The 144,179-nt window shown below is 44.8% G+C and overlaps 2 protein-coding genes across 2 annotated transcripts; both read left to right on the top strand.

The window, feature by feature from the left end:
* The first annotated feature begins 24,322 nt into the window (after nucleotides 1-24,322).
* LOC135917837 (cuticle protein 16.5-like) lies at nucleotides 24,323-29,532 on the top strand. Its single transcript, XM_065451439.1, has 3 exons — nucleotides 24,323-24,377; nucleotides 28,020-28,950; nucleotides 29,421-29,532. Coding segments are annotated over exons 1-3 (936 nt in total). The 5' UTR covers nucleotides 24,323-24,374; the 3' UTR covers nucleotides 29,423-29,532.
* A 6,411-nt stretch (nucleotides 29,533-35,943) lies between these two features.
* On the top strand, nucleotides 35,944-95,797 carry LOC135917835 (ice-structuring glycoprotein-like). Its single transcript, XM_070533314.1, has 6 exons — nucleotides 35,944-36,108; nucleotides 61,827-62,514; nucleotides 89,570-89,616; nucleotides 93,869-94,725; nucleotides 94,885-95,039; nucleotides 95,675-95,797. Coding segments are annotated over exons 1-6 (1,914 nt in total). The 3' UTR covers nucleotides 95,677-95,797.
* The last annotated feature ends 48,382 nt before the right edge of the window (nucleotides 95,798-144,179 follow it).

The following is a 144,179-nucleotide window of genomic DNA, read 5'->3' as shown; positions in this document are numbered from 1 at the left end:
GAAACAGCTCGTTTCTAAGGCAACACCGCATTCACTAGAGGCGTTTTGTACCGCTTTGAAGCATCGAACTCGTGGCTCAGTGGTAGCGTCTCCGTCTCACACTCCGGACACCCTGGTTCGATTCCCACCCAGCCCGTCTTGCAAGTTGTCTTTTATTCATGAAGTGCCTGCTGGGATTTATCGCTCACGGCCAACGCCGCCGACACAGATACCAACACCGACGACACCGGTTTTTCTGCGACACGAGCTCCTTAACGCTGTCGCGTTAAAAAAAGGTATGCTATTACACGTTGGTGGATGAATGTAAGGTAGCGCCGTGTGTAAGCCGGCCATGCGCTTCTTGTGTTAGGGGCCTGGACGCATGGGGTTATCTTTTCCGCTGAAGGTCATTGTGAATGAAAGAAGTGACAGAACATGGAGCTCATGGAAAAAATACTAAAATGGAATAAATGTATACCTTTGATAATTAGTTCTGCGGAAACCAGCAAGGTCGAGACAAGGAATTAATACAGGGAAAATGAGACATCCACCGAATCGCAGAAACTGCGAGGAACCCGTATGGGTTTCCTTTGTATGAACTGCGACGATATGGAGGATATCTCATTTTCTCTTTCTTAAATTATAAATAGTATATAAAAGTATAGAAATACATTGCTATCATCTCTCTGAAAGAGAGGCGATAGAGATAAGCAGATAACCCTCCCCCACCCCACCCTTGGTCGTCCAGGCCCCTTCCACGAAAAACCAGCTAAATATCACTTTACACAAGCTTCGCGTCACATACATTCCAACAACTGCGTTGATTTTGCATCAACGTTATTGTTTTGGTTTTATTTGCCACGAATCGCCAAAGCAATATTCTTTATGAAAAAAGAAATGATCTCAGAATCCAGCTATGTTATATAATGGAAAACTTCAATAGATATTAGTGTCCCAAAAGCAATGAAGCAACCTTAAAGCTGCAGGCGTCATCTAAATATGTGACTATAGCAGATGAACTACGTGTGTATGTGTGTGTGTTTGCTTCTTTGTGTATATGAGTACGAAATATGAACGATTTCTTTACCACTTTAGTAAAAGTTCTCTAGATGAACAAAATTTTGCACCTCGCCAACAGTTCTTTAAAAGGGCTTGCCGTCCAATTTCACTTGCAAAGCTGTAACTTAATGAAGACTACTGCGAAACTCGCGAGACAACCTTTTTGGAACAAATTGGTGATATCGCCGAAGCAGCAAGGCAGCATTAATTTCAGTATGAAAATCTTTTAGAAAAATATGGACATCATTTTTAAACAACATTGATCGCTACACGTCGAGTGGTCTCACTGTAGGATCGAAGAAACGGTATTGTTTACGGTGTCGTATGTTTGTGTGACATTTTCAGACGTGCATATGCATGTCCTGTATAATATATATAATGAAGTAAAATCTGCTCACTATGGCGATTACCGAACAGTGCCCTTCACCTGCATCGTGGCTGTACTGTCGCGCGGCGCTTTACTACCTCCACGTGTTTAATACATTTTAGTGGGTTGTATTGTAATGTTCAGTAAACGATTCATTTCTTCACTGTATGCCATGTGTGTGCCACATATCCACTTTTTGTTATTTTCCTTTTTTTTACTCTCGACTGGTTTGCATTGCAGTACATAACCAACTAACCATTGATCTCTGTGCTTTGCACCACATGGGTACTGTGCTGCCACCTCTGCCTATATAACACGAATGGTACCGGCTGGAACACGTCTGGATATAATCTAGTTGTCAAGTGTGCCTCTTTTTTTGTCACGGGCGATCCCACTGCTCTGTCGCGAGTACTGGATATATGTAAAGTATCGGTAGTGTTCAATGTCCGCCTTATGACCAACTTAGTATGTTGTATCGCTACTTTTATGTTGTTTTTCTCGCTGTTATTATTGTGCGCAACTTTGTCTCACGTATCACTGGTTTATGAGGTAACCCAAAGGCATATAATTGTTACTTTTATAAAGACTGGTCCACCAGCCGAAACGTCAGTCAAATAGACTGTGCAAATCCAACGCACTTTGTACTCTTTTTTACTTCATTTTACTACCGGGGTCACAATAATTTGCTCAGCAAGAAAATATATATATATATATATATATATATATATATATATATTTATGTGTATGTGTGTGTGTGTGTGTGTGTGTGTGTGTGTGTGTATACATGATGTAGGAGCAAGGAAACGAAAAGGCCCGATTTTTACTAACTCTCGCATAAGCAGCCAGCAAAGACACCGAGGACAGCATAGTGGCAATTCTATTCATTGCGTTAAACAAATGGGAAATAAATGGAAATGAAAATAGATGAATAAAGAAATGGTGGCAGGTGGAATGCGAACCCACTCCGAACTACGCGTGAGATGTTCTTACGAATTGAGCTGCCACGGCGTCGGTTTCCCGTCCACTTTCCAGGATATCTTTATCTACTAATAATAACCACGGGAGTTTTAGCCAGCGCCATAACTCCCAAGCCTTGGCGGCGGATGTGGCACATCCTTTCTGCCACAGGCGTCATGTGCACGTCAACTTTTTTTTCTAAACCCACACATGCTACCTGAAGGCATCAATGCTGGATTGATGTCTCGACTGTCTGGCGGATGCGGCAGTGCCTCTTGACTGAGATCTCAAAAATCGCAGAGTGCATGGTACGATTTATTATGGCACGCATTGTCCTGGATCAAGAGAACGGCCGTGCTAATGGAGCCAAAGCTTTCTTCCCATGTACACTGTATTCGTGGGAGAAATTCACAGTTGTGCTTGCTTTTGATGGTCTCAGAACTTAGAAGGAAAACAACATTCAATGTACTGTTCATTCACGTGGTGGCAGCATGTCACTTGATTATCTGATATCCAACAGATCGATGTCTTAATTGTGGGACATGCGGGAGGAATACCGCATGATGAGGACGAGAGTCTAAATAAAAGCATTTAAACGCAGCATTTAAAGACGCCTAAAGTTCGGTGGGAATAAAAACTATTGAATCTTAACAACGGAAGTTGAACACGCGACGCGCAAATGGATGAAAACTTTTGAACCGGATCACAGTACAATTTTGGTAAGTACCTACAAATACTAGATGGCTATTTTTATTACTTTGCTTGTAATAAAATTTTATTGACATTTTCTAGCTCTCTATATATGTCGCACCCTGTCTTGCATCGCCATCATGAAATTTAGTAAAAGCCTCAAATGTAGGCTTTCGATCCTGATGTAGTGCGGAAGCTCCACGTAGAACTTGGTGAAGCATTATTTAGGAAATGTAATTTTTGCAGCATTGGAATTCCCAGTGACCTGTAATTGTGCAATGTTAACATTCGCGTGCAAAGGTCTTATGTGTGCTGGGGCAGCATATACTTATGATATAATTGGCACCCCTGAAAAAAATGAATTCAACTGCTGGGCAAAATGAAAGTTGCACATGTTAGATGTGCTTCTACAAATGGGAAGTATTCAACATGTATTTCTGTTTTCTTAAAAAAATTATTGAATAAAGCGACTCTAAATGTGCTGTAAAAACGAATGTTGAGCAATATCACGCAATCACTGGTTTGTAGAAAACAGTAAATATTCTTGCTATAGCGGCATTTCATACAGGGCTATTCATATAGAACACTGAGAAAATTCTTATAAAAATCTTATAACCTCTTGCGCTAAAAACTCTTCTGAAGCCGCTCAGTAACGTGACTGCATTGTCACGGGAGTTAAAGAAACACTCCTCTTATCTAAGGAGCCGTCCGCCCATTGCAACAGGCTTGCAAGAAGGCGTCTTCTTTACTTCTATTTTTCGACAATTAATTAGGCGCCGCCGCTTTTCACTGGGGCAGCGGAATTTGTGCTGACAAAATAGTGCCGAGATTTCCTGACCTCCTCGTCAATCCTGAGACAAACTCCGTATGTCTATTCCTCGCTGGAGCCACCACCAAGGTTCACAATAAACAAAAATGAAGTTTGGCTTGCTTCCATGCGGGTCTAGGACTTCAGGCCACGTCAACGCTGCGTCACGAAAAGTGCACACGAATGACTCAACCAGAACTCGGCAGTTTGTGTGGCATTTCTTAGGTGTCATTGTTTGGACACGGCGCACGGAGAGCCATCTCAGCGAGAAAGCTTTCCTCAAATTTCCTCAACTGCAAAGGAACTTTCTGAATCCTCTCAGGGCGGAAGGAACTTCATATGGTTGACCTCTTCCATTCAGCTGTACACTACAGCGTTATCTAGAGAAAATGACGTTTGCCAGGACGTCAGGAATCTCTAATATTTCTCGGACACTAATATTTAGAGTAGATTTGCCTGGAAAAATTTAGCGCATTAGGAAGCGCATTGGAAAATTTTGGCGTCAGGTACCGTTGTGGTTCAACCTATTTTGAGGATTTGGCAGGTGCCGGCCTGTGCTTCATAGTAATGGTTTCTTGGTGACAAAGCCGATTCTTCGAACCATGTGAAGCAATGTATCCACCACGAAATCTCCTTTACTGAATAACTGTTTGGTTGTGCATTGTGCGAAACGTGTAATAGTTATACATATATCACGTAATACCTCTTAAGTGACTAGGATATGCCTCAACCTCGTGCCGATTATTTCAGAAACTGCACTCGTCCAGAGCAGTCACTTAACTTTCAAGAAACACTTTACCCGTAACATCCTCTTATCAGATACGAAGACGCCGCACAGTGACCACTGCAAGATAATTATTTCCCTTATCTGTCTTTAACATTCGAATTTCCTGCTGGAATCCAGCGCGATTAGGTCTCGCGAGAGCTATTGGATGACAAGGAGTGTTGCAGGGTAGGTCCGGTCATGAACCGTAATTATTCCCATGCAGATAGTGCATCTGCTATGACACTTGCAGGATATGCCCCTAATTATAGCGTGAACACGAAACATCTACAAGATGTTCTATGAATTTCCTGTATCCCCAAAAGGAACATCCATTATAGGTCACTTACGTGAAGCTGCGACGTCATTTCGACGTTACAGCGACGTGATATGGATGGGACTTAGATGATCCAAAGTACGTATTTATATTGATGTTTGGAGAAATATAGACATCTATAGGATGTTTGCAATGTCTAAAACATGATGCTCGATGAAAATCTATGAAACATAAATGGTTCACAGGGGATCGCTGCACAAAAATACAGGCACCTACTACGCAGGATCGTCCAGATCAATATCATAGAAGGGCGTAGAAAATATGAAACTCTTTATGGATGTTCCATGGACATCTAAAAAGTACGCCTGAAGTTCTGTTTTAGAGACGTTCTTCGGACATCAAAAATCTTGCCCGCTATAAGTCTGATGAATGAACTAAGTGAATGTTCCTTGGACAAAGAAAAATTTGATGCTATTGCAGGTCCCTGAGGTGTATGTGCATATAAAGGATATCCTTAGGGCAACCCATCTTTTTCTGGATGTTAGGATCAATCCGGTACATCTGTTGGATGTTTCTGGATATCTGGCTTCAATTACGCGTATGTGTACACATTAAGAGTAATTGGTTTGAACTATAGGTTACAAATTACCCGCGCGCGTTATAGACACAGGCGATTCTCAAAGGTGGAATATTCAGTGTTTACAGAATATTATTACAGATTCAAATGCATGCGCAGCAAACATCAGAAAATGCGGGTGAGTGAGCTGACAAACACCAAACAGTGTAGGCGAAAGCTTAGTGGACTTGTGTCGCCATCTACTAGAAAAACTTTGCACCTCTGCTTCACCACTGAGGCCTCTGAGATTTCAAGGGCATCGTTGAGAACGTTCAAGTTGCTCCGTGTGATAGGTCTTTGAGGCAGGGCTTCGTGCCACGTCTCTACAGCAGATGACGCCCCGTGAACCCGCGTTTAAATGGTGGTAAGCTCCGCTCGTCTACGTGCTCCCCGAATCGTAATCATAATAAGAGCTTCTCTCCAATAGAGTTATCACCACACATACAAAAGATAAAAATAAATGTTTATTGATAAGTATGAATGTTATTCATCTGAAGGGTTTACAACTAATCATTTGCATTGCGCTTCCTATAGATGAACCTGAACAAGACGCGGTACCATTATGGTTACAGGACATCAAGGCGATGGGATTTTAAATGATGCCCATTCATCACCATCATCACCTCTTTTATATGCCCCCTACAGGATGGACTCCAACAGCGATCTCCAATTACCCTTCTCGTAAGCTACCTGATTCCAAGTTGCATCTGAAAATTTACTCAATTCACCACACTACCCTACTCAATGCCGTCGTTCAGTGCCGCTTGCTTTCATGAGTACGGGGTTACATGAGTATCCACAAATAGAACATTGTTAACGTGCCTTGTGCATTGCGTGTACGGCACGCTTGTAATGTCCCCTCTTAACGTCAATTAGGAGATTGGCTTATGCTTTGCGCTTTATAATCCACAGCGCTGTCTTCTTGTTTTTTAATGTTACGCCTAACATTTTTGGTTGCAACACCTCAAGTGCCATCTTGAACTGCTTCTCAGGCTTCTTTATTAACCTCCAAGTTAACTTCCCGAAATATTAGCGCCATTATAATGCAAAGATTTTACATATCTTTTTTCCAGGATAGCGGTAAGCTGCGGGTCTATATTTCGTAATGTTTGTTTAATTGTTACAAGTCATTTTTATTCTTTTCTAAATTCCCTTCTCATGGTCGGAATTTTCTGTAAGTAAGTGATTTACGTACGCGTACTTTTGCTCACATTCTAGAGATCAACGGCCCTTAGTGAATTCGTGCTCTCCTGTCGGGCCCTTGAACATTCATTTTGTCTTGCGCATATCAGTTTTGAACACTACTCCTGCACTTTCTCAGCTAAGGTCCGAAAATGAGGTCATTTACGAATCAAATGCTTGTGTTAAAAAAGGTACCTACTGTCTATACCAGTCAGCGAATACCTAAGAGCATAAACTGGAAGTTGGGCAGCTGGGACGCAGAGAGTTTCCTGCTCCTCACCCAAAGATAGGCAGACCGCAGGCGTCGGTGCTGAGAATGCTGCAGACGGGCTCCTTTCCGTCTCGCTCAAGGCTGAGCCACTACACTCCTGGTGTGGATCCCCGCTGCTCAGACTGCGGCGAGGAACGGTCCACCTTGAACCACATGCTGTGGCAATGTACTGCGTTGCGCCACTCGCCTTTCAACAGGCAAGAAGACTGGGAGGAAGCCGTCAAGAGCGACGACCTTCTAGTCCAGCTTCGGGCTGTCCAAAGGGCCTGCGACAGGGCTGAAGATCACGGTCTTCCGCCCCCGGCGCGGGTGCGGCCCGCGACTACGACAACGTAGTCCCTTCGGACCAATTAAAGTTTCTTGTCTGTCTGTCTGGGCCTGTTGTTGCGCAACTCTAGGTACAGCACGAACAATGCAAGATGAAGCGCAGCAGACAAACACAGATTTTTTTTTCCGTTTTGTTCGAAGTTAGCGCTCTGAGTATCTACTCCTGTCCGTCTTGATTTACTTCTACTGTACTTATAGTCCACTTACACCGTACATTTCACTTCTGCCCTAGAAATGAGTCTCATGGCCACGCATTCGAGAAAGATAGAGCATTGAGTGGCATATGGCGAGGTTAACTTATCGAAAGGCTTGGAATGGTAGTGAGATTGTGAAGCATGAGAGAAGTGAGAAATAAAAGCAAAAGAGAGCACAAAAACACAAAGTTACATACACGAACATGCAAGCACGTAAAATTCATAATGAAAATTTACCGACGATTACCGTAATTCCTAATGCAAAATTTTGCACATATGTATACTTATTTCCATTCCGCGATACATTGACTTTCGCGCCCAATCTGTTCCATGCGGCCCGTTGAAAACGGAGCGAAGTGACGGATAGTCGCCGGAAAGGGCATATTTGATTTCCGAAGTACAAGTGAATGCTATTATAAGTCACGTCATTGTACGTGATTCCTTTTGAACCTTAGGCGAATGGCAGTTTATACGATAATATTACAGCGCGTTTGAGAAAGAGTTGAATGACATCTAGAGTGGATAGCCTACGATAGGCTTGTCATGGCGCTCTAAGTGAGCACGTAAAAAAATAGGATAGAGTGAGCGCGAAAGAAAAACCAAAGAAGCACACAAACAGAAATTTACATTCACCAACATACATTTACATGAAATGCACACTAATACACTTCGTTTTATCACACTGCAACAAAAATTTCATCAAATTATGAGCATTATTTTAAAGGAGCTTGATATTTTCATAGTACGCTATTAGTAAATTAGGGAGATTAGCACTGGTAGTCAGAAAGTCGTAGAGCGGTCCTACGACACGACATTGCGACGAGCGTGGTGTGGTAGCAGTAAGTCACTCGATTGTGTGATATCCAACAAATCGAAGTCTTGTACAACATTCGGGATGTATCCCGCAAGGCGAACACGACAGTGTAAATTAATGGACTGCCAGACGCATAATTTTATGTCGCCTAAATTTCTGTCGCAATAAACATTATTGGGTGTGAGCAACGGAAGTGGAACATGCGACCCATAAATTGATCAAAAGCTTTTGAACTGGAACATGCGTTACGCTATTCGATACAATTTCGCTAAGTAGCTACAAATATTAGATATCTTTCTTTGACTATTGATTCTTAAAATAAAATTACAATCCCATGACCTACCTCTCCATTAAGCGCACCCAGTCTTGGATCGTTATCGTGAAATTTAGTAAGAGCCTCAAATCTAGGCTGTCGATCCTGATGGAGTGCACAAGATGCTGAAAGAATATTGTGAAGCGCTGTTTCCCAAATTCAATTTTGGTAACATTGAAATTCCGTGTGGCCACTAAAAGTGCAGTGTTAACATTGGCGTACAAAAGATTCATGAGTAGGGGGGCAGCATATTTTTCATAATATTATTGGCAACCCTGAAAGAAATCAATTCAGCTGCCGGGCTAAATAAAATTGGTACATGCTAGATGCGCGCCTACAGCTGGCAAGTATTCGTAATGTCTTTCTTCTTTATTTAAAATAGGGAATCATTGACTAAAGTGATTCGAAATGTGCCGTAAAAAAATCTTGTGCAAGAACAAGCAATCACTGGCCTGAAGAAAAGAGGTAATATTCTTGTTATTTCGGCATTTTATCAGCATGTATGTAAAATGGTTTGGTGAGCCCTTTCTTTAATATGACGAAGTTGCTTGATTCATGTGGGCTGCGAATGACTACTGGGCGAAATAGGCGTTTAAATATATCAGGCTACCTAAAGTACTGCGCTATTCTTACAGAACACTGCTAAAACGCTTATAATATGTTGGCCTATGAACTCTTTTGAACTGCGCTCAGTAACCCGAATTACCTTGTTACAGGAGCTAAAGAAGCGCTCCTCTTATCTAAGGAGCTGTGAACACATTACAACGGGTTTGTGGTAAGGCGCCTTATTTCTGTCATTATAGATTTAATTAAGCGCCGCCACTTTTCATGAAGGCAGCGGAATGTTTGCCGTCAAAGTTGTGCCGATTTTTCTGGACCTTATCGTCCAGTCCTGAGAGAAACTCTGGATCGCGTCAACGCGTCAATGCATCAAATCGCGTCAACGCTGCGTCCTTAGAAGTACTTACGAATGACTCAGCCAAGATCCAGCGGCTCGTATGACATTTCTAAGGCGCCATGGTTGAGACGAGGCCGGAGGAGAGCCAGCACAGCGAGGAAGCATTCCTCTGGCTTCCTAAATTGCGAAGTTAACTTTGAATCATGTTAGGGCGGAAATAACTTCACAAGGTTGACCTATTGCACTCATTTGTACACTGCAGCGTTACGTGGAAAAAATGACGTTTGCCAGAATGTCAGGAATCTCTTCTACTTCCCGGAAACAAAGATTTAGCATAGATTTGTCCGAAAAATTTGGCTCTTAAGCAAGCGCATTTTACAAAATTATGGCGCGAGCTAGCACTGCGGTTCAGCTTGTTTCGAAGATCTGCAGATTCCATAGTAATGGAGGCTTCGTAATAACAACATTTCTTCGCACGTTATAAATCTAAGTATCCACCCACGAAATTTCCGGTCCTGAATAATTGTTTGAATGTGCATTGTGCGAAGCGTATCATGCAGCTATACATATATCACGTAAAGCACCAATAGCGTACTAGGATAAATACAAACTTTCTGCAGATTATTGCAGAAACTGCGCATGCCAAGAAAAATTACTTCACTTGTTGGAAACACTTTCGCCCATAGCAACACTCTCTTATTCGAGAAGACCCGGAGTTTTGACCACTGCAAGATAATTTACTCCCTTCTCTTTGTTTAACCATCGAATACTTGGGGGCATTCTGTGCGCTGGGACAACGAAGAACACGGAGCCGAGCTCAATGTCCGCCCGCTGCTTGGTGGCGTAAGCACAATTCGCCTCGGGTAGCGCTACTTCGTGCTCGACGCAGCCTCCGCATTTCGGTTTTGCGCGCTCTTATAGCCAAAATTCGTATGCCACTGCTCCGTGGGTGGTAATTTTTCCCTGATCTCGAAGTTGATATAGCTTGTGAGGAGTTTTCGCTTTAATTTCCCCATTACGAGGAGCCCTCTGAAACAAAAGGTATAAAAGTTGAATAATTGATTTTTGTTTATTGGCGACTACTTACCACTGACCGTCGATTCCTCTAAGTAAGAATGCGACTTCTCGCGTCAGGTAGCCGTCAAAGGACCCGCACCGCTTCGATGATTTTATCCCAACTGTGACAACAAAAATGAATTTTTTTATATGATGTAGAAAGATGAAAAGGGGGAGTAAAATTGCCGCCAAATCAGTTGCTATGCCGGGGAGAGCACTTTCCTACATCGCGTAAAGCACTCTATGCACCTCTACCAGCGAGATTAACGCGTCAATAAGAGAGTCGCGAAGCAGCGGATGTCACTTCTTAGTTGGTGTCGAAGTAATATTATTGCCCTCCTTAATGGTAAAATCGATGGCAGACATTATTATGCATGATTGAACAATTGCTCTCTAACTTTCTGTGAAATTTATTGCGGGTGTCGGTCGTTTCTTTAAGTAAATTAAGCAAATTCGTTCTAGGATCAGGACATGCGTGACACGGCGCACTAGACTCATCGCGTGATGACTCCAACGAAGAAGAGCGCGCCTAGTAGGTTTCTCGGTATGGACTACATCCACCAAGTGCTGCGAGAGTAAAATAAAATTGCCCCAGTCTGATAAAGAGTGCGAGAAATTACTATTTTTACCCTCATCACTTATAAAAAATGCTAAGTTATTTATGTGGTAAAAAGCTCGTTTCTGTTCATGCACATTGCTCAAGCAGGCTGTTCGCAAGCTGTAGAGACAACCAGCCGGAAAATGCGCCAGTGAGTGTGAGGCGCGCTTCCCCACGAAGCCACCTCGATCGCATGTATTTGGTGACATGTACTTGCACCATAGCGAGAGCGGCGTGCTCCAGCTCAGTAGTAGACGACGCGAAGCGCCTCCCCTAGGTTCATGTGCGCCTGCGCCGCTTTGCTTCGATGCGCCGCCGCGCCGGACGCACTGGCGCACCGCGGAGCGCGGCCACGCTAAGCCGTGTTCAATCTAAGAGTGGACGAGCCTGCAATGCAGCATTTGGCGACTACCGTTCATTGCGATGGCCTGCATATTGATGAGGATAGTATATTGAGGCGCTCCCTCTCATGTAGGAAATTCACGTTGGTGACGCTATCACTTTTCTACAAGCGTGGTGCAAGCAAGTATTCTCGTGTAGTGCACATCATAAACGTTTCCTCTCGGAAGCAAACGAACCGCGCAACTTATGGTTGCATCTGTAATATTTGTGCAAGGAAATTGTGTACCCGAGATTACACCTTGTATATACGGCTACAAATAAAAAAGTTTATTGACCGATTCCTCTCTGGGTATTTTTGTGGGAAATGAAGCTGGCACGGCAACTTAGAAGGGTGATGGTTTGTGCTAGTTGATTTTCCATTTTAGATTGTGTAGTAGCGTGGTTGTGTGGCATAGCAAAGATCACACTTTGTATTGCCCAAATGACCGCCTGATGTACATCGCTCTTTCTGCTAAATTGTTCATTTGTTCGCGGCGAAATTCAAATAAAGAAAGGGTTTCGTTGTGCGCATGCTGCAAGACCACATTTGGGTGTGTTAAAGGCTGACTTGTGCTTATAAATCCCTACAGCCGCCACCTTTCGGTGCCCAGCAGAAGTAGTAGAAAACGCGGGAACCGAAACACAGTGCCAATCGCTATTATAGCGGCCGAACGTGGTGCACACTGTTTTTAACCCGTACACTATGATTTAACCTAGAGGGTACCATGCAGAAGGCGCCTGGCCTGCTTTGCAAAAAAATTCTACACGTTGTTGTAGGGGCTGGAGTAAGCGGCCGCCTGTACTGGCAAGCAGTATACTCGGCCAGTGTATGAAAACGTGCTCACTACGAAATTTTATAACCAACAACCCAGCAGTTGCACCAGAAGAGGATGTCTTGCGTATTTGATCGAGGTGTCCCACAACCTCGATATGGCAGAGGAGGACAGCTCTGTTATGTCAGGGGCTGCCCTCCCTCTAGCCTAGAAAAAATGTTGAAGCGTTCCTTGCAGCGTTTATTGACCCGTTATTGAAATTTTAATAATTAATAATTCTCGTTAATATTAGGCGAAAACCCCTGCAGTAACACTCTATAAACGGTCGCCACGCTGTGCTTATGAGATACTTTACCTGCGTGTTAAACAAGCGGACTGATGCGCCATCTCCGAGTTTGCGTCAACATTATTGCAATCAATGGTAGTTGTTTTCATTTAGCTCAACACCTTTAGCTGCTAGATTAGTGTAGACTGATACATAGCTTCTATATTTTCGGCGGAGGGAGGGGGGCGGAAATGTGGTGCCGTGACTGAGCCTCTGGCAGCTTGGCTCTACCATGTGCGCTGCCTGCTTGAGCTTCATATGCATCAAGATTTGATCGCTATGCACCAAACATTGGCCTCTCTCTAGATTGATAATCATCGACTGGTAATAGATTGAGATCTTTTTCCAACCTTCCTCGTGAGGAATTTTGGCGCCTTCGCATCCGCGTTTTGCACAAGGCACGCTCTAGCTTAATTGCCAAGAACACTAAGGTCATTTTTTTATTCGATATAGCCACGAATAGCGGCAAGAGCTGATAGCGGATTTCAAGGGCGTGCCCCCTGGCGCCGATTGTGAGAACTACGGGCATATTGCCGTGATGTTCTGTATTGTCCTTTGGTGTGGACGATTGACTGATCCACGGTGACATTTCAAGCGCTTCGTGGGCAGAATGCTTTTATCGGCTTCTGCATGGACGGACAGACCTAATCCACACGTGCATTTCACGTTTTGCTTGTCTGAACCAAGCAGAATCCTTAAACAGTCTAATTCGTTGGCATCCGTGGCCGTAATGACATCCTGTGAGGTGCATTTTTAGCGAAGCTTTCTGTGAGTTGTCCAGGATGCTTTCGCGTCGGTGAGGATATATTACACGTGCATATGCTATTCATGTTATATATATATATATATATATATATATATATATATATATATATATATATATATATATATATATATATATTGATGTAAATTCTGCTCCTTATGGCGATTACCGTGGGGTGTGCGCAGTAATTAATAACGGGGAAATCAGACGTCCACCCTTTCATAGAAATTACTTACTTCTCTCCACCTTGCGGGTTTTCGCTAAACTTTTTCGTCAAACTCTTGCCTTTGCTTGGTGTTGTCAACAAATTTGACTCCACCCTGCTATTTGCTAGCCGCTTGGTTAGCTCAGATGGTAGAGCGGCTCCCCCGGGAAAGCGGTGATCCCGGGTTCAAGTCCCAGACAAGGACAAAATTTTATTCAGCTGTGAGGCTTTTTTTTAGAAAAAAAAGCCAAGACCCAGCGAAGACTCAGTGGCTTGTATGAGATTTCTAAGGCGTCATTGTTGAGACAAGGCCTACGGGGAGCCAACACAGCGAGAAAGCATTCCTCAGGCTGCCTAAACTGCGAAGTTAAAATCTGTGTATCCTCTTAGGGCGGAAATACCTTCCCTAGGTTGGCCTATTGCACTCAGATTTACACTACAGTGTTATGTGGGGAAAACAATGTCTGCTAGAACATTAGGAATCTTTTCTACTTCATGGAAACTAAGATGTAGCGTAGATTTGCCCGCAAAAATTGTACTCCTTAGCAAGCGCATTTTTCAATATTATGGCGCGAGCTACCATTGCGGTTCAGCCTGTTTTAAAGATATGCAGATTCAATAGTAATGGTGGCTTCGTAATAAAAGCGTTTCTTCGCAACTTATAAAGCTAAGTATCCATCCACGCAATTTTCTGTACTGAATAATAGTTTGCGCGTGCATTGCGCAAAGCGCATTATACAGTTATATGCGCGTACATTGCGCGAAGCGTATTATACAGTTATACATCATCGTTATCATCATCATCATCATCAGCCTGGTTACCCCCACTGCAGGGCAAAGGCCTCTCCCATACTTCTCCAACTGCCCCGGTCATGTACTAATTGTGGTCGTGTTTTCCCTGCAAACTTCTTAATCTCATCCGCCCACCTGACTTTCTGCCGCCCCGTGCTACGCTTCCCTTCCCTTGGAATCCAGTTCGTCACCCTCAATTACCGTCGGTTATGTTGCCTCCCGATTACATGTCCTACCCATGCCCATTTTTTTTCTTGATTTCCACTAAGATGTCATTAGCTCGAGTTTGTTCCCTCACTCAATCTGCTATTTTCTGATCTCTTAACGTTACACCCATTATTCTTCTTTCCCCACCTCGTTGCGTCGTCCTCAATTTAAGTAGAACCCGTTTCGTAAGCCACCAAATTTCTGCCCCGTACGTGAGTACTGGTAAGACACAGCTGTTATACACTTTTCTCTTGAGGGATAATGGCAACCTGCTGTTCATGATCTGACAATGCCTGATAAATGCACCCCAGCCCATTCTGGAGGTGCTTTAGACCCCTCTAAAGCAAAAAGTCGGACTGGGCTGTTCGGGTACTTTGACATGAAGCACCGGAAAACAAGAACAAGCAACATGAAGATAGGCCGAGTACCCATCCTTTCTTCTTTGGGTTGCATATTTCCACTTTTTCATCGCTGTAAGTATCTCGAAAGCCGCACGCGTTCGTAAGAGGAAACATTTCTTGAGGGGGGGGGGGCGGTTGTTCTATGAAACTGAAAATTCTGACATGATCATAAGATTATAAAGTAAAAGTAATTCAAGCTCAAATTTGGTCAAGGAAAAGAAGGGTAATCATTTTGTATTCAGAGTTTAGATCTCATTGATTCTTAAAGAAAATCTTGGATTGCCACGCCAACCTTCCCGTCACTATGCCCAAGTGTAGAGGCACCTAAAGAAAGCACATCTTGAACGGTCAAATCTAATCCAAAAAGGCAGAGTTGTGTTTGTAGGCTTCGCTTTTTTAAGCTAATTCACCGCTGTCCTCATCGTTGTCATGTACATGGCATAGTTGCCACATGTCATCGTCCTCACCGCCGTGACCATGCAATCAACTCCACCCTCGTTATGTCGCCTTAGTAATGCTGCAGTCGTCATGCTGGGTTCGTGCACATATTGCCATCTTCTTGCCCATCGTCCGCATGCAGTCGTCATTGTCGCTCATCGGTGTGTGTGCCATAAACCAATCCACAAGAGCATATGTACCGCGTCCTGTTTGCTGTTTTCACCACCCGTGATGGCTTTATTATCAAGGAGGACTTGAACATCGTTGTTCTTTTCATCGTGCAATGATGTGGAAGCGCCAAGCATTGCCAAATTTTTCACAGCATGACCTGAACGACGATTAGGGAAAAGATCTAACATTGTTTGTACTGGACTTGTCTTCATGACAACGACCCAAAGCGAATTGCTACCTACAGTATGCATCACAGAGGAGAGGTTGCGTTTATGGACAAAATATGATACATAATCTGGATGGAAAAAAAGGTTAACCAGAGATTTCATTTGATGGATCTGTATGCATGTCAGTAAAAACGAGTATACGTTGTTCACCAGCGGGCCTATAACTTAAAACTACTTCAATTTGTTTGTATTCCAATCTCCTGACGTCATATTTACGTACCCGCAGATGCAAGCATCGGGAGGTTATCTGCAGTGTTGTTTGAACAGCCTAATAAAACGCTCTACTCGTTCAGAAGACGTTACTTTCATTTGCTTTCACATCGCGTAACATTACTTACCTTGACAGGTTCTTCCTATCTGATTGGCGGACATGAAGCGAGGAACAAGTGGAATTGTAGAGGCTTTAGGCAGGGCCGAGCTAGCACAGTGAAAGTTGATGAGGAGATGAGGAGGGTGGGGCGGGCTTTTGAGTTTGGTGCATCTCTACTTATATTTAGCTTGCGCTGTCCATGGTCTAACACCGCGGTTTTGTGTAAAGGAATATAAAACCGCTAAAAGGGATTCTCAGTGAAGAATATCTGGCAGAATGATGTATACGTGTCGAAAGGGCTCGACAACGGTATACTGCCACGCAAAGATGTTTAGTACTCGCAAATAAATCCATCTTCCTTGGCAGCTTAGCATAGCCACTGCGACAGAGAGATAGAGAGAAAGCACTTTATTAGCACCCGTCAGAGAGTTTGGGTGATCGGGGGGAGACGCAGCTCCTCCTTTCACCGTCTACCTCCCCCCTAGATGTCGGCCGGCGTGACCGATGGCTTGTTTTGGGGTTTGTTCTTCCTGGCTACGTAGGGAGGATTTCCATGACTCTTTGTTTCCATGTAGACCGTTTAGTGCTGGGCAAGCCGAGAGCATGTGATTGTGATCGGCGGGTAAAGTTCTATTGTTTTCGGAACAAGCCAAGGGCGCTATAAGGTAAAACTATTCCAAACTTTTCTATTCCAATTCTGCTATCAGCCCTCCGCTATTGGTCAAAAACTTTTTTCGACCACCCCCCACTTCACCTGTCTGTCACGCGACGTTACAAAAACCGCAATACCTCCCCATCCGATATGATGTGTGCACACTGATTATGCATGATTTGACAGAAAAAAGAAAAACAGTTATTTCTGATTCGACCCCTTTTCGCGATTAGCCCTCGGCTATTGGTAAAAAGTTTTCGGGCTGCACCCACTTCACCTGCCTGACACGCAACGTCACAAAACCGCACGAACTCACCGCGTCAAAGTGACGTGTACGCGATAAAGATGCATTAATATGCCGAACAAAACTGAATTTTTTTCGGAATAGCCGCAGGCTGCCCCGTTCCGAAAGGAATAAAAGATAGCTGCCGCCGATCGCTGAGACGCTGGCTACTCGCACCTGCCGGAAAGCATGGGTGTATTTGCGTATAATAAAACTTCTTGCGTGACCGTGTAACGTTTTCAAGCACTTTCGACACGTTTACTACCTCATTCTGCCAACTCTTCTTTGCTGAGGGTCAATTTTAGCGTCATTCTTAAGCTTCCGTTGCATGCCGCCGCGATTTTCGACCAGCCACCACAAGCTAAGTAAGGGAAAGCCGACCAATCGCAGACGCCGGCACCACCCTCTTCATCCGGTTATCGGTTTTCAGTGCACTGGCTCTGCCCTAGTGAATCCCTCTCCACTTGAGCGTTCTCCTCGCCTCTTGTCAGCCAATTAGATACAACAAGCCGCTCAGTGTAGGCAATGTTATTCGTTTTTCAAGCAAACAAAAGGGACCTCCTATGAACGAGGAGAGCGTTTGATTGGTCTGTTCAGACAACCCTATGGGTGACCGCCCGGTGCTTGCGTCGGTGGTTACGCAAATTTGACGTCAGGAAATTGGAATAGAAACACATTTGAATAGTTTTACGTTATAGGGCCCCAAGCTTCGACAATTTCTAACAAAGTTCCGTTTTTTTGTGTAATAATGCACCCTAAATGCATTCGTGTCAATTTTACCTGGTCAGTTCTCGCTGTTTTACGATGTGGCATGACAGACAGGTGAAGTGTGGGTTACCGTAACATTTTTTTGCCGAATCCTGGAATGCTGACTGCACAAATAGAAGGGAAACAGCTGGAACAGAATCGCGTTATAGCGCCCTTGGGTGCGTCTTCTAGAAGTAATTGAAATGCAACAGATATGCCCGTCCGGAAAACCCACTTCCGTGCCATCCCATTGAACAACAACGCATCGCCGCTTTTAGATCTATGATAACGCTAAATAACTACATGGGACGGGCAATCATTGTCCAATGTATGTGAAATATACTATTGAAACGCTATCCATTGGACTGCAGTTTTCCTCTACTATTGACAACTGGTCTACATACGGTAGACCCCAATGACAACATTGATACCTTGTCGTGATCGGTCAGAAACCTTTGTTGTAATTTTTTTTCACAAGAGCGTAGGCGGTGAGCGTGATTTCAGCGTCGTTGAGAGAGACCTTGGACCAATCTTTATATAGCAGTGTTACCAGCTACATTGGGTAAAGATCCTTTTAAAATGAGTTACTAGGATTGCAAACCTTGGTTGCATCGCTGTTATTCGTTTCTGAGGTTCGTGGTTTGGATTCAGGCGTAACTCAGAGGGTCGTTTGCTTACGTCGCGGGATTGCCGAAGACATGGTAGTTAGCCTGCGCTATACCGACGGGTCGCACTATGCTGGCTAAGCGGGCCCACGCAGTCGTCCGCATATATCTACGGAAGGAAATAGATGTACAGCGCGAAATTCAACACAAGGACGTATCAAGGGACACGGACAAAAGATAACTTTCAACAAGTTTTTATTCTTCATCGCTCGTCAATATATGCGCACATGCGCATATATTCGCGCATGTGCATATATGCACATACGCGAATCATTTAATCACATTGTCACAACCACAAATTACAGCAAGACTTGCATAAAACACTTCTCACTATGCCTTAAAGAAATGGTTGTGTCGCTTACCCAAGGTTTTCGCTATGAGGCAAAGCTTGTGCTAGTGTCACATTCTCCAAGTATGAACCAGCTCTCCCAGCAACAAGTTTTATGTTGCCGCGAGTTGCCTGTGGGAGAGGATATGTGGTCGGGAGGTTGAAGAAAATTAGAAACGGCGAAACGGTTTCATTTTACATAATTACATGACTGGCTCCCCATATTGGAACACGTTCCATGTCAGCGCACATTATATGTCAGCACACCCGTGCAAGAATTCACATCAACACATCAGTCCCCTGCACACGGGAATACCACGACCTTGTCGCGACCAATCAGAGGGGTCGTACTGTTTACAGCACTCCACCCATGGTAGCACCACCTTGCTGGATACAACATCTGATGCCCAACCCGTCGAACCCGCCTACAAAGCAATGAAGAGGCAATCTGAAAACGTGGTTTCACGACCGTTACCGCTTCCACAGACTCCTGCGGTTGTTGTCGCCTCGCAGGGAGTGTTTTTCTTTGTCCGTCAAGGTCGCGGTCAGTACCCGTTGCCGTCCCAGCGGGCGCTGGGGAAGAGGATACCCCGTGAGAAGCACCCAAAAAATGCACATTGCCACTTTGGGATGCTACATTTTCAGTGAAGGGAAGGAAAAACAATTTATAAAGTTTACCAAGTGGACCTATTTTGGTACTTTAACTGGTGGCAAGGTCTCTGTGTTGCTTTGCCAAAGAAAGTGGTGCGCGTTGTGGAACACGGTTGCTTAGACGTAGTCTGGCATACGCTCAAGGTAGCTCTTTCCCAGGCGGAAAGAGCGAAACTTGCCGTGATATTCTTGGTTAAGCATTGTATCTGTTGTGACGCGCTATAACTGAATATAGTTCAAGTAAGTTAAGCAGCCTGCATGTGAATATAGTTGATTCCAGTGCTTCACATGACATATATGGAATGCGCCTATTTGCATTGAATTACTACTCACAAAAGATTCTATCTCTGTATTGCGTCTGAAACAGTTTTGACACCTATTCGTAGGTGTACTAAAAAAAACTCGCATACATATTGTAAGCCCTCTTAAATCCGAAATACTGCAGAAATGTTACGGATTTGCAAGCTCAATGAAATATATGAATTGCGCGAGAAGCGAAAACTGAAAGTCAATAAAGACGCTGGGTTTGTCGGAGCCTTCAACAAATTAATTCACGAGTGCTCACTCATTGCTATTGAGATGAGGCGTAAATTGTGGCAACCTTAATTAGCGGTCACATTTTTGCACTTAGTTTCACGTCACGTGAATGCGTTGAAGGCCTGCTGCCGGTAAAATGCTGGCAAGTTGGTGCAAGTATCTGGGCTTTGCAACCTTAAATATTCATTACGGCATTACATGGGTTTTATAGAAACTCAAAAACAACACCGAAAGGACTCTCTCATCGTTTACATAGTGTATTCAATGGGAATACCTACAGAAAGCATTTGCTTGCTTGCGTGCTCTGCGAAAATTCAATTCTCAGCATGGTGCGTAATTGAATTTTGCTCGATTTGTTTTCCTTCTCGCTGCGTCTTGGTAGTATCGCATTGCTTTAACGAGATATCGCACCATTTTGTGTTCTTGATCTATATGTTATATAATGCACAAATCCCATATTGGACGAGCCATTGTCGTCGATGACGCTCACTGTTTCAGCAAAAGAACGGTCTTGGGAAATAGTAAAAGGTCATTTCTTGCAGCTTCACATTTCTTTCAAGTATGTGCGGGGTTTCTAACAGCGATGAATGCTTTTCATGAAATCTCATACGGAGCATTCTATAACAGTGCAGCATTGTAGTGTTTTGCTTTAATAACCAATGACAATGCGCTCCTAATGGAACCCTACCCTTAGCAACGAATCGATCCAAGCAAGGGCTTGTCCTTGCTTGGTGGCGAGGACGTCATTGAAAATGATGTCGCAGTGACGCTAGTGGTTTATTTCTTGTAATGTGTTTTAAATACTATCATTATCTAGTAAGCCAGTTGGCTGCGTAAGAGCTGTACACGTCAAGAGAATAAGGAATGAGCCGGGATACGCGTGCGAGCAGAATCAACTCGTAACCGGTGTAGTCAAAGCAAGAATAACGTTGAAATACACAATTGCAATCATGCTTTAACAGCTCATGTGATGTATAGAATGGTGACCCTATATTGACAAAATGAGGCACTTACTTCGACTGTAACCTGACAGAAAGTAAGTGTAAAAGATCTTGATAACGTGAAAGAGCGCGTATTTTTATCACGTACACTCGCATTGCTGAACGGTCTATTATGCTGAGAGCGATTCTTCCGCAGTGATGTTTCCACTCAACTTCAATGAAATGGGCTTTGCCAGCCTTGCGCAGAGAACGTTGCTGGGGTTTTCTACTTCGCATTGCATCCTACAGGAATGTTGCCGTGCGAGCTTTCCTTTCTTCGCTGTGGCACTTTATACAATCGATATAATACGATACGGCGCTGTTCGGTTATCGAAAGACATCCCGATGAATTTTGGAAGACGCCACGTGCGCCCACGACCTGTAGCCTTCAATGAGCGGGCGCAAGGCGAGAGCACGTGGAAAGTGCCTCCTCCGAAAAAGTGGGGCACAGCCTCGGGCTTGTTGCGACACGGAGTGCGCGCCAAAAACGAAACAAAAGGATACATTAGGGGAAACGCCTAAGCTTTACTCCTAGCGAAGTCAATAGGCGGATTATCTCACCGTCTCCGGCTTCACCGAACCATTCGCTTGATTTGAAACACCGGCCTTGAGTGGCCTTTCTTCGAAAAAAAAAACGTGCTCGGTGTTTCGGTCTATCCAAAATGTCTGGTTATCTGAAACTCGCGGCCATGCATTCCGCACCCCAGCACATTTCGCGAACGCAAGTCACAAAAAGTCGAGCAGTAGGTTCTTAGGGAAAGAAAAAGAAACCTACCTTCTTCTATCTTGTACTCGCATATGGAGGGCATACATTAATTGCTAGGAATCTCCAGGTCCTTGAGTAGCAACGTGTTTATACTGGAGTGCATTAGTACTTTTCAAGTCCTCGTTGCGTCGCAGAATATGCAATCGCATTTGTAGCACAGCAGGATAACCATTGTGTTTACGAAATAATTGGTAACGCAAACGAGTTATACCATGGTAACAGCAAGAGAAGGGTGTTCATGCCTAACTTCTTTCCCATACCGGGCCACAGAACCATGAAGCGCATGGGTTAGAAAGCGGCTGAAGCTTTCGTGCTCGCTACACAGACATCTATCGATACAGATTGGCCATTGTAAATACAAAATAAAACCGGGTTGTAAAAACGTGGTTTTTTGAAGGGGTTGAAGAGAAATGAAACAGCATTATTTTGCTTTACCAACATACCAACTTTCTTCGCGCTTGCACCACTGATTTGTTGTACACTACTGAAACATATCACCTCTAAGTGGGTCTCTATTCTAATCCGTGTGCTCAAGCCGACACAAGGGCGCCGTGTACAATGCTCACGGAATGAAACGCGACACGGAGCATTTAGTAGAACCCTGCATATGTGAAAAGTACGCGAGAGCACCATGTCATGTCACAAGGAATTTGGTCACCAAAGGTGACGAGCACTCCGATGTAAGTGTACGCGCGAAAATTACGTCGATGTGACACGAACTGCAGCCGGTGGAAACGAAAGTATGCGCATTGCTTAGCCCTAAATTTACGCGATTCATTCCGTAAGCACTGTACAGATGTAGCGAATTAAAGCATTATTAAAAAAAAGAAAAGCAAAGGGAGGGAAAATTCTCAACATATCTGCCTTTCAGCACGAGTAGCTCGCGGCTGTATTTCGTCGAAGTGAAAGCAGCGCAGCCGAGCTCGCGATGCAAAATTGTAATCAGACGATTGCGATCATTTCGGGGACGTTGTAAAACGCCGGAAATGACAACGGCTCGCTAGATCAGCGCCATCGTAAAAATATTATCCTTCGACGCCGCGGAAAAGCGCGTCGCATCACACGGAACGGGCATGTGCCCCGCGCATGGGTCCGGGTAGCGCGGATGAAACCGGTTTTCTGGCACTGTGCGTATGTGTGTTTGTGCGCAGCCCTTGCTTCGCCCGACCGAGCGTCTTGCGGCTCCGTGCGTGTGGCGCTTCCGGCCCCTTGCCTCGCAATCTGCGTCTTGTAAGACAAATGCGCCCGTCCCGATAAGGTGACGCCGGAGCATCACCAGCTAGCTGAGATCCGTATATCTCTGCGAGCGATGGCTCTTGCAGCCTCCGGGAGCTACAGCTCAGAATGCGAACGTCCGCAGCTAGGCCGCGGGGAAACCGCCGTGGCGGGCACGCGTGTTGGGAGTTCGCAGTGCTGTTTCGAGAGGAGAGCCTGAGTGCCGTGATAGGCATTCAGAATGAACTCAAGGCTGTTTGTGAAAGCTTCGTGGCGAACCCTAACGGAAGGTGCGTGAAAAATACGTGCCGTTGCAGTGAACGAAAAGCCGCAGGTTTATCCCCGCCCTGTGAAATACACTAACGCCAAGCTCCTACGCAATACTGCACTGGAGGGATCTGTGGTGACGGATGGGAAGTAGTGCGGTTCTGTCACAGTTTCGCTTTAGCTCTGACGCAAGGAGCTAGACCAATCAAGCAGCACTCGTGGCCCAGCGAGAAAATGTGTGCGGGCTGACATACTCTAATACTCGCACTCTCATAAGATTCCATGAAAACTATATTTAGTATATGAACAGAGATGTAGTGTCGACAGACTTTTCTGCCTTCTAAACGAACGAAACTCTCTCGTGCATGCAGAAGCTAGTGCTTATCAAATATTGTGTGAGACTAAGGTCCACCCGTTATTAGAGCCCGCGTAGAGCTCGTTTGATTCAAAGTCCTAAAATAAAGCTACGCTCTTCGTAAATGTCGTAAAGATCAGTACCTGACGAAATTCTACCTAACCATTGCGTTATTAGGTTCTTCGCTTACGAGTGAAAATAACTCGCTCTGTACAAATTGTCTAACGCTTAATGTCACTATTATTAACGTCCTCTCCATTAGATAGTGCAAGAATTAGCTGCAAGCTTTTCTTTACCATGAGGGCGTATTTTCTCCCCCTTTTTCTTTTCTATAAGCTCATCCACTCTCGCACCTTGGCAGTAGCTCGTCGAAACAAGACGGTGACGCTCCGACCTTCGTGAAGCTATGTAGTTGCAACCAACGGCGAGCGTATACTGCCCAGAGATATGAAAGAAGTATAAGCCCCCGAGCGTCTTCCCACTGAACGGAGATCGCGAGTGCTTCTGGTTCAGGGACGTATCGGCACCTGTGGAATCTATGCCGTGTATGGGCCACGTGCGATACTGTCTGTACAACAAACAACACTAGTGGTCGTTGCTGATTTTCTGATTGCCTCCTTTCCTGTATTTTTTATTAATTTTCGCTACATCTTGTTGTCATCCTTGTCCCAAAGCCGCAGTATAAAAGCATCCGGAAGCTACTTTCATGAGCATCAGACAGGAGTTGTTTGTTGGTGGTGTACGTACAGCAGACACACTGGTAGCCATGGTGAGTTTGAGACCTACAGCATGCTGGCTTCTACCAAAGAATTACTCAGCAAAACATTGCCTCAAAGTGATGCAGAACTGTAGGGTTTCTTCCGTGTGCCAAGCAGTGCAATGGAGAATAATAATGTGATGGAACTAACTTTACGAGTTTGCGTTACCCGCTCGAAATCACGACACCGGTATGAGCCGCGGAGTACCGCCCATCCATCGCTGCATTTTGCATGACCGCAATTGAATCTATTGCGGGCTTAGAAGTTGTTTACAAACTTAGAGGTTATTACCGCAGAATCGTAGAGATGTGCAATATGATACATGTTAAGTGTGAAAAGAAAAAGCGAAATTTGTTATCGACGTGTCTGTAGACATTCAGTCCCGGAGAATCAGGTTTTCGTGAGTAATATGTAAAATCACTTGCCTTCGGTGACGAATCAGTGAGTTCAACGTTTAGTGAACGTGTTTGTTCTTGCCTCCATCGTTGCACTGAATCCCACACGAGGAGTTTAACAGCATGTGCAGAAGCATAACGACAACTTTAAAGTGACAAGACGCGGGGGCGCTGCGGTTATGGCGTTGCCCTGCTGAGCTGGAGGTCGCTGGTTCGACTTCCGGCTGCGGCAACCCCACTCATATGGGTGCGGAACGCAAGAACTCTCGTGTAGCTTGCCTTGGGTTCTCTTTAAAAACAAACCCAGATGGTAAACGTTATGCCAGAGCACCTCTCCCCCCTCACCCATCTGTTCACGGCGTCATTCACAACCCATTTTTCAGTTCCGGTACGTTAAAGCCTATATAAAAAAATAGAGCAATATATCAGTATCCCCCACACTGGCATATCATATCAGCTGTGGCAAAATGACTGCCGCAAAACTCTGTGGTGTCATGAAGGGGGCATCGCGATAGCATATTGGTTTTGAGAGCGATTGGCTGGCTATTCCGTTTAGAAATGATTAACGCGAGAAAGGAAAAAAAAAGAGATCAAGTTGCACTCACGGAAGACTAATGCGTCCTTTTGTGTCCGGAGCGTAGGTTATTAGGAAATTTCTGAGGGGGAATCTGAACTGTTACATCAGTAAAGGCTGAAAGGCTCTTCACAAGTATTGGTTTGTTCGCCTTGCGTTTAAATTGGACGCCATATTATGTGGTTACTGCTGCGTACGTCGCACAGCTGGAGTTCTAGAATGCCATAGAGATGGAGAAACATTCTATCCGAATGCGTGCTTGCTAATCTGAAGAATTTCCCGCGTAAGTTTCTGTGAAATCCCCAATGCTCACGGAAAGCTGAGATAAATTAGAAAAAAAAAGAAAACATGGCGCAGGTCACTTACAAGTAACTGCTCCGCTAAGTGCATGGGGAGCCTAGTTTTGGGGAGAACATAAGCATACAGGTAAAAAAAAAAATTGGGAGGGCGCTTAAGCTTCGTTGTTGAGAGTGGAACACGACAGCATTCAAAGATCCCTGACTGCTTCTAACGCTTCCCGGCAAGTGCAGCGTGTGTAACCGTAATGTTTACCATGAAGCGTTCGCGGCGAGCGCTATGCACGAGCACTGGCTTTCTGTTCGAAACACGGTCACTTGCAGGGGCCGCGATGCGGCGGAGGTGAGCGCAATCTGGAAGTCATTTCAGGAAGTCATTTACGCTCCGGCGTGCGCGAATGGCGGACGCCGTCTCCGGCCTGTGCTTTGTAGAAGTGCTGGAAAAGGGGTTTGAGTTTCCGCGTAAAAGAACTATGCTTTCACGTATATTCAAATTACAATCCGAGAGCTGTAGGTTGTGTGTATGTCGCAATTTACGATTTTTCTACGTATTTTGGCTTGAGAGAAATTGAATCGTTTCCGTGAATTTCTTGCGTCACGTAAACGGCCTGGGTATGTGTGGTTCGAAAATCGTTTTGCCGATGCGACGTCCGACGCCGGGTGCGGGACGAAATATTTTCTGCGACACGGGTTCCGTGACGCTATCGCGTGTAATGTTGTCCGCAAGAATGGTGGGCTGGCGCTTGGGAGATGTTGAAAAATCATTAGCACTTCCCTAGCGGAGAGCTTTATATTGAAAAGCGCGAGAACATATAGATGCAGCTTAGCTATGTGGGAACAAAAGGTCACCGAGACAATATTTAACACAGGATCATACAACATGCCACTACGAAAATTGATTGGTTAACGAAGAGAGAACAAATAGATAGCTGATGCAGGTTAAATAATGACCCTATAATATACAATGCGAATTGCCGCACACACCGGTAGAATGACAGGAAATGATCAGGAAAAGCGCTGACTTCCCACTGTTTCTTTTTTATTTCCCGCTAACTAACTTATACTATTGCCCACGTGAAATATATAACCATGAAAAAAATGATACAAGTAAATCCTTGTTCCGGTGTACTGCAGCTCACAGCAACACGGAACAGCGACTAGCCTGTTCTATAACCTTGCTATAGTGAACATGCCTCATAAAAAATTTCAACTGCAGTACGAAGCTGATAATTCGAGTGAAAAGGTAAATATGCAAACAACCCGAGCGCTGGATAAGAATTTCTCGCCTTATAAAAAAGTTTAACCGCAGTGCAGAGCTTATAATTCGAGTGAAAAGGTAAATGTCCCAACAACCCGAGAGCTGGATAAGGATTTCTCGCCCCAAGTACCCTTTACCCTCGCACGAGAACTTTGGTCACATTACCCATTTCGCGTAGCCAAACTGTCTTTTCATTTGCGCAATCGCTGTCACTGTTCAGACACAAAACAATAATTATGCGGTCTGCGTCCAAATTTTTACGCTCATGCTTGTTACGTTTCTAGAATTTTAATTCAAGTTATGAAAGTGCTCGGATTTGATAAGCATGACCCGCCGTAAAAAGGAAAGGGTAGTCCGAATACTGAGCCCAGTTGTGCACAAGCAGGAAATCCATCGCTGGCTTTTTATTCTAACGCTGTTCTTTTAATTTTTTTCGGTTATTCATAAAGATCCCAGCACATTACGTCAAACAATGGTGCCTTTGCGCAATTCTCTTCCATAGAATTTGATTAAATAATATAGATAAATTGCGAGGTTTCACGTCCTCCAGCTTCACATCCATGAAGGACGCCGTACTGGCAGGCTCCTGTGAAACCTTGGCCATTTGGAACTCGTTAAGCCGTCTGCAGGTTGCTGTGCACGAGCGTTGTTGCACTCCGCTGCCATCGGAATGCGGTGGCCGTCGCCGGGAATCGATCCCACGACCTCTGGGTCAGTGGCTCAGCGTCTTAGCCATTGGTTAATTACCGTGACAGGCGTAGGTATATGCTACCGTCAGAATGTACTTGTCCAGTGACACATGTATTCAGCAACGGAAATATTGAACAATTCAAGCTTGGTAAAAACAAGAAGATTCAATCACATAGTGAGACCAAACACCTTCACCAGAAAACCACTGCTGCAGACTACTTGACGCAGAATCAGGAACTCTAAGCGTGCCTTCCAAACAGAAACTAAGCCACCTGCCGGTCTCCTCACATATTAAGCGAAAAAACTTTATTTAATGATGCTAGTCTATCATCAAACAAGTTGACAAAGTACAACTTTTCATTTTATTATTCATTTACGCTTCTTTGTAGATCATTTGTACATCTGTCTAGAGGAAGCTGTACGCCTATTTGTTCTTGCAGTTTCGTGCTCTTCTCGTGGTGGCGATGGCCAGTAACGCATTCGCTGGCTTCATCGGTGGTGGCTACGGGGCCGCCGTCACCGGTCTCGCCCCCGCCAGCTACGCCGTGGCAGCCCCGGCCGTGGCGACCTACCACGCCGCCCCTGCAGTAACCACCGTTCACGCCGCCCCGGCAGTGGCCACCGTGCATGCTGCTCCTTCCGTCGCGACGCTCTCCAGGTTCCAGAGCTACCACGCCGCACCAGCCGTCGCCGCCGTGGCCCCGGCGGTCACAACCTACCACGCTCCGGCGCCGGTCTACTCCGTCGCCCCTGCCGTTGCTAGGGTCGCCACCTTTCGCGCCGCTCCGGCCTTCGTTGCCGCCCCGGCTGTGACCCGAGTGCACACCTACCACGCAGCGCCAGCCGTAGTCGCTGCCCCAGCCGTCACCAGGGTGCTTCACGCAGCTCCGGCAGTGGCCTACGCCGCCCCGGCAGTCACAAGGGTCGCCTACGCCGCGCCGGCCGTCGCCAGAGTCGCCTACCGCGCTGCCCCCGCGGTGGCCTACGCCGCGCCGGCCTTTACCAGGGTCGCCTACCATGCTGCGCCCGCCGTCGCCACCGTACACGCCGCACCAGCCGTTGCTGTGGCAGCTCCCGCCGTGACCAGGGTGGCCGCCTTCCATGCAGCACCGGCTGTGGTGGCTCACGCTCCTGCGGTGACGACCTTCCACGCCGCGGCACCAGCTGCCACCGTCACTCGTGTTGAGACGGTGCATCACACGGCCCCGGCCGTCGCGACAGTCGCGGCTGCTCCGGCCGTGGCCGCTGTGGCTCCTGCCTATGGTGTGAGTCACTACGGCGTGGGATACGGGCTTTTGCCCACATATGGTCTCAACTACAAGTACGGCCTGGCTGGCCTTGACTACGCGGCTCTTCTCCACAAGAAGAAATGTAAGTAGCCCTCATATCAGGTAATACTGATCTAAACTTAAGTTGTCCTATGTTGAGAAAGAGCCAATACTAGGTCCCGCTGCAGGAAGAAAAGCGCCATTTCTTGAAACGTAAAACAACAAGAACAAAAGAAATTCAAGTGGCAACTTTACTGACAGAGCGGACTGTTCTACACATTGAAATGTTGAAAGTGGGTGCATTTGGTGATATAATGACCGTGTACCAGCACTATTACGAGTGAAAAAGGAGCAGCTCGTGTTTATTGATACATCACTCGCTGGAGTAGTGTTATGCTTCACAACATAATATTTTCTAATTGTTTATTAGCATCTGCCTCAGGACTCTGTCCAAGAAACAATCCGCATGGTTATTGTGGAGTTTTTATCGAGAAAACTCAGTGCATTGAATCAATAGAATTTTTATGCCTTAGGTGCTTCAGTTTCATAACTATGCTTTTTGTTTCTTTCTAGAAACAAAGGCGGAGTCCCAGCAAAGCATCGGCCATTGCACCTAAATAAAGTGCCATGGTTGCCATTTTTTTCACTGTTGTATACTTTCCAAATAAAAGCTTCGTCAAAAATATTTGTTGTGATTGAGAATTATTTCCTTCTAGCTCATTCTTCCCCTTGTACTTCTCTTCCAACATCATATCTTTTTTGCTTTAATAAGGGCATTGCAACTGCTGGGATGCTTGGGAGGCTTGTGAATATTTTTGTTTTCACTCTACATTAGAGCTCATGCTGCAGCTTTACTTCCAACATCCGTTTGGAGGGTTCACTGTGTGCACATGGCATGTGCTTTGTGCAAATAAAATATCTTGCCCATAATTGCACACACAGAGGCGCATTCTGTATATCAGCGTTGAGTAGATGTACTGACATTGAGTTGAATACAACATATGATAAGGCGCATATACAGCCTCACAACTTCTAGTGCACAACAATATTTGCGCTATACGAAGTGTGTGGGTTCGGGCCCCGCCAGCGACAGATATCTTTGCTTCCACTTTCATTTTCTCTTTGCGTCCTTATTTTCTACATTTCAATTTCAACCCCTGCTAATGACCCATATGCTTTCCTTGGTTTCATTGGCTGTTGAGGTTATAGGCCCTTTATTGACAAAAATCGAGCCCCCCTGTTTCTCGTCTCGTTCACAACAACCTCTTGTAGTTCTCGTTTGACAACACTGTTGAACATCCGACTCCTGCAAATTAGTGACAATGCATTGTTCACTACTTAAAACCACGCAATAGGCCTTGCTAGAAGCTCGACGTGTACGATAGCAGACAGTTCGTCCTCAGTATCAGTGCTTGAAGGTTAAACTATAGTTTCGGCTTTTTCAGCAACGATTAAATTTAATAAAGCACACTGGTAATAAAATGAGCCATAATATGAACGATAAAGTGTCGCAACTGCTTATTTTAAACGAGGACTTCCAGCACACTTGCCAGAAGATAATATATAAGAAGACAACGACCAGTCGCACCAAGTACATAGGAGAAATTAATTGTGCCTACTAAATAAATTAAAGAAATTAGAAATTGTTGGAAATTAAAGTGGAATAATTCATTTCATAAGTACAAATAATTTCCCCTATGTTGTCCGTGGTATCAGTGCTGTTTGTTCACTTCTTATGATGTGATCAACAAAAATTGGGCCCCTCGGCGAACCCTCTTTCTTCTCGTTTATAATGCTTTCTCGTTTTCCGAGCGTGAAAAAGCCCGCGATTACACGCAATGTGACTCGAGTGGCCGGTCGCGCAGAAACATATATATATATATATATATATATATATATATATGTTTTGAAATGTACAATGAACATTTGCTGCCGAAGGAGGAGGAGTAGTAAATTTTAATGGAGAGAAAGGAGGAGAGGTCGGCCTGGAGAGCGTGTCTCTAGCCTGCTACTCCTCACTGGGGAATGGGGAAGTGGGAAATACAGGGAAAGGTAGGTGGCGGATGATTATGATATGGTACAATGAGATACTATATACACGTTGTCCAATATGCGGATGCGCACTGGAGACGCAATACAGTAAGACTAATCTTGTCCATACAAAAAGTAATCTTGCCACAAAAAGTTTTTGCGCAAACACATTTCGCACTGACTACACTTCTCACAGCTTCTAGAGGCGATCGTCTAAACCAGTCTCACTTAAAAAGTTCAAAAGTGCTTTTATGGCACGTTGGGCACAGTCAACACTCCTCCACGCGTCCAAAAGCTTTTCTTCTGAAAAGGGGCGGGAGTCCAAGCTGTCAACTGTAGATTTGAGTTTTCTTCGTTCGGCCGCATATTGAGGGCACACGCAAAGTACGTGAGCTATTGTCTCGAGAGTGTGACAGACGCTACATTCAGGGTCCCGTGTTTGTCCAATCTTGTGAAGGTATCGGTTGGTGTATGCCACACCCAGCCGTAATCGATGAATGAGCGTTTCTTGGCTTCTCCGCAACCGAAGTGGATGCCGGAATTGTAATCCAGCGTCAAGTCTATGGAGGCGCTCTTGTCGATACTCGGGGTTGTCCCAATGTTGTGCAGTAGAAGTTTTAAGGGAGGTATGGAGCAAGGCGTTAATGTCATACCGGGAAAAATGAATTTTTACAATAGTTCCGTCAGTGTGCGCCTGTTTTGCTTCTGCGTCAGCCTGTTCGTTTCCAGCTATTCCACAATGGCCAGGAATCCACTGCAGCACGATGGTATGTCCGGAATGAGACGCCTCAGCAAGCAGATACATGATGTCATAAACCAGGGGACTATATGCGGTTCTGTCACTCATATAATTGCTGATGAGTTGCAGTGCTGGTTTTGAGTCGCAGAACACTGTCCACTTCTCGGGACTTTGTTGCAGTATGCAGCGAACTGCTTCTCGAACTCCGGTCAACTCAGCTGCTGTAGACGACGTCCTGTGTCCAATCTTGAACCGTTGTGCGATCCCCATTCCTGGCACAGTGTAGGCCGCCGCGGATGAGGTCTGTGTCACCGAACCATCTGTAAAAATATGTTCGTAATATCCATACATGTAAGCAATGTATGATAGCGCGAAATGCTTGAGGCCTGCAAGCGGCATCTTCGACTTCTTCGTTATTCCAGGGATTGAGAGCCTCACCATTGGCTTTGCCATCGTCCAGGGTGGAACTTCGGGTATGTCATACGGTTCGAAGTCCGACGGCAATAAGTCTTGCTGCGACAACACGGCTTCTGAGTAGGCGGCGACAGGCCGTACGCGTGTGACGTTCGTGAGTGGATGGTTCCTGTGTCTAGTCAGTACCCTTAGATGCACTCGCAATGGCTCATGTTGCAGATAAACTCGAGCTGGGCATGCACGTGCCTCTGCAATAGTGCCCCAAGTAGATGCACATCGTGGTAGTCCTAGGCAAATTCTCAGTGCGCGAGCCTGAGCACTTTCAAGTGTGCGTACAGCAGTTGTACTAACCCGAGAAAGTACAGGCGCACTGTAGCGGAAGTAGCCAACAAAAAGTGCCTGGTAGAGCTGCAGAAGAGATGACTTGGATGGCCCCCATGATTTTCCAGACATATGTCGAATGATCTGAGTAAAGCTGTCTAGTTTTTTTCTTAATCCTGAGAGGTGCTTCGACCAAGATAAGTCACGGTCGATGATGACTCCGAGAAACTTGTAGTCGGTTACTGAAGGTATAATCTTCCCATCAATCATAACGGGGTAGCAGGCCATTGACTTTCGTGTAAATGCCATGGTTGCACTTTTTTCCGGTGAAAGCTGCAGTCCGCGACTGTTTAGGTATGTCGACGTTACTGACACCGCGCGCTGCAGCTTCGTTTGCACTTGTAAGCGCGTTAAGCTCGTGGTCCATATACAGATGTCGTCTGCATACACAGAGACCGAGACTGCGCCTGCGTGTTCTTTGATCAGTCCGGTGAGAACGATATTAAATAAGGTTGGGCTCAATACACCTCCTTGAGGCACTCCACGATAGACGGGGTGGTTCTTTGTTTCCCCGTCTGGAGTTGTCATGAATATCGTTCTCTCTTGAAGATAGCTGGCTATCCATTGATGCATACGTCCCCCGACGCCACATTCTTCTAGGGCATTTAAAATGGCATCATGGAGAACGTTGTCAAAAGCACCCTTGATATCTAGAAAGACAGCTGCCGTTAATCGACGGCGACGTTTCTGATGTTCAACAGTTGCTACTAGGTCAATGACGCTGTCGATTGACGACCTACCCTTTCGGAAACCTGTCATTGCGTCTGGATATATATTACGCTTCTCCAAAAACCACTCCAGGCGCGTCAAAACCATGCGTTCCATGGTTTTACCTATGCAACTGGCAAGCGCCACAGGTCTGTAGGAAAGCATAGCATGGGGTGTCTTGCCTGGTTTCAATATAATGCCACAATTTTGCTTGTCTTCCAATGTGCAGGCACAGTTCCCGAGGATCACGAGAGATTGTATAAAGCCAAGAGCTCTTCAGTCGCTCGAGGGCCTAGATGGCGCAAGGTGGAATAGGTAATGCCATCAGGACCAGGCGCACTTGAGTGTCTTGAGGAGGAAATCGCTGCACGTAGCTCTTGCAGCGTGAATGGGAGGTCGAGGCGATCGTCCATTGTTGGAGGAGCACACCTGAGCACTGAAGCTACCGATGTTGTAGATCCAGAGAGGTGTATGCAGAAATCTTCCGCGATTTCCTTCTCACTGCGCGTCTGGATGATAGCCAAAGCTCGGAAGGGACGTAGCTGTTGTGGAGGAGATGGTAGTGCTCGTACAACATGCCATATTGTGGACAACGGTTTTCTTGGGTCCAGGCTGGTGCAAAATGACCTCCAACGTTGCCTGTCGAGCTTGTCTAAGTATCTTTGAATTTTCTTTTGCACACGGCGTGACGTCCTCAAGTCTGATGTCAATTTAGTTCGCCTGTATTTCCTCTCGGCGCGACGTCGGACTGCCCGCAGCTCTTCATATATAACGTCAACGGATGTTCTTGAATTTGAAGTTTCGATGATGCGTGTTGTTGCGTGCATTGCTGCTCTAATGCGCTCTTCAATCTCTTTCGGTGAAATTACACAGTTGCAAGATTCTTCTAGCTTGTTCTGAAACGCATCCCAGTCAGTGCGTCGCGTATGAGAACTTGGAAGTCTTGTAAACCACCTCAGTTGTACATAAGTAGGTAGGTGATCACTGCCATACGTTTCAGCATCTGTGCACCAGGCAGCAGAAGACGAAAGGCATCGTGAAGCGATAGCTAAATCGAGACAGCTGCTGTACGTCGTGCCACGAAGAAATGTTGGTGAGCCATCGTTCAGGATCTCAAGATTATTGCTGCTTGTGAAGTTAAGAAGTTGTCTTCCTCGAAGGTTTGTGATGCTACTACCCCAGAGATGGTGGTGCGCGTTGAAATCGCCTACAATAATATGAGGTCCTTGGCAAGAGTCAAGAACGAGTTTCAGGTGTCCAGAGTCAAATCTTCCCCTGGGAGAAATATAGCCACCAATGATCGAGATTATCCGGCGCTTTAGCTTCAGTGTGATCGAGACGTACTCATTGCTGTTATGCACCGGAACTTGGTTTAGCGAATACGTGAGGTCACATCGCACACATAGCAAAACTTTGCTAGTATTTCCACTTGTCCCAGACGCGAATTGTTCATAGCCGGAGAGTCGAAATGGCGATGTCATATTCGGCTCGCATATTACGATAACTGGAAACCGATGCTTGAGCACTCTCTGTTTAAAATCTCCCAGGCGACCCCGTAGACCTCGTGCGTTCCACTGGAATATTACGGAACCGTTTATCCTTTCCTGTAGTGACAACCTTGAAGTTGATGATGCCATGGCGTTTACTAGCCTTTATACAGCAGCAAGCACTGGTTCTAGTGCGTCGAGAATTTGCACCGCAGCCTTTTCAACGGGCGTCTTAACTCCGATGAGCAGCATTCGCAAGGAACGAATCAACTGTGCAAGCATTGCCTTGATATGCCTATCCGACGATGAAGGTTCATGGTCACGCTGGCGTTCCGGCTGCACTTCTGTACTCCGAGATGGCAGGGAAGGCCATATTGTAGTGTCCTTGGTGTTTAAAAGAGTAGACGTGGGTAAAGGTGCCTGTGACGTTTGAGGACTAGCATGAGCGCGCGACGACTTTTCCTGGAGTACAGGTTGTCCTGTTGTCGATGCTGATCTCCTTCTGCGATTACGTGAGCGCCTCTGGCGGCGGTGGACCTTGGTAGCAGCTTCTCTGTGTGTAGATCGATCTCGTACCATTTTCCTTAGCACGGACATTTCAGTCTTTAATTTTGGACAGTCCTTCGACGTTGCCTCGTGTGGCCCATCGCAGTTAGGGCACTTCAAGTCAGAGCCAGCACACGTCAACTGATCGTGATCACCACCACATCGCGGACATGTCATCATGTTCATGCACACAGCACTTACATGCCCGATTTTCTGGCATTTACGGCACTGCAAGGGCCTAGGGATGTATGGACGGACAGGATGGCGCACATAACCCACTTTGACATGTGTTGGTAAGGTCTCTCCCTCAAAAATGAGTTTTATGCACCTCGACCGTCCTAAACGGTGTATGTCTGTGACATGGACGGTTGATGAGATTAGCGTTGGGAGATCGTCATTATCAATATCTGTATCGACGTCGTAGATAACACCAGCGGTGGTGCTGCCTCCATGTACGATGAATGAGCGGACAAGTATATTTCCTAGCTCAGTTACAGCTTTCAAGGTGTCGAGGCTGGTTCGTGTAGTCACATCAACAGTAAGTATGTTTCTTCTGGGATTAATTCGTACCTCTCTGATTTGCCCTGGAGCCAACCTCTCGAGATAGGCAGTGAGAGTTTGCCTATTGAGGGAATTGAGGTTGCCTGTAGCAGCGACGGGGATGTAGGCGATTGTGTACGCTTGCTGTGTGGGCGGCTTATTGTAGTTAAGCTCACTCACGCTTGATGTCCTACGAAGTTTCCTCTTCAACCGACGATTTGTGACATCGGTATATCCGCCGTCAGAATCCATGTCGTTGACGTCTGAGCAGCTCGAAGACTTTGGCAGAGTCGCGTTGAGGTGGTCGAGCTCAGCAGACCGACTTGCAGCTTGGAGGCCAGCCCCCAACCTTGGCGGCAGAGGAGGCGGAACGCCCGTCATTGCTTTTGACATCGTACCCGCCAAGGGGGCGACGGTACGCACAAATTTAACCGAAAAAACCAGAGCGAAGCAGGACTAGCAGCTGATCAAGAACTCGTCTTCTTCTTCCGAAGCCGTAGAAGACATAGCAAATAAATGCTGCCGAAGACATAGCAAATAAATGCATTCCGCATTGTCAGTACATTACCACTTCAGCAATCTAATTGACTCTCATTGCGAGTAAATGGTTGCATACGACTTCGAAGGAGAGAAGAAAGGCTCACAGATACTGGAGTGTTTTTACCGTGGATGTCTGTAACTTCGACGCATTTGACCTAATGGCGTATAAAGTGTAAAACACAGTCTTGCAAAGACGATGCCGGACGGAGTTGTATTTTGTCGAGAACAGTGTTGAAGTCGTGGGGATATTAGTATACCAGTGGTAACGGCATAAGGAAGAGGTCAAACAATTGTGGTGAATGGAATGAAATTAGCGGATTAAATATACCATTGCCATTATACCATTATATACCATGATACCATTTCCAATGCCTCGTAATTTTGTAGGAAACGCGCTAATTCTACAAGGTTTTTGATCAGCTCGTGAAGGGGCTTTGATTGAACATCGGCTCTTGACTCACAGTGCCAGTGACATGGAAACCTAGTGAAACCAAACTGCTGAGGGACCTTTCAAAACCAGAGTATAGGAAGTTGGATATGTTTGCGTACGCTTAAAGCAAACTAAGCATCATACAGCAAAATGATCATGCCAACTCGATGGCAATAAGCACTATCCAGTGTGTAGCACCTGTTTGCATAAACTTTCAATGTCACTTATAGACGCTACCCTCTTCTTTGGTGAATTCAATACCATCATACTGCGCCATTTGGCCGCGCCTTTTCCCATGTATGCAACCTATCTAAAACATTAACAAGCAATTGTATTGGGCTAGTTGGGATAAATCCATCATGCTAGGCAACACAGTGACTTACAGGGGCACTATACAAAGAACCAAACACCACAAGCGCTAAGTTGAACTGAAATATAACGTGAAAGGCGCATTATTTAGGAGGTTTTACGTGCCAACATGCATTAGGCGCATAGATATAAGCTATGAAAACAGAAAAAAGAGATATACAAAAAAACGTCATCACGTCCCATACCAATGGCGCCACTCATACATTACATACCCGTCAAGAAGTTTGGCAAAAAATATGGCGTTGAAGTAGGGATGTAAGCTACTGAAAAGCTATCCAGTGTATGTAGAAGAACGCGTCTCAATCCGATATATGAAAATAAGGCAAGGAGGGTTAGCCACTGCGATAAGTATGTGGCGCGTACGCAGGGTCTAGTTTGTAAAATTGCGCTCTCCTGTGGTCGAGTCAACGTTGACCGCATTGACCGGTTCGTAATCAGCGTCAAATAGAGCCTGACAAGGTGAAGCGCGCAGATGGACACTTAGCAGTTCACTGTCAGTTCGGTAACACATGTATAGAGTATCTTAACGCAGAGCAGCCTTGGCGACTGATACTAGAGGCAGACAGAATGCAGCGTGCTGATTTCACCTTCAATTTTTGCTCACGAGTAAAGAAATAACATATCTAGCAGGTATCAATAATAGTGTAGCATAAGTGGCCCGCTTGGCATGGCACGTAATAACATTCTTTTTTTTTATAATCTCTCTCGTTTTCCTGACTTCATGCCCTATTGTATACGCTTTCTACATTAAATGTCAATTGAAGTTAGGGCTTGCGGTGTTTGCTTCTTTGTTTAGTGTCCCTGTAAGCCATGGCTCGGCCTAGCATTCTACAATATTAAAAATCTCATAAGGGCTGCCACTTCACTATTAACCCGAGACCACTGACCTGTATGGATCAATGGAGGAAAAGCTGTGGGTTATCTGACCGTCCTATATACTGTAGCGAACGGTACCGTTAGCCGCTGGCGAAAGTGTGCTACATCCGGCTTTGAAAGCATCCATTTCAATGCGAGTGGATGCGGACTTGGCGCCGACATTATTTCTCGCCGGAGAAAGCTTGCTTGGTGGCCTTTCTTGGGCTGTTCTTGTCGGAAGTTGCGTAATGGGTTGACGGCGAGTTATCGGTAATGTATGCGCCAGCACCCACCTTTATGGCGCTAAGCGAGAACTCGATTCGCAATCCGAGTGAAACTAATTTCTGCTGCTGCAATAGGAATATTGTTCAATTTCTTGCCTGTTCGTCGTTCATCACACTGTGTAATGAAGGAAAAAAGAAAGACCGCTGAATGAAAAATAGCGTTGAGCGAAAACATTCCTACAGCGTCATCTTGGGGTACACGATACGTTTCAGCTCTTGACGGCGCGTTCGAGGAACATATATGTTCGAATATCTTTTAGGTGTGAAACATTGTGTCGGATATCGAATCGGTACTTCAGGTATGCCTTTCAGTCTGCACGTGCACAAAGAAAACCAGAGAAAGAAAGTACGCCATAACATAGCATAGCTAAGTATGGACAGCTGGGCTAGTTGGTTATGATTAGCATTGTGAAACATAGTTCCAGCGCACATTTGAACAAGGACGAGGCGAGAAAGACAACACGAACGCCGGTTAAAGAGTTAGCATAGCTAACTCTTTAAGTTTGCGATAAATTGTAGTGGCTGTGACATCTCGACAGCTGCACGCCGGTGCGCCGTGGGCCGTCTTTCACACTCATTTATAAAAGTTACATTTATACTTCGTATCTTAAAAGAAATCAAGTCTTCTGTTAGATACCTCCAAAGTGGCTGAAGTCCTTCTATAATGCGATAAAGAAATACGGGATTTATGGTGGAATCACACATCTGTCTTCCAGCATGGCAGCCTAATGCACTAGCTGTTAGGCCATGATCACACGCATGCTTCTCTCGTACCGAAGTCGCTCCTTAGAACATCTGGCGCTTGTGTTACGTGCAAAATTCTTGCAGTTTTCTCCCTGACAGTTAGAGCATGGAGACGCTGCATGGGATTGTACTCTGGATGAGAGCAGTTCACATTTCCTGTTAGATATTACACCGCCAATAGGGATGAAGTCAGCCTATATAATGCCCTATCGCATAAAAACAGAATAAATACCTGACAAGGGCTCACCAAGGATACGAAGCTACGTGGGATGTACCACACTGCCTGTGATAAGGCTTTTGTGCATTGACACACATGTACAGTCGACCAATTCTTTGACTATACCGCGCAAGACTCGACTGGCCAACCAGCCAGCGGCTTCTAACTGCGCGAAGCGACGACATCAGCAGGAGTAGCGCATGCGCACCAAGGTCTCTAGAAGTTCATTAGTTTGTTGGAATCTTATCATGATTATATTACTTAAATACACATACAATTAACGGCAGACTGTTGCACATCGCTCCTTGAAAAGATAGGATGTAAGTCGAGTCAGTTCCTGAACACTTTCCAATGTGGTGAACGCTGTTTATTTCATTTATCCGGGACCTCAAATGGCTTCGACTAATGCAAACGCGTTTCTCTTGCATTTCCCGCTAAATCGCCACTGAATATTTAAGCCTAGACGAAGCACTAGTCCGGCATTTCTTGCATCACGTCGCTTAGAAATCGGTCCTAGTGGGTGCGGATCAGCCACCACCCACCTTGACTACAAAATTTAGAAGCTTGCCACAATGACACAGCAGCCACTCACTAAGCATTTTTTTACGGACACTAAACTAGCTGTTTGTGGCATGGACTTTTACCGGTGTCAGCAAGGGCACGTTGGGTACCACTCGTTATTTCCACACCGAAAGTGGTTGTCAGGCGTTCACTCCGGCCCTCTCCGTCTTGCTCAAGCCCATCCGCCCCCTTTGATTTTGTGGGGACATACTTATACGGTCCCATTCTGCTCGTCGCCTGCCGCGTACATTTGGATTGCTACTTCCATAGGCAATCTGTCTCGCTACATGTTAGACTGCAGCTCTTCGCTGTAGTGTTGCCTCCGAAGTCATCGAGTTTTTCTTGCACACTATTGTTTTGCGCCACGTCGTGTTTTTCGTTTTTATGACAAGACTTTCTTCTCTCTTGTTCTTGCTGAAGCCATCCAGGCCTCTATAGCGTCATTCGTAAGACCACTTCACCATACCATCCGCCAGAAAATGGTCTTACTATGCGCTCTCATCGACTTTTGTCTTACAAGGGCTCTATGTGTACTCAAATCATACACGCATACTAGGACACCATTCTTCCTTTTGTCACACTTGCCTATAATACTTCCGTCCTAGGAGCAAATAACTTCACTTCGAGTCCATTTATCAACGCGTGCCATTCAGCGGATTTGACGTGCGAGAAGCATGATGTGATTATGAGGCACGCCCATTGTGGTGTTCTCCGGATTAACTTCGACCACCTGGGGTTCGTGACTCTTGAACATGCACCGAATGCGTGGTACACGGGCAAAGTTCTTGCATTTCGATGCTCAAGCTGGCACCGTCTAAATGCACGGCCTGCTACTTGAGATGGGGCTATTAAGTTCACATGCAAAGACATGGTAAATAAGGAAAACATATTGTAAATAAAAAACAATGCGATAACAATAAAAAAATAGAAGGAGACATTAGGCGATCAAGTAAGGAACTTCTAGGAAATGAAGTTACTGTCCTAGGGAAAAAATGAAATCAGCGAGAAATAAGTCCCTGACATATATGAAGGGTCCTTCAGAACGTAATTAACAGTCAGGATTGCACCCTTCGTGGACACTCTCGACCTTACGTTGCCGAGAACAAATCACGAGAGATTGCTTCTGCTTAGGATTAGGACGATAACACGTGTGTCGTTTTAAATCTGGAGTGAAAGCTCGGGAATTCGGTGCCGTTGTCTGATTCTAGGCGTGATTGTAGATGTTCGAGTGCAGCTGCTTGCCTCTGCAGCAAATCGCGTTTTCTGAGACCCGGCACGTATAATGCGGCGATCCAATAGAGATTGCCGGGATCCTGAAGCCCCTAGAGACGTGTAAAGCATGCACATCCCCGTTTTCTCCCCAGGAAACAGCTATGAAGCTGTCGGCAATCGACTTTACGACCAGAGATGTACGAAGGTGTTTTAAGCACACCAGTTGAATAATATGTGACGACGCTAAGCAACACGAAAGGCATAGAGAACCAAGAGAAGACTTGAGAGTAACAGTTTACTCAAAGGAAAAGTTGTGAGAATCTTGTATTGTCTAGAGCGGCTGACTTAAAGAAATGAAACCGTGGAGCTCTTCATGTGGTACTCAATGCAGGGAGTATATGTAGTTTGGTATTCTGCCATGTTTTAGGGGAGCATAAAGGCAACCGAACAAATCAGAACAGCTTCGAATTCTTTGGAATGAACACTGTGCTCTTTCCTTTACAACAATCATGGTGCTGCCACCAGAGGCACAATTTCAAAGCCAGTTATTTTCAGAACTTCCATCGCGTGATATATATGTCACGTTTTTGGCCGCATGTCTAGATGCCGAAATAATGCTTCTAGAGAAAGTTGCACTTTCCTTAATGTAGTAGGCTATGCGAATTTTCGTTATATGTATGATCAAACATAACATGATGCGTTTATGTGGCGTGAGTGTCGTACTAGTCTATTGGTTATTCGTGCTGTAATAATTACTACAACTACTGCTGCTGCTGCTGCTGCTGCTGCTGCTGTTGCTGTAAAGAAAAACATATTTTTTTATGCTTGCAGATTGACAGCCATATTCCCTATGAAGCTGCTTCTTTCTATAAGGCTTAGACTGTGGCTAGTTGATATGAACTCGTTTTGGTTTTTGAAATGAATGACTTTATTTTTGATAAAAAGGAATTACATGGTGGTGTTCGGGGTAAACAGTTGCGCGAAGGAAACTTACTCTGCACAAAAACCCATCAAAGACAACAGCGTGCGCTCACATGTGAACACACAGGTTGGCAGGCGGCAATTTACATAAATGCATGTATACAAACAGGAAGTAGCACATATACATAATTAGAAAAATACGTAGCCTGTGCGCACCAGGAAATATAAAATTCACGCGTGAGCAGTACAGATTAGTTAATGCATTTCGTCATAAAAGAACTGAAAAATATTATTGTAGGATAGCGCCATAATCAGTACAGCACAAAATCGAAAAAATACTATCATTTACAGCATAGCATATCCACGAAAGCAATAGAGAATAAGAACAATTGCACTGCACGTTTTGGAGAACTACCCCGGAAGAGCTCCTAAATTTATGGACGAGCATCAGATCACGCCATAATTGTCATTGTGAAATTAGATGCGCCTCAGTAACTTGCAATTTTCATTCATGTTTTCTATTTGCTTTCTGTTCCCCTATCTTGTACATATTTTACGTGCGTCTGCAAACAATAAACAGCTGAATGATTGGCAATCGACGTTATTGGTAGATTAAAAGCTTTGGATGTGCGCTAAACGACTGGGCAATGACTACACGGCGCAAATGTGCTGTCTATGCTTGTCCCATTGTTTAGCACTCCTCCAAAAGTAAACTGATTAAAGTCGGCGCACATGTGTTTGCGTTTCATTTACGTTGTCCTTTGTGTGAACAGTGCATCGCAGTATACAACGGGACTGTTGTGTTCTAACACTTCCGTTAGGAATTTAGGTTGCCTCATACGAAACAACACCCCTTAAACGCATCCCCCATATATGCACACCATATGAGACGTTGCCTGCCACACTTCCGAGCAGTTCTTTTAATGAAAAATTACCGCACAGGCCGTACTTTACCCACGTACTTTACGTTTGCGTGAACATCAGCCATAACTTTCCTTCAGATTTGGCCAAATTTGACATCGATGACTATTAGAGTCTGTCCAGTAGAGATAGCTAAATTCTGCTCCAATTTTAGAACCCTCCTGAAGCGTTGGGGAACGCCTGCATAAGAAAAGTACTGAAAAAGCAAGAGTAATTATCCACACACAGTAAATTTCGCCTGCGAATCCCCCTTCTTCTATTCCCACGAAATATAAACGAGAAGACTTGTGTAGTTCGTTGAGTGCACCATGGGCGCCTGATATATAAAGCACCAAAATTGGGAGAAAACAAGGGTTTAGCAACTGCTTGTAAATGTCATATAAATGCAAGAAATGCTAACGTTTCGCTCACCATCTTTTCTGACAAGACATGAGGTCAGTACGACGCACAGTTGTTTAAATCAAATTATGCACTCTAAGCCAAAACAACTTAACGTAGCTGTATGGTTGCTTCTTTGAGGGAATAAATGCGTTGGCCCAACCATTACTCCCTTTCAGTTTTAGTTCCAGTTTATTCTCCATTCAGTAACAATGAGTAAGTAATAGATAGTATGCAGACGAGGGTCCCAAAGTCAGTGACTGCAGCGGGATCCTTACGGAGTAACGGCAATGGGACACACTGTTAGTTTCCTAGCAGCTACTTGGACATGAACTGTTAGTTTATCCAGTTGCTTTCTGGAGAATGAAACGTTAGCCTCATCAGCTGCTCCCTGAGGAATAACTGTTGCTTTTTGCAGTTACTCTCTGAGGACGAACTACTCATCTTTCCGGGTACTATACAATAGATGAACTGTTCAGCACTCCATATATGTAGTTACTTCTTATGGGGAAAATTTTTTATCTAAAACATGCTTTTCAGACGCTCATTGCGCCACCAGTGACGCTTGGGAGTGTGTTCTATTTTGTGTTGTAACGCAAAATATGGACAGAAAAACCAGGGAACACTATTTTTTACCCTGCAAGAACATGTGTGCCGCTTGCACAACTGAAGCTGGCCGCACAAAGCGGTGAACACAAAATATGCGGCCTATTAAATCAAACGTTCTATGCGCCTTTGGCGGAAAAACAATGTTAAATGCGCAGGACAGGGTAATCTGTGATGCCATGGCAGAAAAAGGGCTATCTTCGTCGATTGTAATCGACTCAAGCTACACATGGAGGGCCGTTGCTTCTAGCAAGATAGTACCCTCGAATGTCACTGCAGACATCGGTGAGGCACCCGGGTGCTGCAAAAAAGAAGAAAAATTATAGGGTTTTACATGCCAAAACCAAGATATGACTACGAGGCATGCCATAATGGCGGGCTTTATGTTATTAGACCACCTGCGACGCTGTAACGTGCTGCTGCAAAAAAGAGTTGTGTCAAACCTTTCCATTCTGTGTGGCTCTATGATTTCCATTCTGTGTGGCATTCTGTGATTAGTACAAATGTTCAGCCCGCAGAACATTTGTACTAATCTATTTGCTTTATACGCTTCGATGGAGCTCAAAAAAGTGAACTGCACTTGAACAGACATCCAAGCTGTAAACTCAGCTGTACATCATTTTCTAGTTACGCTGTCTTGAAAGAATGATAAGAATCCGTACTCTATTTGTAAAACACATTATGAAAGCCACACCATTTGGTAAGAAATAAGAGAACATGTGCAAACTTGAAACCTAATTGCGAGACACACTTTCAACAGTATCCTCTGAGTGACTTGTACCCGAGTCCATGCCTGTTATACATTTTTACTGCCAAAGGGCGCAGCTTTTGTGATGCTGCAAACAGTAGTTGAAACAGATTGGGCCCTAGCCCACAGAATCAGAAATTAAGGAAATAGATTTAACACCAAGCATCATGTAAGGAAATCAAAGAGAAAATTTTTACCTGTGTCAGCAGACTGCAAAAACCAAAACTCAAGTTTCACTTTAAACCACGAGACAATATCACATTTGTATGCACTGCATGTTAACTATTTGCAGTATCCTGCATGAGAAATGTTAACGCAACTGAGGACAGCCGTTTGGAAGAAGGCACGATACAAACATGCTGGCAGGTTTGCAGATGTTCACTATTTTTGTTTACAGCAAATCAGTGAACACATAAGGGCAGATCCTTTTCCTGGAATTGTGACCTTCAGGACAGCTGTACGTGCAACTGATAGTCGCAAAGCATGCACTGGAACCTTAAGCATCCACAACACACCAATATTTTGAACATTAAGCAACATTACTAAGCAAGCAGTACCCATCATCGAAGGAATGAACATGAAATGCAATAAGGAAGCTCATGTCATACATACGAGGCTTACAGTGCGTATGAACAGAGGTCTCAAAGAGCCATTCCAACTTGGTTCCGGTCACTATTTTGCATGCTTGTCTTCAGGGTTAGAGGAGGATGTGTTCCACATAAATATCAAAGACGTCAACAATCCTAAAATACAGGAAAAAAGGGTTAAAATTTTGCAGATTTTCAACAATGCTCTGCGATTCAGATGGTATGAGGGGAAGCAGAAAAGCGTTCCATTAGGGCCATAAACGGGTCCCCGTGTCATGCAAACAGCATCTGCTCCGCGTTTTCACATCATCGCACCTTCTCTTGTGCTGGCTTCTGCGCACATGCTTCCCCTGTCTTTGTGATCGTACCTGCAGTTATGAACATTATGGCTTGCTGCCCCTGATAACGGCAGAGTCGCAATACTTCAAATTCAGGATATTTTATTGCTGAATAACAGGTAGGTTGCCCCAACTTCTGTTTATGCTTTTATCTAATAATTCATACTTCTGACAATTCAAACAAAATTCTGGAGTCCTTTCCAGTTTGGATTATCAAGTCTATTGTAATATGAAATGTGACAATGAAGAGTAGCTTAGGACAAAAGCTTTGATGCGAGCTGTATCAAAAATTCTGCAGCTCATGTTATGGGTGCTCTTCACATACGTCTTTTGCCAAGAAAGCTGGACTGTGGCACAAAGTCTGTGTCATCTCAACTAGGCAGTACGCATGCAAAAATGGCTGATTTATATTTGGGGCACTTAATGCTACTGCTATTTTAATTACACTATTTTCCTTTATTTATGCAACTGACTGATGTTGTAATGACCCTTTGCACTATTGGGGCTCGCTTAACACTATCACATATGCAACGAACTGTAAATCTTTTGCTGACTTCCATAGTAGTTGTGCATTCTATTGCCCTATAATGTGCTGCTGGTGTGCACTCTAATATGCACATACATCTTAAGATGGGGCATGCTTGAAATGTACATAGTACAGCCCTGTAAAACCATCCCACTCACTTCCTTGCACAGCTCCAACTAAATGTAAGCTTGCGACATTCAAGCACAATCATTAGTTTTTCACATCAGTTCCCCAGCCATTACCAGGCAGCTTCATGCCTAATGCTATCAGGGCACATAATATACATTTCCATGCAATATATGAAGGCTCATCGAAGCGCTCTTTTTAGTCAAATAATCCAATTATGTGCCATTGTGCCCGGACACATACCTTTTTCCATTATTCAACCTTGCCACTTGACATATTTTTGAACACCGGCACTCTAGCTGTGTGCCTTCAAAACAATAATTGGGCTGTGTTGCAAGAAGACAGGAAAAAGGAAACAAACGTTCATGGAAAAATGAGCGCGTTTCTCTTCTTGTCCCTTCTCAATGTCACCCAATCATGAAGATACATTTTTATTGTACACTACACTAAAATACTTGTGAGCAAAGTTATGATTTTATACCTGGCATAAGCAATCAGCACAGAGCTCGGATACCGAACATGATGACCAACAAGGTGCAAGCACCCAGTGAACAGAACAGTAAGCGAAATAATCAGGCAGAAACGCACAACAGGGAGTGGAAGACAGCTTATGCATGTGCCATTCAGGTCGCTAGAATCTAAGTGGTGCTACCTAACTTATCTGATAAGTTCCTAATTACTATGGGTTCAAGGAACCCACCTTGTCAGAGTCCGTGCTCCCATGTTACTCTATCGCCATGTTTTAGTATGCGCTTTTGCACTGAATACTGCATCTTTGAGTCGTGCTATACTATACAGGAGCTCACGTTGACAGCCCTTTTTTCTACCCTGCAAAGGGCACGACACGCATTTTGGTAGATTGAACAGTCGGGCAGTGGGGCTCCATGCATCATCCGCACATATTAACCAATCAATAGTAGTGTAATCAAGGGTGGCCCTACAGGAAGTTTGTCGCCTGGCTTATGCAGTTAACCTTCACACAACTTATGAATGTTGCCAGTTTTGCAATTTTGAGCTTACCTGTATAAAAAAGACAGGTCAAGCGGTGCTGATTCCTGCCATGTGCCATATGTTGGTCGTATATATTTGTGCTCAGGACCAACTGGTGTGAGTAAGCTCACCGATCTAAATGTAAAAACTTGTTTGGTACAATCTGTTTACGTCATATGATGTGCAGCATTGAAAATCGGGTGAGATGGACCAGATGATGACCAGATGAAGTAGACAATAAGCTTAAGCCATACACCAGGTGCTCATTAAAGTTTGTAATGAAAGCATTTTTGGAGACAGTCATGTCTGCTATTTCGTTTATAAGTGTGTCAGTTGCTTGAAGGCAGTGTTGACACTTTTGCGCAACAATTGGAAAATAACAGAGGGGTCAAAAACCGGCAGGCAGCACATTCAGAAAAAGAGGCAGCTGCCTATTTATGCATGTAGTTCCAAAGATAAACTATAGCCAGGCTCTGCCCCTGCCAAGCACTTTGCACTTTTGATATTACTGGCACAAAGGCTGCCAGAAATTATTGTTCCTTAACCGAAATACCTGTGATTACAATAAAAAATGGTCTGGGAACCTGTAAATAAATGAATTTTTATGTGCTTATTTTATACAGCGAAATATAAGTTAGACTAAATCGATACTTGTAAGCACAAGCCAGGCCTTTTCGAAAGTGGTTGCAAAGAATGCATATCATATTACAGAGGTAGTACATTGAATTCAAACATGTGCGATACTGCCAATCTTCGTAACATCATAACACTTCAGTGTTTCGGAACAGTAAGGAGGTGCACAAGAAACCAGACTGCAGACTCACAAAGCTTATGTACGCAAGTATTTGCAAGAATGTGATTGATCAACATTCTAATGGCATCAGCCACTCATAAAAAGGATGCAGAAACCAGGGTGCTCGCCAATCATGAACTACTGTTACGAAGGCCTACATATGAATAGCTTCGTGAATCTAGGCCCAAGTGTTACTCTCTTGTTCTAGCTAAAACAGATGCCCAAAAGTACAAAATGATGTTGATAGCCCCAACATGAACAAAGCTTCCGAGTTGGCTTTTAAGAGCCAACGGTACATATTTAATTGAAAACCAAGAGAATTTATTAGGGCAATGACAACACTAAAGACACAAATCTGGTAACGCCACATTGTCAGTGCAACCGTAGCTATGTGCCATGGTACATTTACTGGCTGGTGCGTACAGCTACACTTTGTTCCGAAAATCAGTCCTTTCCAATACAAGAATCCTGGCTCACTTAAGCCCGAGCTTAAAAATATGCGATTGCCACGTAGCTGGACAGACATAAGCTAGTGTTGCTTACCGTCGCTTGGAGATACTCAAATTATATTTCTCATTACGCCTAATTAGATCATTAGTCTTAATTGATTAGTTAGTACTAATTTATTATTAAGCGCCTCAGTGGATTTGCTCACCGTCGGGCGAACGGGTATCATCCACAGATGAACGGTTCAACAAGGCCATCGCTGACATAATATTTGTGTATGTTGATGGGGATCACAAGAAGTGGGACAACGTTCTTCCTTTCATGACCATCGCCTATAATGTCGCCGTTCAAGAAACCACAGGATTATATCTTTCCCGCTTGCTTCACGGACGCGAGGTTACCACAAAGTTAGTCAATGCTGGCCAATATGCTCAGTGTACCGAGGAAGCTCGTCAGCTAGCTCGCCTGCGAATTTCCTCTCAGAAACACTGCGATGCCCGCAGGTAAAACCTCCGCCGCAGAGAAGTTAGTTACCACCCAAAAGACAAAGTATGGATCTGAAGTCCCGTCTGTCCACGCGGGAGGTTGGAGAAACTTCTCCGTCGTTATGTTGAAACCTACCGGGTTTTTCCAACACCTCGGCAACGTCAACTACAAAGTTGATTGAGAGAGCACCACCCAATGCTCCCACCGTACACCACGACTGGACATCGTTCAGGTGAGGTGAGTAGGATGAAGCGCTACAACACACGCTGATCCTTCCCTACTTCCGAAGCATCGAGCCGATGCTTTTGAAGGGGCGAGGGGGTAATGACATGCACATTCAGTGCATCTCCGTGGGTTGTGCGGTTACAGTTTGATTGAGCTTTATTCTGCGTGCCGCCAAGGCCTCGGGAAAGAGAGTTGACGATGACAAAGAAGACGTTCTGCTCGATCAGAGCTGTTCTGCTGGGTTACCGCCTGTTGTATTTGTTAATACCGTGAAAATATTTCTACCTGTATATACAGGGTGTCCCAACTAACATTATTTAGATTTTAAAATATTCCAATGCACTCTACGACGACGCGACCAAATGCACTATGATAATTATTGTATCGAGTAAGTCACGCTGTTTCCTTATCCTGCTAAATTGCACAATTGGTGAAAATTAATTAAGCATCTTTGGAATCAACCGACTTAGGCAAAAATTCCAATTAGAAAGTTGTGGAGCAGTTTGCAAAATGTCCGATATAACAGTTTCCAACTTTCTACCTATTTGGTATTACTGTTTTCCCGCTTACAGCAGATACCAGCTAAATAAAAAAAACACTTGGCATGCCCGCTTTCGCGCTGTTATTGCAACACTCCCAAATGTAGCGAGTACAAACGAACATAGCATTTAGCCGGGTGTGCTACCGCTGGATCTGCTTATCGCTATCATAAACCACCGCGAAGGAAGCACATCGGTGGCCTTTTAAGTGGCAGCACACCCGTCTATATACTATGTTCGTTCATTCGCAGAAAGTTTGGGAGCGCTGCCACCCCGGCGGGTATCTGGAGTGAGCGGGAAAACAGTCATGACTAATAAATAGAAAATTAGAAACTGCTTAATCGGATGTTTTGCAAAGCGCTTCACAACTTTCTAATCGGAATTTGTTGCCTGACGTCGTTGTATTGCGAAATTGAGTAAACAATTTTCACTCATTATGTAATTAAGGGAAATACAAAATATAGTGTGACTTTCTACACACAATAGTCGGCAACATGCATTTGGTCGCGCCGCCTTAGAGTGCACCGGCATGTTTTAAAACTCTGGCTAAAGCTGGTTGGGGTGCCTTGTAATACATGCCACTATATTACGTGTGCCTACTCATGAAAATTTTTTCATGCGTTAGAATTTTTAGGGTAGTGCACGCACTTTCTGGGGCCAAAATCTATCTATCTATCTATCTATCTATCTATCTATCTATCTATCTATCTATCTATCTATCTATCTATCTATCTATCTATCTATCTATCTATCTATCTATCTATCTATCTATCTATCTATCTATCTATCTATCTATCTATCTATCTATCTATCTATCTATCTGTCTATCTGTCTGTCTGTCTGTCTGTCTGTCTGTCTGTCTGTCTGTCTGTCTGTCTATCTATCTATCTATCTATCTATCTATCTATCTATCTATCTATCTATCTATCTATCTATCTATCTATCTATCTATCTAATCTATCTAATCTATCTATCTATCTATCTATCTATCTATCTATCTATCTATCTATCTATCTATCTATCTATCTATCTATCTATCTATCTATCTATCTATCTATCTATCTATCTATCTATCTATCTATCTATCTATCTATCTATCTATCTATCTATCTATCTATCTATCTATCTATCTATCTATCTATGTGTACATGCTTGTTTGTAGCCAACCATTTCCCCACGGTGATTCATTGGGTAGCGCGTCGGGCTGCTGTTCCGAGGGTGCAAAGTTCGAAACCAAACAAACGGCCAGCTTGGGTTGCTCAGTATGTGGCAAAGTGTACATATGTACCGCTCTTCAACGAACCTCTTTCTGGCCGAAATAGTTCACTGTAGATCCGCTACTTGGGGACTAGGCAGGCAAAGCTGTTTGAAGAAAATATTTGACGCTTACTCGGAGCATTGGGTATGTGCTGGTTTTCACATACCTGAAGCAGGGTGTGAGACAGGGCTAGTTGGTATTTCATGCTGAAGTGACTAGCGGAAGAGTGGACACGGGGCACTCAAAAAGCGACAAGTTCAAGCGCAAACTTCCAACTGGTGTTCATTACAAAAAGGTATGCATATATACTCTCGCGCCTTAGGTTTTGGCGTGGCCATGGTGCGCTCTTGTTTATTTGTGCTGAGCATGTTGACTTACACGACTTTAACGCATTACGATGAAGTTCGCGAGAGTATATATACATACATTTTCTGTAATAAACACCAGTTGGAAGTTTGCGCTTGTCCTTGACGCCTTTTTAGTGTCCCGTGTCCACTCTTGTGCTAGGCACTTCAGCTTCAAATAACCTCTTTGATGTGAACTTCGGTCACTGAATGTGTGACAGAAGGTGTGTGCCACTGTGTCCCGCACTTACCAAAGTTGGCGTCGTTGACGCTAACTTTGGTAAGTAAGTATGTGCCACATTGAATGCGTCCCGGAATAAAACCCACGTTACAAGGGTTCTTCCAGGACAGCAACCGAACGATTTAAAACGCTACAACACAAATACACTGGTTATGTGTCGTTATTCTATCAACGTCTTTCACGCCAATGCTTTAGCGAGCTACGCCATGAATGCTCTAGTTGAGTGCCACACTTTGGTGGACCTCCTGCCAAATTTGGCGACTGTGCATGCGCCACTGGGCATGCGGGAAGATAGGGAGCAATTCTCAGCGTTCGCCGGCACTTGCGAGTCACTGTAATTGTAATTTCATGTAATTGCTGTCGCAGCAAAACACAGCTTTTCGACAGCCCGCAGCGTCATCGAGGAAAGGTGCAGTGCGTTCTTTCTTATAATTGAGAGCAAGTAGAAAGGTAGGGTTCCTTGAACGTGTCCAATTGTCAGTGGCTGACTACCAGTGACGCAAGTCGAGTGCGCGAGTGCGAAGCGATTCGGCTGGTAGTGGAAGGTGCCTGCCGAGTACAAAATTATGTTAGATACACTTACCTCATTTCTTAGCTTGCAACAGCTCTGTTGTCGGTAATGGCATTGGTTAAGACGCTTTAGATCCCTACCTATCACTTTAGCTTGGCCTAGTCATTGCCTTCAGTTTCCTTAGAATCAGGGATTTGCGCACTGAACTGTCGCGGTAAAGGATGAGGTCGTCAGATTGTGCGTAGAGCGCATACAACGAAAATGAAATCATCCCCGGAGAGTGCGGCGCCTACACAGATTACATAATATTCTTCGGTGGAGCAGTGTGACCGTTTCGCTTGTCCTTCATGAAGGATTCTACCCCGTAGCATAGGTAGGATACTAGACTGCTAAGGAATCCACGATGTCGAAGCTTTGTCCAGGTGCCTGTCTCCCTTTTCGCTATTTGTTGCATGCGCCTTTGCACACCTGAACACTTTCCGTTATCCACTTGCAACATTTTCTTCGGGCACGTCGATGGGGTGCCTCCACTTTCGGGCATTATCATTCTATCCTGCGTCGAATGCGAACGGCGCACTTGCGGCGCATTCTTACACCTACACCTTCCCCCAATCGAATGCGTTAAAATACAACAAATAAAATAACCATTTTTTTTCTAACGGTATGTGTTTCTTGTTTTGAATGATATAAATTTCTGATAACAAATGGATATCGAGCGAAATAATACATTTTGCACTTTTAGCCGCGAGTGGCGACAAAGGCGAAAGCTCCCAAACGGATACATTCTAGAGCGTCGCGCACCGGAGGGAGTTCCTACTGTGAAAAGTCGCCAGGGGTGCTGCACTACTATTCTCGATACAGTCAACTTTGACAATGATATGGCCATTGCCTGTCCATTAGGGGAATGGCAACGATGAGCTGCTGCTTCGCTGTTCGCATTGCACATCGCATTGACTGGCCCGAAAGCCTTTCTGCATTTGTCGATGCCGTGGTGCCTTACATAGCAGGCTCCATTTTGCGGAAAGTTCGCACAACATGTCAGCAGTGCATCTCTGCCCTGCATTCAGATGAGCTGGCGCCTTTATTTAGCAAAAGGGCCGAGGTTAACTTATTTCACCATCACAAGACATCATTGGCCTGTGTGATGCAGGTGAGAAGGGACTGCGAGTACTACAGGCTGAATGAGATACCATTACAACGGAGAAGTCAAGGGCAAAGCATCTCATTTTGGAAGTCCTGGGTGCTTCCTTAGAGAAAAAGTGGTTCCAGAAATTGGAGCAGTACATCCTTGACTTCGATCCGCTTGGTAATCACATTTACAATTTGTGCAGAAAAATCGCAAAAGAATACCTCAAAGTGATGATACACCACATGACGAAGGAACGAAACCGAGAACTGATCAAGAATAAAGTGAGGCCACTTCTGTCAAGGGCGATTGCCTTCAGTCACCAGTAGGACACCTGACACCATGTTTATGCGCTTGAATTGAGCTTCTCTCCTTAATAATCGTACAGGAGAATTGCGTTCTACGGGCCAATTCGCAGATGACAGATGTAAAATAAACGGCGACGGCCAGAACTGCGTGTTTTCATTGCTTTGTAAACGTGAGCAACTTCATCGGCAGTGCATAGCATGAATGCGGCTGCGCTCGGTTCCACATTGCCACTTACAAAATGGCCGCCGCACGCTCAGCGCGGCTTCACTGTCCCCAATAGGTGCGCATAAGCGGCTTCCAGGCTCCAGGCGGCTTCCACTCCTCTACTTTTCAACTTTCCAGGCGGCAAGTGATTTGGCTCACCTACTACGTGAGGGAAAGCGCAGACGTGTGGCTGTTGAAGTAAATGACTGGCGGCAATTGTTTCCTCTCTCGAAGCCCACCATCGTTGACTGGAGGAACTAGACCCGTGAGGTTGTGCAGGACGACATGCTGTCGCGACCTCCACTAGGTGGCTCTGGGACGATAATGAAAATTGTCGAGTGCCTTCTTAGCGACAAGCAAAAGTACAATCGAGCCACCTGATGACGGGCGACAACGTTCCGCCCAGCCGCCAAAATTGCGGAAGTGTTGCAGATTGTGGACCATGGGTTTTCGGCATGGTATGCGCGACCGGAGGGGAGCTGCGACTTTTCAGTGTTCAACCGGGGAGCGTTATTCACAGTGTCCAATGGGCCGCATGCGATTGTATCCCAAATTTAGTGGATGCTAATGGGGCGAGTCTTAATCTCCATTGGAAGACCGCCAACTTCATTTTGAACTTCGTGGAGCCCATCACGGGCGCTCACACGCAGTAAATAGAAAGTTATTCTAAAAAAGTAAAGCGCCACCTTGTTTGCAGCGGGTATGCGCGTCAGCAGCGCGTATGTTAGGTTACTGCACCACTGCTGATGTCCAACCTAGCATGTAACGGCAGCAACTTAACGGTCACTTGCGCTGAAAAGGCCGCTTCTGGCGTTTGTTAGAGCTCATAGATCACTCGGTGCTACCGAGTATGAAGGTGTGCCACAAAGTAAAAGAAAATAAAGCAGAGTTCTTTTGCCCTTTCCTTGCATGAGTGTTTTCCGGAATTCCTGCGTGCTTACGCGGTAAGCGCGTGGGAAACCACATCTACGCTAGGCGGCGCTCACTTTGTCTCGCAGCCTTACTTTAGCGCGAGCAACGAGTGATCTGACAAAAGCCCAGTGCGAAACCAGGCGCACACCAATCTGTGCTCGGAAATGCGATCTCGAGCACGTAGCGAGCCGCGCTCGTCCAATCTAGTGGAACGATGACGGGGAGCGTTTCCTCTGGGTATCACGCAAAGCATGTTAAATTACAAATGAGTCTAATACACATTCTGTGTAAATCTTGCAACCTTCGAAATGCTTTTAAACCACATTAAAGTGACGAATAATTTTGTACTAAATGTGTTTATTTTATAACTTGCCTGTGCATGTAATGCCCTAGGTGGAACGATAAATAAGTGGAAGAAGGCACCGACGTATTACGTACAGTTAAGTACGTAATATACGCAGATGATTCAACGATACTTATCTCTGACATTAACCTGCCTCATCTAATATCCAGAGCTAACGACGTACTTTCGGAGATTTCCTCGTGGTCAAAAATCAATAGACTAAAGATTAATCCAAATAAAACTAAAGCTGTAATATTTCATGCTAAAAATAAAATAGTACCTACTCACCAGCCGTTAATTCTTGATTCACAGCAAATAGATATTGTTGATGCGCATAAAATACTTGGGGTATACTTTTCATCGAACTTAAGTTGGGATGCTCACGTTAATTACCTATGTAGGAAAATCTCATCTGTAACAGGAGTCGTCTCTCGCTGCCGTAGTCTGCTGCCACTCAAGGCCAAACTTCAAATATATCACGCATTATTTAACTCGCATCTAAATTATTGTACGTTGATTTGGGGCACAACAACAAAAAGAAACATAAATAAAATACTTGTTCTACAAAAAAGGATAATTCGCTACGCTGGAAACATTGAACGTCTGGGAAACACACGCAAATCATTTGAAAGGTTCAGTATCGTTCGGGTTGACAATATTTACTCATACCGCTTGTTGAACACACTCTACTTTTCAAACAGAGAACTCTCGGACTTTATTACAGCCTTATCATGTCTAGAGCGTCGTGTTATTACAGTACCTACAAGAAACACCCATATATGGTCTATACCGCGATTTCGTAAAACTTATAAATATCAAACTTTGGCATACAACGTCCCAACAACACTAAACACGTATGAAAACACAACCAGTTGCAGTAAAAAACAGTTACGTTCTTTCTTTTGTTCTATTGTTTGCTAGTAAAAGACTCAGTATCTTAAAATATCTACTATATATAACATGTATGCTGCTTGCAAATCGGTTATTAAAAACATTAATTTTTTGCAGCATTTTTAGAGTGTTTGTGTGAGTGTAAATATGCGGTACTATGTGTCGAAATTTGCATATGCATTTCCATGTGCATCGTATTTCAAATGTATTTGTGTGATTTATGAATGTTGTATTATGCATTGTGATCTGCATCTTTTTCATTTTTTGTAACAGTGTATCTTAGTACTTTTCCTCTGCACTTTGTATAGCCGCTGCCATGTAACGGTTACCTGGGCCCCGTCAAGCCGTTTTTACGGCTTTTAGCCCAGCGGACCTTCCACCATATTGTCTGGTAAATAAACTTGAATTTGAATTTGAATTTGACCATGCACCGACGGTATCATCACGTGAACCCGTTTTTCGACCACCCATAAGGCAACGCCCAAGAGATTATGGCCACGCAAAACGAATCTAGATAAAACAATGGAACAGGAGGCGTGCCGAGGGACAAGTTTTGTCTTGGTGCCATTGCTTCTTTCATCATAGAGCTCCGCCAGAACTTGCGAAGATTCCAGGTTTCGCCGAATTCGGCGAATCCAGCATAGCACCCAGGTCGGCGAAGCTATTCGCTTTGAAAGGAAACAGAGGTAATAAACGGGGAAAGCGTTTGATTGTGTGGTTTACACAGCGCGGTGGGGTGCCGCCCGGTGCTAACGTTCGCGGTCGGGTCAATTGGACGTCCCCAGATTAATCGAAACCGTATTGGAATAGCTTTACGTTAGAAGGCCCCTGTTTACGTATTTTATGGGTGCAGAGCAGGTGTCATTTGGTTTAGTCATTCTTTCGTGTTTTATACTTGCTTTCGTCGCTTTCAAATGGAAGTGGTGGCACACGCGCTGAACAACACCTTTTAACGAGGAAGTCTAATTCAAACACTTTGTTTGAATTAGCGCCACAGGGTACACAAAAAAGATAATTATGAAAAATTTTCCAACTATGTTCAACCCCTGACCTCGATACAAAAAGTTCTCCGAAATTGCTAAAAGCAAAGCATATTACAATAGCTGGAATTTCTTGGTGAATGGCGCGTTTAACAATAATATTCGTCCAATAGTTGCAGCGACATTTATTAAAAAATTATTCTTGTGTATTACTTTCGAAAAGTGCCATTTCATAATCAGGGACACAGTAGTGGCGTGCTTGGGAATGATTTTGACGAGGAGGGGATGTTTAACGTGCACCCAATGCAGTATACAAGGCCGCTTTTTTTGCCTTTCGGCCCCATCGAAATGCGGCCACCGTGGCCAGGGTTCGATTCTGCAATCTCGTGTTTAGTAGAGCAACGCCATAGACGCAAATTCAGCAGGGCGCGTAACGTTTGGAATCAATGACGTGGCCGTGGTAATTAGGCCACCGCTGGGTGGCTGTGCCAATCATCGAAAACAAACTTCAGTGTCACAGTGATTAAAAAATGTAGGCAAAAGAAAAGGCCGAAATTGAAAATAGCAGGTGATTAGAGCACCAATTAACGCTAGCATAATGTGCTGTACGATATGCGTGGTCACAGCGCGCTGTACATGCGACAAACGAACGTTCAGTCACAGTGTGCATTGTCAGAACATTGTGTGATTTCCTCCCGATGGTGTTCTGCTTGTCGCACTAGAGTAGTCAATTGCTGATTCAGCAAGTCAGTGCCCTTTGCAACGAGAGACAGCTCCTATAGTTTCGGGGCCCCTGGGATACCACTACACGTCAACATGTGTGTGCCCTATTCGCTTGGCAATCAAGCCTGCAAAACTTTAATTAACTGCTCGGGGATTCAAACGCAAGACCTTGAGCACAAGAGTAAAGTTAAAGCGGGGATGCCATATTCTTCTCTGCGTGATGGTCAATTTGTTGCGCAAGAGGACACTAAAGAAATGAGTGTCCTTTTCAAGAAGCGGGTGTTCCTGATGTTGTGGTACCTGAGCTATACTGCGGCCTCCACTTACCTTAGCAGCTTCTCTGCGCTTACAATCGGGCCATAAACCTGCGAAACTGTCGTTGCTTCCATGGGGATTCGAACGGAGGACCTCTAGCACATGTGCTCAAGCTCGTGGTTTCAGTCAGAGTGGTTGACGTACACACGTCAACGTATCTCTTGTCAAATTCATAATGCTACAATTTAAGAATTAGCGAGACCGGATCAGCCGTGGTTATGTGACTTATCAGCTATATAACGAATTTCCACACTTACTTCAATTCACCTTCTTTTTTTTAAATGTGGTGTTACGTGCCAAAATCACTTCCTGATTATGAGGCATGCCGTAGTGGAGGGCTTCGGAAATTTGACCACCTGGGGTTCTTTAACGTGCACCTAAATCTAAGCACACGGGTGTTTTCGCATGTCGCCCCCATCGAAATGCGACCGCCGTGGCCGGGATTCGATCCCACACCCTCGTGCTCAGCAGACTAACATCATAGCCACTGAGCAACCACGGTGGCTAATTCGCCTTCAGCTGCGAAGCGATAACTAATCTTCAGTTTGGAACAACTGAAATGGCCTCACAAAAATAAAGCCTCAATGTTAGATCAAAAGGGCCTCCTACTGCCTCGATGCTCCAAATTCATTTCTTATTACAGCAGCCAATAGTCTCCACACAAAAGGGCGTAGCGTTTAGAGAGTTATATATTCGCCATTGCCCGGCGCAAAATAAGACTGCGTTTTGCCGACACAATGTATCAAGCAGAACACTGTGACCAGAATACCGAGCAGCTTGGGTTACGGTGCCGCGCATAACAGGAACGATAAAATGTATTCTTCCCTAGTTCATTCGACGTTTTCCTTGATTTTTTATGTGCTTTCCCCAGCTAGCTGCAATCCTATATCAGACATCTCAGATTGCCTGAGGTGGAGACGGGTGGATTAGCAGGACAGGAATCCTAATTTGGCGCCTCCTTTCATTTCCGTTTCTCGCTCAATGGTTGCTTGCAGTTCTCGCGACAAAAGTAATCACGAGAAAAACGTCGCCCTTTGCGCGCGTTTCTTATTCAGTGAAGCACTGCACAGGCCAACTTTTCCCTCCAATACTTATTGGAAGCACGTATCGTGAAAGAGTGATTTAACTTCTCGCGCGTTCAGCGCAAGGGGACGCTAAAAGAGGCTCGAAAACCGCAAGAATGCAATTATTAATCTCGGAGACATTGTTTCTATAGCGAAGCGTGTACCTAGCTGTGCCTGCCACCACGGGCGCCGTTAGCGACACCAGGCGACTGCTGGCCACGCAGAAAGCAAGGTCCGAGGAATGTCACACCGATTGCGAAAGCCATTGTCGCCAGGCTGCCGGGTGCCACCTGAGAGAGCTCGAATTGGTGCTCTAACGCATTACGCAAGGCAGGGTTGGACGGAAGGGGGGGTGGGGGGGAGGACATGTCTTCTACTGGCCCTCCTTTCTCGAAAGCTATCGTATAAAACGAATCCACTGCCTTACGCGGATTCAGCAGCAGTCTCATTCACGACCGGACGGAAGCTAGTGAAGCAATGGTGAGTACCGCATCCGGAGCCAATTACTCGCATCTGCACAGTGTCCTCCACGTCGCGGACTGAATGCACTGCAGGATTCGCGAACAGATCACTGTGAGATACAATCGGGAAGAAGAGCGCTTCGGTTACAAGAGACGGAACGCGGAAAGATTGTATGATGCGTGGAAACGTTGCAAAAATTGCAGACGTCCGCGCCAGCCATAAAACATAACCTAAGACCTCGTAACACCGTGAGGGAATTGGATAATCCTTGCTACAGGAGGATCTAGCCTTGCAAAGGTATGCCGGCAGTTGCTACGCTTGAGCTTGCCATTTTTACATGTGGGAGGTAAATATGTAATATTTGCATGTGGCGCAAGCGAGCCGCTTATATCGAAAGCTGTTAATAGGGATGACCAAAAGAGAAAGTTGGAGATAAGCTAGGACGCCTCCACGCACCGTTAATATCAAGCAACAGGTGACTAATAGAATTTGATGCACAACTTCACTAGTCTTTTAACAAATCGGCCTCCCTCAGAAGCTTCAAATAAAGTGGAAACACGTCCCTCCTGAAAGTACAGTATACTTACGAGAAGACTCCATGTGATCCATAGTCGCGCACATATAAGCAAAGTACTTGCAGGCCACTCACCACCAGGTAGGACACTGGAAACCTTCACTTTGATTTATTTTCGATGCCTTGTGGCACATCCTCTAACCGAACCCGTCTCCCTCCTCCGTCAAAGAAAACTAACAAAGTAGAGCAGACGTCTAAATGGGCCCTAATTGCGCCAAGAAAGTGGTATTCTTTTTTTGTGCGTGAACATCAAGCAATTTTTTATATTTTTTTCGCACCCACCCATCCATTTTCCGAAGTTTCATTAGCGCTATATTTTACTTATAAATGAAGAAACAGCTTTTTTTTGCGATCCTTACCACTGTGGTTTTACGGTCAAAGTAAGTAAGTAAGAAAGTCAAAGTAAGATTTTTGAAAGTCTGCGTTCTCTCAAGTTCCGATATGCGGGAATGTAGCCACCATCAGAAGACGATCAACCTAGTGTAGGCACGACATTCATGCAATTATTTATGCAAGCGACAGGTGGCAACCATTTGTCAATAACGAGGAACACACTTACGGAACTAAGTTTCGTCAATTTTGGCCCACATTATTGTATCCATCACATCACGGGAACCAGCAGCTCCTGCACAGACAGGCCGGTAAAGAAGGGAGAAAGCATTTTGCGTGTACCCCCTAAAAGAAGGTTATACTAGAAGCTGTGCAAAATTTTATCTAGGAGATGCGATACGTAAAACACTATTTCGGTGAGAATCCTTTTCCTTCTACAAATACTTGAGTTCGATTCGAAACCTTTTTCTGTGTGTGGAAGAGACAGTAGACATGTGTCCTATTAACTTCTTAATAAACCTAAGTATGTAAATACCCTCGATTGTATAATAGAATATAAAGTGAAGATATTGATGTTTCGGAATCATCAACAGGCAAACTAACTAATGTATTTGTGATATGCGTATTAGAATTGTACGGTGTACATAAATATTGACATTCCACTACGTAAGTAGAGTGGAACCATTCGTGTAGACTGTATGCTATCTGCATAAAACCACAGCATTCCTTAGTGGCTTCAAAAAGATAGACGTATTCATGAGTGCGTCAAATGTTCTGGCGGTGAATTAAGCATGCGGAGATTCAAACGATTTCTACGTGAACCTATTTTATCTGAACCTTCTGTTAACACCAAGTGGACGCCGTAACGCTCATGGACTTTATCAGAACTTGGTTAGCTTTACTGCCTTGTATAGAAAGCTACATCATTTCGGCAGTTTTATTGTTTGAAAGGTGTAAGATTTTAAAAAATATAAGGAAACAATTATTTTTCAAAAGTGAACATGCCTCTGTGAACATGCCTCTATTAGCGATATGTAGCAGAAGCTGAAGCCACGAATGAATATCTGCCATTCATTCCTTTGCTGAGAATGTTATTCCAGTGCTTCTCTATTTCAATGGCGACAGAGCAATGTGCAAAATCCTAAGCCATCGCCCCTCCACCCTTTACCCGCCAAATGTCGAATAAACGAGATGAACTACGTGTCTTGCCTTGAATATTGTGACATCAGCCAGCAAATGTAAAAAGTGCTAGGACAGGTAAATTTGTTTGAACCATTTTTGTATCCTACCAAAAGCAAGTTTTTCTGTTTGCTTAGGCTTAACGTTACCATCGAAAGATTCCTTCAGACTTTTCCGGCATTTCTGCCTTCCAACTAATTTACTGTTACAAAAAGTAAAACTTAAGCCTGAAATTTTAAACATGCAGAACCTGAGAAATGCTATTTAATGAAATGCGCATCATCGCATGCATCGTCGTCATGTTTCTTTTGTTATTTATAACAAAGAAAAGAATTTTTTCCGTGAACTTGAGGCTGAATGCAAAACATTTTATCGTGAATTTGAGTATTAAGGTTTAGGCGTTATAGACCCTAGAACGCAAAAAAAGTAGTCCCGCAGATTCGGCAATATTCAGAGGAGGTAATGACCAGATAGAATTATGTGCGCTCACAAAGAGTACCCTTACCTCTTTCCTCAATGTACAGATCCGTGCGTGCCTTATCCTCACCCTGGCCACTAGCGCCCTCGCTGGCTACGCAGGTCTCGGCTATGGTTTGGGCTACGGCCTCGGCTATGGTCTGGGTTATGGCTACGGAGCTTCTTACCTGGCCGCTCCAGCCGTCGCCACCTACCACGCCCCAGCAGTAGCCACCGTTGCACACGCCACTCCAGTCGTTGCTGCTGCTCCAGCCGTCGCCACCACCAGTTACCATGCCCCAGCTTTTGCCACTGTTGCCTACGCTGCTCCAGCTGTTGCTTACGCCACTGCCCCTGCCGTAACTAAGGTTGCCACTACCTACCACGCTCCAGTTGCCACCGCAGTCGCTGCCCCAGTCGCGACATACGCTGCTGCTCCAGTGGCCACCGCTGTTGCCACTCCAGCCGTCGCAACCTACCACGCCGCCCCGGCTGTGGCCACTACCACCATCCACCAGGCCCCGGCCATTGCCACTGTTGCCCACGCGGTCCCAGCTGTTGCCACCGTCACTCACGCCATCCCAGCTGTTGCCACCGTCGCTCACGCTGCCCCAGTCTACGGATACGGCGTAAGCACTCTCGGCTACGGCGTCGGCCACTACGGCTTCGGCTATGGTCTTGGTGCCTACGGCCTGAACTACGGCTACGGTCTTGGCACTCCCGTCAGCTACCTCACCCTCCTCCGCAAGAGAAAGTGTAAGTATGATAGCCTATTAGTTTAGCTGGATGTGTCTTCTGGAGAGCCAGGTGAATAGTTGTTCGCCGTTACTTCTTCATGTGAGTTCATTTGTTCTGGCGTAGCCCCAGTGACTAATGCTGCTTCTGATCTTTTTCTTATGCTGCAGAGACCGGTCACCTTCACATAACCGCCACCGCGCTCAAGTATGGAAGATTGCTTCCTTTCAAATATTTATAGTCAATAAATCCTCTACATTCCAATATAATAATACATCTGTGTTTCACCTGAATTGCCATATGTGCATGAAAATTCCACGGGAAATACAATGTGAGTGGGGATTTTCTGTCACTCCAAAAAAAAGAAAAATATATTACGATTGTGGATGTCATAGATGCCAATATGACACGAAGCACGTTCTAAGACTGGAAATTTCGAGGAAAAAATCTTTCCGTTCTACTCACGCAAACGCAGTAGTTAAACGAGGATTATTATCATTGCTTTTGTGCAACACCAAACGAAGTCTTGCATTAGTCCGAATAATAGCATGGAAGTTATTAGACGTATTGGGATCTTGAACAAAGAATTCAATTGGCAGCTTTCTCCCTGTTTTTGAAGATTCACAGCGCCCACAATGCAGGTAGCACATCATGCGGTGGAACGTAAAACGCCCCCATTCAACGCCTATGCCGCTGTACGTGAAACCCAATGCGAGTACAATATAGGATAAAGCAAACTCGGAGTGCGCTCGAGAAGAGACGCGAAGAACACTTGTGCTGTGTGTGTCAAGGATCCCTGCCATCCACGACGTTGTGAGGTACACTGCCATACATGTACGACGACGAAAAATAAACCCCAAATTACATAAAACGTTGCAGCACGTCCACAACCACACATCTGAAAGAACGCCTCGTTTGGCAATGAGCGCCACCTAGCGTCGTCCTGCCTGTGTTGCTATTACAGCAGTGATCAAAAAGATATACTTTTTTCGTTTCGTACCTTTGAGCTAAACGGCTCCAAATGTTGATGTTGCGTTATGCCAAACATTTAGTCTAAAACAACAGTCTCTTTAAAGCGCGCCGCCACCTCAGGCTGCTCACACCGCGCAGCGCACCCACTGGGCGCAGGGCTTGCGTATTCCAAGAATGTATTACAAGGAAATCGCGTACATCAAAAAGTACGTGAAAATGCATGCGCGCTGGCGAGAGAAAGGGTATTGGATGAAAGGTTAGATGAGCAAAAGGGTTGGCACGCTACTACCGGTTTAATATATACCAAGAGATCCAAGGAAGAAAGAAAAGAAGTAAAAAGAGAACGCACACGCGTCTACTCGCAAAACAACTCGGAAAGGGCGCTGACAATAAAAAAATTTTTATTCATTTCAGCGGGGCAGCCAAAGGGCTTATATATATAACACTTTCTTTATTGACGGCGCTCCAAAGTTATAATTTCCACTTTGCCCATTTCACGGCGCTCAATGCTTCCCCTGTCCGAGTTCTTGCGAGTAGAGGCGTACGCGTTTACTTTTTCTCGTCCATTGATTTCTTGTTATACAGGGTGATTACTTTTACGCTTTATGGATTTTTATAAAAACTAGCCTGATGCAGATAATTTCAGTCTTTGAGGCGGAATATTTAGACAGGCGCTTACATTACTTGCACAAGAAATTGAAACACATATTCCACTAATTGACAGACATCCACTAATTGTGTTTTGAATGAATTACCTTATGGCACATATTGCCATTTATGAATTGTTGGTGGTGAGTTTGCAGTGCCTACCTGCACGGAAAGAATTTCCTATCGCTGGCGTGTAACGAAAAGAGATGCTTGTCGGAAAACGACCTCATGACCTAGTTCAAGGTCAGCATCTCTTGTTTTCCGGAATGTAAAAGAGGAGGCTCTGCCAGAAATTTCGGGAGACAAAGGAACTCCTGCCATGACGTCGATTTACACGCTGAAATACATCACTTCGTCGAGTCACTGATAGTTTTTATTTGGGAGCTACTTTAATCAGACAGCCTTACAGCATTGTGCGTTGAACTGAAGAAAAAAAAATGGTCTCAGTGTGAACATTCCAATGAGGCCCACTTGACCTTACAGATACTTGACCTTTTTAGCTGGATTACTCGATCTTGCACTGCTTGGTGCAAATGAGGCAAAAAATAAACGCAACAAGAGACGAAGGTTCATCAGTAATCGCAATCGAAGAGAACCTTCGCTTAGGGATATTTTTCCCGTGTTTCGGGGATCACTGGAGCGTAGCGATGAAGACAGGAAACGGTGTAGCATCGACCAATAAGAGATAGACATCCTGTCCACTCCACTACTTGAAGTTGAAACCTTCTGGCCTTGCCCCAGTTCAGTGTGTGAAACCAGTGCGTGCTGAGAAACTTTTTGCAGATTATCATTTCACAGAGAGGGTTTACAGCTTCATCACGATTTCTAATATGCAACGACTAGTATCGCGAATTCGCTCTCAGATTTCACGTAAAAGCAGCTTTTTAATGCCACTCAAGGGCAGCACAAGAATGACCTAAGGACTAAGGGCAGTAAGCACCATCTCTGGGTACTCTATTTTTCTGAGTCCTAACCTCCTCAACTTTACGTTGCAGCCTGAACCACGACATGCTTTTGGAAATACTAGAACCAACACTGGAAGTTTAAAACAGCCGTGCTTGAGGAAATCGCAGAACGCATACAACGTTGACAAGAAATGAGGAAAGATAAGTTGATGAAGCGGTGTTGCTTGAAAAGCCGGAAGAGTCTGTGGCAGAAAGGGCCATAATTGTAAAGGTTAGTGGGTTCTGCTCGCAATGACTTATTTCCCTTCTAAGAAAGAAACGCAGAAGCAGTCCCAGCGTCGTACTGCCAACCACCTTAGCGTTACATACGTTGTGTGGGTTTAATATTCCACCACCGACACAGCCATCCCACATTACCGCATCTGCAAGCTCGAAGAAATCCCGTTAAAAGTAAACGCTAGAAACGTTATCGATAGTACCTGCGTCGTAATTGGATTAATTAAGCATGTGACAAGTTTCCAGGCAGTATATGCTGAGATACGGGTCTGGACTGCAGTGTACAGCGCTCTAACTTGGTATTTGTGGTGTAGTTAGTTGTCACTAGCGATTAATTTAGCATTAACCAAATAATTATGCGCCTTGTGGGGCATCAAGCGCTCTAGGAAACAAAGGACACAGTAGATATACGCAATAGACATTCTGTAAAATAAGTCACGTAGCAGAATTAAGTAATAAAAATAACGGAATCCAGGCGACTTGAAAGGATACCCAGAGGGCATGTTCGCCTGATGCTGGACACCCGCATTTAAGTAGTTCGACAGCTGAAGTATTGCGATAGAAGACGCATTCGAGCGAACGGGAAAGCGTCCGCAGTTCGGGTCCAGTGATTGCACTCTAATAATATATGGGGTTTTACGTGCCAAAACCACTTTCTGATTATGAGGCACGCCGTAGTGGGGGACTCCGGAAATTTTGACCACCTGGGGTTCTTTAACGTGCACCTAAATCTAAGTACACGGGTGTTTTCGCATTTCGCCCCCATCGAAATGCGGCCGCCGTGGCCGGGATTCGATCCCGCGACCTCGTGCTCAGCAGCCTAACACCATAGCCACTGAGCAACCACGGCGGGTCTGATTGCACTCTCGAGCAAACAGCTGTCTGCGTCCAACGTCCCACAGTAAACAAGTTCACCTCACCCTCGAGTGTCCATATGCGATGAGGTGGCACTCGCATCTTAAAACTCGGTGCAAGCCTTTATGAAATGGCGGCAGATAGAAAGGAAAAAAGACATCGCTTGGAGTAGCATGCCTATACACAGGTAGATATAGCAGAGATAAAAATAATGAATTGATTGATTGCATGTGAAGCGATATTATTGAATTCATGAAACCGGGCCAGGTGATGTAAGTAAGAGATATGAATGCGCTCATGGAGTATTTAGACAGATATGCTCATTACAATGATTGTCTAGCACTGGGTATGTACAATGAAGAGAACCTTATTATAGTTAAAAAGGAGAAAAAAATGTCATGGAGAGGTAACGTGGCAGTGGGAAAACTGCCAGTCATGTATCGACTACGCCTTTGTCTTAGAAATGGTCTGCGAACGACCAGACCAAATGACGATAGATGAACATAGAAAACAGCCTGAGCAGTTTAACTTTAATGTTTAACCTTAATGTTTAATAAAAGTTTAACCTTAATGTTTGGGATCTATACGTACACAAAACACGAACCAAAAGCAACAGAATTCTTGAACGATGAAGGAAAAGCAAAAAAACAGAGATCGAAAAAAAGAACAAGGACAAGAAAATGGAGGCCGCTCCTACAGCACTCTAGGAATATGAAAAGCTTGTACACGTTACGTAGCAGGAGATACAACAGAGACAGCAGAAGAAATCTTGCATTCGAAAGGAGAAACAATGCCAGTGGTGAAAAAATGTTCGAAAAGCCAGCGGAACTCATACTTCAACATCGATGGCTTTACTCAAATAAAATATAACAAAAACATAGGCGTTTCGCCCCCTATGCCACTCATGCATGATACTTTATGCCACTTTATGCATTATACTGCATTCATTCCTTTCACAAGTAGTCGCTACAACTAACCATATACCGGGGCACAGCACCAAATAAAGGAAGTGATTATCGCTCCTGACATAGAAGTAAGATTGGTCTAAATAACCAATCTGGAACAACAGCAATGGTGAGGGTTCCATCGTAGTACCACTGCTCTGCCCCGGAACAAGTTCATGTGAGAGTGGTTTCTATGGCGCACCCAGTTTGCTGATAGTGGCATCACCTGATAATCCGAGTGGCCAGGTGAAGGTATGGCTGCCATCCAAAAGCAGCATCCCTGTTCAATCTTAGGGGACTGTTGATTCTTGTGCATCATGGCTCGGTGCTCAAGAAATCTGTAGGCACGCCAAGCAAAAGGGCCATCTGGAATAACAGCAATGGTGAGTGTTCCATCGTAGCATCGGGGCTGTGCCACCCTATCGCATTGGGTTGGACGTAGATGCAATTCTCTTTATACAAACTTTTTCTTGCTTTGTCACGGCTCAACTAGGATACATCGAAGTGTAGGCGCTTTGCATGAAGTGAATCTGAAACACCTTTCAGAACAGTGTTCACGACTGTTTTATACATCTGTGTTTCCCTCAAGCAGCCTGCACAAATAGGACATCCTGTCCTCAACCTTGTGTGTACGAATTTCCTGTTCTATTTAAGGGTGCAAAGTTAGGCTCACTGCATAGCTTTCTCTAGATTCTAACCCACTTATTTCAGTCCTAACATGAAGTTTCCCTGAAACCTGTGCTGCTCCATAACATTCGTCATAGTGTCTCTCGTAGCGGCTAAATGCAGCAAAAGTTACCTTGAAAATGGCAGAGTTGTATTCCTAATACCAGGGTGGTACTCTTTGGCATGCTCAGCAAAACGACTGCAGTATTATGTGAGAAGTCGCAGTGTTCCCACAGGTAAGCTGCCTGAGCTGTGGAGCTTATGGAAGTAGCAATCGGTTCTAGTGCCGGAGCAGCGCTCGTGTGCTGCGTTGTCATGCGGTTCACATAGCCAGCTTCGGGCCGATTTGCGCTCGAGCCGCCCATTGCCGCAAGCCGCACCACACGCTTGCGGTCGCGCGAAAGATTGCACGCATCGAACACTAGCGCACAGATTTAGGTTTAGAAGGAGGAGGGAACGAGATAAGAAGAAGGCAGGGAGGTTAACCAGAATCACGTCCGGTTGGCTACCCTACACCGGGGGAACGGGAAAGGGGGAAAAGAAAGATAACAGGGAGGGAGCGGAGGGAAGGAAAGAACGAAATTGCAGTGAGTTCGCTGACGTGTGTGGCCTTACAGAAATTGCAATTATAGTCACAAATGGTCGGACAAGCCCGTCGTCCTTAAGAAGCACAAAAGTGCCTTCACCGCTTTATGGGCCGACGGGCGATGGGGGCGGTGTTCCAGCAGCACCTGCACAGAAAGCGGCTGATTGTGCAGTTTTTGAAAAGCTTTGGCAAGTTCTTGTCTCTCAGGGGTGTATCGTGGACAGTGGCACAGCAGGTGGTCGATGTTTTCTTCCGTGCCACAGACCTCGCATGCTCCACTGTCGGTCACTCCAATTAATGTAGAGAATGCCTTTGTGAAGGCAACTCCTAACCAAAGGGGACAGAGAAGCGTAGCTTCACGTCAAGGAAGTCCGAGTGGAGGCCGGAGTTGCAGGGAGGGGTTTAGTGGATGTAGTCGTGTAAGTCGTAAGTTCGGCGAGTTCCACTCGGTCAGTGTGAGACTGCGTGCCAAGTGTCGAAGCTGCCTAGTGGCGTCTGTCCTCGAAAGCGGAATTGGAACGCTGTGCTCTTCATGATGTGCGGTACGAGCAGCGTTATCGGCGGAATCATTGCCACTGATCCCACAATGGCCAGGCACCCATTGAAAAACGACCTCGTGACCTTTTTGTTGGACATCATGGTAAAGTTTCGCGATTTCGTATGTCAGTTGGTCATGGCATCCATGTCGAAGAACTGACTGCGTGCACTGTAATGCCGGTTTCGAATCACAGAACACAGCCCATTTTCTAGCTCTTTCAGATTCAATGAATTCCAGTGCTCGACGCAGGGCCGTTAGTTCTGCTGCCGTTGAGGTCGTGGCATGCGATGTCTTGAAGCGCAGTGTCATTCCTCGCGTTGGTACCACCACGGCACCACCGGAACTGCACGACGTAGTTGATCCATCGGTATAGATGTGGACGTGGTCGCTGTACTTTTCATGCAGAAGAAGTAAGCTCAGCTGTTTTAGAGCAGGGGCCGGTAGATCTGTCTTCTTCTGTAGTAATAATAATATTTGGGGTTTTACGTGCCGAAACCACTTTGTGATTATGAGGCACGCCGTAGTGGAGGACTCCGAAAATTTTGACCACCTGGGGTTCTTTAACGTGCACCTAAATCTAAGCACACGGGTGTTTCCGCATTTCGCCCCCATCGAAATGCGGCCGCCGTGGCCGGGATTCGATCCCGCGACCTCGTGCTCAGCAGCCCAACACCATAGCCACTGAGCAACCACGGCGGGTGTTCTTCTGTAGTCCTGGAATCATTAGATGTACTTGTGGACGGCTCAAACACCACGGAGGAAACGCTGGCTTGGCCGGAGGTGCGTACCCTGAAGTAAAGGACGCACGATGTGCACTGACAATGCCGCTAAATGTCGAGCAGGGCCTTGCAGCAGTGAGGCACGCCAAGTGGTGGCAATGGGTCCTAGCATAATGCTTGAGATGCATACGCATTGCCTCAACGGTAATGTGCGTCTTGATTGGGTAATCCTGCGCAAGGGCAATTGTTTCAGCCGTTGATGCACTGCGTGGTAAGCCGAGACATATCTTAAGGGCTTGGACTTGAATGCTCTGTATCGTACGCAGGTTAGACTTGCAGGTGTTGGATATTGCAGGCAGGCCGTATCGCAGGAATCCAACGAACAACGCGATGTACAGCTGTAACGTAGCGTGTACAGATACTCCCCAACTTTTTCCTGCAAGGAACCTGAACAGGTGACAGATAGCAGTCAGCCGCTTTTTCACGTAATTGACGTGCGGAGTCAAAGACAGGTCTCTGTCAATTACGACTCCCAAGAATCTGTGACTTCTGCTGTATGGTATAAGTTGTCCGTTAATAGATACGCCGTCACCAGACATTGGCTTCCTCGTGAATGCCACCATTGCGCACTTTCCGCATGAAATTTCAAGTCCCTGTTCACGAAGATAGAAAGATGTCATTGTGGCAGCCTTCTGAAGCCGAGTGCGAAGCTGAGGTCGTGTCACGCTTGATGTCCAAATGCAGATGTCGTCCGCATAGATGGAAAGTCGTAAGGTGCTTGGCAGGTTGTCAACTAATCCACAGAGGGTGAGATTGAAAAGAGTCGGGCTAAGCACTCCGCCTTGAGGGACACCTCGGCTACCGTAATGCTCGGATGTCGGGCCATTTTCTGTGTCTACGTAGAATGGTCTCCTCTGTAAGTAGTTGCACACCCACATATACATCTTACCACCAAGTCCGACGGCTTCTAACGTGCTAAGGATGGCTTCATGGGTGACATTATCATAAGCCCCTTTAACGTCTAGAAATAGTGCAGCAGATAGTCGCTTACAGGCCTTTTGGTGTTGCACAAATGTTGTCAAGTCAACAACGTTGTCTGTTGACGAACGGCCACGTCTGAATCCGGCCATAGTATCTGGGTAGATTTCATAGTACTCTAAGTACCATTCTAGACGTGTTAAAATCATTCTTTCCATTGTTTTGCCGACACAGCTGGCAAGTGCTATCGGACGGTATGAGGAAATGTCCAAAGGCGACTTGCCAGCTTTCAGAAGTGGAATGAGGCGAGTTGACTTCCATTCTTGCGGAACCGTACCCGTCTGCCAGGAGTCGTTGTACAGGAGCAAGAGTGCCTTCCGAGCTTGGTCTCCTAGCTTACACAGGGCACGGTATGTAATGCCGTCAGGTCCTGGCGCTGAAGAACGCCTGAACAAAGCCAGCGCAGCTTCTAGTTCTTCCATAGAAAAAGGGCATTCAATGCGGGGATCACGTGAGAACGGTGGGTGGTCGAGCGTTCCCGTACCCGTTCCATCGGAATTTGCTTCACCAGGAATCTTTCTGCAGAAAGATTCAGCGACATCAATATCTCTACATTGTAGATGGAGTGCCAGAGATTTAAGCGGGTGGCGCGGACCAAAGGTTATGCGAAGGCCACGAACAGTCCTCCATATAAGCGACAAAGGTTTTCGCGGATCGAGGGACTCGCAAAAGGATACCCATTGTCGCGAAGCCAGCTTGTTCATGTGACGCTGTATTTTCTTTTGTGTTCGTCTAGCCAATCTCAAATCATAATTGGACTTCGTGCGTCTATATCTTCGCTCCGCACGACGGCGAATAGCTCGAAGTTTCGCTAGTTCGATGTCGAAATCGGTGCGGGAAGAACCTTTCGAAAGGAAATGCGTGGTTGTTTGTATGGCATCCTTTATCGCGCCCTGTAGGTTATAGGAGGTGCCGTCACGACAACAGTCTTCCATTATTATTTTATATTTAGGCCAATAGGTGCACTGGATGGTTCTGGAGGACTTGGAGCTAGTCAAACCTTCGATCTTCAAATAGGTTGGGATGTGGTCGCTACCCCACGTTTCTAAATCCGAAAACCAGTGCACTCTTCTCGAAAGCGAATGTGAAACGAAGGTAAGGTCCAAGCAACTACTATACGCTGATCCGCGCAGATAAGTAGGGCTACCATCGTTTGACAGGCAAAATTCCAGTTCATAGGCAAAGGACACCAACGTTCTGCCTCTAGAGTTCACTTTGGAGCTTCCCCATAGGTAATGGTGGACGTTAAAGTCCCCAGTGAGCACCCACGGCTGTGGAGTCGATGAGAAAATTCCCCGTAAGCGCTCACAATCTAGACAGCTTGTTGGAGATAAATAGGCTCCAAGAATTGTGAACGTCAGCTTTTTCTTCTTCACTGTTAAGCAAACGTATTAATTTGCTTCGCCAGGAAGCACTGTGTGATGTACATAAGTCAAGTCCCGGCGTATAAACACAACGACCTTGCTGCACTCTCCGTGGGCAGAGGACATAAAGCACTAATACCCGGACAGTCTGATCGGAGCTGACAGGTTGGGCTCGCAAATCACGATAATGGGGAATTGGTGCGCAAATACAAACTGTCTGAAGTCGGACATGCGTGACTTAAGCCCTCTGGCGTTCCACTGAAAGACAGATGCATTCTTGACCTCCTCTTGAAACGACGGCAATTTTCGGGCCGTGGTTTTACCCTAGAGCCGCAAGCACCAGACTCAAGGTGTCCACCACATGCAGTGCGCTCTGTGCCGACGGGGTTTTCATGCTGCTCAGTAGAATGCGCATGGCGTCCATAAGTGACTTCAGCATCACTATGACTTGGCGATCCTCAGTCGTCGTCGCATCCTCGGTTCGTGAGGTCATTGAGGGCGGCGCAATCTGATGGGACTCCGGTGCAGGTTGTGCTCGTGGAAGTGTTGGCCACTCTTCAGGAGGTGCGAGTCTTGCCCCTTTCTTCGTTTTCGCAGTGTCTGTCTTTGTGGAAGTCGGCGTTGATACGGTAGCCGCTTTGCCGGAAGACTATGGTGTACATCTTTCAGTAGATGCTACTCTTCTTGATGCTCTTCGATGGCGATGTCGTCGTCGCCTGAGAGTAGCGGCAGCCTCTCTGTGCGTTGAATGGTCCCGTACCATACGTTTGAGCACTGCTCGCTCGTTCCTCACCCGCGGGCAATCATTGGATGAGGCCTCATGAGTACCATGGCAGTTAGGGCACTTCAACACAGTTGCGCGGCAGGTATCTGCTGAATGAAATTCAGCGCACCGAGGGCACACGAGGTTATTCCTACACGCACCTTTTACGTGTCCCATCTTGCAGCATTTGTAGCACTGCAGGGGCTTCGGTACGTATGGGCGGACTGGGTGGCGGACGTGGCCAACTTTGACGTGTGAGGGAAGGCTGTCTTCCTCAAACCACAGCTTCAGGCAACGTGTGTTGCCAAGTCTTGTGATGTGCGTGATAAGAGTGCCTTCTGTAGTTGGCTTTGTTAATATAGGTAAGTCGTCGGTTGGTATAGAAATGCCTACATCATAAATGACGCCGACAGTGCCATTGCAGCCTGTAGGTATCATGGATCGAACTTGTACTTTGTCGATCTCCGTTACGTGCCGTAGGCTTTGCAGTGCACTATGGTGTAGAACATCTACTGCGAGGACATTCTTCCGTGAGTTTATTCTCACGTCCTTTATCTCGTTTGGCGCGATTCCCTCAAGAAGCGCGGAAAGGACTTGCCTGTTTAGGAGTCGCAGATTGGACACTGGGTCCACAGGCATGAAGAGCATGGTGTACGGCCAGCGCTGTGGTGTTGTCTTCACGGTGGTGACACTTGGCGACGATGACCTCCGTAGCCGTCTTCTTTTTGAGGTTCGGCTCATTACAAGTGTGAAATCGTCGTCCGACGAGTCGACGCTGTCCGAGTACAACTCGGTTGCCTCGCTGTCCGCGTAACTTGACGCATTTCCGCGTTTCCTGGACGCGACACCACGTGATGGCTTGACTCCAGGAAGGTCTTCGAGGGCTTCTTCATCCATTGCCGCAACAAGGGAGTGGCAGCTCCAAGAGTTTGGAAATAAACAAAGCGAGACAAAGGTACAAGTGTTCTATGATAGAAACACTTCGTCGTCGTCCCCTAGGTTTACAATGTGTAAGGATACACTGTGCACACAGTGTAAATGGTAATTTGTGCACAAGTGCTAAATACGTGCAATTTTATTGCGCGACCGCAAGCGTGCGGTGCGGCTCGCGGCGATGGTCGGCTCGAGCGTAAATCGGCCCTTAGGAGCCTTCACCAGTCTGCTGACGCTAGAAGTCGTATTTGCATGGGCAACATATAATCTTATGGAAACTTTATCCATTCTGCGTGTTCAAGAAAAATATAGAACATTTGTATAATTAGGTGTTAAATCCGAGAAGCCAACAGGACGTTAACTTCCAGTAATAACATTTCTTTTTAAAGGGAGCTTACCCGTAGAACTTGTAAGGGAATGTTTCAATAAATTTGGTTTACCATTGTTGTAGTTTTGATGTCCTTCCAGCTCCATTTGGCTAGAACCTAAAGAGAGATGTGACATATATATGCATTTCATTAAAAGATCACACACACACACCAAGTACATGCTCATCAGTGATTGACATGATACGACATACTTCATCTAAGATGTCCTAGTGCTATGCATACAAGATGGGCCTGTATTCTGGCATTGATTTTTATTGCTAGTGCGTCCTGAAAAATGCATTTTTGATATTTCAGCGCGCTTCCACCTTGATCAGGCTAAATGCAGTCAGCCTCATCTAAACTGCACCCATAAAGAGAAGTATAATTCTAAGCAGGGTAGGCACCTTGGCCATCAAGAAGAAAAGCCACACATCCAAGGAGACAACGCACCAGAAAGCAGTGAACTAAGTCGAAATTAGATAAAAGCCTATTAAAGGGAATATTCAAAACTCATCCCAAATTGTTGATGCAATTGAAGAAGTTGAATGCAGTGTACTAGGCACACATTTCAATTTTGATAATATTGTACAAGGTTCAGAATGCGCATTTTATTTAAGTGATGGTGAAACGAAACCCCACCATGCGTAATTTTACCACAGGGTGATACACATAGGCACATACAAGTAAAACCCATCCTAAGCCCCTTATTCAGAAATGCATCTTAACCTGAAGGCCATGCTTGATAAAGGTCACACCTGGTGGGAACGCGCCCAAGAGGCTAATTGCGATTCTTTAGGTGCGTTCACGCTAGGCCGCATTCAAATCAAGTCAAGCGAGGGCTTCAACTTAAGATGCATTTCTGAATACGGGGTTACTGCCATTTGTACCCTGAATGCATGTGGCTAAAACTCCATGCGCAGCCGGAGAGTGGCCGCAGAGGATACACCACCCAGGTGGCAGTTTATCACAGCTGATTATTTCAGCTGTTCGATGAAATCCTCCACATTCACAATCTGTGCAGCGTCCTCTTTGGACACTGCTTGTAATGTATTCGGACAATGTCGAGGTTGCCATGGCGTGCAAACACGCGGGGTACCTGCACTTGAGATGAGCTTGTATTAGTTCGACAAAACAAGATAAATCAGATAATATCATTATGTAAATAAACCTTATTCGCTACATAACTCTCGGAACAAAGCGTTGCCTCTTTTTTAGGCATGACATTACTTTTACTGAAACTGGCACTAACAAGATAGAAATGGTGCAAAGAAAAAGCTTCGGATGCACTTCAGTGACAGACCTCTTAAATAAAGCAAAACTACCACCATTAATGCAAGGAAATCATGTATCAAGAATAAAATTTCTTTTTCAACTTATCAAAGGTCATTATAAGAAATGTCTCACAGGAATAATTGCTTCTTCATCGGGTTATACCACCAGGCAATGACATAGCCGAACAATAACCCCATTAAGTACGCGTAATAATTGTTTTAAGTATTCGTTCTTTCCATGAACAGTGGTTGAATGGAATCATCTAGGCAATGACCAAGTTTTAAAGTGATCACTTTCAGCATTTGTTTCAAGTATTCAGTAAAAATTTGTTATCTTGCTGTGCCAAAGCTATGTTCAAGCTCTGTTGACCAGATTTGTTTTGTGTTCATTGCCCATGCTATAGCGTTCTTTACATATGTATTGTTTCCCACCCGGCTAAAATCCCCAGTGCGGATTGCAGTATCGATAAATCAAATAGATAAGTAAATAAATTAGTTTCTTCACATAGACTACCACGCTGAGCGTGTTACCAAGGCTGTTTTTCTTTCTTTTTCGAATGCATTGAAGAATGGCTTCGGAAAAGACGGTATTAGCTAACCAATAATACCGAAAAAATATTTATCAAACTGCTTGTGGCAATTATATAGAACAGAATGATTGCATATCTACATGCATGCCCATTATATACAACCAGGCTTACTTTATGAATCTTCCAGGTGAAAGAAAAGGCCACAAATTCTTGAAAACAATTGTTTAAACCTAATCCTTGCTGTTCATTCTACACTACTATAGAGCCCAGCGTGAATGAGACGAAAGCACGATATATATATATATATATATATATATATATATATATATATATATATATATATATATATATATATATATATATATATATATATATTAGACATATCTCAAAATGTTGAGATATGAAGGAGGCACTCCATATTTTAATGTAAATTTCTTGATGTGACGCTCTCAAAAAAGTTTGAAGCAGCACATGTAATGTAAGCTACCCAATTTTTCTCAACCATAAATATTCTGCGTGGGGCCAGCTCTACATGGGCGTAGACGCACGCGGCGGCAACGCGCCTTCCCCACAATGCCAGATCGCTTGCTGTGCCGCTATCGCGGCGTCCTATAGCTAGCGCGATATCGATGTCGGAGTCCATGGCGGAAAAAAAATTGAAAGTCCTTGTCGGCACTATGGCAGTAAGTTCTTTAGTACGTTAATAGTACTGTACGATAACGTGTTTCCAGAACAACACTCAACGCTGACATATACAACCTGAATGTTTCGGAAACCGTGCGCTAGAAGGATAGACTTTCGGGTATTTTTCTCAGATAAGTTAGTACGGGCTCCTTTTGAAGAGATTGTACCAGTTGTTACAGCAAACGACACTGCACTAAACAAAGACGCCTAACAATGCATCAAACCAGCACGCCGAGCACAGTTTGTCACATACACTAAGATATGGAAAGTCATAAAGTGGTTGTGCGCGCTCTGTACTAGTTAGCTCTACACTGGAACGATGGTTGAGAAGAGCCAGGAATGCACGAAAGGCATTTGAAAGGTCGTCGTGAATCCTACTGGCTAGCTTACGTAGGAAATTTGCGGAAGCGACCAATGTCATTCGTGAAAACTCCCGTACAAGGCAGTGTTTCGAAAATCAATCCTCTCAGTGAACCGAGCTCATAGCTAGGCACTCCTAGCTGGCACAGTGTCTCTCCCTTCCCGAGCATCTGATAAAGTTTGAGATTTCTCGGAAAAATATGCAACATAACAGCGCTACATAGCGCACAAATTTCATGCTCATGACAGATCCTTGCGTATTCACGCAGCCTCCTACTGTGCCCTCGACTTTCTTCCTCCCGCGGCGGTTACAAAGTTTCAAGCTGCGCAAGAAAGACCGAGCTGAAAGCCAGCGAGGAAAATGGTCGAAAGCGTGCAATAGATCCAGATTTGTCATCTGCCTTGTCATCTATTTAGAAGCAGTATAAGCACTCCCCCTTCAACTCTGTTAAGTTACCGCAGGATGAAATGCCCGAAGCGTTAAAGACGAACTTGTTAACGATGGTCCAAGAACTTCCGGATCTATCTACAAGCGCGAGCAAAACTTCGCAAACCAGGCACAGAAAATGGTTGGCTTTTAGCGTTCTCTGCACAGTGTGTGTGCAACTAGTGAATCATTTGTCACCGTAACCGTAATAAAGCTCCGCCAGTGAAAGTTCGTCGTTAGAGCGCACGGACATGCTCTTTTTTTCTGAGGATATGCGCTGCAGGGAAGCGCGACGGCGCTACAGTCATTATTTTGCCGGCGCCAGTCCAGCTTTTGGCGTGGTTTGTCCCTTTGGAGAAGTAGTACAATTGTTTCGTAATGGAAGAAATGATTCATGGGACGCACAAATGTAGACGAGGTCAGTAGAGTGAAAGAAAAAAGAGCAAAGCGACAGTGAGGGCTTGGAGGAGCGGACTACGAGTGAGGAGAGGCGGTGAGCGCGCAAGTTTACGCTGTACGAAAGTGAAAAAATAAGAAAAATGGTTGAGGAGAGGACGCGCTTCCAGGCGAGTGAGCGGGACGGCACCACCGTACCGGTGTCACCGCGGACTCATCGCCGCGTTGGCACGTGCACGGAATTTAGTTTGACCTTCGTATAGAAGCGCACGTTGCATTTCGTCTAGAGCAAGGGTCCGCCTGGGAAAGACAGAATATGCCAGTGGAGGCTCATTAAGTTTTCTTCACTACTTGATTGAACACCTGACAGCGCATTTGCGATGCTGCTCAATGCGCAGGTCTAGGTAGGGGCGAAAAACTGGCAAATAAGGTGCTGCTGTGGAGGTTGAACCGGCACCTTGAGAAAAATCATAGCAGATCACGGTCAGGGTCGCAGAAACAAGGACAAAGTGAGGAGTGAACAACACAAGAGCTTACTGCGCGTGATCCTCTGCACCAAAAATACATGATTGGACTCACTAATCCATGTCTGAATTTAACACTCACAATAAATTTGCGCTGCTGCTCAAAATGGGCACTCATTTTCTGTTACTCGCCGTGGCAGTTTAGTGCATTTGGCACCGCACTGCTGACCTCGACGTCACGTGTATGATAGGAGCAAAATGCAAGAACTATCACGTACTTAGATTAAGGAGCATGTTAACCCCAAGTGTTAACCACATGTTAACTGACCCGATGGGCAAAAATAATTTGGAGTCTCCTCCTACGGTTTGCTTCCTAATTAAATCGTGGCTTTGGGGCGTTAACTTGGATTCATGTTTAATCTTTTCTGTTTTCTTAATGAACACGGTTAAAGTCTTAGTCTTGTATGCATGATCCCTTCCATCTAGCGCTATATTTTTGCATTCGCTTCATGTTTTTACTTCGTCAAAGTCGCGACGACTGGGAATACAGCGCAAAGACACATGTGCGGCTAAAGGCAATGTACAGCTCTCAGGATGGTAAAATGACAGACCGACGTAAAGGCAGTGTATGTAAGTGTTATTTTAGTGCAGGCTGTGTAGTAACGTCAGGCGCTAGGCATGTAACGATCATATAAGGTTGAGGAAAGCGTTGAAATGTCTATTTTATATTTATATCTGGATAACTTTCAGCACATGTATCTTCTACACGTTATTACAGGATGCTTTCTAGCCATCCTAGCAAGAGCTAAGCAGAAAACAGCTTACCAAGGGGTGTTCCAGGCGTCTTTCGCCGGACGTCCTCTAGACGTACAGTCGACCAAAAAAGTTTACGGACCAAGAGATCTCACAAAAAGCTGAATATCTCCTCAGTCTCAAGACGCAGCCTGTTATTCCCATTTCCAGCCTTTTGTGGCATATGCGAACAACATTGTGATGCACAATTTTAGTGGCTGCTTTTAAAGGCTACTGGTATATTTTGAATTTTCTGAGATCCCGTGGTCCGTAAACTTTTTTGGTCGACTGTACATAAAGGACGTTTTGAGGCCATCTTGAATAGTTGTAGACGGATCAGTTCATTTTGGCTGGTCCAAGACTGCTACAAGACGTATTGTGCTCAGTGGGAGTGACATTACTGGGCTTAGGAGCACCACCTACAGACCAAAAAGAGGGGTGAAAAGCAGTGAATTAGGGTTTGACTTATACATCGTGAGTAATGAGCAAAGGGTGCAACAGAAGGTCCCTGGACTGATCTATGAGACCACATAGTGCTACTAGCAGACAATGAAAAAATTGGAGGACGCTTTAGTTTCGCCTTCAAGAGTGGAACGCGATAGCGTTATTGCACCCCGTTGCCGCCGCCTACTCATTCACTCAGCATGCTCTTGAGTCACACAAAGACATACTTTTCATATACAACACTTCTAAGTCCACAGCACAACGTTTTTCTCATTATTTGTTCCAGGAGCACCGTGCTGACACATGACTTCACGCCAGCAGCATGGCACAAATCGCAGGGGACGCTTTCCACCAGACGCGCTACGGCGCAACGATCACGTCAGAGGCTCCCACATCGGACGCAGCACCTAGCAATCGCGCTGTGAGCGCAAAGAGGAGCCTCGTCGCCTGAACACGAGGGTTCGAGTGACGCACGCTGGAAGTTGGAAGGGGAGAGAGCGAGAAAACTTATTAAACGCAAGGGTATTGGGGCATCCTCGCACCAGTCCCCGCACGGCCCCAATGCGCTCAAACGAGACGAATGAGACAAGCGGGCGAGTAGGGCGGCAACTGCCGTGGCAGCGCCGTACATTGCGAGGAGCGGGTCTTCTGTGTTTGCTGCAAGGTGGCTCTGCGTGTGCGCCAAGAGCAGAAGAAATGTAAAGGAAACGTACTTCGCTACCCATTTAACTGCGACGTCTGTAATTTACATGCTCATAATTACCGATATATACCGCACTATAACTTTCTACGGCACGTTTCTAAGGCAACAACGCATTCACTAGAGGCGCTTTTGTGCCGCTTTGAACCATCTAACTCATGACTGAGTGGTAGCGTCTCCGTCTCACACTCCGGATACCCTGGTTTGATTTCCGCCCCACCCATCTTGCAAGAAGTTTTTTTTTCATTGATGATTTGCCTTCCGGGATTTCCGCTCACGGCCAAAGCCGCCGACGCAGACGACACCGGCTTTCCTGCGGCACGAGCTCCTGAATGCTATCGCGTTAAAACGTTTAGAGAGATTTGCGAATATGTGCCGCAGCGCGTCGACACATCTAGGCAGGAAGTTTCAATCAGATAAATCGGGAATTATGAGCAACAATAAAGAGACGAGTAATTACGACAATCAATTGAACCGCAGCTGATAACCATAGCCAAGCAATATAGATACTTTGGCGTATACATTAAAGGAACGGTTAAGTCATTACGACAATCTGAAAATAAAGGACAATGCAGCAATAATTAAGCATAAGCACTTTAAGCCTCAGAAGTATGAGGTGGTACGTGGAATCAGTAAAAGAGTAATGGTGTCAGCGCTAACGTTCGCAAATGCCGTTCTCGGTTTAATTAAAATCCGATCATTGCTCGAGGTTGGAAGTAAAGCCAAAATTCGTAGGCCCGTTGGCTTTGGGAGCCCACGGTAAAACCACTAATGAGGCCGTGCAGGCTGATATCAGTTGGGCCTCTTTCAAAGGCAGAGAAGCGCCGATAAAAATTTTGAAGAAATACTCAGGAACATGGATGAAAATAAATGGGTAACTGAAGTGCACGAGTATCTGTAACTCAAAAAGCGTGGACACATAATGTAGGAAGAAGTAAAAAAAGTTGGCAACCAAGTACAGGGTAAATGAATGTGTATGTAGGCAACCATAGGTCATCAAAAAAGAAGTGAAAAAAAAACAGAGGCAGTGAATTAGATGGAAAGAACGGAAATCAATATCATGGGTATTTATAAGAATTGAGCACCTGAGAACAATCAGAGCACAGACGAAAACATCTATTGAAACGTAACTTTTGGTATTTCTTAAAGAGAAAAGGGAAATTTTTCAATACCCTGGTTTGTTGCATATTCTCCTATTTGATGTGGCATAATGCTTCTAAAGTAACGCTTTAGAAACAATAACAAACATACTAAATAAAAACTGTGAAGTAAAAACTGAAGAAATCATGCCGAAGCATCCTTCCCACGCTTCACCACACTTCAGCATATTGCCATCTTATTACCACCTTACGTAGTAAGGTCTGTCTAATGCGGCATCTTCACTAACCAAGGGTGCTATAACGTAACATTATTCCAAACTTTTCTATTCCAATTCTGCTATCAGCCCTCCGCGATTGGTCAAAAACTTTTTTTGACCACCCCCCATTTCACCTGTCTGTCACGCGACGTTACAAAAACCGCTATACCTCCCCATCTGATATGATGCGTGCACACTGATTATGCATGATTTGACAGAAAAAAGAAAAACAGTTATTTCTGATTCGACCCCTTTTCGCCATTAGCCCTCGGCTATTGGTAAAATGTTTTCGGGCTGCACCCACTTCACCTGTCTGTCACGCGACGTCACAAAACCGCACGAACTCACCGCGTCAAAGTGACGTGTACGCGATAAAGATGCATTAATATGCCGAACAAAACTGAATTTTTTTCGGAATAGCCGCAGGCTGCCCCGTTCCGAAAGGAATAAAAGATAGCTGCCGCCGATCGCTGAGACGCTGGCTACTCGCACCTGCCGGAGAGCATGGGTGTATTTGCGTATAATAAAACTTCTTGCGTGACCATGTAACGTTTTTAAGCACTTTCGACACGTTTACTACCTCATTCTGCCAACTCTTCTGTGCTAAGGGTCAATTTTAGCGTCATTCTTAAGCTTCCGCTGCATGCCGCCGCGATTTTCGACCAGCCACCACAAGCTAAGTAAGGGAAAGCCGACCAATCGCAGACGCCGGCACCACCCTCTTCATCCGGTTATCGGTTTTCAGTGCACTGGCTCTGCCCTAGTGAATCCCTGTCCACTTGAGCGTTCTCCTCGTTTCTTGTCAGCCAATTAGATACAACAAGCCGCTCAGTGTAGGCAATGTTATTCGTTTTTCAAGCAAACAAAAGGGACCTCCTATGAACGAGGAGAGCGTTTGATTGGTCTGTTCAGACAACCCTATGGGTGACCGCCCGGTGCTTGCGTCGGTGGTTACGCAAATTTGACGTCAGGAAATTGGAATAGAAACATATTGGAATAGTTTTACGTTATAGGGCCCCAAGAGGCATCCTACACAACCAAAGGAAACTATGCTGCTGCAGTTTAGTGTTAGTATTTTCTGTCAACCAACGAAGTAGCATCTGGGCAAGAAGTGGTCACACGAAGCGCCAGCCACATTCCGCCGTAGAAATGAGAAAAAATATACTCTGAAGTCTCAGTTGGCAGAGGCTATACATATTGGCACAATTTCTTTGGGAAAAAACGAGACTGTAATAATAATAGAACATAATGTTGTTGATGCATTATGTTTAGATTTGGGAGAAATTATTGAACAGAAGTTTTTATAACGAAGAGATACGCACAAGTTCTGTGTCGCGAGAGCAGAGTAAGCGTTAAAGAATAACGCTGTGAAGAGCCGGGACGAAACAAGATTGCACAAACATTATTCTTCCGCCGTTTCAACTATTTCATTATATGCTTAAATGTTGCTGCAACTACCCTCGACGCAGCGGTTGAAGGAATCAGCTGTGAAAATGATACAGACATTTGTATGAACTTGCATGGCTCCACAATCACCCAGTGTTCATCGAAGAAAAAATTTTGACACGAGTGTGATGTTAGTGTAATACGGATTATGGAGAGGGAGAATACTCATAAAACGGATGAGCCTGCCTTCAATGTGATGCTTTTGCTGAACACTCTTCTCGTGTGAAGGCGTTGGAAAAATTTTCCAAAGAAATTCTCTTCCAATCTAACCAAATGACGCGATTGATTAGATAGCCTTACGTTAAAAAAATAGATTCACGAAATATGTACGCCTGAAAAAAACAAAAGACAGTTACCTGCATACAGTGAAGCAGTGACAATCATGACTAGCCCATTTTTTGCTAAGTCAGAGAAAATGAGCTTTTTTTGTTAGCATGTTTGTATTTCTTCCCTTCTCTAACGTCGTACTATCGTTAACGTTAAGGAATTTCTTTCGCAGCTGTCGGTGAATTCGGAGCACCATTGAAATATTACGTTTTCTGAATTTCACTTGATGACGACGGTGACCTCCTACAAAAACGGCACAACTGATTGGACAGGAAAACAATCGGGTGGTATTACGGACAAAAAATTAATGAATGGGCAAAAGAAAGAGATAATAAATAAAATAAATAAACGCTTCATACAGCATCATAAGCATGGCAAAACCCTTTAAATTGTGGGGAAGCAAATGTGTGTGCGAAGAGATATCTTCCAGACTTCGAAATCAATTTTTAAATTTACCTTTTCGAACTTTGAGTTTTATGATTTTACAAACGAGGAATTTGTTATGGTGTTTAGAGACGAAATATATGATATAAAAGAAAAAATAATGTTTTTTTCTAAATATTCTGTTGTTTCCGCAGGGCCGACGAGGTAATCGTACATGGTCCTGGCAAGATTTCAGTTCAAATTCATGTATTGATCTGTACATGAAAAATAGGATCTTTCAAAAAAGGTACGACTTAACTGATTTGAGGAGCTTAATGCTCGCTTAGGAAGACGGCAACGAACCAGCGACCGACAGGCATATTCACCACTAATAAAAATTAAGGTAAAAGAAGTCAATGAAATTATGTAAAATACAAATAACATGCCCAGTTTTCAAACAAGCGAATGAAAGGCACACAAAGCTATTGATAGGAGGGCCCGATACACGATGCATAAGGCATAGGGTCACTTTGTAACAAAGCCTTGGCAACAACGAACCTAGAAAACGGGTTCCTGCAACATTACTGGATAAACTGAATGCACGATTACTAAGCGGGATTTTTAAAAGTGGTTATTGTGGAGAGGAAAACAATTCTTGTCATCGGTTTCACTTCTTTTTTACCTTGGGCCAATTGTCTGTCGTGAATTTCATTGAAGCTTTGGAGGTAGGCAGCCCTTTATAAGCTCGTCCACAGCTTGTTGGAGTGGTTCCTGGCCCAGAAAAATTTATACTCAAGAGAAGCATTCCTCTGTTATTTTCTTTTTGAGCCGTACTATGTTCGAAGGTGGCAGGAGCATTGACGCGGTGAAAAAAATTTAACACAGCACCAGAGGCGTGAACTTATGACGGAAGCCAAGTAACTAGGTCACGCCTTCGTCATTTGCTGTGCCGTCATTTTTCACGTCATCATTTGGTCATCGCTGGACCATCGTCTTGGTTCCATGGCCGTCATTTCGCAGTAGTGATGCCGATTTCGTTATTTCGTCGTCCCCACCACATCGTCTTTCCATGGTGGTCACTTCTGCGTAGTCATGCCATTGTCAGGTCATCATCGTCAATCAGTCGTTGTACCGTTTTCGTTGTGCCATTGACGCGATTCCATCGATGACTTGCCTTGGTTATGGTCTAGCTGGAACGCATTTGCATTTTATACTATCGAATATCAAAGCCGGGTTACATATCACAGCGAAACCACTTGTAAATGTGGCTCCGTAAAATTTTCATGTATGCTAGCAAAAATTGTATCATCAGCAATGGCTCTTTCCCCCTAACGCTCTATATGGCTAGTACTCACCGAAATTTCCATGTCTGTGAGAAAAAAATTGCATCATCCGAAATGGCTCATACTTTCCTAAGCAATCACCAGCAGCAACGGCTCATACACTGCCGAGGCTAACCACAGCGCTTGCTTAGTGGTTAAGGTGCCGGGCTGCTAAGCACGAGGTCATGGGATTGAATTCCGGCCACGGTGGTGGCATTTTGATGGTGGCTAAATGCAACAACACCCGTGTGCTTAGATGTATAAACACGTTAAAAAACCCCAGGTGGTCCAAATTTCCGGAGTCCCCCACTCTGGCGTGCCTCATAATCAGATCGTGGTTTCGACACCTAAAACACCATAATTTCTTTCTTATTTAACAATACTGAGGCTGTTTACGGCCAGGGTTCTGTGAAATTTTCTTGTGTGCGAGCAAGAAATACCATCCCCAGCAATGGCTCATACCCTCTAAGCAATGCAGTCGCTCCTCCTTCTCGTGATGCTCGCGCATCATGGCATTGTGCACATTGAATTGATCGACGAACTGTTGCATATGCTCGTAGGCGGTGTGTGTTAGTGCTTTGTGTATTTTATGGTACTTCTGCTTGAGTTGTTTCCGCCTTTCGACTGCATTGGTGTTTTAGTCGGAGGGAAGGGAAATGTGTTGGTATGGTACGAAAGCATTTATTGGCTCGATCAGTGGTAATTTCTTCGTACCTTTGTTCAAAATTGCGTGTCACGTCTGTGTCACGTGCTAAAAAGTTTCGCTGTTTATCGACCTTCACAGATTGGAATGGCTCATGAATTTATGAACAAAGTTATCTATTCGCTACGATAATCATTTCCGAATGACTCTGGTCAATTTTCTTTAATTCTGTCTAAAATGTTGCCTTTCTTTCTAGAAAGCTGATTACGGAAATGTGACTACTTCGCTGACAAGTTCTAAACATGAAATGTTTTTCGTTCCCGTTTTCGGTAACCTTCACGTGACCGAACTTCAGCTTATCGCCAGAGCCGTTATCCAGGCACTCAAACAAGAACATCTGGGAAGTTGCGATAACAAAACGAAATCATCCGGGCAACCAGTGAAAATTAAAAAAAATGCAATCTGGCCCCCATCCCTTTTTTGCAGGACCGGATTACACACGGTAGCTGCTGCCCAGGCAAGTAACAAAAACATATTGCTTCCGCGTTCTTCCTAACGTTTGCTACTAATGTTCTTCCTAATGATTACAATACCACTCAAGCTGTAAGTCATAGTACGCTGAAGTTCTTTTTTTCTTCGATATTTCTAACAGCCACGTTCAAGAGGAAGATATACGTCACCATACACTTCCCAGTCATATTTAAGCGCTGGGACTGGGTTGCCTGGAATCTTTTGAACGCCAGCGGTCTGTAAATTCTACGGCGCGAGTTTTGCGTCGCCTCGAGAGATGGCAGCACGCTGCGTCGCGCCTCCTTCAGGGGCTTTTGTTCTTGTGGCTGGGCAGTGCGCTCTGTCTCCCTGGCTTCTTTCGATGTCTGCCGTGCCGCATTGAGCCGGTTTTCTTCTTCTAGCTGGGCAGCATCCATATGGGCCAGTGCAGAGTGTGGATTGATGGGGTGTACCGTTGCATTATGCATTACACCTATTTTAAGTTTGTGGTTAGTCTCATCTCCAACCAACCTACTTTGGCGGTTGCCATTTCATTCTTAGATCTACCCTCGATTATGGAAGAGCCAGCAAATTCTTTCTAACAGGTAAACTGAGTGTTCCTACTGGGAATTCTGTATACACGCATGAACATGAGCACACCTTTATAATATATAAAGGTGTTAGAAATTGAGTGTCACGTCGATACGAAAACAGGCGTGCTGCTGTACCGACCGCATTACTACGTCTGTGATGTGCGCCTCATCAGGTAGGGACATGGGCATATATGACTTTGTCTGGATACAAGAGGATACCATTCCTGGACATGAAGCACCAGTGTATGTGGTGATCACAAGCTGATGTAACCAACATGAAAGAAAAAAAATTCTCCCGACAAACGTTCTGTTCAAGAATAACACTTGTAAGAGCGACCTTTGAAAAGATTGGAACTATGTGAAAGAACCCGCAATGGTGACGCAACGGTTTTGGCCTTCTACATAACACGTTTGACTCCCGGACGCGTCCACTCCTTTAGGAGTAGTATAAAAACATGCTCGCGCCAGGGCTTAAACACACTTTAAAGGATGGAGGGTTGTTAAAATTATTCGGAAATCCCCCACTTCTATGTCCCTGCCCCTCTTTTGGTTTGTAACGTGGAAAACAACCAGATGAACGGAAAGCCGATTACACCAGAAAGATTAAATGAAGCCCGCGTTTTACTTTTTTCTGCGAAAAATTCTGTCTGATGTCAAATCTTGTTGTTCCCTACTACGAAAAAAATTTTCCATAAACAAAATTGCAATAAACAACGCCGATATATAAAAGATATGTTTTCTTTTAGATCTGAGCATTAACGGTTACAGAGTTATAAATGACTGCCTAAGTTTCAAGTCGTAGTAGCTAGGCGCCGAGTTCTGTATGCCCAAGAGAGGATAATTAAGAGGAAGCTTTAGCTCGTGCCCAACTCCGACGCGGCCTACTCAAATACATGTAAAACGCAAAAGCGCTTCACTGATATGACCGCTGCACCGATTTTAATGAAATTTGTATTTCAGAGGGAAAGATAAATTCTAGTGACTATTGGAAGCGGAATTTCGAGTTAGGGTTTGAATTTTGTTGAAAACATTTTTAAATATTCGACAGTGTGAAAAAAATAGAAGCACGATGTTTACAAATTCATAGCTGTGCACCAAGAACAGATATCGCGGTTCTGTAAAAGCATCCATTAGATCATTCAAAGCGGACAAATTAGATACGTGGCTTTACATCTTACTTGAATTCTTGCATTGTTTGCAAGGGTTCTGCAAAAGCTGTATTTCCATATTACATTTTTTTATATTAATCTCTGACATATCAATTTTGTCCGCTTCAGATTTGCTATTAGATGCAATTCACAGAATTGTATTATAACTTTTTGTTGTGTTAAAGAGTAGTAAGCATGATAGTTTCGTTTGTCGGAAATGTTCCATTTTTGCGAATTTTTAATGAAGAATTGACGACTTAACTCGAAAATTTGAAACCAACAGTCACTAGATTTTCAGTTTTTCTTTCAAATGCAACAAACCTAGTCAAGTTTGGTGCAGTGGTTGTCGCGAAAAACGAATTCACCTTTTACATGTTTTTAGATGGGAACATCCGAGCTAAAGCTTCCTCTTCAACCATTATGACATTGTATTGTTGGAAACAACCATACCGTACATTGCCGCGTATTTTCGATGTGACGGAAGAACAGCTAAGTGGTCGAGTGGTCCGGCTACATCATAAAAAGAGACGTGAAGCTTAGAATAAAGGGCGGAGCAGTGATTGTATGTTACGGCAACCGTGCCTGAGACCTAATCGATTAGAAGGTGAGTCATCCGACTAGTCCTGCAAGATTTCAAGGGCACCATTCACTAAAGACAAAGAAAGCCAGCTGGATTCTTATGGAAACGGACGTCCGTGAAGGGGATTTTTGGCCGGCTATGCATTTAAACGCAACGAGCCGATGAAGCGCATAAATAAGAAAACTGGCTTCAGAAAGGCGCCGCTAGCTCGAGTGATGTGGGCAGAGCGTAAGCGTGAGATACACAGTCCAAGCACGTCCGCACTTGATACCATATCGGAAGACAAGGAATGTCTCCAAAGCGGTTCGTCGGAGATGCAGGCAGGTTTCGTTGGCACGTAAAACAATTAAAGATTGAACGGATGAGGAAAGGAATGGTGTCGTAGATGCCTCTGATGAGTGATGAACCTCAACACTGGAAAGCTCAGTAGACCAAAGTCATCTAGTTTCTGTCGTTGCAGCGGAGAAATAGGAAAATTGAGATTCTCGACCTCTTTAATGCTTGCACTATGACAGAGTTAACTTACAATGCAAGGCACCACAGGATGATCAAGTAATAAATTAACGAATTGACTGAGCTACCGTACACGAAAGCATTCACGGCCATACGCAAACAAGGACATATATGCATGAACCATAGTGCCAAGGACATCAACTACTCACAAGTATAACTACGTGGAGGTACGTCCAGTGCGCAGTAATATGCCCATATTTGCTCTCGTATTCGCTGCAATATATGCCTACACGCTGCACTCGAAGGTGGTACCGAACTTAATGTGACGTTAGGCTTTCATCTACGCGGCAAACCCACCAATAAATTCAGTAACACACAAAAGGCTTGTAGAGTAACTAGGACAGCGGGACTGCCCCAAGGTTCTTCTGAATTGAAGGCACGTTTCTGAGGCGCAGCAGGAGATTTTACATAATTGTACACAGCCCTGAAATGCAGTCTTTTCTTTTTTATGTGTTCGGGAAAAGAAGTAGATCGGGAAAGAGTTTTACATGCAGTCTAGATGCTTTTGTTTCTGCGTTTGAACGAGTGCTTAGACATCCGGACTCAGATTCCCGTATTCTATTGTTTTTATTGTTTTTGAATCTTTCGTAGGCGTTACATCTTGGTGGCAGAGGAGTATAAAAAGCCTTTCAATGCGCGTCCACTTCAGCAGTTTATCTCACCTCTACAAGCCTGGAACCCGCAGCAACTATGGTCGCCGTGAGTACACAGCTCCATTCAACTCTTAACTTTAATTCAATCAGTTTCATGGCTACAATCAATCATATAACTTCGTAAGGAAGGTAGATAATTGAGCTTGAGTTAGTTAGATTTCAGTTATTGGAAATAGCTATTGTGATTAGACTCCCATTACCGAAAAATCAATTGCGTACTTTATAATTCGTAACAATTAAATATTGTCGTGCTGCATGAAATTTATTGCGAGGGAACAATAAATGTCATACAGCAATTAGAATGCAGTAACTAGTGACATCACTACGTTTCGAGATCTAAAGAGCTGCGGTAAGTTAATAAAGAATCCAGTTAGGGAAGATTATTGTATTACAACGACAAACTATTTTCTAAGGATAAATGCTTGTTTTAAACCTAAAATGAATGCACGAGTTGGACACTTGTTCACTTTCGCATATCTTTCCTCTTCTGGGGCGGAGTTCCCTAAGCTGCGCTGTTCGTACTCAATTTCTTAGCCGAAAATTCTTATGCTGAGATAAGGGTCCAGTTGAAGTGGCAGAGCATTTAACTTACGGCGTCATATGAGAGCGACGAGTAAGCAAAGCTCGGATTAAACGACAAGAAATGAAAGAAATGCGGTCAACCGATAGCATGATCACACATCATGCATCTGTATTTGAAGCTATATTCTGACGGCAAATCTCTGCCCACCCTTATTTTACAGCTTCTTTTTCCGGGCGTGTGCTACAGCGGCGATAAGCGCTACTATACTCGCCTGTTCATAGCACCCCCGTTAAAAAAATTGTGGCGGAAGTGTTGCGCATTCTCGTCAGATTTTTGCGAGAAATAGGACTGATGGACACATTGTGACATATCTGGCGCAGAAAGAGACGCTCAGTAGGCAAAATTGCTGTCCAGGTCTGCGAGGCTAGCCCCGCCTGTATACATCACCACCACACCGACCACTGCCTTTATGTCCTTATCTTGATACTAATTACGCAACTGAAAAGAAGCTGCATATGCATGCTTCGCGTGGCCTCAATGCAGGGAGCCCAGTTCTCGTACGTTCGTCCACATGGTATGTGATGGCGCTGCACACGGATGCAAGCGTGGTTCCAACGCTGCGCATGGTCTCAATATCAGATCCCTCGGTAACCGCTACCGTCTAAAGTGTTTCGTCGCCAAAGTAAGATGAAACGAGCGCTCTCTTCGCGTAGGATCCCTGACAAGTGCATGGAGAGATATTAAAGAAGCACTAAAAAGAAATGTAGAAAGGAACTGTGGCTTCCGACAACCAATTTACGATAGAAAGCTGCACTGCGTCACATCGACACCTGCGAGTTTCGCTGCCTATCACACTTTGACACGATATCAGCGTTCATCCCTTCTTCTCCGGTTCTCAGCTGATAAAACATGATTATGGTTCGTGCCAGGTCATGAGTTTGCAAGTTCATGCGGCAGCATGAAGGCGTGTACACATTAAATTTGGAGACTGGTAATAAATCATAAATTGGGGATGTCAGGGCCTGGAGCCCCTAACTACGCTGTCTGTCATAGAATTATTGAATTATGAATTAATGAGCATGACCACGATTCCTAGTGCCAAGTTGCGCTTAATTTACCAGCTTCATAAGAATACACGCTTAACTGCGCGTCGAAATACCACAAAACACCGTACACGAAACACAAGGCGGTTCAACATTCGGATCATGTTGGCTCAACTCGTTGATCTTGTGACACTGACGCATATCGTTCTGAGGGGTCACTGCACATATAGTACGGTGCCAAGGAAGGGAGGGGTGCGGTATCGAAGCTACCTTTGTCTTCTGCATATTATTCTTCCACCTGCGCCTACACTTCCTCGATTAAGGTCCTCAATCAATGGTCGCCATGTGTCCCCAGCGTTGCTCATAAGGACAATGTCAACGGCAAGCTGAAGGTTATTCAGATATACGCAGTTGATCATCGCCCTTAATCATTCCCAGTCTAATTCGTTAAATATTTCTTCTTCTAAACATTCACTGAGTATAATTAGAGAGATTGTGTCGCGTTCCCTGTGCGTTTTTTCGAGAATTCTTTTTATCAATGTTCTTGCGGGTAATTAAACATGTGAAGCCGGAATTATCGCTCAGGCAGAGTCGAATCCTGAGAAGTTGCGGATACGTGTTCTTTGACTGAACGCAAACATGGAGGATACACATAAATGAAATATTCATTGAGCTGTCTGCCATATGCGGTAAACACCACTGGCTTTGTGTGAAGTTCGTTTAGTCGCTAAGTATTATTCATACGGTAAGGACTTACACCGCTAATTACACACAAATGCTGTAGCTTCATCCATACACACTGAATAAAGGGATCGAACTCTGCGCCAACGGGAAAGCGCAGAAGGCAGTATGATTCGAGCGACGTAAATGCTGATCTTGCTGATACGAAGCGTTTTAGTAAGCGCGCTTAGCGTCGTCCATGCTTCTTATTGTTCACTCCACGATACACGGCCACTACGACCAGCTTTTTTCATGTCCTCATGTTAACTGTAGTACTGTGAAGCAAGCGCGGAGCACCAAAAGACTGTCAGAGGCTGAACTCAACGTGCATGCTTAGTGCCTGTGGTGCTGGGCTGCTGGGCGTGAGGTCCCGGGACCGAACCCCAGCCACGGCGGCCGCATTTCGTCGGGGGCGAAAATACACGGGTACTTAGATTTAGGCACACTCTAAAGAACTCCAAGTAGTCCACATTTCCCTATTTAGGCGTGCTTCATAGTGGGATAATGGTCTTGCACCAAAAGCCCCATAATTTTCTTTTTTTTTTGTCGCACCCTGGAAGAAAATTCTTGCGCTGAATTCACAAACACCCATGAAGGGTTTCCTAAGTAAGAGGGGGTACTATAGAAAGAACATCACGGCAAAGCCACTGAAAGACGTGAGTGACGCCCTTGTACCTAGGGCGGACGTTAGTTTGGGGTTTAGAATGAGCATCTTGAGCCAATCATTAAACGACGATGACTGTCTTTTGCGCATGCAAAACAAAAACTTAATGGCGTCTTTATGAGCGGTATGGTGACGTTTTAGTAACAAAATTGAAGTGCGCAGTGATACCCCTCAGGGTGAGTACTTCGATATAGATATGTGTGCGTGCGCGCGTGCACCTGTGCATGTGGTACGTGATTTTATTCGCCATTTATTTTTGAGAGATGTCATCGTATTGACCTCCCGCTTCACATAATAGACAGGGTTGCCATCTGTCATACGATTACGCTGGTTCACACCATAGGCCATAGAATGAGCAAAACTGTGGGCAGAGACACTACGTCACTTCGATTTAGTGCTTAATTGAAACCATGAGCTATATGTAGAAGGCTGAGGCTACCACCCCCGAAGACGACAGGAAATTGTGCAGCAGCAGCAACAAGTTTTGACAATTAGAACAGTTTTTGCGTTTTTTTTCATTTTTTCCTCTTGCATGGAGAATTATAGCCTCAAAGCTTTGGAAAAATAAATCAGCTTCAGCAGTATTAGCAAGACGTAGCTCAAGCTATAAAAATAAAGACTCTATACAAATGCTCAAAAGATATCAGTAACGCACTTGACGGTTGTCAGGGACGGACACTCCACTTATATTTGCTAACGCCCAATACAGCGTCAGGACGAGTATGAATATTCAGGTTATTGCGCGCATAAACACAATCTATCAGGAAGAAGTTCGATGCACATCAATAATGCTACTGCCTTCCACAGCAGAGCACGCATGACCGAATTATACACTGAAACAGCTCACTGCGCTTTGAGATGACAAATAAGCGCATGCCACAAAGATATGAAAGCATGTGCCATCCTCTGGTATGACTTGTGGCCTCTGGTAAATCTGCCGCAACAGCACGTTTCAACCCTTCCCAGCGTCAGCTCTAGCGACGCAGATATACATAATGAAGCCACGTAAGATTGCTACGCTCATATTGCAGAAATTTGTTCTTAAGTCGTCATCTTAGACGTTAGTGAAGGTTTTGTGAATTTACTTGCGATTACTGTTGGCGGACGTACTGAAGTTAGCAGCTGTGCTACCCTTACAAATACGCATTTTTTTCGATTACAGCGCTCGTCTTTTTAGCGGCAGGGCATCGCAAGCTTGCTGACCTTAAAAACAGTTTTAGCTTTGTGAATACGCTTTTTCTTAACTTAAGCCAAGATTTCTTCATAAGTCCGCATAGTGAATTCCGCCCCTGTTCAAGAAACGCAAGGCGCAACAAAATGAGCCGATGTTGTTCACCTACTACTGCAGTTCCGTGCCAGCCTTATCCTGGCCCTAGTCGCCAGTGCATTCAGCCACGTTGTCGTCACGCCCGGCGTTGGTCTGGGCCAGGGCATCGCACTGGGAGCCTCCTACGTTGCTGCTCCAGCCGTCACTCGCGTGGACACCTACCACGCTGCCCCGGCTGTCGCTGCCGTCGCTCCGGTGATTGCTTCCGCCCCAGCTGTCACTCGCGTCGACACCTACCATAATGCGCCAGCCGTTGCCACTGTCGCTGCTGCTCCAGCCACCACCGTCACCAAGGTGACGGATACCTACCACTCTGCCCCAGCCGTCGCTAAAGTAGCCACTGTCCAGGCCGCCCCAGCTGTGACTAAGGTTGACACCGTTCAGACTAGCCAAGCTGTATCCTACGCTGCTGCGCCCGCCGTGACTAAGGTTGACACTATCCAGACTGCCCCAGCTGTCACCTACGCCGCTGCTCCAGCCGTGACTAAGGTTGACACCATCCAGACTGCCCCAGCTGTCACCTACGCCGCTGCCCTAGCCGTGACTAAGGTTGACACCATCCAGACTGCCCCAGCTGTCACCTACGCCGCTGCCCCAGCAGTTACGAAGTTCGCCACTGTCCAGGCTGCCCCAGCTGTCACCTATGCTGCCGCTCCAGTCGTAGCTTCTTACGCTGCTGTCCCAACTGTGACCAAGTTCGCTACCGTCCAGGCTGCTGCCCCAGTTGTGGCTGCCGCCCCAGCCGTGACCCGCGTTGACACTTACCATGCCGCTCCAGCCGTTGCTACTGTGGCTCATGCTGCTCCAGTCGTTGCTGCCGCCCCGGCTGTGACCCGTGTTGACACTTACCACGCTGCTCCAGCTGTCGCCACCGTTGCTCACGCCGCTCCAGTCGTAGCTGCTGCCCCAGCCGTCACTACGGTTGCCCACGCTGTTCCTGTCGTTGCGGCTGCTCCAGCACTGACCAAGGTCACCACCATCACCGACACCCTTCACGCTGTTCCATCCGTCGCCACTGCCCATGCTTCTCCCGTCGTAGCCACTCCAGTCTATGGATATGGCGTTGGAAAGCTTGGCTATGGCCTCGGTCACTTTGGCTACGGCTATGGTCTTGGCGCCTACGGTCTGAACTACGGCTATGGCCTTGGCACTCCATTCGACTACACTAACCTCCTCCTCCGTAAGAAGAAGTGTAAGTAGACAAGTTGCATTTTCTGCTCCCTCAAATGGTCAGACGTCTGGCGGTAGAAAAAGCTTACATATATTTGTACGGTTAAAAACTAGTCTCTAAAAAGATTTCCATAAATTGGGCTACCAGAACACGTCTTCTGCGAAGCTTCGAACGGCAGTACTCTGGTTGACATAAAATTCAAGAATTCACCACGCTAGAGTTAACGGTAGCAGGGAGTGATGAACAAATTAGTTTTGCGCAACACCTAATCATAGAAATATGGAGGATGCGCATTTGCGTTGAGGAAGTGTAGCAGTGCCGATCTACATGGACGTCAAAAATGGAGCACTTTTATTCCCTTAGAGAAATTTAAATCTGTCGGGGTTAAAGTAATTTTGACGTCTGTGTTGCAACCTTTAAGGCAAATAAACTGGAATGTTTAAAAGTAACACCATACGGGAAAGTGCAGTGCACGTGCAACACACCTAAGAGGTACTCGCAATTTAGTATTTCTGCCTCTGCAGCGCCAAATGATCATTTATTGTGGAATCTTAGTGACCGTGCCTGAATGTTGTGATAATATTGCAAGCTACATGATTTCTCAACCTTATCTACAGCTTTTTGGCAATTGACAATATCTTTTCTTTCTTTTCCAGAAACGTCACCTAATATTTATAACTGCTCTGAAGATGCCAACACGCCTCAAGTCGGCATTTTTAATAAAGTAACCTTTGAGGAGAAAGTATTTTTTGTCATCTATGTAATTTCGCGAGTAGTCTGCGATTAAGAACGAATGATCCACAATAACCTGATTGCCAGCAATCTCTTACACTCTATTATCCGCTAACAGCAATAAGAAAAATGGTTGTTCTACAGATTTATTTATTGTTACCTTCATGCAACGCAAGCTAAGACCCCTACATGTTCTTTTCATTGTGGATTTGGCATTTGCAAAATATCCAGACGGCGTAAAAATAAGCCTTTGCTGAAACATTTGCTGGACCATTGCTGATAGTTCTTTTTATTTGATGAAGTTAAAATTGTTTAAGGAACCTATCAGTGCTTCTTTTTAAAGTCATGTTCATCCATAGGTAATAGTCGCATCTGGCTGCACAGGAATCACAAACACAACTGCCTTTTGAATAGACATCCGTGACGCAATTTCGAAAGATGAAAGAAGCGCTCAGTTGTGCATTCGTCTTTATTAACGAAGGCAGCACGGTTTCGAAAGAACTTTGCTGCGAAGATGGCGCAAGCTCGTGAAGGTGTCTATCACTTTGTTGGCCATGCGGAACAAACATTGACATCATTGTGACTCTTCAATATTGCAAGAACAAGGCATAAGGCACGTAGATATTTTGCCTCTATTCAAGAGGCAGAAACAAGTTAATGAGAGACAAGATGAAATTTAACTTCTATTTGGTTTAAGCATATTTTGAAATTGTGCTGATTGCCGCACCATTCTCTGTTTACCTTTCATATCACCTGACATTATCATCCTTTGCTCATACGATGATCTATTATTTGTAGAGATGCAGTGGATAACACTCGCCAACATTTCCAATGTCATCCGTATAAATGATTCGCTGAGATACTAGACTATATTTTGCGTGGCTGAGGGATTTAGGCCAACATTTGTTTCATTTCACTCTCAGCAGAGCTTTGTGTTTGTTTTGTGGGAACATCTATTATACCCCTAAATAGTACGTCAACGGGTAGAAAAACGCTCAAAAGCGGCCTTAACAACTGTTTACCTTGTTGTTGCTATCTTTGGATCATTTCTTGCTTCAGTCACTCAGAAGACTTTGGAACCAATTAAATGTCACTAAGCATTTCTTTGGTCGCAGCTCTATGGTATGGCAGACTTGCTTGCACCTAAAAGGCTTAACATCGCGATTGGAAAAACCTGGTACTGCAAACGCCTCCAGTGAAAATATAATTGCTTAGCTTGAATATTTCAAGTATATAATGTGCTATAAGAGCGTTATCAAAGTAGGCGTTTCTGAACCCCTGTTCAACAAGTCAATCATATTTAGAAGCATATTACCGATTTGCCAACTGGTTGAGAGTTTTCTGGAAGTACACTTATCCCAAGAAATATCCGCAAACGTCAATAACGGTAACTTTTACAATGTAATTGATGATACAGTTGCTGGCGGAAAGAGTCTAAAGTCTTGCCAAGCGATTGAAGAACATGATAAATTTTGATGGAACAACAACTTACGGGTAACCGCTTTATAGTGAAATTACGAGATTTCTTGATAACATTTTTTGATTGTATAAAATGAAATTGGTGGAATTACCCGCAAAATTTATATATTAGATTTAGCTGCATCGGGCTTTGTCTGACTGCCTATTTGCATCTTGCCTTTTATATCGTTGTTCAGTCACACAGCTGCATAAAGATTATTCGAACGCAGTCGGCAGTATGTTTTACGACTGGGCCAGTCAATCGTGCTTGCACTGTCCATGCACAACGATTAAAGGCTTTGTGGAGGGTAAATACAATGATGGTTGTTAGCATAGTAATACTGCTATAAATGTAACATATCAAACAGTGTAAAAATACATTTCATATAACCATCTTATTCATGCCCTGATTCACAATGGCAACAAATGAAATTGAATAAATTCAGATGGTCATAGCAGACTATATACGCGTGCGCTCTGCTTACCGTAGCAATGTGGAAGTCGCCATAGCTAAGCAAAAAACAACACCCGATCAAATGAGCGCTTGACGCCCTGATGCAAGTGAAAACTGTGGTGTGCTTTTTTAGAAGGATAATAATATGTAGCATTCATGTATAAGGCTCGTTGCATACGTCTTTGGGAGCAACTGTAACAGCCGACAAGATCCGACATTGAAAGGTTGAGCAAGGCATGAATGGGCAGCCGTCCTGCGGTTCGCACTGAAGGGTAAAAATTAGTCACTTAACAGCTGCACTCGAAATATGGCCGTGTTCTTTAATATGGGAAGAAAGAAGCACTTTTCCAGAGGCTCGGGCGTTCATCATTTCTCAAGTGTGCCGTTATGAGCTATTCATAGGTGAACTTGTGTTGCCTTAGTTGTTACAAAACTGATCAGTCATCTGTTAGGAATTTTATTAATGGAAGCATACGAAGACACGCAATCTTGGTCGATTTAGTGCGCTTCGACGTCGGTCTGCCAGACCAGCATCCGGAGGTACTCACTCTCACTGTTCTGTACTGACGCTTAGTTAGAAGTTGGGTTGATGCTTTCCTTGGTGAGCCTAAAAAATGTTTTTACACAGACACACGCACAAAAAAACATATCAAGCAAGCACAAGACTCAAACAAAAACTGAGGAAGCTGGGCGTCATTCCCCCATTGCGCTCTTTTTTCCCAATGAGGATGCCATAAGCTTATTTCTTCACAGCCAACCATAAGAAAGGGTGTAGGCAGTGCCCTTTCTAAAAGAGACAAGCGCGACGGAAACATAGCAAGGAAGGTACCCCCACCCCTCCACTGATCACAAATTTCTCCCCCAGAACTGTGGGAGGCCGTGCTTTCCAGTTGGGGTCCAAGTTACCAACAACAGATATTGCGTAATCCTAGCGGGCAACAAAGTGTGTAGGGAACCTGGAGTAAGGAGCTCGGCTCCCCTCACTACTCGCCCCAACTGGCGTGAATCGAAAGCAAGGGAAGACAAAGCTGCCCACTCGCATTCTCTTCGGATTCCTAATAAACATGTTTCTTCCTTCTTCATCCCGTTTTATTATGAAGCTCCCAGATGCCCACAGAAGAGGAAACAAAATGCACAAATAGCTTTCAGGGCAATTTTCACCGAAGCCTCTCTTCGGCTTAGGGGATAATGGGACTTCTGCCACTGCCTCCTTTATGCAGCGTTCATCATTGTGCAGCGACTCCAGGATGCCATTCGGTTTGGCACACACGCAGCGTGTTTTCTTCCTGTTCTACCGTGCTCCACGTGCAGCCACGGAGTAAGGCTGCACTTGGAAGAAGCACACACACCCGGTATTAAGTAGTATTTGTGCGTCTGCCGATAACACGTGGCCCACCATAATACTTGGATAACGTAGTATGCTGCAGAAGAGCGCAGTTGATGCTGTCAATGAAGTCTGTCCTTACCGATAGCTCCTTAGCGGCCACGAAGATCTTGATTGAACCCTGGACCGAAAGCACCACTCATGGTGAGATAGCCTCGAAGCCATTGACAACTGGGGCCGAAATCACAGAGGAAGCCACGACGTGGTTAACACCAGCCGACACATATCAAATAACCTAGCGCATACACAGTTGTATAAATCAGCTCTCCGGGCTCGCTTTTCCCCCTGTGTGTTGCGTACGGCTCAAGCGACGAAGACTTACAAACTAGTCCAGGTGGCTACCCTTCTGCTGCTAATGTACAGTGTTCAGTTATTAAAGCTATGCTTGTTCTTTTTCTAAAATTTCGAAGCTTACCATCACGTTTCTTTTCAAGGTTACTTGATAGTAACGAGGCCGAATAATGTTAACTTCATTGCGATACATTTGTTTTGGGTTGTAGATGTTCCATTCGAAAAACGCACATACCTCACCAAATTTAAAAATATTTTTTGTCTCCACGTGAAAATAAAAAAAAACCTGATGCCGTCCTAGCGCGTTATCACACTTGAGAAACGTTTTAGTGGAAAATAGAGTATGCACCTAAACATACACATAGAAAAAGCATTGAAACAAAGAAAATAAACAAACGACGCAAGATGCGCAATCCGCGAAGTAAACAGTGACGAAAGCCTCAATATAGGTACTCAGAGGTATATATAACAGTGTTTTCTGCAGAAAGGCAAAACAACGTACTAGTGTTGCAACAAAATGGCACCACTGGCGTACCCAAAAAGGAAACAAGGAGTATTAACCGCCATTGTCGTGCGTGTGCACGTGCCTATTGTGTCATAAATGGACACTCAACATAGAATTCATTTGTATGCTTCCTTTCAGGGGGATAATTAAAAACTTTGCATTAACTAAGGACAGAAGACACCTCTGTTCAGATAGCGTGGAGCTGGCGTGCGTTAGTGAGCTTTTGCATAAATATCAGGGAAGAAACTCTAGCCAATGAGCTACTTGTTTCTTAGCAGCACACGCAAACTTTCTACGACACGGTGGTGGTTTTACATGGAGGCATATAATGTCGCCCTTGTCGCTTAATCAAATGCTAAAATTGAGGAATAGAAATATTGCGAACGTTCTTGACTAGTCTATTGTAAAATAATATGCATTTCGTAAATCTATTAGCACCACCCCGTTTAATCTCATGAATGCAAAGCGGCGCGCCACGTCTTAACTAATTTGTCAGTCAGGCCACCACTCACAATTGAGATTGTGCTTAACAGGCATATTCACTTAAAAGGTAATTCGATATCAGCGTCATGACCTGCGGCCTATGGATGGTCTCTAGCGAAAACCTTTTCAGCGTTCGCCATGGACGGAGTTTACAGCAAAAAAGATGCAGGAAAGTGAAAAAAAAAATCTAGTGACAGATTCTCAAAAAAATAATTACTTATTCAGAATAACCGTCCTCTGGTCTCCGTTACGGCTGTGGACCAGATGTATAAGCACATAAAAAATGTAACCAAACAAAATGTGCGAGAAAGGTTGCTTACCTAGCCACGTGTAATAAGTGTAAAGAGAACAAAAACAGCTCTAAGCTACGAAGCAGGCAGATTCAATGGAAAACGGGATAAACGTTAAAGAAGTGTGTGGGGATGGTTTTTCATTTTGATAGAAATAGTGATCCCGAGAATTTGTTTAAAGGGTACTGCAGCAGCTTAAAAGATCAACATTGTGGTATTCTGCAGTCATTGTCGACAAGTTGTCATGGTAAGCGCAGAATATGGAAATGATGCTCAGCATGATGCATTTTTTTTGGTTCTGTGGTTTCTAGTGAAGGTGCCGAGCTACTCGAGCGTGCTGCCTCTCGCTTCTAAGATTACATAAACATAATAAATTTCATAGGACTGAAATGCGAAGAGCCTACTTATTCGTAGAAAATGAAGTTGTTTTTATTGCTTTGTTTGTTGACTTTCTTTAGGTCTAATTTGCAGTTTCATTCTTAATATCTAAGCAGAAAAGGGGGTGATGGTTTTACGTGTTGCTCTAATTGACCCTCACTTCAGAATAACGGAAACCGAACATATAGACAGTGCAATATGAGGAGCAACAGCAAAACAGCTAATAACGCGCACTACTTATCACAGAATTGAGAGCAAGGTAATAATGTGTACTTTGTGGGCTGTTGAAGAATTGCAGCTTTCTAAAACTTTTAGTTGTAGACGCCTGGGTACTAACTTCTGGAAAAAAAAGCCATCCGTCGTGGCTATCGCGCCCCCTGAAACTTAAGCAAGCATCTGAGAGACGATCGACACCAAACTTGTTTTTTCGCGTGAGTCACTGTATAGACTAAATAAAATAAAATGCATGCCTTGTGCGTCTAGGATATCAAAAAAGTGATTCCTCAGACGTCAGAACTACGCTTGATGTCAAAACAGTCGAAGCAAAGTGAATGTTTACAAGACAAGCGTGGATATGACCAAGTTAAGCTTCTGCGCTACGGAAATCCTTAAATTTCACTCTTGTGCGCCCATCTCGCTGCTCGTCTTATGCTGGCCCTGGTCGCCTGGGCCCTCGCTGGTTACTTTGGCTAACCTGATGCCATTACTTGCGACGCCTACCATGCTGCTCCGGTGGTTGCTTCAACCATACACCAGATCCCGGCTTCGGTTATGGATACGGATTTCCAGCTTATGCCTGTGAAACTGCCGCACATGGTCAGATCTGCGCTTCCCGGCTAGAGGGATTAGGCTGAACCACTTTCCTAGATGAGAAGTGTAAGGCCGCACGTCCTGTCTGAATTGGCGTATTCCTGGTTGGCATGCACTTGTCTACATCAAAATACATTGGCGCGCGGGGTGCGGTATTCGAAAACTATAATATAGAGGCCCTAAGTTTACGAGAGCCAGTGGCCAGATAATTGCTGCTGTTAACATCAGCACTACAGATGAGTCTTGCGTCGGTCGAAACCTAATAGGTCAGCATGATGAGCAGAGAAATGAATAGCTATTAGTAGTTATTATTTATACATAAGCAAATTAATGAGATAATTGGCGGTGGGTGCAGCTCCTTCGTAGAACATTGCGATTTGCCGAGGCATATTATAGCATATCACTTTGGTACCAATTATAGTTCAATTAGCATATTCTAACTTTGCGTCTTCCAAAAAATCAAAATGAAATTGACCATGAAGACACAGCACACCGAGAAAGCACGTAACTGAAACATGAAAGACGCCTTCGAATTCGTTATTAGTGTGTACTGGAGAAAGACACTTATTTTTCTGCGGGATCCCACTATGGGAGTGTCCGTGGCAACAAAATTTCACTAGTGCGATGCCACCAATAATTGTGGGGACAACTGTGCGTACATAACAGAAGTGTAAAAATTACGATGGCCGAGACCAGAGAACCTGCTTTGAAAATCGACAGCAACCAAGCACCAGAGGTGAGAAAGGTAGACTCGGGCTGTTTCGGTGACTGCTTCTTTATTAATGCGAAAATTTTAGTGTCAAAAGTACACAAGTCGGTGAACGGGATAGCAGTCCTTGGTGCCTTTGGCCGATGGACCTGAGAATATACAAAGAAATGTCCACCTACGCGAACGCGATGCAGTATCGAGGTGCCAAGGGCACAGAAATTGCGAGGGCGTGTGTAGTGGAACGTGGTGGGAACGGAGGTGCTCTCACTAGCTCTGCAAACCACGGGAATGACACCGGTGCGAAAACCTCCACGCATGGGGCTGGCACCATCTCCAGGTCGCTTTTACCAAACATATATAAAGAAAAAGTAACCACTCATTCCAAACTTTTCCTGTAGGCATGTAGAAAGTATCTCGCTGAAAAGATAATCCATTAGTGCACAGCGAATCCACTAGAAAAGATAAAATACTGAGCAGAATATCTTCTCCTTGTGGCATGGTTAGTTGGACGATGTTTTTACTTAGATTATTGAACACCAAGCAGAATCATTGCACGCGTCGTCGGACTTGACATTACATTTTAGGAACTGAAATAAATAATTTTTACTACATTGAGCCGGCAATCGAGATTTGAACTTCAAGGGACGCCTCGTGAAGTGCATCACGAGAATCATTATGAAGCAAGGTTCTTTTACAGCTGTTTTAGCACGTTTACATTCCCCATTTTCAGTGAATTGTATGCCGCGCAAGAAGGCAAGTCCTAACTAAATATCTTTATGCAACGTAGTCACCAGAACGCTGATAGATTTTTCTTAGATGAAGTTCTGTGTGAAGAAAATTAAGTTTCCGCCCCGCTCACCCTTCTCGTTGCCGGCTCAAGCCTAAAACACCTATCGTTCGGTATTATTCTTTTGGATAAAGTACGTGGTGTATGCTTGGTGAAGTACGTAGTGTAGTACGTGTTGCGATAGCACATGGTACGTAGTACGTGGGAGCGTACGTGACGCGCCCCTTCCTGGAAATTGTAAGATACGTGCGATGGGAATAAATAAAGACAACGCCTGCACGTTCTACGGAAGTCGTCACAAAACGTGGTTGGAATTACGATGCTACGTGCTCTTGAAAGCTTCGGGCAACGCTCCAGAATTTCATACACATAGTAGCGCTTTTTAATGCGCGTTTGACTTACACGCCCACGAGAAATAATTAAGCATGCCAGTTCGTGGAGAAAGTATAGTGCTGGCAGTTTCAATAACTGACTAGTAGAATAGCTCTATCATGTTTTGTAAGTCTACACGTTCAGACCACGCCGACATACCTTTGGCGATTTCCAAACGGTCAAACTTTCGATTAGGCCCTTTCGTTACCGAAAACATTTGTTCAAATTTAATGATGCATCCGTGAACTGCAGGGTAAAGGCAAGGCCCTTTATTGATAACAGCTTCAAGCAATCTGTCTCCTTTTCTTTTACGCTCCCCCGTAGCGATATTCGATCTAAACTTTATAACCATAATGGTCTAACTTGCCCGAAAAACGTACTAACAGTAACGCCACACCACGTTACCATCACCACATCGCCACACCACCACCATCCACAGATGTTTTGCCCAACCACAAAGCCTTGGAGAAGTTTTTGTGTTACTTGCGTGAAGAAAAATTTTAAAGGCGACGTGTTGAAGATTGCCTCCTGGCCGACACTTTACACCGGCAGCTAAATACCGGTTAGTTACGGTTAGTTACGGAAATAATACCATTGAGCTCTCTCTGCTAACCCTCTGCGCCACCAGGTGGTGCTACCAACACAATCACTCACGTTAACGCCTTCGGTACAAGCAGAAAACTAGCACTCGCGAAAAAATATCTCTGGTTGGAATTGTTCGCAAAAGGATGTTCTAGCCAAGCGACATGCATGCTTGGGTGAAGGTTACCTGCCAGTGACAAAAAGCCACGAACAAAAGGCTTTGTAATTCCGCAAAGGGCCCGAACACGGCAAAACTCAAACTGCCGAACTACATGATCAGTGTTATTTGCGTACCGCTTGGAATGAGGAGTTGGGGACGATAGACGCAAGCGGAAACTTTGAAATGCTTTTAGTGGTAAGAAGTCGAGGAATTTATATGAAACATAAATGAAACATGATGAAACGTAACATGAAACAATGAAACGTAACATGAAAGGCACCATAAAACATCCGTGAGCAATCAACAAGACACACGGGTGTTCGCACTTGGGCAAGTAGTCCGCCACGCCTTTTTCCAAGCGATGCGCAAATACCATTGGTAATCAACTGTAAGCAACTAGCCCAAACCAGAGCCCTTCCTAATTGCGACAGAGTCAATTGCACTCTACTTGTATGAGTTTTTATGTGCACTGTAACTGATTTTCGTAAAAAATACTGAGTTCTACTAATGAAGGTTTCAGGAATTTAAGTAACAAGTTCAATAATTTATAGAGAACAATTTTCCTGAGCGAAATAGGAATATATCAATACGATTTTTAGAAGCGCAGTTTTTCAGCATATTTGCCAACGTACACTCTTTAAGAGGACTTTGAAGTTACTGCAGATGTCAGACGTAGCATGAATGTCATTTCTAAGCTTTAGTCGCTTTAGCATCGGGCACTTATTTGTTGAATAATTATTCATCTGGAGACACTCTTCCATAGTATGGGTTTCTAAGAGATTCGTATAGTTAAAATAAACATTAATAATTGGTTCGGGTGACGCGCTTAAATGCGTTAAACATGATTTTGCAAAAACGAGAACAATACTGCCATCGGTATGCCGGTTAAGCAGCTTGTCAAATTGCGCCAGACGTGGAAGACGCAAACTGCAAACGAAAATCGAAGGTACTTAAGTTTTTGAACAAAGTTACGTAGGCTGGATTTATCTGCCCAGTAAACAAGTAGTTATCAAGAAGCAGTGAGTGTAAATACCATTGCAATGCACTGTCCATTTGAAGCAAGATTTGCACAGACAACTACTCACCCGAAAATATTATATTGATTGAAGTATTATTAGCACCACACTTGCACACGGACCATGATTTTAATACTTTTTGCCCTTATTCGTACGCGCGTGAATCGTGCATGCCCCTTAAAGAATATTTGCGCCGAAAGCTAAGCCTTCTGCTCTTCGCATGCTTTTGGAGTATATTTAAAATATTGATTAACGAAGGGGGCACGAAAACCCGCCCTAATTAACTTTCAGATTATCATGCCATCCATCCTAATGAATAATTTATTTTACATCAAGCACAAATCGTATTACCAGTCATCGTTGACATTACCCACGAGGACACGCCTGATAATCCAAAATCGTGGATCCTCTATGCTATGCAAGCGGAAGACCGTCCTACTTGCGTCGTGCATGCGCAATGAGGGCATGCCGCCGACAAACAGAAGATGTACTAATAAGAAAGGTAAGTGCGCCATATTGCATTATTGGGCGAAAAAAGCACGAGAAAAAGGAAGTAAATTGCGTGTTCGGAGAGACGGCCAACTGCGTTCTCTTATTGGAATAGCGCAGCTAATGCTACGGCAGAAAATGTTACAGTGTGCACGGACGAAAATGTGTACAGAAGTGTGAGACCCGGATGCGCCCAGACCGGCCACTGGTGCTTTGATAGCACTGGCCGCATTACAGTGGAGAGAACTGCAGAAACATTTGTTTGCTTAAATTTAGGAGCTCTTTTAAAAAAATGCAAGAAAGTGGAAATTATTCCATACTGTGCTGCGGCATGCCTCATAGTTCTACTGTTGCTTTGATATGTTAAACTCCATTGTTTTATCTTTTTTGATAAACTACACACACAAAAAAATCCGAGTCCGAACTATCAAAGGCCGTGCAAAATAAAAATTCGATTCAAGGTCGCTATAAGGTAAACCTAGGGCCCTATAACGTAAAACTATTCCAATATGTTTCTATTCCAATGTCCTGACGTCAAATTTGCGTAACCGCCGACGCAAGCACCGGGCGGTCACCCATAGGGTTGTCTAAACAGACCAATCAAACGCTCTCCTCGTTCATAGGAGGTCCCTCTTGTTTCCTTGAAAAACGAATAACATTGCCTACACTGAGCGGCTTGTTGTATCTAATTGGCTGACAAGAGGCGAGGAGAACGTTCAAGTGGAGAGGGATTCACTAGGGCAGAGCCAGTGCACTGAAAACCGGTAACCGGATGAAGAGGGTGGTGCCGGCGTCTGCGATTGGTCGGCTTTCCCTTACTTAGGTTGTGGTGGCTGGTCGAAAATCGCGGCGGCATGCAACGGAAGCTTAAGAATGACGCTAAAATTGACCCTCAGCAAAGAAGAGTTGGCAGAATGAGGTAGTAAGCGTGTCGAAAGTGCTTAAAAACATTACACGGTCACGCAAGAAGTTTTATTATACGCAAATACACCCATGCTCTCCGGCAGGTGCGAGTAGCCAGCGTGTCAGCGATCGGCGGCAGCTATCTTTTATTCCTTTCGGAACGGGGCAGCCTGCGACTATTCCGAAAAAAATTCAGTTTTGTTCGGCATATTAATGCATCTTTATCGCGTACACGTCACTTTGACGCGGTGAGTTCGTGCGGTTTTGTGACGTTGCGTGACAGGCAGGTGAAGTGGGTGCAGCCCGAAAACATATTACCAATTGCCGAGGGCTAATGGCGAAAAGGGGTCGAATCAGAAAAAACTGTTTTTCTTTTTTCTGTCAAATCATGCATAATAAGTGTGCACTCATCATATCAGATGGGGAGGTATTGCGGTTTTTGTAACGTCGCGTGACAGACAGGTGAAATGGGGGGTGGTCGAAAAAAGTTTTTGACCAATCGCGGAGGGCTGATAGCAGAATTGGAATAGAAAAGTTTGGAATAGTTTTACGTTATAGCGCCCCTATTCCCAACTTTTCTATTCCAATTGTGCAATCAGCCCTCCGAGATTGGTCAAAAGCTTCTTTGAGCCACCCCCACTTCGGCTGTCTCTCACACGACATCACGAAAACCACGACAGCTCAACATCCGATATGACGTGCACACACTGATTATGCATGATTAGGCTAATCAAAAGAAAAATAATTATTTCTGATTCAACGCCTTTGCGCCATTAGCCATCTGCTGTTGGTCAAAAGTTCCCGGGCTGCGCCCTCTTCGCCTGTCTACCACGCGAAGTCACAAAACCATGAAAAGTCATCGCGTCAAAACTTTAAAATGTGCATGCGTTAACAATTCATTAATACGTCGAACAAAACTGAATGTCTTTTTGAATAGCCGGCCGCTGCTCTGTTCCGAAAGGAATAGAAGATGGCTGCCCACCAATCCCTCAGGGACCGGCTACTCGCATCTGCCGGATAGCATGGGTTTACTTACGTATAATAAAAATTTTGCGTGACTATGTAACGTTATTGCGTTCTTTCGGCACGTTTACGACATCACTGCCAACTATTCCTTGTTGAGTATCCCTTTTAGTGGCATTCCTAACCTTCTGTTGCATGCCGCCGCGATATTCGACCAGCCACCGCAAGCTACTCGAAAAGCGCAGGGGAAAGCGAACTAATCGCAGACCTCGGCACCACCCTCTTTATCCGGTTATCTATTTTCACTGTACAGGCTCTGTCTTATCGACACTCTCTCCACTTGAGCGTGCTTCTCGCCTTTTGTCAGCGAATTAGATGAGAAGAAGCGCTCAATGAGGCAATGTTATTCCTTTCGAAAGCGAACCCAAATGACCTCCTTTAAGCAAAGAGAGCGTTTGATTGGGCTGTTCCGACAACGCTGCGGGTAACCACCCCAAACTTGCGTCGGAGCTCGCGTAAGTTTGACGTCAGGAAATTCAAATAAAAATACACTGAAATAGTTCCACGTTATAGGGCCCCAATGTGTCTCCTAGGCTTTCATAAAGTACTAAACTTTTTAACAGAGCACATCATGACAGCAAACACAATGATTAGCGCAGCGTTAAGACACTGGACACACAATAGGCAAGCGATCCTAAGGCTCTAGCGCGCGTGTGCTATATTTAGGATCTAGGTTTTAACACTAATACATGTAGGGTGAGCCTGTATAATGTGGCCGCACCCGTCGATATTGATGCCGTCCGCTTCGAACCAGCGTTCATAACTTAGGAGAAAAGTAGGCACGTTTGAAAACTTTTGATTCCCCTTAACGACAACTTGACCTTTCTGGTGCCTTTCATATAGCGACAGATTTATTCGCAGCAATCGCTAGGAATTTGTCATGGCAAAATCCACGAAGGACATTGGCGAAGTTTTATCCCCAGCCTTCCTCTTATTGCCACAATTATACATGCGATGTATATTTGTCGCTTCTTCTAAATACATACCTAGAACCTTAATGATGAGGCATCTCGGTGCTTCAAAGCTACTACTTTAGCTGAAGCACAATGTTAAGGATGTGATACCGCTTTCTAAAAAGCTTGTTTCCACTTTTGCCACTCACACGTTCACATTTCTCACTTTCCGCTACCTGCCCGATGTAACAGTAATCTATACTTTAAAGGTGAAAAAAAAAACAATGACGCACATAGAAACAATGAAAATCAAGACAATATTTTCAGAGAGTGATCATCTTAATCATCATTATTAGTTAGAGACTTTTGGCTAAATATGAAGCACTGGAGACTGCGCCCTTCTTCACGAGAAGAAAAAGTTACCAACAATGCAATAGATCAATCTAGTCGCCCTCCAGCACTGGTAGGCCCATTAGTTTCGTCAGCAAAGCATTGCTGACAGCTGGGCGCTATTTGCCAGGTTCGTTCTTAATTTTTTTTGGTGCTTTTGGAAAGACGAGAGGTGAACAAGCTGTAGGTAACTTTGGCAAGACATGAGTGAAGCCACGCATGCTGTTCTATTCGAGAGCCCCAAAACAAGGAATTTTCCTTGCGTTTTGAATTTCTTATGAATGGCACTCCAACTGAGTTGAGTGTTGTCCCTTTGATTGTTTTCGTTATCCTAATCGTGAGCGTTACTTGTGCGCACGGCAAAGTAAGATAGGCGTCAGTGTTTGCATTTGGCGGACATGTGCGCGGATAAAACGAGAACAGCCTTAGATTAGATAAACTATTATTGGACATTTGGTTTACTCGTACACCATAAACTGTTGCATCTAAATCGCGTGGCCGGCGTTTGCTTCGGCTTTAGCATTCTGCTTTGTTGCGCGAATAAATATTTGTGTAGCAAGCGGCACGCTTTGAAGCGTACGATAAGGCAATCATTTTACGCTTCACTAAGACCTTTAATATTATGTTATATCCTTGCGTTCCTGTTTAAAAAAAGCTACATTATGAAATCTCACTGAGTGTTTAAGAGAAAATATTGAAATGCATGTTCAAAGGCAATGTGCTATGTAGAAGGTAAGAATACTGCAGATCTATCGGTGCAATAGTTTTAAAATCTTATAGCTCATTGCATTGCTCTTTTGATGCATGAATTCCTGAAATATTAAAGCACCTGTTATCCCCATATTTGTGAAACCGTATTGCGGCGCTGAGGAAAATGTAAAACGTGGGCTGATAGGAGCCGTCATTTATTGGAGAAATGGTAAAGAAAAAGGAAACATTGTATGAGGCGTACAACCAGCCATGTACTTGTTCTTCTTGTACGTGAGAAAGAAACAACTTAGTAATGACTGCCAAAGTGCTTTTAACCAGCATGCCATCAGTGCTCAGCAATGTTTTCAGTGTTTCATGCCATCTATTGTGTTTTCCTAATGGATGACCAGACAGCTCGCACGATTACTTACCGGAAGTAAGTTAGGGAATGTGTCTGCCTCCCTCCCAAGTATAGCATAATAAGGTACCAGGAATGTTGACAACCTAAACTTCATTTTCACTACTTAAATTTATGTTGTTTAAGTTTTCGTGCGCCTTTTTACGTGGTTTAAGTAGGATTCAATAGCACAGCGGCAGTGGAGAGCGCGATGCATGCAGCACTTCCTTTGTGCATGCTGCAGACGTATCGAATGAGATTCTCTACTCACGCTAAGCTCCATTCGAAGAAGAGTGGCCTGATCCCTTGAACATTCAGTGTAATCAACTGAGACAATGATTACCAAATATTAACAGCACACTTCTAAGCATAGAAACTGATATAACATTCTTGTACATTCTGGACACTCTAGTACGGCGCTCACTTCGTTGCCTTCGTAAATTGTCGCAACTTCCATAGCTTTCATCAAGCAGTGGATACAGTTGTACGTGAACAAACGGCATGGACATCCATAAAAAACAGATATTGTCTTGCTATTAGGCACTCGTTTTTTTCTTTACATCATCATTATTTCTTACAAAAGCTCTTAAAAAATTCAGTGCAGCAATGATAGAAACAAAGAACTGGCGTGTCTTCTGACGAGGGCGTACCACTTCAGGAGGTACAAGATCACGATATTGCGCGTACATAGTGACGTCTACATCACTATTCTGAAGCCTACATCACTATTTGAGTATTAGCGTACATCAAGAACAAAGGAAGCATTTGACTGTTCTGCATTGCTGCGTGCCATCGTGCTTTGGGATGATCTTCCAGATGGCATCGTCCGCACCTCTGAAAGCAACTATTTGCGTTTGCACTTGAACGTTTACATTATACGATGATTCTTTTTTCACTTTGTATTGCATACTGCATAATTTTGAGATGTCTAATGATCAAATTGTTGTTCTTGATTTCGGTTGTCAGGTTACCATAATTTTCCTTGTATCGGTTTTTTCCCTATCGTATACAGCTCCTTCGGGAACGCCATGAGGCCGACAAATAAAGCCAACAAATAAGACGAGGCTCAGCGCGTTTGCCAGTACTGCTTACTGTGCTCAGTTTTTGCGCTGATTCTGGCCCAACTGAAGAATATATCAATAACAGTAAATGACTAACCACATTTTGAAGTGAAATTTCCACGTTAATTAAGCAAAACATATTTAATAATACGACTTTCTTACACTTCTGGCGGAGCAAAGCCATATATCCAGGTCCGCGAAGACCATATTCCTAGCTCAGCTCGGGTTCGGAGGCCTTAGTTGGCTGGAATCCGATACTCTTAGCAATGGTGAATTGCGAAAATGGCGGCTGAAGGGGCATGATAGGCGGAGAAAACTGGAGACGCAAGAGAGTAACTGTAAGGGTAGCTACCACATACGGAGAGGGCACAGGTGGCCCTCTCCGTACGGAGGTGGCAAGCAGAACGCAGGCACACAACTGCGATAGCATAAAACGACAATATTTGTATTCGTTCGTAGCTGATACTGAATATTTAATTCATGAAGCTGGCACCCAAAAATAACCACATTGCGAGGATTCGTTCTGTCAAAGAGGAATTATTGGCTCTGGAGGACGCAAGACAAGTATCTCATTCAAATATTTAGTGCAGTGTCGAAATTGACAGCAATAATGCCGAATGGGAAAATACTAGGGAAAATACTTGTCAAACTTACTAAACACGGGTCAGCAGCGTGGGTGCTCTATAAAATGCTTGGGCAGTATTCATTTATAACCTATAAATTGCAAAGAAAGAACTTGTTGCGTAAAATACAAAGGGAAGCTGAATAATCGGTTCACATTACTTTTTTTTTTATCGCGAAAGCAACTATACATGAGCACTTCAGTCGCGTTTGCGCCGCTGTCGTCGGCGTCGCCCTCGCCCTTGATGTTCAAATCAAGTGCGATAACATCACGGGCCGCTCGCCATATACTGTGGGTGCTACTGAAAGAGTACAACGGCACAGCCGAGGAGTATGGTTGCTCGATCTCGTGCGCACAAGGGAGCTCGGCCCGGAGGAAGCGCGCCGTCTTCATTCGCGAGCAAAGCAGCAGGAGGGGGCATGATGGGGAGCTTACTACTCCAGTAGGTGGCCACAGTACAACCATTTGAAGACACCTGCGGTGGCTACAGAGTCGAGATGCGTTGACGACTGATGGCTTCGTGTGTGGTGTCCTCTCGCCGCTCAGCTTGCGGTGAAGCGAGAGGCAGCATGAAGAACGATTCGCTCGCTGCTGCTGCTGCTCTTCGTCACTCCAGGGTTTTGACAGTGAGTGCCCGCGTTCATCGAGTGAGACGTGTTCATGTTTTCTTGTGCGCACGTGACTCCATGCTTATGAATTTAGTCAGCGTGTGAATGTTTACAATTTTATACGACGGATAAAACTACCATCCTTACATCGTATAGCGGAGTAATAATTTGCTATCGCGATCGACGCTTCGCCTTTGGGGCGAAACAGTGACATTTTCATTTCATAATTTATTACTCATTACCTTTATGTGTCCCTTTAATAAATATTATGTGTCCTAACCTATTGAAAGCGACAATCACTCACACTGCGGCCTTCTTCTTTTTTTAATGCTTCTCTACCAATTTGCTATATATCAGTAAAGATTACATACGTCAACTCTCAGTAGTGCACCTTAACTAAACGCACACCTAAAATGGCTTTCCTAGATATGCAGATGCTGACTGAAACAGAAGCATTAACAAGATCGCAAATGGTTGTAGGAACTGTAATTTTAAAGAAACGCAACTTGAGACTTTCTTAGCAATGTAAAACCAATGAGGCAGCCACTTTGACAACCAAATGCTGCCTTCTGAGGCACTTTGGTCGTCTTTTATGCGGAGCCGCGATATGCAGTATTGCCAATTATTATGCAGTATATCGTCCTATTATTATGGCAACTGCTTGTCGCCAAGTTTAGTTTGGCGAGTGCAGGCGCAATAATTTATTCTATCTCACGTAAATAAATGCGAGTGTCGATATTTCTGGAGTGTGAGTTCGTCATATTGATTTTTTGAGCCTATTTACTTTTCACAGATGTCTGTGGTGCTTGCGTAAGAAGGCTTTCGCCAATGTGCAGGCTTTTTTTTTGAGCACGTGGAATAACTTACAAATAAAGCACGGTACTCTACACAGCTCACGTACGCCGATACTCGAACGAAATTTGCGGGGCCTGATAAATTCAAGTATGTGCCACCTGTAGCTTATAAACAGTAAAGATTGCACGAAAGTCTGTGAAAATAGCCGTACTCTAAAGCGGAGACTTTGATTTCTCACACACCTTTCTTTTCTTACCTTGGGGACTGATTTGCATTTTCTGCGGCGCTTAGCGAACCGATCGCAAAGTACAGGAGTCTTTATATATAATCTACGTGCACTGAGATCAGCCGTGTTTACGAACTTCTTTATATATCGTCTTAAAAGGTCCACCACAAGGACAAGGTCATCAAAGACCGGCGCTTTAATGCTTCGCCCTTTTAGTGCGCTGAAAAAAGTTGAGTAATTGGAAAACAGTACGATGTTGAAACCTTCTCTATTATGTTGCGTTAGCGCAAAAAATGGCGTAGACCGGTGACAATAGTTTCTAGTTAATGTGAGGGCCTGTAAAATTATTTTTGTTCATACAAACAATTTTTGTTCGTAGCAAAAACAAAGGGCTTTCTAGATTGAGGAACGGCTATCGAACAGTAGGTATCCTGAATGTGCGCGCATTGTTTTTTCGGTGGTGCAGGACAGTGACATATTCCAAGAAGGTAGATTCGACAGCTGCAGCCCGAAGAATAAAAGGATGGAGGATGCTTAAGCTTCGCCTTCAAGAGTGGAACGTGATTGCATTCAAAGATCCCTGAGTGCTTCTTGCGCTTCGTGCCATCTGGAGCTTATGTAGCCGTAATGTCTACCGGGAAATGCCGGCCGCTAACGCTTTGCACAAAGGCGGGCTTTCTGGTAGAAACGCGGCCTCATGCGTGTGCCGCGATGCGGCGGAGGCGAGCGCCATCTGGCGGTATTTCAAGGAACCGGGCACGCCGCTCCCTGACCTCCAACATACTGATTCGCCGGCAAAGGAGTTTGAACACTGGAAGAGGGGTTTGAGTTTATGCGTAACAGAATTATATTTTCTCGTACAGTCAAATTACCATCCGACACTATCATGTCTGTGGGTTGTGCGTAAATCGTACTTTACGATTTTTCTTGCTATACTAGCTCGATAAATGGAATTAGTTCGATAGATTCCTAGCGCTACATCGAAGGCCTGGTTATGGGTGGTTCGAAAGCCTTTTGCCGAAGCGACGTCTGACGCCGCATTTTCTGGGACACGGGGCCCTTAACGCTGTCGTGTTAAAAACTTTTTGAGCGCAGCTCCTAGGCGCCTGTTCCAGGGCGGAGCGTCGGCGTCTCTCGACGCAACCCCGCGAACGCGCTCGTGCCACTGCCCGCGCGTTCGTCGACATCTGCCACAGCAGGCTCCGATGCCGCAGACCATGCCAGTGTTCCCATACTGCTCCTCCCTCTTCGAAGGCGCTGACGGCAGTGGCCCGATGCTAGTCGGTGCGGTGATTACGAACTCATACCCTTTGTGACAATATTGTTACGTAGGAAGACACCGACGAAAAACTATTTACAAGTATATTTACAAGGCAATACGCCGCAGTTGACCAAGAGGCAACAGCCCGCGCTAGCTTCCAATTGTCGTCTTCGTCTTCTTCCTGCGCGGCTCTTCGTCAGTGGGAATACGACCCCGTAGCATTACCCCCGGCGGCAAAAGCGCCGTCCCGGAGCGACTAAAGGCTGGACTCGGAAGCAGTGTAGTAGCTCTTGAGCCTACTGACGTGCACGACATCACTGGACGCCAGAGTAAATGACGAGGTTGAGCTCACAGGAGCAATTTCATAAGTCACAGGCGTCACCTGGCGAAGCACGCGGTAGGGCCCTGTGTATCGCGAAAGGAGCTTTTCGGAAAGTCCAACGTGACGACAGGGCGACCACAGGAGCACGAGTGCACCAGCCGAAAACTGTACGTCACGGTGGCGGGCGTTGTACTGACGCTGCTGCGTGGTTTGCGAGTCCGTCAGTCGAGCACGGGCAAGCTGGCGTGCATGATCGGCGAGGGCGATGGCGTCGCGCGCATACTCGGTTGTTGAGGTCGCAGCAGGAGGAAGTACCGTGTCAAGGGGCAAGGTCGGTTCGCGACCATAGAGTAGATAAAATGGAGAAAATCCGGCGGTGTCGTGCCGGGAAGAATTGTAAGCAAAGGTGACGTAAGGAAGGGCAACGTCCCAGTCGTGGTGGTCCTTCGAAACGTACTTGGACAGCATGTCACTAAGGGTACGGCTTAAGCGCTCTGTCAGGCCATTGGTTTGAGGATGGTATGAGGTAGTCAGCTTGTGTTGAATAGAGCAGGAACGCACAATGTCGGCGATAACTTTCGAGAGGAAGTTACGACCGCGGTCAGTAAGCAGCTGTCGCGGGGCGCCATGCACTAAGATAATGTCACGCAAGAGAAAGTCCGCGACGTCAGTGGCGCAACTGGTAGGTAGAGCCCGCGTGATAGCGTATCGGGTGGCGTAATCAGTTGCGACGGCTACCCATTTGTTCTCAGAGGATGACGTGGGAAAGGGACCGAGGAGGTCTAATCCAACACGAAAAAACGGTTCCACAGGGACGGCGATCGGCTGGAGATGACCGGAAGGTAGCACCTGAGGCGTTTTCCGACGCTGGCAGAGATCACAGGCAGCAACATAGCGTCGGACGGAGCGAGCAAGACCAGGCCAATAGAAGCGGCGGCGGACGCGGTCGTACGTGCGGGTTACGCCAAGATGTCCTGCAGTGGGTGCGTCATGCATCTGAAAGAGCACAGTCTGTCGTAGATGTTGTGGCACGACAAGAAGAAGATCAGGGCCGTCAGGGAGGAAGCTCCTTCGGTACAGAATGCCGCCCTGGAGGACATATCGGCGAACGGATGCGTCGGTAGGTGCAGAGCGCAGACGCTCGATGAGTACTCGCAGCGATAGGTCGCGGTACTGCTCATCGGCGATGTTAGCGAAGGCAGACACAGAGAAAATGCCGTCGGCGGTACTACTGTCGGCGTCGTCAGGCCCGTCTACCGGGTAGCGAGACAGGCAGTCAGCGTCCTTGTGTAGTCGGCCAGATTTGTAGGTGACAGAGAACGAATATTCTTGGAGGCGTAAGGCCCAGCGACCAAGTCTTCCTGAAGGGTCTTTCAATGAGCATAACCAACAAAGCGCGTGATGGTCTGTGATAACGGAAAAGGGTCGGCCATATAAGTATGGGCGGAACTTCGCAACCGCCCAAACTAGGGCCAGACACTCACGCTCAGTGATGGAATAGTTGCGCTCCGCGGGCGAGAGGAGCCTGCTGGCGTAAGCGATAACACGGTCGTGGCCACGCTGGCGTTGTGCCAGTACTGCGCCAATTCCGTCACCGCTGGCATCAGTACGGACTTCGGTAGGCGCAGAAGGATCGAAGTGGGCCAGAACGGGGGGCGTTGTGAGAAGATCGATGAGAAGCGAGAATGCAGAGGCCTCGTTATCGCCCCACTGGAAAGGGGCGTCTTTATTCAAAAGCTCGGTGAGTGGTCGTGCTATGGCCGCGAAATTTTGGACGAAACGGCGGAAGTACGAGCAAAGGCCGATGAAGCTGCGCACATCCTTGACACACTTCGGAACAGGGAAGTGCGTAACAGCATGGATCTTGCCTGGGTCCGGTTGCACTCCGTTCGCGTCAACGAGATGTCCAAGGACGGTAATCTGGCGACGGCCGAATTGGCACTTCGATGTGTTGAGTTGCAGACCGGCTCGGCGAAAAACGTCCAGGACTGCTGAGAGGCGCTCGAGGTGCGTAGCGAATGTTGGGGAGAATGCTATAACGTCGTCTAAGTAGCACAGGCACGTGGACCATTTGAAACCGTGAAGAAGGGAGTCCATCATGCGTTCAAAAGTGGCAGGAGCGTTACATAGGCCGAACGGCATCACCTTGAATTGATAAAGACCGTCGGGTGTTACAGAGGCAGTCTTCTCGCGGTCGAGATCGTCCACGGCAATCTGCCAATAGCCGGAGCGAAGGTCAATAGAGGAGAAATAGCGAGCACCGTGGAGGCAGTCAAGGGCGTCATCAATCCGAGGTAGGGGATACACGTCCTTTTTGGTAACCCTGTTAAGGTGCCGATAATCCACGCAAAAGCGCCATGAGCCATCCTTCTTTTTTACCAGCACAACCAGTGACGCCCATGGACTACATGACGGTTCAATAATGTTCTTGGCAAGCATTTTGCGAACTTCGGTGTGAATCACTTGACGCTCAGCCGGTGATACTCGATACGGGCGGCGATGAATAGGAGGGGCATCTCCGGTATTAATGCGATGTTTAACAGCTGTTGTTTGGGCCAAAGGACGATCGTTAAAGTCAAAAATATCTTGGTAGGAAATGAGAACGCGGTAGATCGCACGAGCGTGCTCGGACGGCATGTCAGGTGCAATCATTTTCTGTAAGTTGGCGATGGTACAAGTCGCCGACTGCGATGGTAGAGGAGGATCGGTTGCATTGTCGTCTATTGAAATCGATGCTACAGAGTGATCCTCGAATGAGCAAAGTTGGGCCAGAGACATCCCGCGTGGCAGCACTTGTGTCGTCAAGGCAAAATTCACCACTGGCAGGCAGACGCAATTCGCCGTAATAGATAAAATAGTATGAGGTAGTGTGATCCCGTGTGTAAGGAGGACGTCTTGCATAGGAGCCGCGATGTAGTGACCGTCGGGCACTGGCGGGGATGACACGAAGTCAACGTAAGTCAGTGCCGAAGGTGGCAAGCGAACGAAGTCGACGGAACTGAGGCGAGGAAGGTGTTCTTCAGCGGGATCCAGAACAGGCAGGTCGAGGCGGAGAGTACTGGCGGAGCAATCGATGAGAGCAGAATGTGCGGAGAGGAAGTGGAGGCCGAGGATGATGTCGTGGGGACAATGAGCGATGACTGTGAATAGCACGGTAGTGGAGCGATCGGCGAAGGAGACGCGGGCGGCACACATACCAATTACGGGGGCTGTTCCGCCATCGGCGACACGGACAACAGGCGTCGTGGCGGGAGTGATTATTTTCCTCAGCCGGTTACGAAGATCCGCGCTCATTACCGACAAATGCGCCCCAGTGTCTATGAGAGCTGATACAGGAACACCGTCGACTTGCACGTCAAGAAGGTTCAGATGGGTGGGCAACGTCAGGAGAGGATTTGGCGGCGTAGGGAGCAATGCAGCGTCACCTCGAGGCGCTGCATCGTCTAGTTTTCCGGCTGGGAGCGGCGTCCGAAGGGAGTCGGCGAATAGGAACGACGGGGCTGGGGAGAGCGAGATTGTCGTCGTTGGGGCGAAGGCGAACGAGAATAGGGTCGGTTCGGCGCAGGAGAATCGGTGGCGGCATGATCTGAGCGGGCAGCATAGGGACGAGAAAGGCCACCTGAGGGGCGAGAGTAGGCAGTATATGTAGACTGGTTCAGGGAACTCCAGCGACTGCGGCAGTGCCGAGAAATGTGCCCAATTCGATGGCAGTGAAAAAAAATTGGCTTGTCGTCTGCAGTGCGCCATTCAGAGGGGTTGCGGAAACGTGGAGGGTAAGAAGGTGCGGGACGGGGTGGAATCGAAGATGCCGGGTGGGGATCAGGGCGATGGGCCGAGCAGATGGTGTGAATACCCATGTTGGCGAACTCCTAGCGGACAACTGCCTGGATCATGGAAACAGTGACTGCAGGTGCATTGGAGGGGCTGGAGTCGAACGCAGCCGGATAGGCGGCCTCTATCTCACGCCGAAGAATCCTGGTAACATCGCCAGTGTTGTTGGGACGAGGAGCGTCGGCACAGGAAGATGTCGCTGGGGTGTTGGGCAGACGGGCAAACTGTTGGTCGATACGTCGGCTTTTAGCGAATTCCAGGCGGCGGCACTCTTTTATAACTGCATCCACCGTCGCGACGTTGTTAAACACGAGCAAGTTGAAGGCGTCATCGGCAATGCCTTTGAGGATGTGGGAGACCTTGTCGGACTCAGGCATGTGTGCGTCAACTTTGCGGCATAGAGCCAAGACGTCCTGAATGTACGTGACGTAGGGCTCCGTTGACGTCTGCACACGACCGGAAAGCGCCTTCTGCGCGGCAAGTTGGTCACCGTAGGGTTTGCCGAACAAGTCTCGAAGCTTTTGCTTAAGCGAATCCCAACTGGTCAGCTCATCTTCGTGCGTCCGATACCAAACTCGAGGTGTGCCACCGAGGTAAAAGACGACGTTGGCGAGCATGATAGTTGGGTCCCGCCGGTTATTGCGGCTGACGTGTTCGTAAAGGCTGATCCAGTCCTCGACGTCTTCCCCATCTTTTGCCGAGAATACGCCAGGATCACGGGGAGCGGAGAGGGTGATGTAGGTCGTCGAAGTGGTAGCAGGTGTCGGAGCCGGTGGAGTCGGGTTGGCGTCGCCGGGAACCATGAAGGTAGGCTCGACGGACCGTCCACTGCGAAGCTCCGTGACGAGGTACAGGGAACGTCCACCTCCACCAAATATGTTACGTAGGAAGACACCGACGAAAAACTATTTACAAGTATATTTACAAGGCAATACGCCGCAGTTGACCAAGAGGCAACAACCCGCGCTAGCTTCCAATTGTCGTCTTCGTCTTCTTCCTGCGCGGCTCTTCGTCAGTGGGAATACGACCCCGTAGCAATATATTGCAAAATGAAAACACGTATACAGCGACGCCTAAATTTTGCATTAGGGAGTATGGTAATCGCCGGACACATTTTTTGCCGTCCTTACTGTTACCACGAAATCATTACCATTACCGAATCCAGACGACACAGCTGTGCATGAGCTGATTTCATCGAGCTTCGATAAGTTTACAAAGACAGCATCCGCTTTTTACTGGGAGCGCGTAACAACATGAATGTACTTTGGTTATCGACTTCGATCCGAATCCCCGCCTATAATTTGTACTCCGTCGATTAAAAAAATTAACCGGTAATATCTTCCTTTACACCCAAGCTACGAGACTTCCAGATATAGCAGCCAGTGTTCTTGTGGTACATCCCGAAGTTAGATGGTTGCCGCCTAGGGCAAACATCTGTTATCCTTAAGTGAATATACTGAGGTTCTGCGAGCCCTATTGGCCACCACAATGGCCTCTTCTCTCACACCGAACACAGCGTGATCCAAGGAGAATTTGATAAAATGCTCACAAAAGGGGTCATTAAAGGTTCTCAAAGTTCGTGCGCGTCAACTCTTTAAAAAGAAGACCGCAGCGGCATCGAGCCACATACTTTACTTGCATCGACCTTCTTTACGTCTACTGGTAGATATCTGTCGAGGTTATAGAGCGCAGGAATCAGGAAATCTCTACCATTTCAAGGCTATGCTTCATGAACTGTATAACCCCTAGGCAACCTTTGAGCGGGTGATGGATTCTCTTCTAAGGGACGTAGACTAAAGGAATTGAAGGTAAAGTTATAATGTTACTTTTCTGAGAAAAGTTTGGTTGGTTGTAAATGCATAAATATGCTCAAAAGCCTGGGTGGGCCAGAGTTGAAAAAAAAACAAGAATTTATTTTTGTGTTTTAAGAAGATTGGAACGCTGATGCCTTCCTTAACGATATTGAGTGCACGACATGCATTTTTGTGCTGTTGTACCGCCAAAGAACTAGGCTTTCGTCAACAAATGACGAGAGATCACACTCCATTTTTTGTTCCTTGCACAACGTGGAAGAAACTCACGATTTGGCTCCAAGCAAAATTTCCATGACAGAAATTAGAAATATTTTTTAAATCTAACAGGATTTTAAAGAGCAGGGTGGCAGCTTTTCTGAACATGGCCGTATGACTGGTGTTCTTCCCACTTGTGCGACAATTTCTTCTGTACGGTTCGGTTTCATTTTTGCTTTGCCTTACACCTTTGCTGAGGCTGTTGTGGCGAAATAATGTTTTTTTGTGAGCACGAAACCAGATAAGCTGTTTAGAAACCGTTTTTTGGGGGGCGAAATAGACGCACTTCTGTGTCAAGAGCACTGATGAATCGAGGGCTTCAAGAACTAAGTTTTCTCATTCTTCTGTGTCAATGCAGAGACGGAAATGTTACGTGTGAGTGACATGGGTTCAGCCGGGATAGATGCAGACTTTCTGCGAAATATCATCGAGAGAAGCTGTTTCTGTAGTGAGTCAGGAGCATACACGAAGCTCTTAGAAAACTCAATGGACCATGTAGGTGTCGCATGTGCTTACATTTTCAAGCTGAGGCACTTCGAGTTCTACGAAGTCCATGTGACTTCGGCTCCAAACCGGGAACCTCGCGCAAGGAAGTGTGTGTGTGAGTGTGTGTGTGTAAACCGTCCCGAAGAGAGGCGACTTGTTTACGATGACTGGACGGCCGTTTCCGTCCCCTGGGTATCGGGTGGTCGGGGGAGGACCGAGTGCTTATAAACGGCTGTTGTGTGGATGCTCAGTACACTTTCTCAAGCAGTCATCTTAGACTGATGTACTTTTTCACGCAGTCATGCTAGACTGATGTAGATACTGTAAATAAACCCATATTCCTCGTTCTCGATGAGAAGCAGTCCTTCCCTTCATCAACGTCCTCAGCGTGGATAAGTTGGACGACTGCATGGGCGAGCTACCTTTTAATTCATGCCCGACTGCAATCTTGACAACTGATTCCGAGCGATGAGATTGAGCCCCTAATCCTAACAACGTCCAACCATAACCATTATATGTAAGAAAAAAACAGTGTTTCAGCCTTACTCGACGCTAAAGAAGAATGTCACCATACATGTACGATTAATTTCAATATTCTGAAATTGGAGGCTTAATACACGATGCAGTGTTCCATAATGGCGCGATATTTTTTTCATTATGTGCAGTATTTTCGCTGTTACGTTGTAAGATCTTGCACATTTTTTATATTTTTGGCTTACCTACATTTCTTTTATTCATGCAGAGTGCTTTCACACTGTGCACCCTTTACGTGCGTCTTATCGACCTTGTCCTCTTGGCGTCGACTTCCATTACCATTCTTTTTTTCTTTTTTTCTTGATTTATCTTTTGTCGACGAGGCCTTCTGGGTCTATTTTGTATGTCTGGGATGTAATGCCTGTTTGATGCAATGTGCTTTATTTTTATTAGGTTGGCTTTGACTGCACCTATACCGTGAGCTTTACCTACTCCACGACAAATTCTCACTTCTTACCTCGTTAAAACTACGTTTTGCTATCTTGTGCCACTTACCTTGTGGGTCTTGAAGCAGGGAATGGTTGTTTTTGATCTAGAGGTAAGGTAAATACCCATATCCATATGATAGACGGCAGTCTTGAAAAGGCAAACTGCTTTAATAATTTGGTCGAAATTTCCGGAGTCCTCCACTATGGCGTGCCTCATAATCAGAAAGTGGTTCTGGCACGTAGAACGCCATACTTTTTTTGGTTTAATAATTTTTTCAGTTTAGTATTTCTGCCCAGCACAACTGTGACTTCCCTTATAAACCAGTTCTGCTTAATCCTATGGCACCCATAGAAATAAGTGAAAGGGGAATTACTGCATTACTTCAACAAATAGATGTGTCCAAAGCTGTAGGCCCTGATGGTTTGTCCAATGGCCTTTTAAAGTTGTGCGCCGAATCTGCATCTCCTTTTTTAGCTCTCCTATTCAATAAATCTTTGCTCACCAGTTCTCTTCCTACAGATTGGAAGGTTGCCTGAGTGATCCCTATTCATAGGACTGGGCCTCGGCAATTAGTGTCTAATTACCGTCCTTTATCCTTAATAAGCAATGTCTGTAAAACTCCAGAGCACATCCTATATACGAACATAATGAACCATCTCAATCCCTTATTAAATCCATATCAGCACGGCTTCCGGCAGGCAACATCCTGTGTTACACAACTAACCGAGTTTGTTCATGAGGTATGCGAAGCTTTGGATCATTGTAGCATCATTGACTGCATATTCATTGATTTTAGAAAGGCTTTTGACGTAGCAGATCATGGTCTCTTTGTCCACAAGTTGCGTTGGTCAAGTGAGAATCAAAAGATTGTTGAATGGGTTAGGGAATATTTAAGTTTGAGGTGTCAGTATGCCACAATAAACGGAGCCAAATCAAATGCGACTTTCATCACGCCACGCGTCCCACAAGGGTCAGTTTTGGGACCGTTGCTTTATCTTGTGTTCATTATTGACATATGACAGAATATTACTTCCTACATGCGACTCTTCGCTGATGACGGCGTAGTCTACAGAGGAGTGAAATATTACCAATATTCACTTGCTTTGCAGGAAGGCCTAAATACATTGCACCGGTCGTGAGAACAGCGGCACATGAATATAAATTTGCAAAAGAACAGTGAACATGTGTTTCACGAGGAAAAAGAATGTACCTAATTACGTCTGTAACATAAATGGCCCACTTATTGGAAACTGTTCGCGAATATAAGTATTTAGGTGCGTACATCCCCTCAACACTATGTTGGCATCGACATGTTGATTATGTTGCTGGGGAAAGCTTGCAAAATGTTGTTTGTTTTTTTGCGCCGTGACACGAGAACGTTTCCGGAAGACTCCAGGTATTTACTATTTAAAACCTATACTAGTTCCGCGCTGGGATATGCTTGCACTGTATGGGACCCACCGACAAAGGCCGACAGGAAAAAATTAGAAAGAATCCAGAACCTAGCGGCCCGCTATGTTTCTGGGAATTATAGTAAATACATTAGTGTGTCTGGCATAAAACATGAATTAGAACCGGAACCCCTTGAAGTAAGAAGGAGAAAGCTAAGGCTTAATTTTTTTCATAATATATTTTACAATAGGATTGCTATTCGTAGGTAGAAGTATATTTTTCATCCACACTATAGATCCGAGTGCTTTGATCATAACCATTAAGTGCGCGAATTCTGGTCAAGAACCAATAAGTTCAAGATGCTTTTTCCTCACATGGTTCGAGAATGGAATGCTTTATCTTCATTTCTTGTTAATATTACTGACAATGAAGTGTTTGCATTGTCATTGTAACTGCCCTGTAATAATTTTTTTTATTTGTACAACCAAAATCCCCCCACTGTAATGCCACTGTGGCGCTGCGGGTAAATAAATAAATACATACTCCAAAATGTTGTGAAGCCACCAAAAAACACCTTGTCATTAAAATAATCAGATTTATCTTAGCCCAGGACTACCGCCCAATTTTTAGTGTAGCCACGTCTTTCGAACAGTTGCATTATCACTTTGCAATGCCTTCAAAAAAAGGACTCTCATTAAAACCTTGACAGCGTGTAACTCGTGGCATGTACCCCACTTTGTGCAATTTGAAAGGCGGTATAACTTTCCGCTCTCGCTGGACATCACGAAAACATGCACATAACAAATATATATTTTCGTAAATATATGATGCGAGCGCGCGAAATTTTTCACGCATGCTATGTGTATTAGTCTCCCCAAGTCCACCGAATATAAAGCCGCTGCCGCCATTGGTTGTCAAATGACAGCAAGCAAGCTTCTAGTAGTAGTTGGAATTGGGAGAAATCTTGACTCGAATAAACACTTTGCCAAAACTAATAAGATCCGCCCTCCAATTTTCACTAAATGTCTACTCTGTGTCACGCGCAATTTTCACAGGACCCTGGGAAACATTGGGCATAACGGCCGTATGAGGCATTAGAGCACTCGTTCCACAGATTTTTCAGTAAACCTGTATTTCTCCTGCAGTAAATTACATTTACAAGCTCTTTAGCCACAATATTTATTTATTTCCACTATGTTTGACAACAGTTGAAGTTATAGTTCTCCCAAGACAGCAGAATAAATTAAGTACCATTCGAAAGAAACTAATATAAAGCTTTGGATACCTTTATTTCGCAATTTCTGGCGAATACCGTATTCTTGCCGCACACTTCCAACAACTGCGCTCATATCGGCCATAGCAGTGCCTTGATTACTACATATCTAAGCAGTCTAGCTGCCTAGTTTAGTTCACAAGAAACACCTGATGTACCTACTACCGGCTTCACGTACGCACAAAAACTGGGGGAGAATGAGCTTTGAGTAATTGTTTGCAAAGGTCTTAAAAACCTCGCCGCGAATGGCTAACTCCCTCCCGTCCCCCCAACTTTAACCCTAACGATCCCCCCAATAGCATAAGAAAGCAAGCATGGCGTCGCAGACTGTTCTTTTAGAACAATGATAAAAACAGGGGATAATGGTCGTATGATAATTTCAACCACTTCCGAGTAAATTTTTGCCCAAATTATGGCCAACTGACACCCATGAATCTTTATCCGCGGCTCAACAATACAATGCACTCGCATTCATAAACGTGTAAACTCTGTCAAAATTTAGGTTCTTTCAGGATGTTGCTGAAAATTTGCACAATCTTCGTAAAATACGCTTCCAATGTGCTCAAAAGCTCGTAATTAATTTTACACAATGACACTAGGAACGTACCGCTTAAAGCTTCATCGTATTTCGACAAAAAAAATCGAGTTGTGGTTTGACATTGACTTTTGTGAGGACGCCGAGCAATGCAACTACGCATTTCTTAATGTCCACCATGGAAGAAAAAACGGGAAATAGCAATCACATAGTTAAAAAAAAACCATTGCTGCACTACAATTGTGAAAACCACACATAATGTCATACATAACATCACGATCATTTTTACTCCATACAGGATTTCTGCCACGTTCTGTTCCTGTAGGGCAACAGAAAAAATTTGTAAGCTTTAACGTACAAGAGTTTAGCAATTTTAATTATTCCCAAAATTATCCCGCTCTATTCAAAAATTTATCCCACGTCACCCCTAGAATACCCTTCCTTCTGTCTAATGTGAAGTATGTGCATAATTTATTTGTCTCCGCTCACACGGAACACACTATTATAACCGTAGTAAGAGCCACACAGTAAACAAGGAAAAAGAAAGTATGATCGAAGGCCCACTAACAAAAATTAGTATAATGAATAAGGAAAAAGAAGACATAATGTAGGCATAAACAAGTTTTGCCGTCGCTTTATTTCATAAAATAGTAATTTCTCGGAAAGAATCGAACCATTTTAGGAATAGCATGACATTCTTTTTATGCATACGATCTCTGCGCAATCATATTTTGATTGATGAAATGCAAAAAATGATTGCCTACGGGTAGTCGTTCATACTGCATTTGGATATATCGTTTGCTCCATGCGACTCAGTAGATCCGAGTGGTCGATAAAAAAGGAAGTTAGTCCTTTTGCCGCCACCTTCTCCCCCAGCATCAATTACTGCCTTGAGTACCACACTCAGAATTTAATGAAAACCACTATTAGAGCAGTCAACGAATCACATCCTAAATTGCCGAATTTCGCAACGCACGTGCTTCTTGTTTCTAAAGCAAAGATACGGCTTAAAAACAACTTTCGTTATTTGCAATTCCAAAGAGTTCATAGGTAGAGGCACTCAATTTTTGGTGATCAAGCGCTGGAGATCTTTACATAAGGGCAAAAAATAAAGAACGTATTGCGCATGGAAGTGCGATAACGGTGCGGGCTATGGTGCATCTTTAGTGCAGGCACGTCCTTCAACAAGACTGCATGTTAGAAATAACTGTAAATCCCCAGGATTTTTATTCGTCTTTTCTACTAGCGACAAGTCTTACGAAAAATTGCTTGATGGCTTGGTTCGAGTAGTACGTTGAAGATTTTATTTTGAATTTTTTTATCTTGCTGCAACATCTGGGTCGGTGCAGTATAAAAAGCGCGCAAATCGGCCGATAGTTCGGCAGTACAGCTTTTGCCTTCAGGGGACCCAACTACCAGCAGCAATGGTTGCCGTAAGTTTAGGCATTTTATATTTTCTTTTTGTTAAGAAAGGCCATTTCTCTGGACTTTTCTAGTTTAAGTGATTCACATTTTCAGCTTTAGGGCTATGTTTAGCTTATCTGTACACGCTTTCTTTAATACTGATGTATCTAATACTGCCCATATAATTTCTGTATAATGTTGTCACTGTTCATAGCAGTAACTTACTATGTCATATGTTACTATGTGACATAACTTTCGAAATCCATGGATAAGTGGAGTAACGCTGCAGCTGCAGCGAAAATTCAAACGCCTAAAGAAGAGGGCGAGAACGACAAACAGGTCTGACTTGAAACTAATGGTAGAACAGATATCGGAGGAGGTGAAGAACAAGATTGCGCATGATAAGAAAAACTATTTCGATATAACACTGCCATCCATTATCAAAAGGTCACCTGAAAAATTTTGGAGATCGGTGAGCCCGAAGTCTCGCTCTAACGACGGACGTGTAGTTTATGGTGGCTGCGTGCAGGATGACGCAGGGGCTTCGATGGCATTCAATAAAAATTTCAGAGACATATTTAGGCAAGATGACGGCCGTCTTCCGCCTTTTGAAGTGTCCGTACCTCCTATTCCTGATATTGTAATAAGTGAACATGGCATTTTCAACCTGCTGTTGAACCTTGAGGTAAAAAAAATCTCCTGGACCAGACAATATTCCAAATGCTTTCTTGAAACGTTATGCTGAGTGGTGTGCAAAATACTTACATGTTCTGTACACTAGGTCTTTAAACGAAGCTGCAGTACCTGATGATTGGCGGAATGCCAGAATCGTGCCTTTGCACAAATCTGGTGACAAAACACTCATTCAGAATTACCGTCCAATTTCGCTAACCTCGAGAGCTTGTAAAATATTAGAGCAAATTATTCACAAACATATAACAGCTTTTATTGAAGAACATAAGCTACTTACCTGCATGCAGCACGGCTTTAGGCGAGGATTTTCAACTAATACTCAACTTGCAGAAATCATTCATGACTTTGCAGCAGCCATAAACGAGGGTAAACAAACAGACGTAATCTTCATGGATTTCCGTAAGGCGTTTGATAAAGTCTCGCATAACAAATTGTTGCATAAGCTAAGCTACATTCTGCAAAATAACAAACTACTCGCCTGGATAAAGAGTTATTTGACTAACCGACGTCAGTTTGTAACACTAAATTCAGCCAGTTCAGATAAGGTGCCCGTTGATTCCGGCGTCCCCCAAGGATCAGTTCTTGGTCCGCTTCTGTTTTTACTTTACATAAATGACATTGTGGATCAGATTTCTGTGGGTATTAGGTTGTACGCTGATGACTGTGTTCTGTACGAAAAAAATTTCCTCTGTTGACGATCAAATTAGACTGAATGATGCCTTTAAAAGCATAGTAACATGGTGCAATGATTGGCAAATGGAAATTAACTTCGATAAAACTGTCTTTATGAGAATATCGTTAAAAAACAAGCCTTTACTGTACAACTACAATACCGAAAACATCATGCTTTCTGAGGTAACCGCATATAAATACCTTGGCCTCTGGATTACTAACACTCTCTCGTGGAACAAACATGTTGACATTGTCACGGCAAACTGCCTTCGAAAACTATTTTTCCTAAGACGCTCTCTAAAATTCGCTACGCCTCCTGTGCGGTTTCTTTCTTACAATGCCATCATTCGACCAATGTTGGAATACGCAATTGTCATATGGAATCCCTTTACTAAAAGAAACATTACTAAACTAGAAAAAGTTCAAAAAAGGGCAGTACGATTCATATATAATTCATATGGTCGCACTTCAGTTACGGAGCTTCTCAGGAGAAGTGGATTGCCACCTGTAACACAAAGGAACCAAACATGCGGTTTAAAGTTTTTATTTCAGCTCATAAAGGGGCAGTACAAAATAGATACATCACGCTTTATCACTTTCTCTACTGGTTATGCTACACGTCATCGACACTCACAGACAATAACACCGTTAATTACTAAAAAGAATTGCTTCAAATTTTCCTTTTTCCCCAGAACTATTGTCGAATGGAATAATCTTACTAATGACGTTGTAACTCAATGCTCATTGCCATTATTTGAATCACACCTATGTTTATGTAGCGAGTGATTTACTGTGTTATTCAGTAACTGCTTGCATTTGTACATCGCGAGTGACCTATGTTATGTAACGCTGTATATTTACTTGGATGTTTTTCACTTTGTATCCACCCTGCTAAGGTCCTGGTAACAGGACCGCAGTATCAATAAATAAATAAAAAAATATATGTGAGTAAATATTCGTAAGTATATCTCCAATTCACCAGCGATAGTGGAATTATTTCTAGCCATAGCAGCATACAATAATTTCAAATCCTGTCTTCTAGTTCTTCTGGATGCTATCTAATGTTAAAACGTTTCCGTCCGCGAGGCCATCGCCCATTTATGTGCACCCAAATACATATATAACACATATTGTAGGTTTTCACCAATGTTCTACGTTTCACCAACTTATTCTTTGTCCACAATAATATCGTACTTTCATTGCAGTTTTGTGCTAGCCTCGTCCTGGCCTTGGTTGCCGGCGCTATGAGCCACCCTGTCGTCCCTGTGGGTGTCGGTTTCGGTTATGTGGCCGCTCCAGGCCCCCTGAACTACGCCACCGTGCCGGGCTTCGCCCCGGCGGTTGCAGCCGTTCCAGCGGTTACCCACGTCGATACCTATCACGCTGCACCAGCAGTCACTGCTGTTGCTGCTGCCCCGGCAACCACTGTCACCAAAGTGGACACCTACCACGCTGCGCCTGCAGCTGCTAGCGTCGCCACTGCGTCGGTCGCCGCTGCCGCTCCGGCTGCCGCTGTAAGCAAGGTTGACACTTACCACGCAGCGCCGGCTGTCACTAAGGTAACGACAGTCGAAACCGCACCAGCTGTTGCGAAGGTAGCCACCGTTCAAGCAGCACCGACCGTTACGCGGGTCGACACCACGTATCACGCCGCCCCTGCCGTTGCCAAGGTGGCCACCATTCACGCAGCTCCATCCGTGACCCGCGTTGACACCTACCATGCTGCTCCAGCTGTGGCCACCGTTGCTGCTGCCCCAGTAGTGGCCGCCGCTCCAGCCCTAGCCGGGGTTGCTGCTCTTACTCATGCCTTCCCGGCTGTTCCTACATACCACGCTGCTCCACTGGTGGCTGCGGCCACCCCAGTGTACGGATACAGCGTCGGCACTTTGGGCTACGGCCTAGGACACTATGGCTACGGATATGGCCTTGGCGCTTATGGCCTCAACTACGGCTATGGCCTTGGCACTCCTTTCCACTATGCCAACGTTCTTCTCCGTAAGAAGAAGTGTAAGTATAATAACTAAACATTTTATTGCATAATGAAATCACTGACTGATGACATCGCAATGGGCGATGTCTGAAGGCTCATGAATATATAAATATAAGCTAAAGATTTAAACAATACTATTCGTTTCTACAAGACTTCGGTTTCAGTTAGGAAATGTGTCATTCTACGAAATTTCAAACTCAAGACGTACCCATGTCACACTCACGAGCTTTGTTGCCTGTACGAATTCGGAATGATGGCCCAGGGAACATTCCAAAGTGACTAATTAATTCATAATTTCTTTACAGTGTCATATAGAATATTAATAAGCACTAATAACACTATATATTCTGTGATTATGCACCAAAGTGCCCACCCGGCAAAGTAGGACACGCAACTCGTAGCTTAAAATGATTTCGTGAAATGTCATGCATTCCCTGATTGTACACGATAGTTTCTGAGACACCTCGATAACACTAGCCTCCTGTTACCTTTCAGAAACTCAACAAGACCCCGAGGAAATCTGCGGCTGCTCTTGGGATACCCATACTCCTCAAGTCGGTATTTTAAATAAAGCAACACTTGAGGCAAAACAAATTCCATGCATTCTGTTTTGCTGTTGAGAAAGTACTGATGACTGGCAACAATATCGAAGGCCTGGTGATTCGTGACAGCCCGCGTTTTCAAACTTTCGGGTTCTGGAATACTCCATAGAATATAATTTTATTGGTGACGCATATATATCAATTTGAATATAAATACAGCAACGTGGATCCTCGATTATATTCCTAAGCAAATCAATCGTGATAAAAGTCCTTCGGCTAAAAAATGGGCAAACCTGAGAGAAGCGGTGCAATAGGACTTCTGTTTCAGTGACTGTAACAGGGAGTACAGAATGCAAGAGATCATCTTGCTGCATTGCGGCCAAATATGAGTCACATTGAACGGGCTTCATAGTTTTTGTTGCTTCTGGCTATTCGATTGTTACCCACTCTGCCTTTTACATTTTGGATATTACGAGAATGCTGATGTATTCTTTTAACAATCTTCTTTCAAACCGCGGTAGCATAGTATTACACCGTTTTTATATCCTAAATTATTAAAATTAGACATACATTGCATGCATTCCACACTATTCGGTGCAAGAATACCTTCGGAGGAAGAGGAGCACTGCTCCTGTAACCTACGCTTGACGTTTTGTAGCCGAGACCACCGAGACCGTGTCCGTAGCTCAGGCCGTAGCTACCGAGTCCAAAGCCATAGGCGGGCACACCGTAGCCGAGACCATAGCCATATGCTGGGGCGTGGTGCACGGCCGACACGGAGGCGATTGGAGCGTGATAGGCAGCGTAGGCAGGAGCAGCTACGGAGTAGCCGACCGGGTATCCGGCGTAGCCGGCGAACCCGGCAAAGGCACAGGTGGCCAGAGCGATGAGGACACAGGCACGGATCTGGCAAAAAATATAGGGAAAAACTAAACGCCCGACGTTTAACGTAGGATATTGGCTGCGAGATGCCGCAGTTGACGGCCTCGGATTAATTTCGATCACCTGGGGTTCATTCACGTGCGCCTAAACCAAAGTGAACGAGGGTTCTTATATTTCAAGTGCATCTAAATGTGGCTGATACTGGTGACACGAAATGAAAGTCGTTTGGGAACACAAATTTTTGAAAGGCATCGAAAGCATAGTTGGAATGTTACACCATACCCGTTTATACAGTTAAATTCAATGCATCGTGGAGTTACCTGTAAAGTAGAATATTTCTTTCTTTCTGATGCTTTTTAGGCATAGATTAATTGATAATTTCTACATAGCGGCAGTTGTTTTAGCCAGTTCCTTGAGGTCTTGCACAATCTGCAGCTGTCCTCAGCGCGGCAACTATGCTATTGCCAAATTCAAAAAGCTTCTCTCTAGTGAGTGCTGCTCGTCATTGGCCAACCACCTTTGCTAATAATACGTTGTGCATCATGATTGACTAACATTTTCTCTTACGAAAAATTTATGCCTAAGGGATGTTTGTGAATAAGGGCCTTGTATTTCATTTTCAAAGGAAACATTGGTTTTCTTGACTTCTATGCTAAAATAGAAGGGCTAAACGGAGATACGATTTAATACTAAGGAATGAACCGGACAAGTGAATGCAGCAGACTGCAGTAACTCACCATGTTTGGATGCAATAGCAGCTTCTCGGATGAGCAAACTGGTGATCTTCTGCCTTGTATGCGGTCCTTATATACTTGTGGCAGCTGATATGGCATTAGGAGTGTTTGTCACGTGCCACTTATTCTCTCTCCAGGGTTCCTTAGTGAAGGGACGCCAGGATCTTTCAAATATAGCATGATCCACCGCAATTTACGTGTTGGGCGTTAATTTTTGGTTCATTCACACTGATCTTAGGAACCGATATACAGAACAAGAAGGTAGAGAGGAATATATAAAAGCGTGCGCGACGAGGTGGAATGTCTTGACCTTCGTACCTTGTTGATCAGTGCCTATGCACGTTACCCTATTACGTTTCGCACTCTCCTACGTGTGTTCGCATGGGCGCTCCTTGTGTATCATTTCCATCACGTAGCTGGGAGGCACACACTGACATTCAGACGAGAAATGTCGTTATTTTCGTGTGTGCATGGAGTCACGAGTGTCCAGTATTACTGCGCAAAAATATGGGCTGGTCAACGAACAGAGCTCTTAGTATATACTTTGTAGTGCACGCTACACTACATATTATTGTTATGATTCCTCTATGGCATATTTGTTTCTCAATCTACATCATGAAGGCATTAATTGAACGGTAAATTTAATCTTATTGTTCCGTGAAACATGCGCATGTTTTAGAAGGGTGGTAAAAGAAAAAAGCCAAGCAACTGCGGCTCTGATGTCCCCAACACTAAATCATAACAGTGTAACCATGTTTTCATTTATGTGCCTCAGTAAAAGGACACAAATTCAGCTTCTTGATAAAACATCAGAAGCTACTGAACATGAGAGTAAGCATAACTGAACATGAGAGTAAAAAAGTTGACAAAATATTTCACTAAAACGGCAATTGTAAACAACCAGTCAAGCAAGCATTATCCTAAAGCTTTCGCAGTTAACGCAATATTCGCACTGGTCACTTACATGAAACTTATGTACTAGATATACGGGCATGTGTAATACTCATTCAGAGCCGCAGAGTGCCAATTTGAAAAAGATTTTAAGTTGGCCCTCTCAGTCAAATTAGGATCGCTTAGAGCCGACGAACAGGATGGTTACTTAATAGTAATAATACATTATTATTATTATTACTCCGAACATGCACGTTGAGCGGACTTAGGCGACAAGCGCTCCCTGTACACGTCAGGCCAGGCAATGGATAAACGCGAGAGCCACCACCCACCGTATCATTTGAACCGTGAGACACTAGCGAGCCTTACGGCGACAGCACGGGCTTTGAAAGAGGCATTTGGTGGCGAAACAGCCAAAGAAATGAAATTGGCGTGGTAAACAAATTAGAAACAAGCGTTCCATGTACAAGTGACACATAAGCTTCACTGCAATGCGGTATTGTATCGCGGTAAAGCATGCACGAACATTGAGGTGAAGGGAAGTGATAATTTTGGCAACTACTAAGTGTAAACAGCACGTGATGATTGAGGATGCTTTGGTGGAACCATAGTGGCAAGGGGAACATCAAGACAAATCAAGACTGGTCCATATGTTTCGGCTCACCGAGGCTCAAGACGAATCAAGACTGGTACATATGTTTCGGCTCACCGAGGCTTCCGCTTGGCAAGGGCGTACAAAGATTTCGGGAGAAACCACCGACAACGAATGTAGGTGTTAATATGGTTAGTATTGATGTTAAGTAGCGACACCCCATATTGCCAACGCCGAAATGTGTATGCAGCTGGGCTACTCGCTCGCGCCTCCCACATGCGATGTCATATGGCACCGCCCCCCCCAAGCCGGGTCTCAGCTCGTACGCTCGCCTGTGGTCGCCCAGATGGTACTGCGGCCTAACTCCCGCTAGGGCACTGACGTCACAACAGCTGCAAGCCGGGCTCAACTCTTGCAAGATGGGCTGGGTGGGAATCGAACCAGGGTCTCCGGAGTGTGAGACGGAGACGCTACCACTGAGCCACGAGTACGATGCTTCAAAGTGGTACAAAAGCGCCTCTAGTGAATGCGGTGTTGCCTTAGAAACGAGCTGTTTCTAAGGCTCAGGCGTGCGTCGCTTGCTCAGGCGCACATTTCGTTGCCGCGCCGAACGCTGCGTTGCTCGACGCTCACCGCGTCCAATGCGGGGAGCGTAGTCGCTGCGCCATAGCCCGTTGTTTTACACCCCTTGGTGGGTCGACGGGAACGCTGTCGGATTCCACTCTTGAAGCAGAGTAACGCATGAGTTGTTTCTTCGTCTAGCCGAACCAAATATAGCCAAGCAACAGCAGCAGTTCACCAGGTTAAACAGTGGTTCAACAACTAAAATAAAGGCTAGTATGCTTCGCATCCTGGGCTTAACCTTAGCTAAGCCACAGCCATTTTTTTGGTAGCATGTTATGTTGGCCTTTTTTATCATTAGTTCAGGACGTCAGGTAGTGTTAGTGGATGTTTGTGGTCCAGTCAACAGTTGGTGTCCGCACTGCATTGACGTCTGGATAGGCGCTGATGGGCGACGGAATCCTATCGTGTTCCACTATGAAAATCGAAGCTTAAGCAGCCTCCCAAATTTTTAAATGCGTTTTTCTTCACTATATACAGAGAATAATCCCAAAGCACGTTTATAATAATCTTTTCAGAAAAATTTATCACTTCATAAAGTTTTTTATAAACAACAATTCCATGATTTGGGCGCGTTCCTTTTATCTTGATCATTTTAATACTGAGCACGCCAGCGTTGTAACTAAGGCAACAGATCCTTTAAATTGGTCTAGCTGTATGTCCATTGTCGCAATAATGCGTGCCCAGTGCACTTAAGATCAACAAGATCATCAAGAATAGCTGTATGATTTACAAACATATTACAAATAGACTGCCAAGTGCGGTTTGCGTCTGTGACAAAAAGAAACTTTTTTCGACAGACAAACTGGAGGACGCTTAAGCTTCGCCTTTAAGACTAGAACGCTGTAGCATTCGAAGATTCTGACTGTTGCTCACGCTTCCCGGCACCTGCAACTTACGTAGCCGTATTGTTTACCGTGAAATACTCACGGCGAACGTATGCACGAAGGCGCTTTATGGTAGACACGCGGCCCTTGCCTGCGCCGATCGTGGAAGTAGTAAACAACCGAGCCAAAAAATTACATAATTCTCATATTTATGTTATTGTTTCGCAGTTTTAATATTACAGTATCATAAGATTTAACGTAAAGGTCATGCGCTGTCGGTGTATTGCTTCATTGCATTTGTTTGTGGGCTGCCATTCTCAAAATTCCGAGGAATAACTTTTAATGCGCTGTCGGTGTATTGTTTCATTGCATTTGTTTGTGGGCTGCCATTCTCAAAATTCCGAGGAATAACTTTTAATGCGCTGTCGGTGTATTGTTTCATTGCATTTGTTTGTGGGCTGCCATGCTCAAAATCCCGAGGAATAACTTTGTCAAGAATGCGAGACAAACTATGAGAAAAACTTTGTTATGCTTAACTACTTTATTTTTTGCATATATGCGAATAAGGGCACCCATGTAAACGGAAGTAGTAAATGACGAGCAGTTGTGCATATGAATATTGTTAGAATCCTTGGTTAGTGTTCAGTAAGGCGCGGTAAGTACTTTTATTTACCTAAAGTATTGGCGGGAATGTGCATATTAATGCAATTTGCTTTTTCTGTTTTGAGTATGAAGGAAAAAAAATGTAGTGCATCCTTTATTCTGTAATTTTAGGTTAAAAAAGTTAAGAAACAAGAGCGGCTCATGTGTTCTATTTATGTTTAGTGGCAATAATTTGTGTTATACTTTGGAAATAAAAATAACAAATATGGAAGTAGTAAATGATGAGAAGTTGCGCTGGTGACTGTTGTTAGAATACTTGGCTGAGGTTCAGTAAGGCCGGTAAGTACCTTTATTTACCTAAAGTATTGGAGGGAACGTGCATAATATTGCAATTTGCTATTTCCGTTTTGAGTATGAAGAAAAAAAATATAGTACATCCTTTTTTGTGTGATTTTGGGTAAAAAATTAAGAAACAAGAGCGGCTCAGGGGTTCTATTTACGTTTAGTGGTAATCACTTGGGCTATACGTTGGAAATGAAGATAACAAATAAGTAAACTTATGCATTCGCTGCTTTCATGGCATGTTTGTTTGTAATGGTTGTAGCTAACAAAAAATTCAAATACTCTGTTACGATTATTTTTCTCGCTCATCGCTCAGCAAGGGTTGATTTTAATCTAATGACCCTGCATGAGAAGAGTCGTTGGCCAGTTTCCTGACCCCAAGCTTACATACTACATGGCGCCTTCGATTGAAAGAATGTCTCCCTTCCACTGCCATAGCCAGAGGTCGCGCTGGCTAACACTTCCGGGGCTAATTTTCTACACGTAAACGAATACCAAAGAAAGCTGATGAAAGGACCGCTGCTGCGTTAGCATAATAGTAAAGCATTGCAGGTCCAACGCAAAAGATTTTGGTTCGGCTGCCATGAGGTGAAGTTTTTGTGATGTAGGTTTTTTTTGCAAATTTTCTTGCTATCTCTACATTTGTACTGAAGATAAGAAGTCATTTACCGCATGCCCAAGAGACGAGTAACGATTCTGCGTACACCAGCGGATCATGGTATCCCAGACAACGAGATGGCGCATCTCATGGATCGAGGTTTAACTAACCGGGCTCCTGGCACAACGAATGAACCCTGGCGCCTTCACCCTCTCATATCGTCTCAGGAAATCACCATACACTATAGGTTTCAACAGAGAATATTCCCCCCTCCCCTGCCCCCTTTATAGAGCTAACCAAATGTGAAGACCGCATTCTCAGAGCACTGCAAAGCAACTGATTTCACCCATCTAGAAACTACCGCTTCACCTCCTAAATGTCCTCTCCACTTTTCCAGTTTTGGGGAGCACAGGGCACATCTTACTACATGGCAAGGGGCTGTACAGAATCAGCCCTTAGGAAACCAAATTCATATATACACCTGTGCTTTGGGGACTGCCCTAGCCAGGCACCTTCGCAAGCAAGCGCCAGCGGGTAGGGAGAGCCGTGGACGCGGCAAAAGCCTGTGGTTTCGTGGAATCTATAGAACACCCTGAACACATTTCTTAAAGAATCCCTGAATAAAGGTGTTTATTCTCTCTCTGTGTTCCCATGCAGTAATGATGGCTTCACTGTCTTCTGCTCGCTTAACGTTCATGCCTTCTTCTACTTTCCTCAGCATCAACATGATTCAGCCGGCCTTGAAGACCACGAAAGATGAGAAATACATTTCCCAATACTTCATCTCACAAAGATTTGCAGGTACGTCACTTGAACTTTCGTTGTTGACCAGCATTAGGCTTACAACTGCACCGTAATATACAAGGCATTGTTATTTAAAAAGAGAGGCAGAAATTATTGCTTGAACCACTGCCTATGATTCTTGTAGTCTCTATGCTAGCAAATCAATTTTTTTCTCCAGCTGTAAGAACAAGAGCAATTCAATGTTTTGAGCAATACACATGCCTAGGAGAAAGCACTAGAAGCCAGTCAGAAATGAAATCATTTGTTAAAAGAGTCACCTATTGAATAAAATTTAGTCTGTATCCGGTCATTTCCAGCCATGGTGTACTGTGCAAACATATGGACTACCGCTGGTTTAGTTGCTTGTAAATAATTCGGAGTTCGCAAAGATGAACAGCTGGATGTTTATCTCATCGTTGCCTGAAAAACAACACAACACTCAACATGGACAATACACAACAAGAGCTGCCGTATAATGTCGATATCATAGTGTTATTTTCTTCGAGCTACTTCTTTTCGTTCTTAGCACTACTACTTTTAGTACAAAGTAAAACAAGCGAATATTTGATTTTAACCGCCTTCAGAACACCTTCGTACTACGACAGCTTAAAACCAGCAATTATTACACGGAGCACCAACTCAGCCTTCAAAATGAGGTTCTAACTTCCTTGCTTCTGTTAAGCCTACGTCTATATGTTGTTCTACAGTCCTACCAAGCTTAAACATTGTTGCAGTCAACAGTGGGTGCTACTGACCAATCTTAGGAAAACTTTATGAAACGACACCGCTAGTTGGAGTGTTAACAGTGCAAATGTGGGATCAATATAGTACAAAAAATGTCTGCAGCGATTCCATCAATATATTCATGATAAGCGCTGGCTCACAATACTGTGCGGCGTTGGTTGGTTTCTAGGGCCTAAGAAGGGTGCGCCGCCTCCTGTGATTCTAGGGGCGCTATTCATCGAACGACATCACGAGGTCAAAACCGGCTCCTGTAGACCAAGCCAAATCGACATCGGCACATATAATATTTTTGAGGCTTCTGTGCAATACGGCCGAAAGATCTCTATTGTGAATTTGTTCGGTCAGTAAATTGTGGCATTCGTGTTATAGGACACTTTTATTTATTTCATTTATTATGCGTGATACCTACATCGCCAGCGAGACATTATCGTAGGCGTTCGAAATACAGGGGGTCACAATAAAAAAATAGAGCAATATCAAAGGAATACATTAGTAAATGCAACATTGTTTAAGCCCTGAAATTAACAAAGTACAGCAACATCTAAAGAAAACACATTTACAGCTCTCACAACATGACGGGATGTAACGTGCCGAGCTTTGCAGAACGTGTCGCTACACAGATGAAGATTGTAGATTGTAGTTAAAATAAATGAGTACAAAAGTGGTTTGTGTTTTTCTCTTATCACGACGCTACAGGAATTGCACAAATCAATGTACACATAACTTTACACATTCAGTAAATACATGATTCACGCTGCCTTTCTCAACGCCTGTTTCTCTTACATGAGACCCAAGCCAGGGCCAAGTTAGTCCATGACGTGTAAAACGAGACAAGGGATCCATGCTGGAACAGTTTGATTAACCACGGCGGTGCAGGGCAGAGCTGATAATCTACGATTTGAATGATGCGCCCATTGCCCGCGTTGTGCACACCTAAAATATTTAGTTTTTGTAATTTATAAACTATGACTGTTTTGCGCGACAGTGCTTTTCTTGAATACATACGTACAGTCACGTCTTTCATTGCCTTCACATGCCTAATATGCATGCCTAATAAGAGTTACAGCTGATCTATCAATGCTTGGCTTTATATATGACGCTTTAGTTAGAAATCGAAAGGGCTTCCAGATGTCGCCACCACGTGGTTGTGTATATATTCATCACATGCTGCATTTTTAGTGGTCGTTAGATACCAAGGCACGTAAGCGTAAAATCCAGGGACGTAAGCGTGTCGTTAGTGATTGAGTTGCACTGGCAACACAATAAAGAAAGACAAGAAATGGGAAGATAACACAGTTGATACAATAAATGCGATACGAACATCACAGATTATTATGCGAAGAGCAAGGCTTGTAGCTGTAGTGGTAGTACGAATAGCACTTAGCACAAGCTGACTAAGTAAATACATGTGGGGTGGTGTGTATAGACACACCAACAGAGAACGCTTGATGACTGCGAACAGCATCGGTTAGAACTACAGGTTCCTGTCGGCGTTGCCGCCTTGTGTTAACCTCGCGTTCTCATACTGCGGCATGGTCGCGGAGAGCACGATGTGTGCTGTTTCATGCTTTTGAACTGCCCGGTCTTGTTGACGTTGTCGATTAATCTCGGCGTCCTGTTCCCGCAGCGCCACGCCTGGACGGCTTCAGCGTTGAGATGCAGCATCCGCAGCACACGCAACAGAACATTTGTTTCTGCAAACTGAACTAACGGAGTGATTTTTGCGCGTATGACAGCCCGCCTTGCTTCATTGCAATTAGCATGTCTGTCGAGCTTCTTGGCCGGCATTCGACGCGCAGTTTGGGGGAGGGTGATGTCTGCGTAATGTCAGGTATGAGGAGCGTTGGTGTGAAACCCGCGCATCAATAGGTACTATTCTTGACACCGTATACCTTGGCTACTACGTGTGGGAAAACTGTGGCACAAGCCGACAGGGTCTGCGTACTTGGCGTAGGCTGTTTTACAATTTGGTCCAGCAAGCAAAGCACCAATATATACGCAGGAACAAGCTTGCATTCATAACCTTTTAAAGTTGTCCAACCTTAGGCCTCAGAATGCAGGTTCTTCAGGGCGCCAGTCTCTGCGATGGGAACATCAACACACCTATAAGCATCTTTCGCCACCTTGCGATGAAATTCTGACGCAAATGAAAATTGTAAAGGCAATGTGAGTAACGTTCTTCAGAAAACATGTTACAACTAAAGAAATCAATATTTATTATGTGTACATATTGATGACAGCGAAAAATCACGTAGAGTGTTCAGAAAACGCGCGAAGCTTCACAATGGACTAGCTTGCGTGCGGGAAAAAAATTATGTTCTATTCCGTTTACTGAGGCATGCACCCATGGCCTAATGTTTACAGGATCGCGCTGTTGTGACAGGGATTCACTGTTTGAACCCTGCCGTTGGACACTTTCACTAGTCTTCATTTATTAAAGACTCTTGCCGAATTTACCACGACTTTTCCGTATGGTGCACTTTTCGAACCTCTTTCCTGGGCCCCGTGATGGCTGCGCCAGTACGATTACAACCCTTTTTGGACTTAGCTCTGACTGTGTTTCGCCTTTTTAATAGCCCGAGAAGATATATTTTAAAGGCATGTGCTGCGAGTGTTATTTTTCGTGACATTTGTTTGCTGGCTGCCATTCTGCAAACTCTTTCTCAAAATTTTTGAAAATGTTTCCTTCGAGAATTTAATACTTGGTATCAGTGACGTTAGTGACAGAATTGTGTGGCAATAGAAACCGCATATGCAGCATGACATTGCTGGCATGGCATGACGCACAGCGTACATATACCTAAAGGAATTCGAAGCCTCACGGCATCGCCAACACCCATGATACGGCGAAAATTCACTTGGAGTGTCCATCAAATTGACATTGCAATAAAAAAAAATCGCAGTTCCGCCCGAAAGCGAAGCACCGAGTGCGATAGCAAATTAGTAAATAGCTCTACGAAGTACGGATAATAGTTTTATTAGCCATATCAACTTGTAAACATTCGCTTACAAACTGAATTGACAATCATAGAGTGTCTAAGCGTGACTCATCGAGGACGTAGAAAGAAACAGAAACACAGAGACAGCCCTGTCTTTGTGTGTCTGCTTCTTTCTACGTTCTTGTTCAGTCACGATTGCACATTCTGTCATGGATTCAAACAAACTAGCCCACCAAGGTGTTTTCACTAAATTAACCAGATCGATGTCACGTGCGCACAGGTAAATACGAACACATATCTCTTCATGAGTGAGGAGAGTCGCCGTCAAAATTCTGCACCGAGGAATCGCATCAGCAGCAAGCAAATTGACTTTCATGCATCTCTCAATTCAACGCGCAGGAAATGTCGAAAGCACAGCGCATACGAAGCTACCGGCTCTACGCACACTCTGCACAAAAATGGAGGACGCTTAAGCTTCGCCTTCAAGAGTGCAATGCGATAGCGTTATCGCACCCCGTTCGCACCACCCACTGAAAACGATCTACGCGAGCCAAACGTCACGGACACGGACAGTCCGGCCGCGATGCGCCATGAACGCGGACGCGATGACGGAGCGAGTGCCACGCCACGTGTCGAGGCAGTGCCGTACAGTGCGAGGAGGGGGTCTCCTGTTTTTGCCGCAAGATGGCTCTGCGCGTGCGCAGAGCGCAGAAGAAATGTAGCGGAAACGTACTTAGCTACTCGTGTAACTGCGACTTCTGTAATTTGCATGCTCATAATTACCGATATACACCGCAGTATAACTTTCTACGACACCTTTCTAAGGCAACACCGCACTCACTAGAGGCGCTTTTGTCTCGCTTTGTACTATCGAACTCGTGGCTGAGTGGTAGCTTCTCTTTCTCGCTCTCCGGAGGCAATGGTTTGATTCCCACCCAGTCCATCTTGCAAGTTGTTTTCGATTTATGAATTGGCTTTCGGCATTTTCTACTCACGGCCAACGCCATTGACGCCGATGACACTGCCTTTTTATTTTTTTATTACCTATTTCACTAATTAGCGTCTCATGTAAGCTACTAGAGCATATAATTTATACCAACTTAATGAGTCACTTACAGAGCAACGAATTCTTTTGCCCCACGCAACATGGGTTTCGCCGAGGATTCTCATGTGACACTCAGCTAATCGAATTCACCCATGATATCGCATCATCAATAAATAACGGACACCAGGTTGACTGCGTATTTCTGGATTTTCAGAAAGCTTTTGATTCTGTTGCACATAACCTTCTACTCACAAAACTGTCTGCCATCAAAATTCCAGCATCACTGAGGAAATGGCTTGAGGCGTATCTTACTGGTAGAAAGCAGCGTGTTGTCCTTGAAGGACTGACCTCATCAGAGACTGAAGTCTTATCGGGCGTTCCACAGGGGTCCGTCTTGGGCCCACTGTTATTTTTAATATTTATAAATGACATAGGAACGCATCTTTCCAGTCACATACGCCTGTATGCTGATGATTGTTGCATATATCGCACCATTACGTCCCCTGCCGATTCAAGTATCTTACAAAATGACCTTCAAACAGTGTCCACGTTGTGCGGCAGCTGGAGCATGAAATTAAACTCTGCCAAGTGGAATGTCATGCGCTTCACTAACAAGAGGGTACCAATTGTTAAAAATTACTTTCTAAACAGTGAACCATTGATCGAGGTAAGTAGTTACAAGTACTTAGGCGTTGTCATTAAAAATAATCTTTCTTGGAATGACCATATAGAGAGCGTGGCGTTAAAGGCTAGTCGTATGTTACATTTTCTAAAACGTAATTTCTGGAGAGCCCCCCATAAGGTAAAGGAAACGCTTTATTTAACAAACGTTCGTCCGATGTTAGAGTACGGCAGCTCTGCCTGGGACCCAGAGACAAAAACAGCCATTAACCAACTGGAACGAATACAAAAACGTGCCGCCCGGTTCGTTACTGCCAACTGTGATTTCACTCAGAGCTCATCACAAATACGTGTTAACTTGGGATGGCCACTTCTCGAGAACCGACGGAAATATTTGCGGCTTAAACGTTTCTTCAGCATTTACACAGGCAAGACTGGTTTGAGCAGGGACACATACATAAAGAACCCAAGCTACATATCGCCTAGAACAGATCATCCGCTAAAGGTGCAAGAGTACAGATGCCGTATCAACCTATATAAGCATTCCTTCTTTCCAAACACTGTACATGATTGGAATCGCTCGAAATTGTTACAGCAACGCCATTTGTGTTCGTAACTTTCTTGTCGAAACATTTATATCTTTAGTTCTAAAATGTGTTTCTCTTCGGACAGAATAGGAGATTAACCTTTCCTGTCCGCGGCTTTTTGCCTTACTCGCTGTTCTTTTTTTTCATTACTTTATTATAATTATAATTATTATTAATAATATGATTGCGTCGTATTATGTACTAAAGTGCATTTATATTGTATTTCATAATAACATCTAGTGTAATGTCGTGTTAAGTACTGTGTTTTCAATATCAATATTTTGTTGTATTGTGTATTAGATCTATCCTTCTGTAACATCAATCATCTGTATTTCCATCATTTGTATACTCCTTCCCCCTACTCTAATGCCCAACATTGGGCGCTGTAGGTATGTAAGTAAATAAATAAAT

The sequence above is a fragment of the Dermacentor albipictus genome, chromosome 2, assembly GCF_038994185.2.
Source record: "Dermacentor albipictus isolate Rhodes 1998 colony chromosome 2, USDA_Dalb.pri_finalv2, whole genome shotgun sequence".
Lineage (NCBI taxonomy): Eukaryota > Metazoa > Arthropoda > Arachnida > Ixodida > Ixodidae > Dermacentor > Dermacentor albipictus.
The sequence above is the reverse complement of the archived record's forward strand: the minus strand, read 5'-3'. Positions and strand labels throughout refer to the sequence as shown.

Bases quoted from the DNA above. Each gene is read 5' to 3' on its own strand.
- LOC135917835 (XM_070533314.1), top strand. From the start codon at position 35,944: ATGTCGTTGACGTCTGAGCAGCTCGAAGACTTTGGCAGAGTCGCGTTG. The intron at 62,515-89,569 runs GTAAGTATGATA...CCACTTCAGCAG, and splicing joins CCTCCTCCGCAAGAGAAAGT to TTTATCTCACCTCTACAAGC. The intron at 94,726-94,884 runs TCACGCCGCTCC...TTCTCCCGTCGT, and splicing joins CCAGCTGTCGCCACCGTTGC to AGCCACTCCAGTCTATGGAT.